The sequence below is a fragment of the Mercurialis annua genome, linkage group LG3 (assembly GCF_937616625.2).
Source record: "Mercurialis annua linkage group LG3, ddMerAnnu1.2, whole genome shotgun sequence".
Lineage (NCBI taxonomy): Eukaryota > Viridiplantae > Streptophyta > Magnoliopsida > Malpighiales > Euphorbiaceae > Mercurialis > Mercurialis annua.
Window position 1 is genome coordinate 60,742,840 of NC_065572.1, and position 144,179 is coordinate 60,887,018.

The 144,179-nt window shown below is 34.6% G+C and overlaps 10 protein-coding genes and 1 long non-coding RNA gene across 17 annotated transcripts in view; 7 read left to right on the forward strand and 4 right to left on the reverse strand.

Moving 5' to 3' along the window:
* Positions 1 to 5,257: 5,257 nt before the first annotated feature.
* Positions 5,258 to 7,800, forward strand: LOC130015279 (PR5-like receptor kinase). Its single transcript, XM_056105066.1, has 3 exons — positions 5,258 to 5,354; positions 6,283 to 6,324; positions 6,731 to 7,800. Exons 1-3 carry the CDS (start codon positions 5,258 to 5,260, stop codon positions 7,798 to 7,800), a joined length of 1,209 nt encoding a protein of 402 aa, XP_055961041.1.
* A 27,193-nt stretch (positions 7,801 to 34,993) lies between these two features.
* Positions 34,994 to 49,051, forward strand: LOC126674889 (LEAF RUST 10 DISEASE-RESISTANCE LOCUS RECEPTOR-LIKE PROTEIN KINASE-like 1.1). 3 transcript variants are annotated; one of them, XM_050369415.2, is made up of 4 exons: positions 34,994 to 35,822; positions 46,893 to 46,931; positions 47,026 to 47,280; positions 47,363 to 49,051. In XM_050369415.2, the coding sequence occupies exons 1-4, from the start codon at positions 35,012 to 35,014 to the stop codon at positions 48,337 to 48,339; spliced, it is 2,082 nt and encodes a 693-aa protein (XP_050225372.1). In that variant the 5' UTR covers positions 34,994 to 35,011; the 3' UTR covers positions 48,340 to 49,051. The 3 variants fall into 3 exon arrangements, with proteins under 3 accessions (XP_050225372.1, XP_050225373.1, XP_050225375.1); XM_050369416.2 differs by lacking the exon at positions 34,994 to 35,822 and adding an exon at positions 44,209 to 45,055; XM_050369418.2 differs by lacking the exon at positions 34,994 to 35,822 and adding an exon at positions 45,076 to 46,749.
* Positions 49,052 to 49,864: 813 nt separating this feature from the next.
* On the forward strand, positions 49,865 to 52,161 carry LOC126674890 (LEAF RUST 10 DISEASE-RESISTANCE LOCUS RECEPTOR-LIKE PROTEIN KINASE-like 1.1). Its single transcript, XM_050369420.2, has 3 exons — positions 49,865 to 50,693; positions 50,850 to 51,131; positions 51,221 to 52,161. The coding sequence occupies exons 1-3, from the start codon at positions 49,865 to 49,867 to the stop codon at positions 52,051 to 52,053; spliced, it is 1,944 nt and encodes a 647-aa protein (XP_050225377.1). The 3' UTR covers positions 52,054 to 52,161.
* On the reverse strand, positions 50,695 to 52,052 carry LOC130015319 (uncharacterized). The gene is made up of 2 exons (XR_008790346.1): positions 51,963 to 52,052; positions 50,695 to 51,766 (listed from the first exon to the last, which is right to left on the reverse strand). It is a non-coding gene; the product is annotated as an uncharacterized LOC130015319 (long non-coding RNA).
* Positions 52,162 to 52,760: 599 nt separating the features above from the next.
* LOC126674891 (LEAF RUST 10 DISEASE-RESISTANCE LOCUS RECEPTOR-LIKE PROTEIN KINASE-like 1.1) lies at positions 52,761 to 56,262 on the forward strand. 3 transcript variants are annotated; one of them, XM_050369422.2, is made up of 4 exons: positions 52,761 to 54,363; positions 54,472 to 54,504; positions 54,601 to 54,888; positions 54,981 to 56,262. In XM_050369422.2, exons 1-4 carry the CDS (start codon positions 53,616 to 53,618, stop codon positions 55,808 to 55,810), a joined length of 1,899 nt encoding a protein of 632 aa, XP_050225379.1. In that variant the 5' UTR covers positions 52,761 to 53,615; the 3' UTR covers positions 55,811 to 56,262. The 3 variants fall into 3 exon arrangements, with proteins under 3 accessions (XP_050225379.1, XP_050225381.1, XP_050225380.1); XM_050369424.2 differs by having other exon boundaries at positions 52,763 to 54,363; positions 54,763 to 54,888; XM_050369423.2 differs by having other exon boundaries at positions 52,766 to 54,363; positions 54,637 to 54,888.
* A 1,950-nt stretch (positions 56,263 to 58,212) lies between these two features.
* LOC126674892 (uncharacterized) lies at positions 58,213 to 58,984 on the forward strand. The gene has a single exon (XM_050369425.2). The coding sequence runs from the start codon at positions 58,429 to 58,431 to the stop codon at positions 58,927 to 58,929; it is 501 nt and encodes a 166-aa protein (XP_050225382.1). The 5' UTR covers positions 58,213 to 58,428; the 3' UTR covers positions 58,930 to 58,984.
* A 6,694-nt stretch (positions 58,985 to 65,678) lies between these two features.
* Positions 65,679 to 70,533, reverse strand: LOC126674920 (nicotinamide adenine dinucleotide transporter 1, chloroplastic). Its single transcript, XM_050369466.2, has 9 exons — positions 70,072 to 70,533; positions 69,668 to 69,763; positions 69,122 to 69,228; positions 68,494 to 68,542; positions 68,218 to 68,330; positions 66,836 to 66,930; positions 66,529 to 66,617; positions 66,334 to 66,428; positions 65,679 to 66,259 (listed from the first exon to the last, which is right to left on the reverse strand). Exons 1-9 carry the CDS (start codon positions 70,154 to 70,156, stop codon positions 65,912 to 65,914), a joined length of 1,077 nt encoding a protein of 358 aa, XP_050225423.1. The 5' UTR covers positions 70,157 to 70,533; the 3' UTR covers positions 65,679 to 65,911.
* A 21,723-nt stretch (positions 70,534 to 92,256) lies between these two features.
* Positions 92,257 to 96,628, forward strand: LOC126674125 (probable protein phosphatase 2C 15). Its single transcript, XM_050368506.2, has 9 exons — positions 92,257 to 92,876; positions 93,059 to 93,456; positions 93,667 to 93,838; positions 93,948 to 94,101; positions 94,181 to 94,244; positions 94,370 to 94,477; positions 94,555 to 94,680; positions 94,833 to 95,065; positions 96,276 to 96,628. Exons 2-9 carry the CDS (start codon positions 93,244 to 93,246, stop codon positions 96,487 to 96,489), a joined length of 1,284 nt encoding a protein of 427 aa, XP_050224463.1. The 5' UTR covers positions 92,257 to 92,876; positions 93,059 to 93,243; the 3' UTR covers positions 96,490 to 96,628.
* A 31,389-nt stretch (positions 96,629 to 128,017) lies between these two features.
* On the forward strand, positions 128,018 to 132,198 carry LOC126673521 (probable leucine-rich repeat receptor-like protein kinase At1g68400). The gene is made up of 2 exons (XM_050367694.2): positions 128,018 to 129,457; positions 131,369 to 132,198. The coding sequence occupies exons 1-2, from the start codon at positions 128,110 to 128,112 to the stop codon at positions 132,043 to 132,045; spliced, it is 2,025 nt and encodes a 674-aa protein (XP_050223651.1). The 5' UTR covers positions 128,018 to 128,109; the 3' UTR covers positions 132,046 to 132,198.
* A 1,170-nt stretch (positions 132,199 to 133,368) lies between these two features.
* LOC126673522 (glycosyltransferase BC10) lies at positions 133,369 to 136,813 on the reverse strand. Its single transcript, XM_050367695.2, has 2 exons — positions 136,018 to 136,813; positions 133,369 to 134,158 (listed from the first exon to the last, which is right to left on the reverse strand). The coding sequence occupies exons 1-2, from the start codon at positions 136,558 to 136,560 to the stop codon at positions 133,514 to 133,516; spliced, it is 1,188 nt and encodes a 395-aa protein (XP_050223652.1). The 5' UTR covers positions 136,561 to 136,813; the 3' UTR covers positions 133,369 to 133,513.
* Positions 136,814 to 140,302: 3,489 nt separating this feature from the next.
* Positions 140,303 to 144,179, reverse strand: part of LOC126675085 (uncharacterized) — a 7,879-nt gene continuing 4,002 nt past the window's right edge. The window contains exons 7-13 of one of the 3 annotated variants that reach the window (XR_007639680.2): positions 144,028 to 144,113; positions 143,656 to 143,729; positions 142,888 to 142,933; positions 142,347 to 142,456; positions 141,811 to 141,985; positions 141,225 to 141,339; positions 140,453 to 140,583 (exon numbers count right to left, since the gene is read on the reverse strand). Coding sequence is in view for 2 of the 3 variants with exons in the window: in XM_050369663.2 (XP_050225620.1) it covers positions 140,404 to 140,583; positions 141,811 to 141,985; positions 142,347 to 142,456; positions 142,888 to 142,933; positions 143,656 to 143,729; positions 144,028 to 144,113 (671 nt within the window). In the remaining variant the exon portion in view is untranslated. Of the gene's footprint in view, positions 140,584 to 141,224; positions 141,340 to 141,810; positions 141,986 to 142,346; positions 142,457 to 142,887; positions 142,934 to 143,655; positions 143,730 to 144,027; positions 144,114 to 144,179 lie in introns of all 3 variants that reach the window. The other 2 variants (XM_050369664.2, XM_050369663.2) reach the window with 2 other exon arrangements.

Genomic DNA, 144,179 nt, shown 5'->3' on the forward strand with positions numbered 1-144,179 from the left:
ACCGAACAAACCAGTCGGTTTTTTTGGTCCGCTTTGGTTTTTTCGGTTCGATTTACATGGAAAACTACCTGAAATTTATTTATGCTTAAAACCGAACCGTCCCACAAAAATTTCTTCACAATTTTAAACCAAACCAAACTGAATTTTTTGGTTTTGGTTCATTTTTTTCTGTTTCGGTTCGGTTTGCACACCCCTAGGTGAAATACCTTTTGAGATAGAAGCTGACATAGCAAAAATACAAGCTAAATCAATAAACTGTTGTTTAGTAAAATTAATTCCAGCAAATATCTTCAAAAACCAATTAATTTGAAAGAAAAATTGAAAACACGATGCCTCCGGCACTTCCAAACCCTAACCCTAAACCCCCAAGAAACCATGCTCCAGCAACCAGCTCAGCTCCCCGAGATTGTGCTGCAATGTCAAGTGCAGGGAATAGGATCAATGGTGTTGTGAAAAAGTACAGCAGCCCTAGCATTATTTATTTCAAGAACTTTCCGAAGAATTGGAGATGTCATGACCTAGAAAAGGTGTTTGCTAGATATGGCGTGTTTGGTAGGGTTCTTTGGCTACGAAACTTACCAAACAGAATGTTGGCTTTGGTTTTCTATGTCCGGAATCGTACAACGCAACGTCATGGGTTATTGGAAGATTGAATATGGTTTCAATAGGAAAATTCAGGATGAGAGCTTTCCTCTCCAAATTCCCCGAGAGAAGGAGTGTTGCACCAGTGGCTAAGGTATTGGTTTCACAGCCAGCTAGGGTTATGTCTTCACCATCGTTTCGTGACTAATGATCATACAAGGAGGCGATGTCAGGGGATATGTTTCCAGGCAACAGTTCGCATGATACTCTACCAAAAACGCACGACCTGTATATTTCTCTCCCCAACGAACTGGTTTCAAATGAGAATGAATGGATTCAACGCTCCATAATTGCTAGAGTTTCTGATATCGTATTGGTTTTGAAGTCAAAGAGGTTCCTTGCTGATCAAAATATCAGTATAGAAAATGTTGCTTTGCTTCGAAGTAATGCGATTTTAATAACTTTTACTTCAATGAAATTGGCTGATAATTTTCTACTTTATTCTGGTCCAAGACTATTGGATTTCTGTCAATCTTTCTCATGGGTAGAAGATTTCAATCAAGCGTTTACACGGTTGGTTTGGGTAACTATATCGGGACATCCTGTTTCGTTATGGTGTCAAGAAGTTTTTACAGAAATTGGGAATGCTATCGGGGAATCAATCATTGTTCATCTTATGGTTAATGACATAAATATATTAGATGCTGGCCTTGTCCTTATTGCAAGTTCTTGTAGCTTTATCAAACAATCGGTTGAGTTGAGCTATGGCGATAAATCGATCTCTATTCATGTTGCTGAATCAACTTTGCCAATTGATTTTGAAGAGGTTGGAAGTGATATTTTCGTTGAGGATAAGCAATCATTAGAATTGGAAAAGGCCAAATCTCCATTGAACTTGGAGAATGAATTTTTGCATTGTGACATTAGTTCTGGACGTACCACAGAAGGGGTCGTTCATTCACCTGCGCTCAGTAATGATGTTGTGGGTCTCAGCTCAGGTAAAGCTGATGCTGCACACACAGGGATGTTAGTAAAGGAACAACAAGGTTGAGTAGCAGTGACTTGCAGAAGTCAATGAATGTTCATTTGTTCAATCTGTCAACTACAGCTCAAAATATGGACAGTCTACATGAGTCTTTACACCAGGAGCAAGCTAAGGAAAATCAAGATGTTTTCCTGGATAATGGAAATTTTCATTCGATAGAAAAAATAATATCGCAGGCCATGTAGTTACACCAATCAGAGGAGTGAAAAAGATTGATTACTTGGGCCTCTTTCAATTTTGTTCATCTACTCAAATTGTCTCGGCAAGTGTTCTACCTGATGGCAACATTTCAAATATGAACAGGTTATTTATTGCTGCAAGGGAGGAGGTTAATGCTTCAAATCCCGATGAGGAAATTAGCAACGCATGGAGGATGGGATACGATCTGTGCCTATTTAGACTAGAGGATAAAGCAGCAACTTTGAAGGAACTATCGAACCGAATGTATGGAGACAGGAAGGAAGCTTAGGCTTTATTGGCACGAGGTTTATTCTATTTTTATGTCTTTGCCGCTTAATTTTGTATCCTAGAATTGTTGAGGTGGTTTGTTGAATAGTAGGAAACAAAAATTTATTCGAAAGTTGGTTACAGTTCATAATTTATCTTTTATTGGGTTCGTTGAATCTAAAAAGGAAATTATCGATGATTTTCTTATTCGAAACTTAATTATGGCCTAATTTGGATTTTGGTTATGCTTGTGTTCCCTCTATTGGTGCATCGGGTGGTTTGTTGATTATCAGGAACTCTATTTTATTGAATAATGTCACTATATCTCAGAGTGAGAGATGGATTGCTTTGGATTTTGTTCATGATTTTGTCTGTTGTCGTCATATCCTTATTTATGCTAGTAATGTGGCAGATAAGAGGTTACTGTTGCGGCATAAACTTAACATTTTATTAGGGTTCACGGGTATAATGATTATTAGTGGATATTTTAATGAAACCTTGGTACCAGAGGAAAGATTGAATAGTGTTGTCTACTCTGCTTCTATGTTAGCTCTTCGTAATTTTATTAACAACTCCGGGTTGTTGGATCTACCTCTCCAAGGAAGGCTTTTCACATGGAAAAATTCATTTTCTAAATCTAGACTGATGTTTGATCTCTGTTACTGCGGGATCAGCTTGGCCTGACATGTTTTTATCTGTTTTACATGGAGGTCAGTCGGATCATGTTCCTATCTACTTTTGTTTTGCTAACATTTTTGATTGGGGTCCTAAACCTTTTTGTTCGATTGATGCCTGGTTGGATCATGATGGATTTCGTTTATTTCTGGCTGAGAGTTGGAGTTCAGTTTGTGCTAATAATCCTAATCTCATTCAGAGGTTAAAGGATTTTAGACGGAAAATAAAGGTTTGGAATTTGGATGTTTTTGGTGATCATAGTAAGAAAATTAAGGAACTTGCAGAGAACAACTTAGCTAAAGATTTATCTGCTGAATTGGGAGCACAATTTGATGGAGACTTAGTTGATAGTTGCAGAACAAACTTTGAAAATAACGTATACGAATGAGACGAGTAAGGAACTCCACCCTCTTTTTCAGAAGGGTGAAGAATTACATTTAAATATCCCAACAGTACATAAGAAGGTAGCATAAGCTGCTGTAATCCTAATAAAACATCAAACTGATTTTCCAACAACCTAAGGGAGCTATGCAAATGAAAAAATACAACATCAAACCTATCACTATGAGGTTGAGTTACTGTACAAACTACCATAAAACTACTATACAACTGGATACTTAACTTTACAATAGATTTCCAGAATAGCAAAAAACCTCTAGAAGTACCGATAGGTTCCACCACAAAAAGATTATCATATCATAACTTAGCCACATACTGTAAAACTGAACTTTGATTTTCAGTCTCGGTTAAACATAAAACATCTGGAGTGTGGGAATTAACCAGCCATAAAAGGTGTTTTCTTGTCAAGGGAGTCCCGATGCCTTGACAATTTCAGAACATTATCTTCATGGAGGAATTGGGGGCCATATTGGGCTGGATACCTCCACCCTTACAGCTGCATCAATAAAAGGAGGCCCCTTATCAACCATTAAACAGTTCAGTGTTGAACCCTCCTGAATATCATCCCATTTGTGTTTGCGCGTTGATGTCATTGCAGAGGATGACATGGATGAAATAAGAGGACAACATTCAGTAGAACGTAACACGATATTAGGTGGATCAATATCAATATGGATAGCATCAGAAATTACTACTTCCATCACCTGAGGATAATCCAGAAACACCAAAGGTAAAGAAAATTTTGTGTGCTGAATCTCTCGCAGAATGCCAGCAATTTCTGTTACATCAATATCAGTTAGTAATTGAAGTGTATCACCTGATACAAGTGCAGCAGAATTGAAATAAGCAACCGCCACATCAACTTGTTGAGCTAGAGATAAACATTCCAGTTGTGCAAGAAATTTAAATTTCTTTCAACCAAGATGTTGAAACAAAGAAAGTAGACGAGATGGTAGCAGATGAGGTGGTATGGGTCTGTTACCATGAAGTACAAAATGGGTAATTGGTTGAACATCAGAAGTAACCACAACAGAAGAAGGCATTCTTTCAAGTGTAGCTGTAGTACCAGGTATATTAGTAATGAAAGGAATGGGAAGTTCAAGTTATCTACTAGCAAAAGATATGTTTCCCATTTGAGAGCGCTCTGTAGAATTCCAGTAGTACAAATTGCAGCGCCAAAGACAAGTGAGTTATTGAATTACTAATAAAATTTGGGTGAGTCCATAAAGAAAGTGGTTGTGAATAAGTAACAGGGACATGGTGTAGCGGTATAGATTCACAAGCAACACTTATATCAGATGAAGTAACATTTAGAGCCTCATGAGTTGCATGTGGCATCTGAATATGATTTCCTCTAGGATAAGCATTAAGAGACCAATCAAAGGGAAGTTTCTTCTCCACAAACTCACCCTTACGGTTCAATGATCTTTTAATAGGACAATCCTTATGATATTGACCTTTTATTCCACAGAAGAAATAGAAATCAGGCAGGCGCTCATACTTGAGATAAATCCATTATTCGAGTTATAGAGTGGAATCATTAAGAAAACCAGTAAGAAGAGGCTGACTGATATCAACCCATACCTTGAAACGAAGAGAAGGTTGTGCCGTGTAATCCACAGAATCATCAAAATCAACCTGAATGAATTGGTGGAACAAGGTGGCTATAGCTTGTGCACATTCAAGGGTCATCTGGTTGGGTGGAAGATCACATGCATGTACCCAGAAAGTTGATAAAGTGATTGAAACCCTATGTAAAGGTATATTATCAGGCCATTCATTAAGAACCAATAATTGGTAGTGGATTGACCATGGCCTTGCTTGCAGCACATAATCATAATCAAGACGAGAAGTAAACCTGGAGACTAACAAACCATCTGGATGAGTCTCAATCTTAATCGGTGCATGCAATTTCCAGCAAGCTAAAACAGTAGCCCTAACAGCCTAAAAAAAACATGCTTGCATGCCAGAAGCTTACCAACTAACACCAGTCGTAGGACAGAAGAAGATGACCCAGTGGGTGTTGGGAGTTTCAGCCTTGGCCTAGAAACAGTCATCTGATGTGTTTTACCTATAACATCAATTGGATGTAGTTTAGGCTAAGAAGCCATGGAAGAAAGAAGAAAAAGTATAAAAAAGAATAATAGGTCGATGAAAGAAGAGGGAAAAAGAAAAACAGAAACGAAGCGATACATAAATATGAAAGGTCTGGAACGTCGTTCTGGGTAAACCAGATAGAATAACATGCTGCCGTAATGCAAAAGTCACCATGCAAAACCTTGAGAATAACAAATTCAGAGCACTTTCTCACTCCTCTCTCTAAAACCCTCAGGTGTTCAAAGAAATTACTAAGGCCGGAGCAAATTTTTTTAATTCGACCAAATTGCCCTTTTTAAAATTTGAATCTACTTTTTCTCTATTTGTTTTCTTTTAAAAATATTTCAACTAAACTTAAATAGAAAGTAAATTTTTAATACAACTCAGCAACTTGATGTGATTCTCTTTCTCTTTTAATAGTACAAATTTACTCTAGACTCTAGTCATTGTTGAAATTGTTGAAAAATTAAATTTAAAATTAAATCAGCTTATTCTTACTTTCAAAGTATTTATTTTCATAGTCTCATTGATTTTTTTATTTTAGTACTATTTTTTTCTGAACTTTATAATACAAAATCTTATGAGCTGGTCTTTATTTATCTCATTTTTTTCGTAAACTAATCTTTACATTATAGTATCTCTTATTTAAATGATAGGAATGCTGGAATTCTTTTGCGTCTAGTTTATTGTTTTATTAGGCATTATCGAATAATTTTTTGCTAGCTAATATAAAATATTTTGGTGAGTTGATTAGAGATATTACTTTTTATTTAAGTTTGTTGGAATATTTTTGAAAATAGAAAGAAAGCAGACTCAAATTTTGAAAAGGACAATTTCATTAAACTAAAAAATTATGGACCATTAAAGATTATTATTTTGGATCAAATGGCAGTTGGTGAAAAATATGCCAATTGAAATGTAAATTCTTACAAAATCTTTATCTATTTCTTTTCTTTGTTGATATATATGAGAATGCCAATTTTCTCTGCTTCAATTTTGTTATTATTATTTTCATATAACATGTTTTTTTATTGTAGATGATAACAAGAAATTAAAAACATGGATATGGATATGGACAGGTAATTATATATCACTCTTAAGAAACCTATTTCTCTTCCACCCACTTATGCTTTTGCGCGCCAGAAATTATTACTCCCTCCGTCTCATTTAAGAAGGAACATATCTCATTTTTATTTGTCCCACTTAAAAAGGCCATATCGTGTTTTTTGTGCCAATTTATACTCCCTTTTCTCTTTCCATAATTAATGACTATTAGTTTATACACAAAATACAACATTACCATAAATAGGGGTAAAATAAGAAAACACTATAATAATTAATACTTTCTTAATCTATGTGAAAAACTCATTTGTCCCTTCTTAAACGGGATGGGACGGAGGGAGTATTTGACAACTACATTTATTTTCTTCAGAAAATATAAACCTTAATATATATGCAACTTTTTTTGTTTTTCATTTATGATAGGTGCAACTGTTGCTTCACTTGTCGTTCTACTGATAATTTTCTACTGCTTGAAAAAGAGACTCTATTGGAAGAAAAAAACAGAAGAATCTGAAAGGATTGAAGCCTTCCTCATAAATTATGGACCTATGGCGGTAAATAGATACAAATACAAACAAGTCAAGAAAATGACAGAGTCCTTCAAAGAAAAACTAGGCCAAGGGGGTTATGGATGTGTTTTTAAAGGAAAGTTACTTGATGGTCGCCATGTCGCCGTAAAAATCTTGAAGGAGTCAAAAAGCAACGGAGAAGAATTTATCAATGAAGTTGCAAGCATTGGAAGGACTTCTCATATCAACAATGTTACTCTTTTGGGGTTCTGCTTTGAAGGTTCTAAACGAGCTCTCATATACGAGTTCATGTCAAATGGATCTCTTGAAAAGCATATATTCAAAAATAATTCATCGACAAATAATCGTGAATTTGGATGGGAGAAGCTATACGAGATCACTCTAGGCATCGCGCGTGGGTTAGAATACTTGCATCGAGGTTGTAATACAAGGATACTACATTTGGACATAAAACCGCATAACATACTTCTTGATGAACAATTTTGTCCTAAAATTTCTGATTTTGGGTTAGCTAAGACATGCCCCGGAAGAGAAAGTATCATATCGATGACGGGTATGAGAGGAACAATTGGATACATAGCACCAGAAATATTTTGCAGAAATTTTGGTGGAATATCTTATAAATCTGATGTTTATAGCTACGGAATGTTGGTGGTGGAAATGGTTGGAGCAAGAAAAAACATTTGCATTGGAGTTGATCATAAGAGCAGTGAGATATATTTTCCAGATTGGATATACAAGCATCTAGAATTCGATGAGGAATTTAAATTAAGCGGTATTGAAAATGAAGAAGATAAGAAAATAGCAAAAAAACTGATTTTAGTGAGTTTGTGGTGCATACAAACCAATCCTTTAAAGCGGCCGCCAATGGATAGAGTTGTAGATATGTTGGTCGGAAGTGTTGAATCCTTGGCAATCCCGCCTATGCCTTCCATCTCAGGATCCCCTACCGAGCAGAATTAAACTAATTATAGTTTATAAACTTTTTTGAAAAGTCTAATTTAAAATTATGAAATTTACAAATGTTGTAATATCCCGTATTTCATAATATCAGTTTTTGCCACGTGTGATGTGTGTATTTTCAGAATTTCAATTTAAGAACGTGATATCTTTAAAATAATTTTTTTTTGAGATTAAAGATACTACGTCGAAATATATTTAAATATTGAAAATTCTAAAAAATTTGTAAGGGTTTCCAGAATTAAAATATGGAAACTATGAATTTCTGACGTGAATTATAATTATTTAAGTTAAGATAAGGAAAGGTATATTTAATTTAAAAAAAAATAAGAAAAGGGAAAAATTGAAAACTATCTTAATCCCGAAATTATGGATGTCACACTTTAATTGGAGTTAATACTTGATTGACTTATTAAAACCATTTCAGTACTAATTTCCTCGTATATTTTTCATCTAACACGTGTTCTTCAAAAACACCAAATTCTCAAACTCAATTTACTCTTCTCATATCAAATATTAAATAAAAACTCTCATATCAAGCAATCTTCTTCTTGTTCAATTTTTTCTAGATCAGTGTAATTTCTCAAATTCTCGTTGAAATAACTTCGCTGAAATCGGTTTGATTTCTAAAACAATATCTCAGATCTACCACCGGCGGCTCCTAGGACGACCACCTTACGATCGGGGACAGACTCAGACAGTAACTGATAACGTAGCACATCTAATAGGGGAGAAGCAACCTCGCCAGGAACGAACATCGCTAAGTCAAGCATTTCACCGACCTGGTAACAATGTCCGACCTTCTCGAAATCGTAGATCACATGACTTGGGGGGTCACCGGATCGATGGGCGTTCAGACATCATCCGAGACATTCATGTCTGATAAGGTCGGACCGAGGATTCTATCCGGGCTCCGAGTTATATTCAACTCAGGAGCCAGGCCGAGCTCCGAGCTCGTAAACCAGAAAGACCGGACCATACGACCCGAGCTTCGAGACATTCTCAAATACCAGAACCATGATAACTTGGTCCCCAAGTTATCCGGGCTTCAAGGTTTGACCGGGCTCCGAGGTCCTGCTCATGAGCACACGCTCGCGTGCCAGATCCTGGGACCACAAAAGATCTTCTGACAGGTACGCGAGGAATGTTCCCTCTGACACACCTAACAACCCGTGCCTCCCGCAGGGATATTCTGCCACGTCACCATAACTGATTTCTGGGACCATTGGGCTCACAGCCTGCCAGCAAGGCAGGTTTGTCCTTAAACCCTAACTATAAATAGAGGGTTTAAGGACAAACCCTAGGTAATTTCTCTTTTCTACTCTAAGAATACTCTTTTTCTCTTCTTCTTCTTTCTCTACCTCAAAACCTTACTTGAGCGTCGGAGTGAACGTCCGGTGACCCCCACCGGAGTTCCTTCTGACCTCAGTTTGCTTGTGGTGTGCAGGTCGTTACAGCTCGGATCCAGTTTGGTGATTTATCACTTGGCGCCGTCTGTGGGAATCGTTTTGTATTCCCCTGTTCTGCTCTGGTTCTTTTGACGTCACTGATCAGATCTTGACAAGAAACAATGGCTGATGATCCTGTTTTGGACAGGGTAGACCCTCTGGGAACTACGGTTACCGACACTAACTTGGTCGGTGGAGTGTCAGCTAGTGGTCGGACCTCTGTGATCACTGGCTTAACTCCTCCGGCGAATGCTCAGGTGGGAGGATCCAGGGCCTCCGGCAGTGGAGCTGGATTTGTGCCTTTGTATGGATTGGAAAACTATCCTAGGGCAAACCCTTTTACTTCAGATGCAAGCCACACCAACTTATCCACCCCAGGAACCACCGTGCCTCAGAGTTTCCTCCACAATACCTTGTCTCCTACCCAACTCAACTTCCCGGTAGACGCTACACTGGTGGCTACGGGAACAGGAACAACTTCTGGGCAAGATATACCTCCGGCGGTCTTACAAGCTCAAGAATATTTAGAATACATGGCTCGCCAACTGCACCAGGCCCAGCAGATGCATTTTGCAGTCATGTCCCAGTATTACCCAAGTTACAATCCCTCGGCCACCCCCGTGGCCCCCCCACCCCGAGCCGCTGAGTTTCAGGATGGTCGTCCTCCGAGAGAAGAAGGTCGGAACGATCACCCACGACCAAGACCTAGGGGTCCAACAGAGTATCAAGCGCCGAGAGGCGAAGATCATCGTGAAACTAATCTGCCGAGAGACGAAGTTCGGCACGATCGTCCTCTGCCGAGAGACGAAGGTCGGCATGATCGCCCTTTTCCGAGAGACGAAGGTCAGAATGATCCTCCTCCTCCTCGAAGGGAGGGGGTGCAAGATGAGAATCTACCACCGGGGACACAGCGCGGTGACGCTGGCTTGGGGAGGGGAGACCCAGACCCGGAGGCAGATCCTCTGCGGACCGCGAGAGCAGGAGTTCCACCGGTCAGGAGAAACGGGGCAGAAAGTGTTCACAGCTCGAGTGCAGCGTCACAACATCAGAAAACTTTGTGTGACGAAGTCACTCGCCTTGTTCAGGCCGAGCTGGATAAGCATAAAGGGCATAAGGCAGAATCTCGACCTTTCACTACCTATGGCATTGCAAGTCCCTTGTCAAAGGCTATATGGGATGACCCATTTCCAGATAAGTTTAAATATCCGCCCATTGACAGATATAACGATAAATCCGACCCGATGACTCATTTAAGTTGTTTTCAGGTTGCCATGGGGGTCCAAAGTGTCTCAGACGCCACGGTGTGCAAAGTGTTCCCTTCAACGTTAAGCGATGCAGCGCAAAAGTGGTACCAGAACCTCAAGGAGGGCTCTATTACTAGTTTCAGGGAGCTCGCCATGGCCTTCAAAACTCACTTTGCTCCGAGCATTGAGCGAAAGAAAAGATCCAGTGATTTAAAGAAATGTTATCAAAAGCAGGGAGAAAGTTTGAAAGCTTACATTGCTCGGTTCAATGCCGAGGCGATCATGATAGAAGACTTGAACGATGATACTGCCATCGATGCTATGAAAGATAACACCAGCATGCAAGTCTTCCGAGACAGCCTGATCACCAACCCGGTTGACACTTACACCAAGTTGATGGACAGGGCTTGGAATTATATCAATCTCGATGAGGAAAGGCAGAGGAAGTCTTCGGGGTACAGGGGTAACAAGCCGTTCAATGCTCAACCTAGTCCGGTTCCCAGTAAAACACAGAATACTCAGGGATCCAACCGTAGCCAAGATCGGTACCGACCTCTGAATGAGACTTCGGGGGTACAGGGGTAACAAGCCATTCAATGCTCAACCTAGTCCACCTAGCACGGGGCCTGGTACTAAGCCGAATTTCAGTATTGGAGGAGGAACTGAAGGTTACGTAGACCGAGCAGGGGTACCGAGACAATATGTACCACTTAACACTCCAAGGGAGCAGATTCTGTCCGGGATCAAGCACAACAATGAAGAGATCCGTTATCCACCGAGGCTAGTAAAAGACAGAGACCGATCCAAGTTCTGTGATTTTCATGATGGTTATGGCCACGAAACAGAGGAATGTGGACGTTTGCGAAGTGAGATAGACAAGTTGGTCTGCCAAGGGCGATTACAACATTTTGTTGTGGCCAAGGAGGGCCAAGACCGAGGAAATACGAGGGTCAACTCGGTCAGGTCGGAGCCAGGGGGAGCAGGGAAGCCCAATCCCCATCAAAGAAAACACAAGTCACGGGAGTGATCAACACCATCTCAGGAGGAACTTTAGAATCCGAGTACGGTCGCAAACGCAGAAAGAAAAAGCAAAAGATGATCATGTCGGTGTCTACGGGGTCGCCATGGCCTAACATTGTTTTCGGGCCAGAGGATGCGAAAGGAGTAGATTTTCCTCATGAAGACGCTTTGATTGTATCCGCCATCATTGGATCGAAATGGGTAAAACGATTGCTGGTGGAGGATGGTAGCTCGGTTAACTTGTTGACTCTGTCAGTCTTTTTATCGATGGGAGGATCCAAAACTGATCTTAAACCTGTGAACATTCCCCTCCTTGGGCTGGGAGGAGCTCCGGTCACCCCAGAAGGCATGGTCGAGCTAGACTTGGAGCTCGGTATCGAAATACCTCAGGAGGACGGAACAGAGGGAATCCTGGCGGAACCAACACGGAAGGTACGTTCACTGTTCATGATAGTTGACATGCCTCTAGCATATAATGGTATCCTTGGTAGACCTATGTTGTATAGCACATGTGCAGTGACTAGTATTCGCTACTTGATGATGAAAATCCCAGTGGAAAACGAGGTTATAACTATTAGGGGAAATCAAACCCTATCTAGGCAATGCTACATGGCAACTATGGGCAGCACGGTGGAAACGATGAACATCGATACACCGGAGCTGCTCCTCAGAGAGAAAAAAGCTCAGAAATCCCGAGAAAACTTAGAAACGATTGACCAAACGAGCACCGGGAAGCTATCATAGGGATCCGAGATGTGTGTAAAGCCGGGGGTAGATTGGCCAAACGAGCACCGGGAAGCTATCATAGCTCGGATAAAACAGTATGTGGAGGAGTTTACCAACAAGCCAGAGGATATTGGGGGGGTAGACCCGAAGATAATCTCGCACAAGTTAAAGGTGGATGCTAAATGCAAGCCTGTCAAGCAAAAGAAAAGAACTTTCTCTCTAGAGAAACAGATTGTTATCCGAGACGAAGTGGAGAAGCTTTTGAAAGCCGGATTCATCAGGAAAGTAGATTATCCTGAGTGGCTGGCTAATGTGGTCTTGATCAAGAAGTCTAACGGTAGATGGAGGCTTTGTATAGATTTCACTGATCTAAACAATGCCTGCCTAAAAGACAGTTTCCCTCTGCCTAACATTGACCAACTGGTGGACGCAACGTGCGGATTTGCGGTCTATGCATTTTTAGATGCCTCTCAGGGATATCACCACATCCCGATGAGTAAAGACGATGAAGAAAAGACAGCTTTCACAACGGATCTGGGGACATATTGCTACAAGAAGATGCCTTTTGGCTTGAAAAATGCTGGGGCAACCTATCAAAGACTCATGAATCATGTTTTCAAGGATCAACTGGGCAAGAACGTCGAGGTTTACGTAGATGACATAGTCTTGAAATCCAAGGGGATCGAGGATCACGCAGGGGATCTGGCAGAAACTTTTGAAAAGCTGAAGGGTTTCAACCTCAAGCTGAACCCGGAAAAGTGTGTCTTTGCAGTCCGGTCTGGGAAATTTCTCGGGCACCTCATCTCGGAGAAAGGCATCGAGGTGAACTCGGAGAAAATCGAGGCAGTAATGAACATGAAAGCCCCGAGCTCGGTAAAAGAAGTGCAAAAGTTGAACGGAAGAGTCACGGCGTTGGGAAGGTTCATGAGTTGTTCGGCCAAACGATGTTTGCCATTTTTCAAAATCCTGAAGAATACAAAGAATTTTAAGTGGACAGAGGAGTGTAATATAGCTTTTGAGGAGCTAAAGGTTTATCTCAGCACACCCCCAGTGCTAGGTAGACCCGAGCCAGGGGAAATCTTATACTTGTATCTCTCGGTGAATGATGAGACAGCAGCGGCAGTCCTAGTGAAGGAAGATAAAGGTCTGCAAACCCCAGTTTACTATCTCAGCAGGGTCTTGAAAGGCCCGTAGGTCAGATATCCAAAAATTGAGAAATTTGCTTTGGCACTGAAAGTGGCGGCGGAAAAGCTGAGGAGATATTTTGAGGCTCCCATCATTGTAGTACGGACGAACCAACCTCTGAGAAAGGCGTTGCAGAGGCCAGAAATGTCGGGACGGCTGGTCAGCTGGTCGGTCCAGCTGGGAGGATATGACATCCGGTACGAACCGAGACCGGCTCTAAAAGCACAAGTATTGGCAGATTTCATAGCCGAGACCACAGCGAGTGACCAACCTGAGGAACCTGGTGAACAACTTCTACGGTGGGTCTTAGAAGTCGATGAGGCATCAAATCTGGAAGGATCTGGGGCAGGCGTAGTCTTGAAAGACCCTCACGGAGTTACACTCTGAAGCTCGGTGAAATTCGATTTCCCGGCATCCAATAATGCCGCGGAATATGAGGCTCTGTTGATCGGATTAAGAATGGTAAATGTGGTCAAGGCCGAGCATGTAACGATAAGGAGTGATTCTCAGTTGGTCGTTTGTCAAATCCTGGGCACTTTCGAAGCTCGGGATCCAGAAATGAGAAGATATATGGACAGAGTCAAGTTCTTCTTGAACAAGATTCAGGAGCTCGGAGAAAAATGGGTGATAGAGCAAGTTCCCCGTTTGGAAAATTAAGAGGCTGACGTACTAGCCAAAGCAGCAACAGCGAACGAAAGGATACCGGGGGTCCATTTCTCTGTTCAAAAGCATTCCAGCATCGACAACCACGAAACCATTTTTCTAACCCAGTTTTTGGAAAATTGGATGCAAGGCATAGCCCACTACCTGATGGACGGAACTCTGCCAGAAAACAGAGACAAAGCATACAAAATCTTGCGACAAGCCCAGTACTACGCGTTCCTTGACGGAGTCTTATACAGGAAGTCATTCACCCACCCGTGGTCGAGATGCCTAACAGCAGAGGAAGGTGAGTATGTTCTGAGAGAAATACATGAAGGGATTTGTGGGGCACACATAGCTCCTCGCATGTTGGCAAAGAAAGCAGTGTTGCAGGGATACTATTGGCCCCTAATGGTCAGGCAGGCAGAGGAGATAGTAAAGAAATGTGAAAACTGTCAGAGGCATCAGAACATCCGACATGCTCCCACCACAGAGCAGTGTCCTATTACCAGTCCTTGGCCATTTGCAAGATGGGGAATTGACATCCTGGGACCTTTCACGCCAACCACGGGGCAGAAAAAGTTCTTGATAATGGCAGTAGATCATTTCACGAAATGGATCGAGGTAGAGGCAGTGAGTACCATCACAGAAGCTCGGATCAGGGATTTCTTCTGGAGACAAATTGTGTGTCGTTTCGGTATACCCAGAGCGTTGGTGACCGACAACGGGAAGCAGTTCAACTGCCGAGCCTTCAAGGAATTTTGCAACGATTTGCACATTGACCTGCGTTTCACTTCAGTGGTTCATCCGCAGAGCAACGGGATGACCGAAGTAACCAACCGGACGATCCTAAAAGGGCTTAAGGCCAGGCTGGGGGAGTTCGACAAACAGTGGCTGGAAGAGCTACCGAAAGTCATATGGGCTTACCGAACCACCCCAAGGGCAGGCACAGGAGACACCCCGTTTTCTCTGACATACGGGCGTGAGGCAATGATACCAGTGGAAATTGGGATGCCAACTCTAAGGGTCCAGTTCTTTGATGAAGCCAAGAACGAGGAAGAGCAGAAGTCCCTGAGTTTCCAAGTCGGCGATCTGGTCCTGAGACGGGCAGACATTGCTAAGGGAAATGCTGGAGTGGGAAAGCTCGAACCCAACTGGGAAGGCCCATATCGAGTCACTGAGATCGGACGAGCAGGAGCTTACTAGATAGCACACATGTCGGGCAGGGTGCTCCCGAGAACTTGGAACTCCCAGGTTCTTCGGAAATACTATCAGTAGTCACTTGTTTTCGTTTTCGAGGTATCTAGGGGTTTTTTCACTTATGTTTGAGTTATGCTTTTGTAAAACTCAAACATAAGTTTTTCCCCTCAATGAATAAAAAAGATTAAAAGAATTCATGTCTTTTTCAAAAACCCGAGCAATCTACTCGGTAAAAACCACGGGCTATGTGCCATCTACGGGCTATGTGCCACCAGCGGGCTATGTGCCGTCTACGGGCTATGTGCCATCCACGGGCTATGTGCCATCTACGGGCTATGTGCCACCAGCGGGCTATGTGCCATCTACGAGCTATGTGTCATCTACGGGCTATGTGCCATCCACGGGCTATGTGCCACCAACGGGCTATGTGCCATCTACGGGCTATGTGCCATCTACGGGCTATGTGCCATCTACGGGATATGTGCCACCAGCGGGATATGTGCCACCAGCGGGCTATGTGCCGTCCCCGGGCTATGTGCCGTCCCCGGGCTATGTGCCGTCCCCGGGCTATGTGCTGTCCCCGGGCTATGTGCCATCTACGGGCTATGTGCCATCCACGGGCTATATGCCATCTACGGGCTATGTGCCACCTACGTACTACGAGCAATTTTGACCCCGAGCAATGACAACCCCGGGTTATCCCAAGACGACAGGTTACCCACACCGAGCAACTTATTTAAACTTGATCTCAGAATAACAAAGAACCTATTCTATCATTTTTTATCCCGAGTCAGAGCCAAGAGCCCATGAAAAACCTAGAAAATTCACACTGCTGAAACCAGCTCGGAAACTAAACTAAGTTAGTCATGAAAACATGTTGTCACATACTTAGTCAAAATCTCCAAAAATACAAAACAGGGCAAAAAGTTCATTCAAAGAAAACAACACGGATATAACAAGAAAACATAGGCATTCAGACAAGTAAAAATCAAAACATATATACAAAAGAAATCGTTCAAGCCTTGGTAAAGAAAGAGAGCCCAGAGCTCAGAATTCAAAAGTTACAAACTTACAAAAACAAAGGATTAAGATAACAACTGTTCAAAAATTACAAAGACAGTTATCCTAATTCGGGCCCTGGTCCTGGTCGTCGGCAAGATAGTCCTCGATATCCGCAGGCATATCATAATCTTCGGGTAGCTCTTTTGCCCGACGATGTAACTCCAGGGCGTCCAGCTTGAAATCCGACACATCGGTATCAGCCCCGAATCGGCTTTTCACATATTCCCCGACCTGGACCTCCCCAACATACAACATCCGTCGGAAATCCTCGTACAGGTCCTCTTCTCGAGCAGCCGCCTTGGCAACCTTAGTCTCCGCATCCCCAGCCCGTTTGGTGGCTTCCTCCAGCTTTTTCTTCTGGTCGTCCACGGTGTCCCGGAGCCCTTTGCTTGCTAGTTCATTCCGGCGAGTTACGTCGGCGAGCTGCTTGGAAAAGTCCTCTTTTTCAGCAGCCTTCTCGGTCTCCAGACGACCAACATCTTTTCGCAGAGACTCCAAGACTCCTAAGTCCTTAGCGCGCCGGTCCTCGGATTCCTTCAGCTGACTTTCCAAATTGGCCACCAAGGAAGCCCCTTCTTTCTGCTTCGGCAGCTCGCTTCTCAGCATCCCGGAGTTTAGCCCTCTCCGACAGCAGAAGGTCCTTGGCAAGGAGGAGGTCAACCTCGTTCTTATTGACGTTCTGGTCCGCCAAATAGGACATCTGAGCAGCCTGTAGATAAAACAAAGCATGACTAAAAACACAAAAAACAAACAAAACAAACAAGCACTTAGAAAAAGTTAGTCAAAATAAAGAATACCTGAAGGCAGAGAGAAGAGACCGCGGCCAGAAGATTCTCGGGCTTATGCGTCTTGTAGTGCGCCAGGTCTATGGGCGGAGTAGTCACCCGGGCCACATCCCCCGCAATGGGCAGCTCGGTCAAAGACGGGCGGGCCCCATCATTATGTCGGCTCACCCACTTGGCAAAACTGGTCCGAGTTATCGTCTGGGGACCGGGGGCGGTGGTACTGGTATCAGAAGAAATCTCCGGCAGATCCGGGATCTCACATCTTGGTCTTTGGGCACTCTGGCCACCTCCCCCAGGAGCTCTTTCCTCAGGGACCTCCTCAGCTCGCCTAGGCCCCACCACCGTCTCAGCCGAACCCAGGTCCACAAAGGGGATATCCCCCACGGGTTCCGCTGTGGGGGTAATCTCAATCCCTCCGGGCAGCTGCACCCGGAGCGGGACGACATGAATACCGGCCTCAGGGGCCTCCGGGTCACCTACAGTCCGCGGAGCCGAAGTCGCATCCGCAGCAGTTTGGGGAACGGGAGGGGGCGCCGGAGTGGTACCTCGGCTCGCCGGCCTCTTTCGCTTCTTCCCGGCCAGCTTGGCAGGATCTAAACTGTTCACTGCGACAAAGCAAGAACATCAGCTAGTCAGACACCCGCATAAACAAGAAAACAGTAAGACAAAGACACACAAGCGCAAAAATAATAAATAATAATAAAAATACAAACAGACAACAAGTCAAAAACAAACTAGTACCAGCAGGCCCCGAGCTTTTCCAAAAGTCAAAAGAAACTTTCGGGCACAGCTCGTCGGCTTGAGCCTTCTCCCCCTCGGGAGCAGCATCCCGTAGTTTCACCATGTCGGCCACCTCTAACGGGGCCGGAATATGGAACCACCTGTCCGGCTTGTAGCACTTCAAAGCCCAGGTAGTTACCATCCCCTGGAAGGCAGTAGGATGGGTGATCTGGAAAAAATCCTCCTTAAAATCTCGCAAGGAGTCGGTAATCCCGGATATCAGTCCTCCCGGCACCTCCTTCCTCTCACCTCGGAAGCGGAGGTAGGCAAAATGATTCCTATCTTTCAAGGACATCAGGTACAAACAGCAGAAGAGCCGCATCGTGGCATTCACTCCGTTCAGTTGGCACAACTTCAGGAAACAGGAGTAATGACGAACTCCGTTGGGGTGGATCTGCGAAAGAGGCACCTCGAAGTAGTTGCTCAATCGTTTGTAGTCTTCCGAAATCGGGAACCGGATACCCGACTGAAGATGCTCCAAGGTAAGCATGATGGTATTTTCGGGAGGAACGTCGTTTAGCCGATTTCCTTCCGGGGCCAACGAAAGCCTGTACTCCTTCGGGATGTCAAACGCTGCCCGAACCGCCGCTTGAAAGCCCGGAGTACATCGGGATGCCTTCAGATCTCGATCTTCAGGTTTCTCGCCGGTATCAGCAACCACCTTTTTTCCTTTCCCTTTCTTAACGGGAGCTGGAGCCGATGTCCCTACTCCCTCCACCTCAGAAAAGTTGGCTCGGGCAGGACGAACAACATGGAATTCCATAGATACCTCGTCGGTTCCCATGTCGTCATCATCATAACCCCTTCCCTCTTCGCGTTCCGACGTTTCACCCGACATACCTAGGCCAAGTAGAAACAAGCTCGGATGAGACGAGTTTCCAAAAAAAAAAAACAAAACACTGAAATCATGAATAAACAGAAGCCTCCTAAGGGGTGAAATCATCAGAACGCTAAGAACACCACAATGAATTCTCAGATTTCGGGAAATTCATTTCCCAGATTTCTATCAGAGAGTGATAACGTAGCGCATGAAATCGAAATCACAACGAAATCATTGAATCAAATCAAATCAGAAAAACACAGAATCTAGATCATTTAAACCTCAAGCATACAGCGAAATCATGAAACAGAGGCAAGTAAACATACGAAACCTTTTAAACAAACATTGAATCAAATCAGAAAAACACAGAATCTAGAAAACACATTATAAACTAAAACCAGGAAAGTCAAGAACACTCACTTGTGGAAAACGCAGCAAATTCTGGAGAAGAATAAAAGCAAAGTAACTGGAAACGCCAAGCGCGATCGACGGCGAAGCTTTGAAATCTCAAAAACAGAGAGCAAGGAACCTTTCACACAGCAGGAAGCGACGAAAACTCAAAGCAAGTGAAGAACAAACGATTTCTTTTCGAAGAGCAGAGAGCTTCTTGTCTTCAGAGGAAAATAAGAAATCAAAGAACTTAGAGAGAATGTAAAAAGTTTCTAAGTTTTTGAAAAATGAAATTTATACCTGAAAAGAGAGAGAAATTGAAAGGACACGCCTTTAATTTTTCTCTCTCTTCCTATTCAAAACGTCTCCTAGGAAATTGCACTAGCAATAACTGCTAGACACGTGGATGAAACGTGCGCAGAAGCACAACCGCCATCCAGGAGACCCATCTCAAACAGCTGTCATACACACAAACTCGAAAGGACAGGTCTTTTCACATCCCACCAGCTACTCCTTCTGACAAGCGGCTCGGTGTCAGCATTGGCCAATACTAGGACAATCGAGCCACCACTCACATGACTGGAGACCTCGAAGGACACTACCATCTCGGACATAAATATCCGACACACTGGGCGGGACTAGTGATAACGTAGCACATCTAATAGGGGCGAAGCAACCTCGCCAGAAACGAACATCGCTAAGTCAAGCATTTCACCGACCTGGTAACAATGTCTGACCTTCTCGAAATCGTAGATCACATGACTTGGGGGGTCACCGGATCGATGGGCGTTCAGACATCATCCGAGACATTCATGTCTGATAAGGTCGGACCGAGGATTCTATCCGGGCTCCGAGTTATATTCAACTCAGGAGCCAGGCCGAGCTCCGAGCTCGTAAACCAGAAAGACCGGACCATACGACCCGAGCTTCGAGACATTCTCAAATACCAGAACCATGATAACTTGGTCCCCAAGTTATCCGGGCTTCAAGGTTTGACCGGGCTCCGAGGTCCTGCTCATGAGCACACGCTCGCGTGCCAGATCCTGGGACCACAAAAGATCTTCTGACAGGTACGCGAGGAATGTTCCCTCTGACACACCTAACAACCCGTGCCTCCCGCAAGGATATTCTGCCACGTCAGCATAACTGATTTCTGGGACCATTGGGCTCACAGCCTGCCAGCAAGGCAGGTTTGTCCTTAAACCCTAACTATAAATAGAGGGTTTAAGGACAAACCCTAGGTAATTTCTCTTTTCTACTCTAAGAATACTCTTTTTCTCTTCTTCTTCTTCTTTCTCTACCTCAAAACCTTACTTGAGCGTCAGAGTGAACGTCCGGTGACCCCCACCAGAGTTCCTTCTGACCTCTGTTTGCTTGTGGTGTGCAGGTCGTTACAGCTCGGATCCAGTTTGGTGATTTATCAGTAACCATGGCGGAGGAAGTGTGAAGATTTCCATGTATAATAATATAGATAATTAGGCATGCTATTCGGAAACAAATGGAAGGGAACTCACTTTCTACGTGTTCAACGACTCGAGAGGTACAATATTTTTAACTGAGTTCTGCTACCTCAACTTAAAGAAAGGATAAAAGGGCATAAAATTAACATTAAAACTTAACCCTAACTTACAAACACAACTTTACTGATTTAACACTTAACCCTAATTTACTAGAAAAAATTCATAATTGGTTTATACACCATGAAATTAGCGATAACTTACAATATTCAGGACCTCTTGTTCCACTATCACGCGGGAGCCAGTCAAAAACCATGGCTTTAATTTATGCTTCAAATTCGTTTATGAAAAAGGTCGCAAATCTTCCTTTCCTCCAATGCTAGACGGCCCTTTGGTTCACTAAGACAATAAATCGTTACATTTACTTCATTACTACCACAAATTGGTTTGAAATGAAGAAAGAATTGTAGAATTAGGGTTGACTGTGAATGGAGATGAAGACAGTAAGAGAAAATAAGAAGATTAAATGTTAAAAGAAGTAACCCGTCATTTTGAGATAAAAGGATTAATTTTAGGCTGACATGGCTTGCTATGTGTTAAAAATAAATGAAATGAAAAATTCCGATAAGAAAACAGGGCCACATTTGCAAAAAGAGGACAAAAGACCTCTCGGTGAAATGTTTTTGAAGTTGAATGATCGAAATGGAAAAAACAATTCTTTAGTGACAGAAATGAAATCTTCTGAAAGTATAGTGATGGTCAGAATCAATTATCCAATACTAATAATAAATTGATAGTGAGCTTGTGTTTTTAATAAATTAAAAAGTAAACCTTTGGTAAACCAATAGTAAATTGAAAGTGAAATTTTTTTGAAAACAACATCTAACGAAAACCCTTTAGTATATGGCCGTTGGACATTATTCTATTTTGATGGTAATATTTTGCTTCTATCACAAAAAATCACTACATTACTCTTTGCTAACTGAAAAATAGATAAAAATGATAAAACGTTATAATAATTAACCAATTTTTTTCATTGTCAGCACAAATTTTACCTTGTGAGCTGCTAACCAAGTATTTGAACTTGCCTAATAAACAAGATATTCCATTCAATGATATCAAACAAATAATTTCCAGTGCACACGTTCTTTGTTATTTTCATTTGATGTCTAAATTGCCTGATGCATTCCTTTCTCAATTATCGCATTGCACAAAGTGGCTGATAAAAGAAATTGAAATGAAACGGAGAACAGAGCATACCGAGTGAGCGAACGATTGGACAGAGACAGAGAATAGAAGAATAAGATGTCAGATCAATTTGATTATCGAAACGAAAGAGAAATAAAGATACCATATTTTTGCAATTAGGAAGTGTAATTGCATTGCATCAACTCAAATTGGTCAAACTGGATTTTTGAGAATATATACCCACCGTACAGGTATATCTCATTTTTTTCCAAATAAAAGTCTAAACTCGCATGTAAAGAATTTAATCTAATACGGGCTCGTCTTCGGCACAGAATTAATAAAAAATGATAAAAATACACCATATAATTCAAAAATTTAAAAGTTTATGTTCGTGACTCAGAAAATATTTTTATGCAAAAATTTCTCTTTTTAAAAAGTCTTTTTACATAGAATTTTTTTATATTTGGGTGCCTCATAGACACCCGAAATTCCATTCCAGTGCCTCTTTGGAATTTAATTCCAAAAGAGTGCCTGGACTCACTAGTTCCGCATTGTATAAATGCGGAACAGTGGGTGTTCTGCATTCCTAGAATACGGAACAATTTAATCAGATGATTAATGGGTTAATCATCTGATTAGCAGTGCTCCGCATTCTAGGAATGCGGAACAATGCTCAGATTCCCTACCATAGCAGGGAATCTTACCGTTGGGAGCTGACAGTTCCCAACGGTAATAAAGCGTTCCGCATTCTAGAAATGTGGAACGTATTAAAGTGTTCCGTATTCTAGTGCGGAACAAAGGTTATAAATAGCCTGGGCACCGCATTGTAAAACACATGCAAATCAGAAAGTAAATTTTGAGAGCAAAATATGGTAGTTCGAGCGAGTCGATAGCGAATTTGAGCGGAAAAAATTAATTTCGAGGTGTTATATTTCGAAGCTAAACCGGTCTATTTTCAAGGTGTTATATTTTCTATCTGATACTAATTATTTTCAACGACTACAAGAGGCTAGTCTGTTTAATTTTTACTTATTGCTTTAAATAATTTTATTGTTAGTAAATGTTAGAAATTTAATAATATAGAAAATTGTTAGAAAGTTAATAATATAGAAAATTGTTAGAAATTTTATAGTAATATAGAAAAATGTTAGACTTTAATTATAATTTAGAAATTCATGTGTAATATAAAAAAATTAGGAAATATTTAATTTTTTTTTTATAATTATAATTATTAATATTTTTATTGTTAGAAATTACTGTATTTTACTAAAATATTATTAATTGTTAAAAAATTTAATTCTTAATATAGATTGTTATTTCATATAATTATATTAGGGTATATTTAATTTATTTTTTAAAACAAAATATTAGAAATAAAGTAACAGTAATTGCAATTGATAAAACACGCTATAAATTTAAGAATCGCATTTTAAATATAACGGTGATATATTTGTTGTTTATTAATTCAAAATGAAGACCCCAAATATATCTATTTTGATATGGTGCGATGGCCGTATTATAAGTTCTCCGTGTGAAATAGAATATAATGGCGGTCGTCCGGTTAATATGGCGCTTAGCGAGAGAATGAATTTCGAAGAATTACAAAATATTTGTAGAAGGGCAGTTTCTATCGACGGTGAAGTAGAAATTACAAAAATCTACTTCCGGCTTCCAAGAATATAAGGAGGTGTGATACGCTCGTACTCGTTGTTTTCCGTGGAAAATAATGAGCAGTTATTTGGAATTTTGAACGAGGCTGTGAGGTTTCCGCAACTGGATATTTTGGAATTGTACGTGGAGTACGAGGTGGTGGTTCGTAACGAGACTTTACTGGACCAGTTGATGCTAGGTAATTCCGGCGGATCTGAGAGGGGTAACGAGGAAGAAGAGGATTTTTATAACAGCAACGAAGAGGATATCGAGGAAGATTTGGGAGCAGATTCACAATATCAGTCGCAACTTCCTGAGCATGTTAGAAGGGTGGATCTTTGCAATTTTGACGTTGCCCCGGAGGCTGATGAAAACATTGTGTGGAATCTTGGGATGGAATTCCACGAAGGGATGGTCTTCCCAAATCGTGATGCCGTCCAAGCTTGTGCGACTTCTTATTCAGTCGCCACGTGTTCCGCATTCCTACGATGCGGAACGCATGAGTCCATGCACTCTTTTGGAATTAAATTCCAAAGAGGCACGGAACCGAAATTTATGGATGCATATGAGGCACCCAAATATCAAAAACCCCTTTACATATGTACCTCATTTGAATCTTAGTCCTATTTTATCCTTCCTTTATCTTCTCCAACACCAAGACCTGCTATCATTATATCTAAACTCGAACTCTGACAGCTCATTTTCATTCAGATTAAATGTGATCGTTGATCTAATGCCTTATCCTACAAATACCTCTCATCAAAAACTACAACTCAGAGTAGTGCTACCCATTGACACTCATTCTTTGCAATTGAGACAAAAAAACAATTTCGTCTCGCATGCTCATATTGGACAATCCCGATTCAAATTTGACGGGTTGAAAATTAAGAGCAAATTTTTTGATGTAAAAATAAGATAGGTAATTAATTTTTTTAGTAGAACTGATGTCTTTAAAAAGATGCTACTCTTGATCTGTACACATTTTCTTTTCTACTTTGATGATTTTAAAGTTCTAATAGTTTCTAGATTTTGTGGCTTTTTAATTATTTGTTTATTTTTAATACTAGCGCTTTTATTTAATTTTTGGCTCATATGTGTGATTTTTTTGAATTTTCAAAAAAATCAAAGTTGTACCAATTTGATAAGGAATGACATCAATGGAAGAAAATGGGACCATGAAGTGTGAAGTTGTTGAAGCATAAAGAATCAATGAAGGTTCCTGTCTCAAGATCTGGGTTTGGGTTTGTTTTCTATTTTGGGAAGTCTGCAGAAGTTTGTTTCCATTTGATTTAATTATGAAGATTCTAACTCTTAAAATTAGCTTACTTTACTTATCTTTTAGGTACTATGGGCTGTGTATGAAGCAGTGACACTACAAAAAAAAAACTAAAATTACCAGCAAATATTTTTGCTGCTAATAGTGATAAAATTATTACTATTAACATATAGCAACAAAAAAAATTGTGGCATGTTGCTGCTAATAAAACGTTCTCTTAAGTAATTGGTAACAAAATTTGCTGTAAAATACTGTTATAACTTAACTAATGGCAGCAACTTTCAAAATTATTAATTGTTGCCAAATGCAGAATTCCTGATAGTAAGTCATCTTTGTGAGCTAATGAGAAATTGTCGATCTTATTAAACCTTCTATATGATTTTAATTATACTCTTTACTTTTGGATTTATTTAAATTATTTAGAATTTTCTTGTTCATGTTAACCTTTGTTTAATTTTTCTATTTAATGGTGCATATAGATTATATATCCATGACCATATTCTTCATAATCTATTCATACCTAAAGTTTTATTATAATAGATTGAAAAGAGTTGAATGTTGTATTTTGATTTAGTCCAAATGATGCTTCATATCACGGAGTTAAGAAATTTGGTTCTGCAACACTTCACTGCAGCATTATGGTATTAGTTGGTTACACATTATTTAACTGAAGTTAGGAAGAAAAAGATCAATTAGGCCAAAATTTAGCATTATATATGTTGTCTCTTATGAATGTATTGTTTCTCATAAGCATCATTGTTCTCTTCTCTTGGTTTCTTTCCCATTGCCACTTCTTCTTTTCCAGTAGCATGCATACCAGTGGGGATGTTTTGCAACGCATCTTTTGGGTATTATAGGTTGCCTTTTGGTTTCAACCATCGTAGATCCAGTCAATAGAACTTATTTTCCAAAAACCAATCTTTCTAACGGACGGCACCAAATGATGAACCTAAAGATAGAATGGAGGATCTGATGAATGTTGAGATCCATATATCGTCGGTCCAAGAGAATAGATGGGGATTTGTAATGACAAAAGATATATGGACTTGGGTTCTTGGACACACGGTCCACTCTGATGCTTAAGTTGTTGTAATACTCCAAATATTTTAAAATAATTAGATCGTGTCACGTGTCATAAATTCCGATAGATTAAATTAATAAGGAATTAATTTAATATTATTGGGGAAGACTAATTTTTATTAAGCGTATTAGCGGGATTTGAGGATAAGGTTAGAAAATTAGAATAAAATAAATTATAAATCCCGAGTTAATTATTATTTCGCCAAAGTCCGCGAAATATCTTATAGTATTTATGGTAAAAGTTTCGAGTCGATCGGAGACCTTTTAAAATTTGGACGCGGATACGTTTTGGGCTAAATTGCAACTTTTAAAAAGTTCAAGGACCAAAATGTAAATTAGCCAATTAAGTCTCAAGAATAGCAATTGAAAGATTATTGACGGAAAATAATAATCTTCGGTTAGTATTATTTATTTTAGATATAAATAATACGTAAATAATTGAGTTAAAAGAATAATTTAACCGTTTGGTTAAATTAGAAAGTTTAAAAGAGAAATGGTTTAAGTTAAAGAAACGAAGGATCAAAGTGGCAAATTTGCCAAGTATATATGTATACAATTCCTTAAGATTAAGGAATTGAAAGGATCAGAATGATCCAGATGAGAGAAAGAGAAAGAAAACGACGATCGACATCGGTTCGCTGCCGTTTCGCCGTTTCTCGTCCAAATCGCGAGTGCTTTATATTGATTTGTACGGAATTCGATTTTCTATCTTCCTCAAACTTCAAACCAAGGTAAGTTTGTCGTTTTGAGTGCTGAAATTGAAGAATATAGGGCTGTCCATGTTGAGATCGAATCGTATCAACCGTAATCACGTCGTTTTTGACGTTTTTGATGATTATTGAGTTGAATATTGTGTTATATTGATGTAGAAACATGTTGGAATGAGTTAGGGATGTCGGGAGCATGTCGAGATGATGTTTGGGGCTGTTGGAAGGTGTCGCACGACGTGCGACAATGTCTCACGACGTGCGACATAACCTCGCGACGCGAGCGGACTTGCGATTGGCATAATTTCTTCGTTCGGAGTCGAAATTGAGCGATTCTCGTTGCGTTGGAAAGAGGAAAGGATTTTCTATCATCCTAGGGCATCAAATAAATGTAAGAATTAGTTCTTGGTTGCTATAAATAGGGTTTAGTTGCTGACTAGGGTTAGGTTTTAGCGAAACGTATTGAGGTTACATTTTTCATTCGTTACTATCGTTTTATCGCGTTTTCCATGTGATGGCTTTACATTTTGATGAATCTTATGGTTTGGATACCTAATATGTCAAGTTACGGATTCAGAATGGTAGTTTTAAATGGCTGAAATCGTGCCCAAATGAGGACATGACGTGCCCCAAGTAAGAACACGACGTGCCAAGCTAAAACTCCTGGGCACGACGTGCACCTCTCCATTTGTGGAGGGCACGTCGTGCCAAGGGGGTGCACGACGTGAACCTCCCCCTTTTCGAAGGACATGACACGCCAAATCTATATCTAATGATCCCCCGGCCCGATATCGACTTTCGGACTCCGAAAACGCGAAATTCGGATGTAAACCTTGTGATATATGATTAAATGTTTGTAAATAGATCGAAGGTGTTTAACGTTTGGTTTACTTATACAAACCTAAAACCTAAGGACCTAATCAAGATATGAATAGAAATCTATAAAGAAAGATATGTTTAGAGTATGAAGGTTTATGTTTCGTGCTTTTATCATGTTAGGTACCTAGTGTAGTTTTTAGAATAGGATTCTCTAAGTATATGTTTTAACGATAAAATCCTATGATAGATGTGACGGACTATCGAGCTACGAGTGTGACGAACCAAAAAGCTCGACGAGGATTGAAAGACCAGTCTCCTGGAGCTTACGTTCGGATATAAGGAATAGCGGTTTCTGTGAGTTGCATTTACTTTTGCGTATTATTTATAAAAGCTAATTTCTTATATTATGAATATTATTATTAAATACATCGTATCTATATAACTTGCTCGTATAAGATATTACTATGTTTGATTGATCCGCTTGCATGAATGATGTTTTATTCATTGCTTTGAATACATGAATCTAGTATGCGATGCGAAGAAACTAACTACCTATTGGGTGTCAATAGGCTGTGTGATCACCAGTATTGAGTCAGTCTAGAGTGTCTGACTTTGTGATTAAGATTTAACATATTTATGCATAATATGATACGAATGCGATACGAGAGTGAACTCGGTTAGAGTAACCTGAGCCTCATATCTAGTGGGTTGGACCCACCAGTGATTTGGACTCACACTTTGAGATTCGATACGAGTGAGCACTCGGTTACGGTGTAACCTGCAGTCCCCGTATCTAGTGAGTTGGACTCACACTTTGAAATTAAGAATGTTTGCTGTTTACATACGTATTAAGCATGCGATGCTATATTTTGATAATACCATTAATAATTTGCAAACTCACTCAGTATTTTCCCAAATACTGACCCCTCAATTTTGATGTCTTTCAGGTGACTGTAGTCGGATCAGACATACCTTTCTCTTTGTGCCAGAAGTCGATTGGCTTGCACAATGTAGAAATTTATTAGAGCTGCAGTAGTCCGTAGGTGTCAGTATATGATTTGTGAGTTGATTTCAAATAGTTTATTTTAAATGTAAACTCGGATATAATATTTTAATATCTATAATTGTACTATCTAAAAGAGTTTTATGAAAACATTTTATATATGATATTATGTTTTTATTTGCGAAAAAAAATTATTGTTGTTTTAGGCTTGCTACGGGTTTCGGAGCTATCACTCCCATTCCCTAACACCGGTCTCGGCTCAATATTTTGGGTCGTGACAGTTACTGAGGATAATAAGGTAATAAAACTAATAAAAATAAGTATAATAGTGTAACCTGCAAAAAGTGATAATGTTATCTTTTTATAGACAATTTGGTAAGACCCTTATTTTCTTGGCGATGTGGGACTTTAATTAAAATATTTAAAATCTATTAAATCTCAAAAAAAATTATAATTTAGTATTATTTAATTTTAGAATATTTATACTACAAATAAATTGAGAGATCAAGTTAATTTATTTTTTATCTTATAATATTCATTTAATCTAATTGATAAAATTGACAAATAGAAGCGGCTAGTTGATAAAAAAACAAATTTTGGTGTTAATTAACTATGACATATTAATTTAATAGGTAAATTGTATTTAAATCTAATGTTTTTTATAATAAAAAACACACATAATTTTTATCTTTATTTTATTAAAACAAAAATATTATTATATTAGTTGTTAGTGTTCGTATTTAAATATTAAATAGCCAAATCACCGGACATTCTAATACTCAAAAATAAGATTTCAAGAAATGCGTGTGAGGAGCCTAACCACTTGCCCTAAATTTAACAATGTGTTATAGCTCAAATGGTACAAGTATTAGCAAATTGTTAGAACATGAGTTCAATTCCTCCCACGAGTGCTCACCCTTCAAATTATCAAAGAAAAACTCGATCTAAATTTCACCAGCAATTCCCATTTGGGTTAACTACAAAATTATCCAAAATATTAATAAAGTTTACAAAAATACTCATTAGGATTAATTATTACATTAGCACCTAAATTTTAAAAAAGTTTATGTTTTATATCTTTTCAATGAGAGCGCGACACATCAACACACATAAAAAATGTGTTAAAAAAGCTTCAGCGCGTCAGACGCGTCAATTAACTTGTCATACACATTAGTCAACGTGCCAGACGGGTCAGTCAACGCGTCAATGCATCATTATTAATGCCTCAAATGCATTAAAGATTCATCTCAAATACATATTTGATACATTTATGATATATCTTAAGCATAGCTATCATCAGAAACATTAAGTAAAAATTATGTGTGTCTTTTATGTTTATGGAAGGTTTAGGGTTTTGTATATATCTATCAAAATATGTGACGTGTATCTAAAATAATATCTATAGCATCGAATTGAGGAAAAAATGGAACTTTATGCATACAATTAAGACGTTTTAAAGTTCGTGATTAAATTGAAAAAACATGTATAGTTTATAAATTTTTATATTACCCCTTAAAAATATATCTATCATATATAAATTATATATCAAATATGTATCAAACAAATACATTTAATAGACATCTCAATACGAAAAGAAATTTCTTTGAGTTGTTTCTTGTATGTATTGGAGATAAATTAGATATATATATATATATATATAGAAAATGTATCTCGAATGCATAAATTTATCATGGATAAATTATATGTCAAAGAAATTTTTTTGAATTGTTTCTGATATGTATTAGAGATATATGCAAGAGGTATTAGAGATATATTAGATATGTATCGAAAATCTATCTCAAATGATATATATCATATATAAATTATATATTAAAAATTTATCTAACATATACAGCAATTAAGAAACATGTCAAACACGTCTAATAAATTAATATATATTTAAAAATGGGCCTAATGCCTTAAAAAAACCCGATCTTTTAGCCCCTTTTCAATCCTACCCCGACGTTGAAAATCACTAATTTTACCCTATTTCGTATTTTTGTGTTTCAGTTGTACCCTGAAATATTAAATTGACGCCTTTTTCATTTTTGAAAAAATTCAAAAACGTTTTTTATGTCTAGCATATTTTAATTGTATATATTTAAAATTTATTTATATTTAGTTAAGTTAATTAAAAAATTAAAACTTGATTATGGTTTTAGTTAGTTTTTAAAAATAAAGGACTTATTTATACTTTTTTGAATGAAAATGAATATAATTTTATCTTTATACTTTGTTAATTGAATGGTTAATCCTTTAAGCAAACAAATTGTCAAAATAGAAAAATTGGGGTATACAATTGAAACGAGAAAATACGAAATAGGGTAACATCGACCAGTTTTAAACGTTAGAGTAGGATTGAAAATGGGTTAAAAGGTTGGGGGTTTTTTATATGGCATTAAGCCTCAAAAATGAATGTATTTGAACTGTTTTTAATATGTATCAGATATGTATCACAGATGTATTCCGACGTATTGAGATACTACCGCTGACGAGATGGCGTGCTGCAACGCCTTATGCGTCTTTTGACGCACTAACACACTGATAAGTCTAACACACTGACATGTATGACGCATACGACACATGTTGCTTTTTTAGTTGGTAAAAAATATAAAAAGAAAAGATAGTGACTGTAAAAAAATTAGACACTAGGCATTTTTGTAAAAAAATTAGATAGTGAATGTAAAAAAATCAAACCTGAATCTCCACTCCAAACTGCTAACACATCTTCATGGTCCTCATCTGATTCATCTTCAACAATATTGGCTTGAACATTAGGTTTTCGGTAGTTTTTGCTTTTTGAATTTTTCCAACTATCAATCTTTAGATGCCCCTTCTTCTTGCAATAATTACAAGTAAATTTTTTTGTGTTTCGAAGACTTGTTATCGTAATCTGTCTTCATGCTAGTACTGATTGTAAAAACAGTATCAGACATCTGACTAACATTCCCCATTAACTCCTTATCCATTAACTCATTCGAAAATAGGGCAGATTTAACTCCCTCAATAGAAAGCGTATCATGACTAAATATTAAATTTTTACGAAATTGCTTATAATAAGAAGGTAATGAACGAAGCAACATAAGAGACAGATCTTCTTCATCATATTTAATATCCAGACTCTCCAAATCCATTATAATGGAATTGAATTCTCCAAGGTGTGTTTTCAAAGACGTACCTTCAGCCATATGGAGCATATGTAGACGGTTTTTGACAACAAGTTTACTGGTGAGATTGCGTTTCAAGTTTCTTCCACAAATTCAAAGCGGATTTTTCGCGTAAAACTTTACGCAAAATATCATCAGATAAACATAGTCGAATGGTAGATAGAGCTCTCTCATCCAAATCTTCAATCTCGTCTTCAGTCATCTTCTCTAACATCTTCTCCTTCTCCAATAATGCTTTTCGCAATCCAGCTTGTGTCAAACAGTCACGCATCTTGATTTGCCATAAAACAAAACTCTTAGTGCGATCAAACTTCTCAATTCCAAATTTTGTCATAGCCATATCAAAAAAATTCCTAAATAAATCCCAAATCAGAACTGTCGTTCCGATACCACTTGTTGTGAGATTAGTCGCAGCGGAATAGCAGAAAATAAATTAAGAAATCAAATTTATGACAAAATATAGAATCGAACTAAAAACAAACACAAGATTTACGTGATTCGTCAATGACAACTCCACGGGCAAAGGAACGAGTTTTATTCACTAATAGTAGAATACAAAAGAACGGTAGAGATTTTTCTAATGCCCAAACCCAACAATAAACCCAAATAATGCTTTGGTCGTACTAATCTGCCTCACACTTTTAAATTATACAAGCCATGAGCTTGTCTATTTATAGTGTTCTAAATAGGTCAAAGGAATAAGAAGTTCAAATCCAAAAAGGATTTAGACTTCCTTTTCCTACACAGACTCAATAATGACATAATCAACATCTAACACATATTAGAATAAATTAAAGTTCTAAACTAATTAGAATTGTAGGAATAATCCTAACTTTTTTTTGAATATACTAAAGATAAAAATAATGAATAAATGATCACTTTACCCTCTGAACTTGGCACGCAGTATCAAAATACACCAAAATATGAAAAATCAGAAATCACCCCACAACCTGGAAAAACCGGATCAAATCCACCGTTCGGCCACTCTCACTCACTTTCAATCCTGGTTTAAAACACACTTTTCATGGTAAAAAGTCTAAAATAATCCTTTTTTTTTCAATCATTCAAATTAATACTTAAAAATGGTTATTATTTTTTTCAAAATTTGGAATATAAAACAATTAACCAGCCACCTAATACCCCAACCCATCGCTACAAACCAACTACCGCCGCCGAAAAAAAAAATCGGCGGAGTTTTTTTTTTTGTTCTTCTTCATTGAAGAACATATCCCAAACCTGGGATTCGTTCTTCAACTAATTGTGGGTCTGTTTGATCCATTTTTATAAATTTGGGCGAATTTGATACTTCGTTCCAAGTTGAGGGGGTAAAGGGATCCTTTCTTCTAAAGATAATAGAAATTAGAGAGGCACATGGGTCAACTTGCAGAACAAGTACCCCAATTTAGGTCCACATCAATCAAATTCAACGGTCTAAGATTCAAGGCGGATACCAATTTGGCCAATCTTTTAATTTCCCCTAAAACCACAACTAGTCATCAGACACGACAGCTTTCCAAATATTAAAGTCAAGCATATGATCTCCTCTCTCTATTCCTCAACCCTCTTGAGTAATTAAAATTATAAGAAAGAACGTTTTAACGTTATCTAAAATTTTATAAGTTTATTATATTTTTATGTGATTTTTTAAAATTATTATTTTAAAATTCAAATGATATGCTAAACAGTATTTTTAAATGTGATCAATGTGCTAAAATATAAAAATAATCTTAATTTTATTTAGATTTTGTTTTCATATTAGAATAATAATAATAATATAGAGTTAGAATGTCAATCAATAAAGTTTTAAAAATTTGACTTTATTAATACTATGACGATAAAAGAAATTTTAAAACTATTAATTGAATATACTTTTAAAAAATATATTTAAATAACATATTGTAACTTATTTTAACCCTATAAATGTTCAAAAATGACTATAAATATTCTTTTAATACACTTTTAAGAAAATAAACATTAAAAATAAGTATTTAAATAATATATTTATAAAAGTTGAGACGTCGTTAATATTCATTATTCGTGCAATCAAATATTTAAACAACAAACTTACATACAATTGAGTAAAATAATATTTACATAATCATGACACATATACATTAGCTTAATACATAGTTTAACCCCTGAATTTATATCTTTTTACCCATCTAACTTCTAAACTTAACGTGTATCCTATCGAACCTTTAAACTTGTTAAATAATCCCTTTTGATCCCTGAATTTAATTATTTGAAAACATTTAATCCCTACTCGTCCACCTGGCTTTGGCGCGTATGTTCAAATAAAAATTGGTGCGTCATGGCAGAAAAGCAAAGTTTAGGTGGACAAAATAAAATGGTTTAATACGTCATTTGACCCTTGAACTTATACTATATTATCTACTTGACCCCTAAACTTTTTGTTCCCATCAGACCTGTAAATTTGTTAAATTATCCTTCTTAACCCTTAAACTTGAATGTTTTAAATTTATTCTAATTTATATTTTATTTTTAATATATATTTAATTTAATAATTATTATTAATAAAATAATTTTATATAAAATAATTATTCCTTTTCAATACTTTATATAATATTTCTTTAATGTATATCGTTTATTTTGCATTTATTTTGTATTCATTATCAGTTCTAATAAAATTTTAATGAAAAATAGTTATACCTTATATAGTAATTATTTTCATTTAATTTAATATTTATTTTATTTTATTTTTAATTAATTTTTATTATTATTTTTTTATATAATATTTATTTAACAAGTCTCACCTGATCATTCATATTTTATCTCGTCTTTTGCAAAATAAATATTAAATTAAATAAAAATAATTATTTAATAAATTATAACTATTTTTTATTGAGTTTTATTAGAATTGATAATATATACAAAATAAACGGTATCGTTTAAACAAATAGTTTACAAAGTTTGGAAAAATAGTATTTTTTATTAGTAATTATTAATTAAACTAAATATATATTAAAAATAAAATGTAAATTAAAATAAATTTAAAACTCTCAAGTTCATGGTTAAGAATGATAATTTAATAAGTTTAGAGGTGTGATGGGCTAACCAACAAATAGGTAAATTAGTATAAATTCAGGGATCAAACGATGTATTAACCGTTATATTTTTGGTGATGTGGCAAACGAGCTGACAGCCCGGTCAAAGGTCTTTTGCCACGTCAGCGCGTTTGGGACTCGATTTCCATTTCAGGGGTAAAAAGGATTATTTAACAAGTTGAAAGGTTCGATAGGATACACGTTAACTTTAGAGATTAGATGAGTAAAAGGATACAAAGTTCAGGGGTTAAACTATGTATTAAGCCCATATACATTCATATTGACATAAAATAATTATTCAACTCTCTTTTCTCCATAAATTTAGCATATTTTAGAAGTTAAATAACTATCACCACAACTCATGTTAATTATGAAAGATTTTGCACGGGAACTGTGGACCCAATATCATTAGCATAATAATAATAAACTTTTTATGCATATATGGATCATATTTTATAATTTCTATTCTAAATTTAATACCCATAACGAATACAAATATCATGATCATCATTTATCTCTCTAGCTACTTCTCTTTCTTCCATTACCAACATCCCAAAATGAACCAAAACTTACCCTATTCTCCTTTATTAAATCTTTTCATTCTTTTTTTTCTTCTTACTAGAAAAGCCATATCTATAGATCCCAAATACCTAGCTTGCAATCCAAGCAACTGCGGCGACGGCCAAAATATTACGTTCCCGTTCTACATTCAAGATCAGCAAGAATCCTTCTGTGGCTACCCTGGATTCAGCCTCTCTTGCAATAACAGCCGTCCGATTATCAAGTTACAGGGTTTAGATTATATAATTCATCATATCTCTTACAAAACTCAGACTCTCCGTATCTCAAACACGGCAGTTTTCGATACAACAAGAACTTGTACACCTCCGTTTGGAAATCTAACGTTACCGGAGGATCGTTTCCGGCTAGCTTCGAACCAGACCGGAGTGTTCTTGTTCTATAAGTGTAATAAAACGCTGTTAGGTAACAGGAACAGTGAGCTGGTGAACTACGAGGTTGAATGTTTGATAGGCAGTGAAGATGGACCGACTTTAAAATTGGCTGAGAATGATCGAATGGTGGGGAATGCATCGGAGGCGTGTGATGAGGGAGTTAGGGTACACGTGGACGGTGATGGAGATGTGAGTGATGGGGTTGGGAAAATGTTGGAGAGGGGATTTGTGGTGGATTGGATTGCAAGTAATTGTAGTATGTGTGAAGATAGTGGAGGCAAATGTGGATTTGATAATAAGACTTATCATTTTAAGTGTTATTGCACTGATCGGCCTCATGCTTGGGATTGCAATCCAGGTTTGATTTCTTCTTCTTTTTGCATTTTTTTATTATTATTTTATGAATTTTTTAGTGAAGAAATATAGTTTATTTTTTACATATAATTGAAGATGAATTAGTTAGTAGAATTTTATGAATATTGATGAATTACTAGGAGTTTTAACTCGGATTAGTGAGTTTTTGTGAAACATTTAGAGACGAACTTTATACCGTCGAATTATGATCCGATTGCGACTCTAACCGTTAGAAATTTAAAAGTTCTTAGAGACAAAAGTAGATCATTAAAGTATGAATTGTTTTACTGTGAACTAGCTATTTAGATATATTGAGACTTGAGAGATAATGCATGTATCAAATAATCAATCTCCTCAAAAGTTTGAACTCTTAGATTAGACTTCGTTCATAAATATCATTATTTTTAACTTATCATTTGCACAAATGTACATTAAACTTAAACTGCTAATAAATACATACTCATTGTATTTTGTATATACAATTATTTTAATTGGGGCAAATTTGAAGAATTAAACTGTAAAATTTTCAATTAAAACTAGTATAATAAAACATTAAATAATTAATTTATTTGGCGAGGCTCGAACGCTAATTATTATTTTTAAATTCCTCCAATCATTTTCAACCTCTAGTGGGTTAAATTTTGGAGGTCGGATAAGGCTATGCAAGTGGTATATTTTGTGGTGGCCTTGTTATGTCCATAGATTAAGGTCAAAAATGAAAACCTGTCTAGGTGAGTCTCACCACCCAAAATGAACGCCAAGTCATGAGACTTCATGCCAATATGAACACCAAAAAAATATTAATGCTCCAGAAAATGTTGAATATGATTACATTTAGATATTTGCATTAAAATTTTATATTCGTATTGAAGTTACTTTCAATTCATAATTTAAAATTATATAGATTTTTTGACAATTTAATTACCTGATTTGGTTAGCACTCATAAAATTTAAATTATTTGGAATAAATATTTTGTCAACCAATATAATTTATAAATAAATTTAAATAAGTATATTTTGAATTATTCATCAAAAAGAAAGTACAGGGTCAAAAAAATTGTCTCTCTACTTAGCACGATAATCGGTAGAGTGGGGTTTTCAGAGATTCAGAATTATGAAACTTAACATGCCATGTTATCCTAACATTATAAAATTCTTCTAACATTATAATACAAATAATTTAAAAAAAAATTATTAAAAAAAATAAGCAGATAGGAAACTACGTATATTTAAATGTGGATAATTGTCCATCTTTATTTTTAAATTTTAATTAATATTATATAATGTAATTACAAATTATATATTTGATTAACAAATTGTCAACCTTATATTTGTAATTGTACTTTTAGTTTTAGTCGTACTTATATTTGAAATTTATATTATATAAATTCTAGCCTTTTCTAAAAATAATTTTTTAAAAACACTAATAATAAGTTAATATCATACCCTAATTTTATCGCAAAAAAAGTTGAATTCGTTAAAAATTTAAAAATAGAACAAAAACAATGTACCAATTTTTTTATCAGAATAAGATTAACTTTTTCATTGCTCAATCAAACAAAGATACATTTTCAATGGTACATCTGTTTAGAAACATCTTTCATAATCACCTGATCAACTTATATTTTTTTTTTAAATTTTGGAGTCCAGATTTAGGAATCGCACCCGAACATCTCAACTAGGTTGACACCCTCTTAACGAAATCATCATTTTTCTTGCTACCAACAATAAAATTAAAATGAAAAAGTTAAGCTTATATATTAGGAGCTCATTGCGTACGAATATGAACCGGTTAGTTCCATTTTTAATAGTATAACAAAAGCTAACACTATCCAACTAGACTAAGATTAAGTATAAAGTTTTCAATTATACGACACTGAATTTGAGCAACCGCCGAACAAGAATCACTTTCAACTGTGACCACTGGCGGGGCCTGCACGGTCCTGGTCAGACTTGGTCAGAAACTTAAATTTCTTTGTAAAGAGATTTTTGATTTTAAATTCATCGGTATAAAAAAATCGCCGATTAGAAGTTTATTTTTATAATTCGCTTCCTCTAATTAAATTCTCTGGCTATGCCACTAACTATGACTTTGTGCAATGAACAATCACGGGCTATCAAGAGGCCGTGAAAAATAGCTAATGCTTCATTATATTTTAGAGTCTCAAAGGGGATCTCTTACATGCTGACACCACAACCTGATCTGAGCTATTTTTGATATAAATGTCTAGACCAACTACATTCTCCATGTTACTTAACGAATATCAAAATTAATTTTCTTGTGGTTTGATGGTGGTGGCTAACAAGAACTCAAACTTGAGAGAATCTTTATTGATTGAATATCAATAATATTTGTTAAAAAATGATAACTGCTCTTGTGAGCTATGTTTATACAAGCTAAAGCTAGAAGAAAACACAAGAAATGCTTGTTGATTACATCAGCATCACGTGTTGTAGCAGCATGTAACAACCTTCCTGACCCAGACTAAAATAATTGTTTTGCTGACCTGGACAAATGACTTGAATTTGAAGCTAATATGATGTCACCCCCCCCCCCCCTTCAAGATGAGACATGTATACATTTGGAGAGGTTCAGCTTGGAAATAGCAGATCGGAAGGAAGTATGAGGAAGAGTCTTTATCAAACAATCTGCCAATTGAGAAGAAGTACAAATAGGCAGCAAATGAACCAAACCAGAGTTGATTTTCTCTCAAATGAGATGACAATCAATCTCTATATGTTTTGATCTTTCATGGAAAACAGGATTCAAAGCAAGTTGAATAGCAGAATTATTGTCGCAATAGATTTGAACAAAGAAGGAAATAGGAACCTGTAAATCATGAAACAGGTAAGTCTTCCATTGTAATTCACATGTTAAAGCACCAAGGGCTCTATATTCTGCTTTTGAGCTAGATCTGGAAATAGTATTTTGCTTCTTGGACTTCCAAGACAATAATGAAGTACCTAAGAAGACACAAAATCCTAAAATTGATCTCCTTGTATCAGGGCAAGTAGCCCAGTTAGCATTTGTAAATGTTGTTAGTTTGAGATCAGCAGAAGAAGAAAGAAAAAAACCTTGACCTGGAGTTCCTTTTATATATCTCAAAACCCTGTGAGCAATAGCTTCATGAGCATTAGTAGGGCAATCAAGGAATTGTGAAAGTTGTTGAATGGAAAAAGATAGATCAAGTCTCGTGGTACACAAATACAACAGCATGCCAATGAGCTGTCTGTATGCATTGTTATAAGGAAGCGAAACTTGATAATCTTTCAAAAGCCTACTAGATGATACCAAAGGAGAAAGAGCAGGTTTGGAATCCACGAAACCACTATCTTTAAGAAAGTCATGAGCATGTTTTCTCTAAGAAATATGAATAGCAGAAGTTGATCTAGCAACTTCTAATTGCAGAAAATACTTCAAAGTGCCTAAATCATTGATACTGAATTCCTTATGAAGATAGGACTTGATGCAATCAATTTCGGTGAGAGAAGTACTTGCCAAAATAACATCATCTTCATAAATAATAAGGGCAATAAAGGAGGATTCAATGTGTTTGATGAAGAGAGAAGGATCAAAAGCTGCTTGTTTAAAACTAATATGCAGTAATGCAAAAGTTAACTTGAAATGCCACTATTTTCTAGCTTGCTTAAGGCCATATAAGAATTTTTACAATTTACAAACTTTATCAGGTGATCCTTTAAAACTAGGAGGTAACTACATACACACTTCCACATTGAGATCTCCATGCAAGAAGGCATTGTTTATGTCTAATTGATGAATATACCAATTTCGTTTTGCTGCTAGAGCAAGTAAGGTTCTAATACTTGTCATCTTGGCAAGTGGAGAAAATGTGTTTGTAAAATCAAGTCCTTCCCTTTGAGTGTAACCTTTTGCCACTAATATGGTTTTGCATTTGTCTATAGAGCCATCAGATTTGTACTTGAGTTTAAAAACTCATTTGCATCAAATAGAAGATTTGCCTAAAGGTAAATATGTAATCTGACAGGTATTGTTAGTCTCTAAGGCCTCTTCAAAAGTCATGGCATGTTTCCAGCATTCATGCTTGCTTGCCTGATTGTATGTTTGAGATTCAGTTTCCAAATTGATGCTCATAATGAAGGATTTTTGAGATGAAAAAAGTTTGTCATTAATAAGACAGCAGAAATATGATGTGGGGAAGTAGAGTGTTTAGAAAGATATTGAGGTAAAGAACTATAACAATTTGTTAAGTTTTTTGGTAATTGAGGAATTCTAATAGATCTTCGAAGTTCAGGAAAATATGTAGAAGGAAAGATAGAAGGGACAAAAGTGGATGAAAGTGGTTTAGTCGAGTCATTGATTAAGCGTTTCAACTTACTTCTAGGACCACCAATTAGTAGAACCAAGCTACCTATATCTATATCAGGACATGTTATATTACATGCTGCATAACTAATTCATGTTAGATCCAACGAATATCATGAACACTCTCCATTATAATAAAAATTTGGTCAAGAACCAAATATTTCCCACCTTAGATTTTTGGTTATATTGTATATATGTCAATCGTGCTATCACAATGCATAAAAATAGGTCCCTCGAAGGAGGTTGGAAATATATGTTGACTATGTGTTAACGTCCATTATCATGTATCTTGAACCATTAATAAGTGATGTCGTTATAATACATTTTTTTTATTGTCATTTCAACGGAGAAGTATTCCCACTACTTGAGAAAGATAAGAAGCAATTAAATATTACTAACAAAGAGAAGGGTATTTTTGAAGAAACCTAAGATAAGGAAATACCCTAGAAGAGGACATAAATAAGTTTGACAAAAAAATCTCAAATTACTACATAGTACAAGGAAAGTTTGGAATCGAGATAAAATATAAAAATGGTAATGAAATTTTCTCTTACTTTGTTGCATGTGATATCTTAGATGGAAATGAGGACCCCAAACCAAGATCGGTCATTGAATGTCAAAATAGACATGATTGGAATAAATAGAAAGACATTGAATGTCAAAATAGACATAATTGGAATAAACAGAGAGACAATATGCAAAATAAATTAGATTCTCTCAACAGGAGAAATGTGTTTGGATTTTTTGTCCTCGCATTTAAATATGTGAAACCAGTAAGTTACAAATGAGTCTTTGTATGAAAACGAAATGAGAAAAATAAAATCATAAAATATGAAGGTAGACATGTGGTTTAAGGCTTTTTTTTAAAAACCTGTAATTGATTATAATGAAACATATTCTCCTATCATGTACTAATATGCCATTATGTATACGTTCAATTTGTCTTAGTTTACAAATTGAACGTATGATATAGAATATCAAGATAAACCCATTAGAGTTCTAAAATTCATACAATGAAATTTGATAATGGCGTATTAGTACATAAGTTAAATTATATAGAAAATATCTTAAGACGTTTTAGTATGGATGAAGACAATCCTTTTACTACTTCAATGGTTGTTCTATCACTTATTGTTGAAAAATATCAATTTCTTCCTTGTGAAGAAAATAGAAAGACTCTTGATACTAAAATATCATACCTCAGTGCAAGCACAATATTTAGTATGTTGCTAATTGTACTCGTCCTGACATATCCTTTTCAATCAATTTATTAGCAAGATTAAGTTTAGCTTGCATAAGAGATATATATCGGAATGGAATCATGTATATATTATATTATCTTCGTGAAAGTGATGATTTTAGTTTATTTTATTCTAACTCAAAACAAGAGTTAATTGGTGATAAAGATGCAGATTATTTGCATGATCCTCGTAAAATGGGATCTCAAAGTATTGGAGGATGTATTGCAATTTCTTGGCGTTCAGACAAATATATATATACTCGTGGAGACTTCCTCAAATTATAATTAACTTATTATGTTGCATGAAGCGAGTAAGCAATATAAGTGGCACGTCTCAATAACACAACATATTTAAACATTGTGGTTTTTCAATCTATAAAAGTCTAACCATCTTATATGAAGATAAGGTTGAATGTATTTCACAAATCAAAGAAAAATAGGTCAAGAGTGACCTAACTAAACATATACATCCAAGATTCTTCCCATACACTCAAAAACTCATAAAGATTCAAAAAAATTGGCATCGAGTGTGTTCAATCAAAGAACAATGCATCTCATCTCTTCACCAATGCACTTCTTATAAAATATTCGAAAAACATGTTCAAAATATTAGAGTGCGCCATCTACAAAATAAATGAAGAATTGTCTATATTGCGATAGGGGAGAAATTACGAGTTGTACTCTTTTTCCATAACTAAAATTTTGATCCCATTGGATTTTCCTTGGTAAGATTTTTTTAATAAGTCAGTACCACATAGCGTAATTTAGAATAGATGTTTTTTTCATCCAATGGGAGTTATAAGTAGTGTGTTAATATAATGAGGCAGTACCACATAGCGTAGTTTTTAAAAAAATTATCATCCAATGGGTTATAAATAGTGTGTTAATTTAAGGCTAAATCCATTTCGGGGTTCCTAAAATATACGATTTTGGTTTATCGGGTCCCTCATTTTCTATTCGGCTTTCTCAGGTCCTTGTAATTTCACTTTTTGGTTTATTGAATCTTACATGAATCTCATTTGGTTCATTGGCCCCTTAAACTTTCACTTTTTAGTTCATTAAGTCCTTAAGTGGTCCTAAAGTGGATCTTCATTTAAGGACTCAATGAAGCAAAAAGTGAAAGTTTAAAAACCTGTGAAAGTCAAATAGAATATGAAGGATCTGATAAATCAGAATCTTATAATTTAGCGACCTCAAAATAGGCCATATAGCCTTAGTTTAATGGGTGGCAAATTATTCAAACTACTTATCTAGCTTAGGTGACAAATTGTAAACCCTCTACTTTTGACATACATGAAAATGCATTCAATGCATAATAGATGAAATTTCCTACACATAGATTTTAGGTTAAACCAATCATAAAATCGCAATAAAAAAATACATTTAAATCATCCCTTAACTATATGTGTATACACGTATAGTCCTTTTGTGGAAGAAACTATAAAAAACCATTGTCGCTTGAATTGCATGAAACGACAACGCTTTATGCCTAAAAGACTCACATATACGTAAAATAAATAGTTAGAAAATCACTGAAATATAAAATATTTGTAAAAGACCAAATGAAATAAAAAAAAAACAATAGTACAAGAAATTTAGGATGGATTTAGCGTAAATATTAATCCATGTATATCATACAAGTGAAAAAAAAAACCTCGAATAATTTTTTTATCGTGTTATTTTAACTACTTATTACTTACCAAATAATTTAATGTATAAGTATTGATCGATATTATCCAAACATGTTAAAATCATTTGGCACGTCTTTTTTAAATCAGTTTATGGTTTTTTAAATTTTTTATTCTTAAATTAGGATAATGTTTTTTTTCCTCACAATTTTTAGATTAAAGGGCTAAAATATTGGATTTTGTGAAAAGTTATTTATGAATTGATAAAAAAATAATTTAAAACAAATAAACATTTATTTATTACTTCTCCTAATTGATATGCCAAACCAAAACTAAGTACACAAGTTATCTCTAATTTTAAATAAGAAGGGTACAAAGAGGTCCATATGAAAGCTGCTTGCAATAACAGCAATTGTCTTAATATATTTTCTTTGTACAGCTCGAATTTTAATTATTTTTAATCAATGAATTTTCTTAAACAATCCTAGACAATTAAATATCATCTTCTACTTAATGCGACCGAATATTAAATTTATATAATTTTTTCGTTTCGTTTTGCCTGGTCCATTAAGGACAACATAATAAATGTATTAAATTTGTGAATTATTCAACTCAAGTTGGAATAGTTATAAGCTCCGAAGCCTTCTTTTCTTGGTTGCATACTGCGAGTCTAGTCTAACTTTCACATTTATTAAAAAATAAAAATTAATATAGTTGAAAAAAATGTTTTTAAATTAATATCCCACTAGAAAAATTAAATAATCTCATACTTGTTGCTATCATTGGTTTATTATACTAAATAAATGATTGTTGGATCAAATTCTTCTCACTAGTAAATAAAGAACCCAATGATTTTTTTCGATTTAGCCGGTTCAATAATTTTCAGTTTCTATAATTTTTTCCGATTCAAAGATTTTAAATTGTATTTCCAGTCTTTGAGAAAAAAATGTACTGATCTCGGTTCATGGTTGAACATGTTGAACTAATCGGTACGGTTCGGTTCTTAAAATACTGTTTTAAATAGAAATTTAATAAGAAAGTACAGACCAACAAACATCTTAAAATATATGCATACCTTTAATTTAGAAGGAATAAATTAAAATAAAATAATCTATAGTTATGTAATACAAGTTGACTGTAATTATTTTTTATATGAAAGTTGGTTGAATTTTAAAACTATTCAATTCATTCTGAAACATCCACCAGACTGAAACAAAAAACTAACCACTAATGGGATACTGATTCTGAAATTTCTTAGCTAGAAATCTCTAATCTTATGGCTCTGAGTATCTTCTTCTTTACTTCTTTCATCTGCTCCACCATTTTAGTAGAACCAGTTCTATCAGCAGAATCAAAATATGAAACCTGTAAGCCTAAGAATTGCGGTAACGGTCCAAACATAAGCTTTCCGTTCTATATACTCAACAACGAAACAGAAAGTTGCGGTCATCGGGGGTTTGATATTCGTTGCGTCGATCATAACCCTATCTATCGGACATCTAGAGCTCACTACATCCTTAAAGAGATCAATTACGAAAGCCAGTCGTTTCGGTTAGTTGATGTTCAAGTTTTTAACTCAACTTGTCCTATGCCTAGCAAGAACTACTCTTTTGATCGATCTTCCGTCTACTTTAGTCCTTACCATGCTGATATTGTGTTTTTTTACAACTGCAACAACATGATTTCTGCGAATTATACGGTATCTAGAGTTAGTTGTAATGCTACAGCCAAAAATGAGTCGTTTATAGCGTTGGTTTCTGGAGATGAGGATGTTAGTTGGAACAGAAGTGCTTGTGAATCTGTAGCTGTTGCTCCGGTTCAATTGGAGGAAAAGGATATAAACCAAACTGTAATAGAGGTCGATTACAAGCAATTGTTGAAGAATGGATTTACTTTGAAGTGGATGGGGTTAGGATTTGATTGTTCTGAGTGTCGGAAAAGCGGAGGAAATTGTGGATTTGAAGATAAAAATGGTTTGTGTTACTGTCCTGATGGATCATCTCATACCAAACACTGCAATGATGGTAAGTGTTTGTTTCCAACATATTATTTCTCGAAAAATTTCTTGCTTAGACCGGATTTCCATGTATCTTTCTCACAATAACTCCGCTATCCATAAACGGCGGAGTTCACTGATGTAAGAGTAATCGGTCTAGACATGAAATTTATGTCATTAGCTACTCATCACTAGCTAGGAAATTTAAGTCAGTCCATATTAGTCCTATTAGTGGGCTATCTACACATTATAGGATAGGAAATGCATCAAACCGAACCAACTAAAAAATCAAACTACAACGTAAATAGTCAGTTCAGTTTCCTTATTATATATAAAGGCAACTAAATCGAACCGAACTGAACAGAACTTACCATTCTAACTTAGTTCGGTTTATATTTACTTCCAAAACCGATTGCGTGTTACCTTTTTCCCCATATACCGAACCGAGAAACACGAAATGCACACTTCTAATTCTTTGTAGACTTTCATTTCTGTTCTTTCGGTTCTGAATGTTCTAACGGAGGATAATGACCCTAAGATAAGTTTCTGTGTCCCAGTGACCCCTCCATTAGGGTCTATTCGCATCCCACCAATTTTTGTATCTATTTTGTCCACTAAACTGTTCATAACTTGTTGGACCATTTAGAAAAGTATGCCATGCCAAAGCTGGGTCACTCCACTAAATTATTGTTTCATTACAAGGAAGTTACTGTAAAGTAGTTGAATGATCAAAGTTTCTAAATACACAAAATGGTTTTCACCGACATAATTTAGTGGCAGGAACGTTTTTCTCGTAGCCGGAAGTTTCACAATCAAACCTATAGTTGTCAAAATTGTACAAAATTGGTAGAAAATTCTCCAAATTTCTCACTCCACTTTGTCAAATTTCTAAGTCAACTGCCGTGTTAGAAAAATAGAACAGTTTAATATATATTGTAAAGACAAATTCATAAAAAAGAAAACATAAGCAGTTGACCACCTTAATATTTTACTAAAAGAAATTGTTTCTTGGCGAATTTTGCATGGCGAATTTTGCTCTATTACTCTTCTTTTTCTTTCTGTGTCACCTTGGATTGTACTCCGCTCAAGAAACGGAACCTCCTCAAGGCTGCCCGAGATTTTCTTGTGGGAAGAAGCTCGGCGAACTTAAGTTCCCCTTCACTACAAGAAACCGTTCTGCACATTGCGGTCTCTTAACGGTGGATGGCTGCGATAGCGACCACGATATAAAGAAGATACAGTTGCAGAAGGAAGGAAGATGGTATGAAGTGAGAAATATCTTCCAGTCGAATACTATCGATATTCACGACGAGAATTTCTCAAATCAATTGCAGTCTCGTGACTGCGAAAATCTCAATAATTTTAGTCTACCTAGCTCACCTTCTCTCACTTTTTGGATCAATCCAAATCTGACATTGTTCAAATGCAACCACAAGCTCATGACCAGTGATCCTTCCTTATTAGAGTACAAAGGTTGCACTAACTCGAGCATCTATTATACTCGTAAACAAGAAAATTTACCGAGTCTTCCACCTCAGTGTTCGCTTATTCAGCTTCCCATGCATCGAGATGGAACTAACAGAGACATATTTGAACAGCTAACTGCTAACTTTACACTCGAAGTTCGTGTATCTCGTTCTTGTATAAACTGTCATTATGGAGGAGGAGATTGTAAGGTTGATGGCAAGGGAAATTTCTATTGTGCTAACTTAAAAGTAAAAGGTATTTCAAAGGAAGATATTTCCTCTGTATGCTATGTTCTAACAATTCTGTTGAAATGAACTCATATTATAAACTAATCTTTGAGGTTAAAGATGTTGATTATGCAATGTTGACGTTGTGATTCTTTTGTAATTCTGTTGCAGAAACGAACAGACGGGGATTGAAGCTGGGCTTAGGATTAGGTAAAATCAACGGCTGAATTTCCTCTGCTTCTTGCTTTTTTTTTTAAACAATACTAGAGATTTTCAACCATAAGTTCTTATTCTGCCTTTTCAGGTGGAGGCATTGGATTACTAGCCTTATTGTCGTCCCTTTACATATTCAGGAATCGCTTAAAGAAGAGAATAAATTCTTCCTCAAACTTCATATCATCAAATTCCTTTTCCAATATGTCCTCGAGATCAGATGTAGAAGACGGCGGTGTCTACTTCGGCATTCCCCTATTCTCCTACACTGAACTCGAAAAAGCCACTAGTAGTTTTGACAGAAAAAAGGAGCTCGGAGATGGAGGGTTCGGAACTGTCTATCATGGTAAGGAGGATAATATTAGTATTTCTGATGATAAATTATATAAGTTAGAGTAGATGAGCTCACATTGATGTGTTCAAACCAGGTAAGCTCAAAGATGGACGAGAGGTTGCAGTCAAGCGTCTGTATGAGCACAACTACCGAAGGGTCGAACAATTCATGAACGAAATTGAAATCCTCACACGTCTGCGCCACAAAAATCTCGTTACTCTTTATGGATGCACTTCGCGTCGCAGCCGTGAGCTCCTACTTGTATATGAATACATTCCTAATGGAACGGTTGCTGATCATCTCCATGGTGATAGGGCGAAGTCTAGTCCGCTAACATGGCCTAATCGAATGAGCATAGCAATAGAAACAGCGACTGCGTTGGCTTACCTTCATGCTTCGGATATCATACATCGTGATGTCAAAACTAATAATATTCTTCTTGACAATAACTTCTGTGTGAAAGTTGCTGATTTCGGCCTCTCCAGGCTGTTCCCTACCGATGTTACTCATGTCTCAACAGCCCCGCAAGGTACTCCAGGCTACGTCGATCCGGAGTATCATCAATGTTATCAGCTTACAGATAAAAGTGATGTCTATAGCTTCGGAGTTGTGTTGGTTGAACTGATTACATCAATGCCTGCTGTTGATATTAGCAGGCACAGACACGAGATCAATCTGGCTAACTTAGCAGTGAACAAGATTCAAAAATGTGAATTCGACGAGTTGATTGATCCGTCTTTTGGATATAAGTCGGATGAAGAAGTCAAAAGAATGACAATCTTGGTAGCAGAGTTAGCATTTAGATGTTTGCAACAAGATAAAGAACTGAGACCATCAATGGATGAAGTTCTGGAGGAATTACAACAAATCGAACATAAAGATAATCCGGAAGAGGTGCGAGATGGCAATAATGAAACACCAGCACATATGCTGTCACAACATTCACCAACATGTTGCGATGAGGCTTCACTGTTGAAAGAAATGAAAATGCCGCCGCCTTCACCAAACACCGTAACTGCTCCATGGGCTAGTACTAGTAGTTGCTCTACTACACTTAATATCAGCAGTTGAAGATTTCTACCTCCATTCTGCTTATTTTTCGAAAAGGGTGACGAGGGTGTGATTAACATTCAGTATCAGATTGAAATTAGTTTTATCAAGTATCAAACTCTTAGTTTCTCTTGTTGTTCATAGAGATAAATCAACAAGGTACAGCATCAGTAGACAATGTTTAAGGGAGTGTATATAGTAAGCAGAGGTAATAGTTATATGGGTTAATTCCTAAAAAAATCACGAACTTTACACGAAATTTCATTTTAATCATGACCTTTAAAAGTTGCCATTTAAAGGCACAAACTTTCATTTTATTTCAAATCTATCATTTCAGTGTATTTTTGTTGACTAAATTCTTTAATAAATCATTAATGAAAGACCCAAATTATAAATCGACATTAAATCTTATTATCTTTTAGTTATAGTATATAGGATTAGGAATTTTTTGTTCGATAAAATACATCGGATTTTACTTTGGCGATAGATTTGAAACAAAATGAAAGTTCGTGCCTTTAAATGACAACTTTTAAAGTTCATGATTAAAATGAAACTTCGTGTAAAGTTCGTGATTTTTTTAGAAATTAACCCTAGTTATATTATCCCAATGTCCATATTCTAAATCTGAATTATGTTGTCCACAAAATAAGAAATCTTCATTTGTAACAGAAACAAAGAAGAGTAAAACTCAATTCTCTGATCATGTAAAAGTAACAGCAGTTTTGTTTTTTCATTCTTTCTATTCTTCTTAACTCCTACAGAAATGCATAACACATCTGATCTAATGTAATAAGTGTCGCATCTCATGTCAAGATATGTTATAATACATACTTGATCATGGGCTCGGCATGGACAAGTTCGGATTAAACCTCGACTATTTTACATGCAAGCACAAGATCGGCCCAGTCTCAGTTTGGGTCTAATATTCATTACCCCAGTCCAACTCATGAATAAGATTTATTATACGGACTCGGGCCATCTTCTTTAGACCTGTGTAAATTTGATTAACTTATAATAAAAGTCCAAACCCACATGTAAAAACAGTTAACTTAATATAGACTCAGGGGTTCGGCCAGAATTAATGAAAAACTAAGTACAAACCCAAACCAAAATAGCCGGGCCTAAAGGGATAAGCGTGTACTCAGCCCATGGAACAAATCTACCTATACTCTAATTTACACATTTCATCATTTCAGGATGGCATGGCTAGAAGTTTATAGGAAGTTGCCACAGATGGAGACCATATTGCGTGAGTTTGATGGGTATTTTAAAGAGTTAGTCAAGTCTTTTGCTATTGAAGGTCAATGGGGAATAGCAGGGTGAAGTTTATCCCCAAATAACCACACATTTCTAACAATTAAATTCCACCTCATAACCTACCTTGCATTTTACGTTTAGTCCCCATTCCACAAGTCTTCCTTATCATATATTTAAGTCAACTGACGTGTTTAACTGATGCAAAAGTTTCAGGTATTATTGAATATGAACATATAGAGGACTTAAAGGATACCTTTGTTCCTCAACTTTTCTTTCAGGTTCTTGAACAATGGGAAATATGAACATGGCTGCTATCTCTCTGTTTGTCCTGTTTGCTCTTTCTGAACCTGTTTTTCTTTTACCCCTAAAACAGGAAAATAACTTCCAGGAGCAGTGTCCTGTTTTTCGCTGCGGAAACTCACACATCAGCTACCCTTTCAGCAATAAAACAGAGAATGCAAAATGTGGTCCTTTTGTAGTGGATGGTTGTGATAATGAGCATCAGCAGATCAGCCTAGACAGAGGATCGGGAAAATGGTATCGACTTCAGAACATCAGCTTCGAACCATTTTCTTCAGAGGGTTCTTTTTCCATCATTGACAGGGAGCTTCAGTATCAGTTGAATACTAGGAACTGTGCATCCTTCAATAATTTGAGTCTTCCCCATATCCAATATGTTGATATTCAAATACCCAATTCAATAACCTTCTTCAAATGCAACCACACCATAAGATTCCCAAATTCTGCTTTTGATCATGAATACTCAGAGTGCCCCAACTTCAACATTTTTTATACTGACATGAATGCTAAACTACCGAGTCCTCCGACCAATTGTTCATCTATTTCACTTCCAGCGAATACAGACAAGGGTTATACTGACATATTTAATTTGTTAACTGGTGAATTCTCACTCCAAGTGACTATACGGCCTGAATTCATCCTATGTTACTACGACTGTTTGTTAAATAAAGGAACATGTCAACGGAACAACAGAACAAAACGATTGGAGTGCATGTACACAAATGGAAGGGCCATTGATATAGATATCAAGATTCCATCACCCCAATCATCATTCCCACCTTCCTCGAGTCCAATACCTCAAAAGGAAAGCAAAAAAGGTGCAAGTAAAAGTATGATTTTAGATTGTTAGTGTAATAATAGGACTCGTATCCTGCTGATAAGTAGGCTTTGAGTCTCTCTATCTCTGTACTAGAAATGCATCTTACTAAATTTTACTGTTCACAAGCTAACACTAAGCTGACTTACTGTTGCAGGATCAGAACGGAGAGTAATAACTGGTGTTGTTTGCGGAGCTATGGTCCTAACAACAGTTGTGCTCGCGATTTTCTTCTGGTATCGACATAATCGAAAAAACGCTTCTACAAACCTTCAACGAACAAACACTTATTCTCGTGCCTTCTCAAAATCTGACCTGGAAAATGCTAATATATACTTTGGACTCTCCATCTTCTCCTACTCGGAACTCGAAGATGCAACTAAGAACTTTGCTTCAGAGAATGAACTCGGAGATGGAGGTTTTGGAACTGTTTACTATGGTAAGAAAGTCATAATTTTGTGACAGATCATGAAGCAAGATCTGACAATTTGTTGATGGACTAATAATGTTTTGATCAATATCAACCAGGAAAACTTCAAGACGGGCGTGAAGTTGCTGTCAAACGCTTATATGAGCGTAACTACAGGAAGGTTAATCAATTTCTGAATGAAATCGAAATCCTCACAAGACTGCGCCACCAAAATCTAGTATCTCTTTATGGGTGCACTTCACGTCGCAGCCGGGAGCTGCTTCTTGTTTATGAATACATTCCCAACGGCACTGTTGCTGATCATCTCCATGGAAATCAAGCCAAGTGTAGTCCACTTACCTGGCCAGTTCGATTGAAAATTGCCATAGAAACAGCGAATGCGTTGGTTTACCTTCATGCTTCTGATATTATTCATCGAGATGTGAAGACTAACAACATTCTCCTTGACAACAATTTTTGTGTCAAAGTTGCAGATTTTGGGATTTCTAGATTATTCCCGACGAATGCGACACATATCTCAACTGCTCCACAAGGGACTCCTGGATATGTTGATCCTGAATATTTCAACTGTTATCAGCTAACTGAAAAGAGTGATGTCTATAGCTTTGGTGTTGTCTTGGCTGAGCTCATATCATCGATGCCTGCTGTTGATATAACACGAGAAAGACATGATATTAATCTATCCAGCTTAGCAATAAACAAGATTCAGAAAAACGAATTCAATGAGTTGATCGACCCTTTTCTTGGATATCAATCAAATGAAGAAATAAAAAAGATGACAACGTTAGTTGCAGAGCTAGCATTTCTATGTTTGCAACAAGATAAGGAAATGAGACCTACTATGGATGAGATTCAAGAGGAACTCAAGAGAATTGAAAATGGGGAGTATGAGTGGGATACTCCAGATCAGGAGGAGCATGAGGATCCATAGGTATTCAAAAACCACAGTTGTCTAGAAATCAAAAGAAAGAGAGAGGGGCAATCATTCCTACTTCCTACTCATATTAATAATTTAAAAATTAAAGTTTCTTCTTTACAATGTTTGATATTATTTTGATGTTTAAACTCTACAGCTTTAGTCTCCACCCTCTTGAATTTTATTTAAATAAATTCAATCCAATGTCGGAGAATCAACAGATACAACTAACTCACGCAGACAAAAACCTCAAAATAGATCATAATTTTATTTTTGATAAAGTAACTTACTAGTGCAATCTAATTCTCTATTTAGTTCAATTCTATTATAGAATTTATTTTACTTTTATAAAATTCATTTGATTCGGTTTTGATCAATTTATAACAATTAAAAAGTGAAGTACCAAAAGAATTCTTTAGTAAACCAAACATAAATATTATTTATTTATAGATAAATTCCACAAAATTATATGCAATTTTAGACTAACGAAGTAAATTTCCTAAACGGTCAAAAGTAGAGTCTTACGGCTTGTTTCGATTGGGAAGAGTTAGTAAGGATTGGAAAGAATTAAAAAATTCCATCCCATATTTAGAAAGAAAAAAAAAACAGTTCTATTATAAAGTATGGGTTTTGAAGGGTCGAAAAAATTTCAGAACTCTCATATATGAATTCACCAAATTGAAGGGTCGGCAAGGTTCGGAGAAGTAAAAATTTATTTTCAGCTAAAAATTATCATAAATCTATACTTACCCCCCTGAATCCCCCTCTCGACCGGAGTCGTGCCACATCTAACGGATGTACTTTTTTGCTAAACAGATAAGGATCAATAATAACAATTACTTTACCTTGCTTTACTTAATTTTACAAAATTATAACTAACTTAACCCTCTCTTTTCCTAAACAATCTGAAACCTGTGCCCATTATATGAGGGGTAAATCAGTCATTCTATAAGACTGGTTCAGTCAGGCCAATTAGTCCACAGTTTCCATGCAAAATTTCAACCTTGCCTTAACATCAATCGCTTTCTTACTCAGGAAACTGAATTTCTACAAGTTCAATTTATTCATAGGATACGCAACTACTTAGAAATGACCATGAAGTTTCTCCTTTGTTGTTATTGAGAAAGACATGTGATTGCATTACAGCCACTATTTTACCACTTGACAACTACAGTATAATCACATAATTAGTTAGCTTTAAATCATCCCTTGACAAATTTTCCAAGACTACAAAGTCACGAATGAACTTTCCAAGTAAGCCAATGTGGGTCTAGCTTGGATGGCTAAGACACCTCTAAGTGCATTGAGAGGTTGTGGGTTTGAACCACGCTTCCGTAACTAACAACTAACAGTTGAGACTCTAAAGAGTCGATTACCATCTTTGACAAAAAAGAACTTTCCAAGTAAAGTCCGAAAATATCTTCTAAAATAGGCCGGCAAGACAAAAAATGCATTTCAGACCTTGCATCTGTTTCCTTTCCTTGACTTCACTTGCATATCAAATGGATAAAAGAGGATATAAACTGAATTACACTGAACAAAAACACTAGTTCAGAGAATAAACAAGTTCTCAGGTCATGGTACCTGTTTTAGTTTTAGTATTGTTTACTTTCTCTTATCTTCCTTCTGTTTACTCTGCTGACACATCGAAATATCCTAATTCCTCTTGTCCATCCTTCTTCAACTGTGGAGACCTTGGGGACATTAGATTTCCTTTCACCCAACCGGCAAATTCTACTTGTGGGCTGTTCATGGTAAATTGTAGCAACCAAAAGGTGCAACTAGAGAGAGGAGGAAAATGGTATAAAGTTGATCTCATCTCTGAGGCTGATACAATTTTTATCAATGACACAGAGCTTCAGAATCGTCTGGACAAGCAAAAATGTGATTTTATTGATGGATTCCCTCGTTCCAGGACTAGTTTCTCCTCATTTCAAATTTTTCCTAACATTACTATGTTGAAATGCAATCGTACTTCAAATATCACCTTTAGTAGAGGTTTAAGTCATTACATTGATTGCAGTCATTCGAGCATCTATTATACTCCTCAAAATAGGAGCTCTCCGCGCTCTCATCCTGATAACTGTCTGACTATTCAGCTTCCAGGACATATTGTTGGAAATCGTAATAATTTTTCCATAGAGTTGACCTCAGAGTTTCATGTTCGGGTATTTGTATCTAATGATTGTAGCAGTTGTCATTTTCAAAGAGGTGGAGAATGTCAAATAGAAAGCAATGGAGATTTCCTCTGTGCAAATGCAATCGTGCCGACTGGTTGCAAGCTTAACAGCCAGGGAAAACTCCAGTGTGCCAATGGAGGGAAGGGTAAGGTTAATTCTTGTTCCATTTTGACTATGAGCTTTTCGTACATGCAGCATCAGGTAGCCTTTTTGAATCACACAATAACAGTGCTTTCTTTACCATCTTCTGCAGGGAGCCAAAAGATGGGGTGGAAGAAAAGACTAGGTAATATATCATCTTGACAGCTTAATTCCTACTCACTTCATGTTTCTTCAGCAAATAGACTGCAGAGTTTCTATAGTGATACAATTTCATCCACAGGTGCATGTGAATTGAAGTATTTACTCTATTTTGCAGCTTTAGGACTCGGTGGACTAGCTGCCATTTTTATAATTTTGTTGACTGCAATTTTCACCTGTCGTCTAAAATACCGTTCCCGAAACTATCACCAAACAAATAACTCTGGTTCCTCCTTAAAATCAGACATTGGATTGGAGAATATCAACTTAAGAATCCCCATCTTTCCCTACAGTGAACTTGAAGAGGCTACGGATAACTTCGCGTCTGAAAAGGAACTTGGAGAAGGAGGTTATGGAACTGTATACTATGGTAAGAAGATGAGCGTCCTACATTTATCTAGAATTATGTGTATGCAGCTAGAACTTGCTGAATGAATTATTTCTTAATCATTTTACAACCAGGAAAACTCCAAGATGGTCGTGAGGTTGCAATCAAACGCCTATATGAGCACAACTACAAAAGGGTTCAGCAATTCCTGAATGAAATTGAAATCCTAACACGCCTGCGACACAGAAATCTTGTGTCTCTTTATGGGTGTGCTCCACAGCGCAGTCGTGAACTCATACTAATCTATGAATACATTCCCAATGGCACTGTTGCTGATCATCTCCATGGTGATCGATCTAAGTCTGCTTTACTTACCTGGCCTAATCGGATGAGGATTGCGATAGAAACAGCTAGTGCATTGGCCTATCTTCATGCTTCTGATATAATTCATCGAGACGTCAAGACTGACAACATTCTCCTAGATAACAATTTCTTCGTCAAAGTTGCAGATTTCGGGCTATCCAGACTTTTTCCAAATGATGCCACACATATCTCAACTGCTCCTCAGGGGACTCTTGGTTATGTTGACCCTGAGTACTACCGCTGTTACCAACTAACTAACAAGAGTGATGTATACAGCTTCGGGGTTGTCCTTGTTGAGCTCATTTCTTCAATGCCTGCTGTTGATATAACAAGGCACAGGAATGAGATTAATTTGGCTGAATTAGCTGTAGACAAGATCCAAAGATGTGCATTTGATGAGTTGATAGATCCATGTCTTGGATACAGATTAGACGAGGAAGTTAAAAGAATGACAACTTCTGTTGCAGAGTTGGCTTTTCTATGTCTACAACAGGAAAAGGAAATGAGACCTCCTATGGATGGAATTCTGGAGGAGCTAAAGAGAATTGAAAATAGAAAATATGATTTGGAGAATCTGGAGAATGAACATGATCATACCTAGTTATTGGAATTCACAGAAGCACTAATGTACTAACATTATAGATTGCATCAAAAATTGCATTCCAGAAAAATTCTACAACTGTCTCCAACAGAGTTTGTAACTGACAAGTGGGCTAGTCGTATTTCTTCAGCTATATTTTCTGCACTGCTTTAACTTCCAAGGTGTTAATTAGAGGTGTGCAAAAATCGAATCAAGCCGAATAACCAAACCGAATCGACATTATAAAAAAACTAACTCTTCAATTTTGTTCGATTTGAAAGTAAAATCAAAATTTCAGTTCATTTTTTGTACAAACAAAACCAAACCGAAAAACCAACTTAACCAACTAGTTCGGTTTGGTCGGGTTTGAACTGAATGCACACCTCTAGTGTTTATTAATTCTTCTGATATTTATTAGTAGATGTAAATCAGATTGACTGAGTTCTAAATTTATTTTGTTGTGGTTTACATTATTCACTTTTTATTCACAGAAAGATGCATTCAAGGAACAGCACCGGCATAATAATTACTCATGGGCAACTAATACATCTAGAAAACGAAGTTCATCTTAATAGAAGAGAGTATATATTAGAGATGAGCTTATTGTGCACTAGAATTATAGTACTCATGATGTAAACCGGAAAATAACCTTCTTCTTGCAAAAATAATTCTTGAGAGTTTGATGAAGAGAAAAATGCCTGGTAACTCAAAACTAAGGACCTAAAGTTTAAACTTCTCAACTGTTTATGATATGTTTGCAGTATAGAACAAAGCCAAATTCATGCTAGCTAAAATTCACTTTCTGGGACCAGAAGTCACACTGTAGATAGTGAAATGCATATTATTGGATTAATTTGAGAGGGTTTGGTAGAGGGATCCAAATTCTTAAATGTAAATGTACAAAGTAAAACATAAAATTATAGTAGAGGAGCAAAGTATGTTACCTAAAATTCTTATTCTTCTACTTCAAAAGAAATTAAGAATCTACCTATGCTTAAGATCTTTGCTTGTCAGGTTCAATCAGAATTCTTCTATTGCTCTAGTATATAAATTAAGATACTATGTTAGACTCCATCCAATGGGCATTAAGATTTCATTCTAGAAGAATCACAAGGATCATATAGCTACACTTAATGTTTTTTGTTGCAAGGCAACAGATTGCCTAATGCCTTATTTAAGGCTTAATTCCATCATTGCCCTATGCAACAACTGCCAAACCATAGCATTACACCAAAATCTTGGGAACCCTTATACTAAATATCTCATTGAGAATTTACTTTGTTTCTTGTGTTAATTACCCGGATATTGATACTTAATTCAATATTTGATCACTTAGCTGCTAAGTTCACTCTTGAATTGTACCATTGATGGCCAAAATGTTAGCGGTGTCAAGTAAGAGGAAGTAATTGCCGGGTACAACAGCGAAAATCAAATATATATACAAATGTAATTTCAAAATTGGTAAAGTAATTCCACTATCCGGAGAAAGAACAAAGCCAAAGGGAACAGAGGTAAAAGTGCATGCAGGCATTCTATGATTCAACAGTTCTCTGTACAATTATTTAGCCTTCCAGTTCTATTCATAGTATATATATATATATTCTACTATCTTTTTTTTTCTTTTTCTTATATAACCTTAAAAAATGAAGTTGCTAGCAAAATCTATTTTGATGTAGGATTTGGCCGTCCTAAATTTCAAAAGCTATTCAAATATAGCCTTCAATAAATTTTCATGTGATATACCCTTAAAAAGAGAACTATTTGCTCCAGTAACAAGTTTTTCTTTGACCATAAATAAATCTCGAGAAACGCAAATACACTAAGGCCAAAATTGTAGTCTATACCCTTTTTCTTTTGCTATGTTCCCTCTTGAAAGTAAAGCCTAATCTACACTTTTTACCCTTAAAGTTTATTAATGCTTACAGGGTGAGCATCGGTTGGTTCAATTTAGTCTGGTTACGAATCAACCAAAACCAACTGTGTCGAAATTCACTAAATCCTCAACGACATGGTAATTTTTTTAACCAAACACCGAAAATTTTTATCGGTTCAGTTCGGTTCATTTTTGTTTTAAAATTCGGTTTGGACTCATTTCCAAAATTAAATTAAAAAATTAAAATGTTAAGTAAAATAAAAAAAACCCGGAATTTGGATTTGAAACAAAAAAATACTATTTAATTTTGAAAAGTTCGGTCTGGTTGGTTTTTCGATTATTTCAGTTTTACATCCCAAAATCGAACCGTTAACCGAATTCCAAAACTTTCTAAATTACCTACCGAAAAAACCGTTTTCACCAAAAAAACAAATTTCGGTTCAGTTTGGTTGGATTCTTTAGTCTGGTTCGATTTATGCTCACCCCTAAATGCTTGTTTTTGAAGGCCAGTGGATTTGGAATTTACTTTGGAAAACGTATCCATTAGGCTAAATAATTCGATTCAAAGCAAGCACGCACTACAATAATAATTCCAAAAAGCAAACGCATACAGTTTTCCAAAACCGATCCCTATCTCTCTCTTTCAAGCAATACGTCGAACACCTTTATGACATTTTAAATTCAAAAACATAATTTAAATACACATGGCTAAAGCCACAAATAAAAACACAGATAGAGAGGGCAAAAACGGACCTGAAACGAAGAAATGGCAGCATTGCAGAAATTCAAGCTACTCGCTACACAATGCGGCGTCGTACAGAGTCCTACACGAAGTCCAAGTCCAAGAACAAGCCCTATCATTCACCTCCGTCGCAAAAAAACCACTCTCCGTATGCTTCTCACTCGCTCCTCCACCTCCTCCGGCCGCCGCTCACCTCGTCGACAGCATGATCCGTCTCCGATGATTCTTCCGCCGCCGGAGAAAAAGAGAGGCACGTTAAAGGACTTGTTCGTTTCGTCTCCGGCGATGACATTTGACGACGACGGCGACGAAGAAGAGAATGTTAAGGGAAAGGTTAGAGAGATGAATATCGGAGGGAAATGTGAAGTGTTTAGAATGAGAGTTAACGGTTTAGGTGTTGAACCGGCTGGTTCGCCTAGACCGGGATGGATCGGGTTTAGACATAGGTGTTTGATTCGGAGAGCTTGGAGGCCAATGCTTGCCGGAATTGTCGAAGAAGATGATGATGTGTCAAATTCTGTTTGACCGATTTGCCCCTCTGTTGTTATTAACTAACTGTAGTAAATAATTTTTGCTTTCATTGAGGTTTACAATTATCTTTTTTTTTTTTACCTTTTTCTTTTACTTGATAATATAAAATATCTTTTTTTTTTTTTTGACAAAGGCTAATCTTCATTTCAATGATAAAATTATCAGAATTATAAAAATATGACTCCTCAATAAGTTAAGTGAGCCAGTCAAAAAAAAAAGAGGAAATTACACCATTTACCAAAAAAAATGAAAATAATTACAAAAGTATATGTTGACTTTTTTCATTTATAAAAATATTAATAATATTTACAAAGATACAAAAAAAATAAAAAAAAATATCAAACATACGGTGTATACTGTGGGTATAATGTTAGTATACTAATAAACTAACATTATATCAACATTGTACCAAAATTATACCAACATTATACATACTGAGATTTTATTAATATTAAATAAAAATTTACCAAAATTACATCAAATCGTATACTGAAAATTAAATTAATAATATACCAAAATTATACCATCAGTATACCAAGAGTATACAAATTTTCTAGTTCATTACCAACTATAGTGAAAAATACACATAAAAAAAAATACATGTTATCAACTAGAAAATATATATAAAAATTTATAATCAATATACCAAAAATATACTGAAATTATACCAATAATAAACCAAATATTATTTTTAAATTATCTGATTTATAGTTTTAATATTCCAAAATTATACCATAATTATACCGACATTATACAAATCGTACTTTTGTAATTAATTTTCATTTTTTGATACTTTTGTAATTAATTTTAAATCAGTCATATTTTTGTAAATAAAAAAAGTTTACAGATATTTTTGTAAATATTTTTAAAATTTTAGGTACTTTTGTCATCGTCCCAAAAAAAATGATGATACTGCAAAAATAGTCATCCATAAGGGCTTATATAACCACCAATGGGTCACCCAATTCTAGTAACAACGTATTAAAAAAAGCTATCACCCAAATAAATCTATCATCATTAAAAGAAGAATTTCTGATGTCCTAAAATGCTGATTGTCTGTGAATAACAGCTCCTTTATTAACGTTGAAATCTAAATGCTTCAGCCCCAATTAAGAAACCAAACTCCTGCCAAACTAAAATTATTCTACCAACTTACCAATGCATTTTCTATAGTTACTTGCCAATGCATTTTCATCTAACAGTAAAATAGATAAAATAAATAAAAATAAAGTAACTATAGAAAAGCCATCAAACATATACAAATAAACTGTTGCCTTAAAGTCTTATTTTACTTTAATACTTATTGATGATTTAATAAACTATCAAATAATTATATATAAGTAATATATGTTTTTTCCGTAAAGTAAAAATAAAATAGCCATAAAATATTGATTCATCGTCTTTTTAGTTCTAAATATTGAGATGATATAATTTTAAACCGATGCATTCCATTTGATTGTAAAAAAATTTATCATTTTTGTTAATATTTCATAAGAAAAAATATAGAATATAATTGCTAAAAATGGTAATTTCATTATGTAAAAGAATAGTGTCAAAATTATGATATAATATTACGCCAAAATAATAATGAAAACTCACGCCAAAATAGTGATATAAAATCACGCCAAAATAATGATATAAAATCACGCCAAAAACTAGGTAGCCGGATACAGAAAAAAATTTAAACCAATGCATTCCATTTGTAAAAAAAATTATCATTGTTGTTAATGTTTCATTCGAAAAAATATAAAATATAATTGCAAAAATGATAATTTCATTATGTAAAAGAATAGTGTCAAAATTATGATATAATATTCCGCCAAAATAATAATAAAAACTCACGTCAAAATAGTGATTAAAAATCACGCCAAAATAATGATATAAAATCACGCCAAAAACTAGGTAGCACGGATACAGAAAAAAACATAAAACAGGTATGGTTAAATGGCATTTAAAAATAAACAAAAACAAAAGACACAAAATATGAAAAAAATGATAAATAGAAATAGAAATAATATTTATAAATATAAAAAGTTACAAATTTATATTTATATATTTATGAAAATTACTGAAATAGATCATTTAAATATATGCAAATATATCAAATAAAATTCTCAAAGTTTAAAAAACTGAAGTTAATATTTTATAAATTTTACGAAAATTTTATGTAATTCTACAACTATTTAAAAATAAAATATCTTGTAGGTAATTTGAATCATACACTTTATGAGTAATAGATAAGATTTTGAATGAGTTAAAAAAATATGTAATTCTATAAAAATTTAAACATGAGATATATAGTAGGCAATTTAAATGATAAATTTTATAATAATGAATTAGATTTCGAATGAGTTTTCAAAAGTTTTTAGTTTGCGAAACGGAAAACGCAAAAATATTGAAGTATTTGTATTTTCTAGTATCCGTGTTTCCGCAAGAGTAGGGTTATCAGCGCAGCGATGATGGCATGGGAGTTCAGAAAACCAGCAGACCCTTCTTTTTAGCTTAAAGAAACCCAACCTTTTTGTTGGAGAGCAAACGACATTGGAGAAAAGGACATAATCAGGCGGCGGAAAATCCAAGATGGCCGGAAACGGCAAAGATCCACCGAGAAGAAGAGGCAGCGGTTTCAATATATTTCAGTTGAGGAGTAACTTAATTTTCATTTTCAGTTGAGGAGTAACTTAATTTTCATTTTCATTTCTGGTTTTTTTATTCAAAGAATAGAGTACTGAAATGGTAATTATTTTTTTAGAAAAAAAAAGAAAAAGAACCTGAAATGGTAAACAAAATTAACTTTGAGGGCCAATTGATAATTTAAATTTGGCAAAATATGTATTTAAATCCTTGTACTATCATACTTTTTTAAATTAGATCCCTCCACTACAATTTATATACATTGAATCCTTACACTTCTAATTTTGTAGAGTAACCTTGTCAAGTCGGATAAAAAAATATTGATAACAGAGTTATTTTCAACAAAAAATAAAAAATATAGGACTCAATTTAAAAAATATAAATATAAAAAAATCAAGAAAGATTTATCCTACCAACTTGGTGTTCGGCTCGATAAGTACTCGGTTCATGTTCGTTCATATTCTAAACGAACCGAACTCGAGCTTGATTTTATGTTCGTTAATAGAAACGAGCTGAACATGAACATAGTGGTGTTAGGCTCGTTTATGTTTACGAACAGCTCGAATAAGAGTTCGTGAACAAGCTCATGAACAAAATTACAACGTCATAGGGCATTTGAAAATGAGTTAAAAGATGAGGGTTTTTTTTTTTGGGCTTTTTATATAAAATACAGAATTTGGACTAGACTTTACTTTTATACAGCCCAATCCATATCTTTACTTTTCACACCATCAATTTTATGAAACCTAACCTTTTGTTTTTTTGATTTCTTTCTTTTTTACCGTTTTCTTATTTTCCTTCTCAATTGGCGGTTTCTTCATTCTTCTCTGCCATTTTCGCTTCTCTTCTCCACGATTTTGATGTACGTTATCTCCATTACTGCACGACTCCTCTTGCTTCTCTCATTTTCATCTCTATTTCATCATTATCTCAACCGTTCTTGCTTATATAACAGTAAATTCTTTTGAGTTGTGAAAAGAAATTCACGATTTCTACTCCTTCGCTTCCGCCGTTCCGCCTCCGCTGTTGCGCCTCCGCCGTTTCGCCTCCATCGTTCCGCCTTTATCTCGCCGCGCCATCTTTCTTTTATCTTTTTAATTTTAGATCTTAATTTTTTTGTTCTTTTTTTTATTTTCAGATCTGTAATTTGTTTATCTTTTACTGTTGATTCACCATTAAATATGTATAAAGAGTATTTTTAAAGAATCTAATACTTATTTCATGTTATATAGAATAATTTTGTGATTTTATATAATAAAATTCTGTTATTTCTGCATTTTTTTGTGTTTTGTTGTATTTCTGCGTTTTTTTTATTCTGCAGAACGATTTGTTGATGATGATTGATTGCTGAATTATTGTAATGTTACAGTGTTGTTGATTTTATGTTGACTTTATGTTGATATTATGTTGATATCTACTGATTCTTTTTATTTTAACATTGACAAATAAGGTAATATTGTCTGTGAAATAAACTTTCGTTGGATGAAATGAAACTGTATCATAACCGTCTTTGTCGAAATTTAGTTAGGTATGAGAGGTGGAACGCAAAACAATTATACGAGTGATTTTGAAGAAACTGTGCAGCTGCAAAGAGAATTGAGGAAAAAAAATATTTTGAAATAGATTTCTTTAATTTGTGAACTGTTGTGTTGGTGTATATTTAATATATTTTTATTTTTATATGTAAGAATAATTTTATTTTTTCATTTGAATTATTGTCGTTGTTATCAACATAATATCAACAATTAATGCTAATTTAGTCAAGATGTTTGTAAAATGAGAACGTCGATTAATTTAAGCCAAAAACAATCAACATATTATCAAAAACATGTCAACAACTCATCAATACAGCAATTTAAGACTAACTTTACTTTTCTTTTAATGATTGAAAAATCAACATGTTATCAACAGTATATCAACAACATATCAACATAAAATTGAAAATCAAAAAAAGTTAAAATACTTATAAACATAATGTCAACAAAAAATCAACAACGAATCAACAATTAATGCTAATTTAGTCAAGATGTTTGTAAAATGAGAACATTGATTGATTTAAGTCAGAAACAATAAACATATTATCAAAAACATATCAATAGTTCATTAATACATCAATTTAAGACTAACTTTATTTTTCTTTCAATGATTGAAAAATCAACATGTTATTAATAGTATATCAACAACATGTCAACATAAAATTGAAAATCAAAAAAAGTTGAAATACATATCAACATAATGTCAACAATAAATCAACAACGAATCAACATAAGGAATAAAATAAAACATAATTTTTTAAAAAATTGTGACAATCGATAAAATATCAACAAGAAATCAACAACATGTCAACATAATAATGCAAACATATAAATATCTAGTCTCGGTTAAATTTTATTTTATTTAGTTTATTTCGCTGACAAAGTTATCTAATTTGCCAATTTTTTAAAAAAAAAACAAAAAATTTCAATGTTAAAATCAAGGAAATACCAACTGATTATCAACACAAAATCAACAACAAATCGACAACACTGTAACATTATAATAATTCAACAATCAACCATCATCAAAAAATCGAGCTGCAGAATAAATAAATACAGAAATACAACCAAACACAAAGATAAAATGCAGAAATAACAAAAAATTATTCCATATAACCATAATTTTATATTACATAACATGAAATTAACATTATATTCTTGAAATATAATCTATATACATGTTTAATGGTGAAAAAACAGTAAAACAATTGTAGATCTGAAAATAAAAAAGAAGAAAAAGAAGAAGAATGAATAAATTGTAGATCTGAAATCAAATAGATGACACGACGAGCAGAGGAGATGATGGCGTTGGCGAAGATGACAACGGAGACGATGATGAGAACGATGACGGAGGAGCGGAGGAATAGAGGACGGCGAAGCGGAAGACGACGGAGAGGAAGAGAGAGGAAGATGAGCTGAGAGGAAGAGAGAAATATGAGTTGAAAGGAAGAGAGAATTGAATGATGAGGAGAGAGAAAATAAATGAAATAATGATGATTGTGCTATTAGAGTTGAATATATAAGATCCGTATAAAAGTTATAATCAGCTCCGTGTATGGTAGTTTAGTAAGTGAAAAATATGACATGTATAAAAATAAATAATTAGCCAATATAGGTTGTTTGTATAAAAAGCCCTTTTTTGTGATTAAACCGTTTAAAAGTGATGCAAATGAAAGGCTTGTTTTCCATGCCATGTTCAAAAGTTGAACACTTTAAATACATGCCTAGAATGATAAAGCAAAGTTGGACCAAATAGATAAAAAAAACATTAGCACCATATTTCCACTTGTAGAAAAAGCAAAGGATGATGAAACATCAAGCCAACCCTATAAAGCTAAATTTAAAATACTTATTTTTTGCAATATTATTATTTTGTTTTATAACTTTTTCTTTTTCTTTATGCATAAATGTTTAGTTTAATTCTATTCTTTGTAGAGTTTATAACATGTGCTAAATGTTGAATTGAGATTGAACTATTTGGCCTTCTTGTCAAGCTAGCTAGATTTCATTTGTTGCTCATTGAAACAAATAATTAAATACAAATCCAATCATAATTATAACATATTTTGCAATTCTAACATAAGAGACTTTCAATTTTTATAATTCGGATCACCGATATGAACATCAAAACTCATCTTACCATATCTCTCATTTTTAAATTGTGGTAGAATAATATTCAATTAGAGATTTGAATTGAATAAAAATCTAAATCTAAATTTCAAATTGCAGAAATTAAGAACTCGTGTTAAAATTACAAAAAGCGCCGGAGTTCACAATTTCATGGATTTTTAGCCTTGAATAAATGGTAAATATCCCATCAAAAGGAAGGATTAAATAAGGTGGACATTGAGCTCATACATCAAGTGTTACATCACCTTTTAAATGGAAATTTAAGTTGGAAAATAACTTGACACAAGTAGTTGGCTAGAGTAGGATCATTCATTCAATCGGAATCTATAATCCCACTCCCTTTCTAATCTGCAATGCAGAACAGAAGATTCCTGCTAATCCAATTGAAAAAAAAGTAACAAAGATAATATTCTCAAGAAAAAAAATGAATTGCGTAATAAAGGGTGAAAGAAACAGGACAGGAGGATGAACTCAATGACAACAATGATCATAATACACTAATACACCACCACAAAAAGGCATGTGATCAAGCAAAGAATTGCATTTTTATGCACCAAAGAATACTACTTTGGACCGACCTTTCCGAGCGAGAATTAACAAATTGAAAAACAAAATTTTCATTTTTATTCACCTTCACTTGTGATTATCCATCTCATTTAGGATGAAACAATAGTGAATCAGTGTGCTGCAGTTAGCTGCTCCTTGTTTCCTAGCGGAACTGCGGGAGTTCTCTTATTTGTTTGCGTTTCTAAGGGAGGTTGGGAACGGCCAGCGGATTCAGGATGCTCCCGCGAATGCTTCTTGTCCGGTGGCAAAACCCGATCCAAAAATCTATTTATCATCTCGTAACTGGTAAATGTAATAACCGCAGACGGAGTTGTTCTCATTAGGTTAGTTGCGCAACCACGGTAAAATCCAGGAATACCTTCTTTTTGAAACACTTTCTTGATGCAATCAATAACACCGGAATAATGAACCGCCGAATTTCTGACTTGCCCTTGCTCTTGAAGCCGTGATCGCACAACCTGATAATTAGATGCAGACGGCATGACATATATGTACGCCCAACGTAACAAAAAAGGGTGGAGCGAAAACTGACCTCATGTGGATAAGTCGATATAGAAGCAACCACTTTGGCTGTTGAAGAAGCAATTGCAACATCGCCAGTATTTAGATGATCAACTGTCGTATTTTCTGATTATGGGGACACCGCAATAAAGATCAGTTAGCATGATAATTAATCTAAGAATCTTAAATAATAAATAATATGAAATTATTAAAAAGTAATTATTACTCTTTTTAGCTATGCAACATTTAATCTTTTCATATGCAGGAAACTGGATTGCAACATGAGTTACCCCAGCCAAAGAAGGCAGAATGCCACTGTATACCAAAAGAAGACAATTATTACTACATTTTCCAAAATATTATATACAGAAACAATGCTTCAACATATTCCGTATAAGGCTGTCTAATAAATATCATATGCATTGGCATCAAAATTAATTTACCCTTTTATATTTCTGTCTTAATTTTTAACATATCAAAAGCCGATTCCTTGGCAATTAAAAACGAGGCTGAGATTTAAATTTTAAACCAACCTGTACAAGCCTCGTATGCCTTCCTCACGTACAATCCTTCTTAAAGCTGAACCTACACTTTTGTAGGGAACGACATCTGCTCTCATTCCCTGCGTCTAGAAAAGACATGGAAACATCTCAGCATCTAAATTGGAACTGCAATATGTCATATATTATACCATAAGCAGCAATGTTAATTATTTCTTGGTTATGAACTATTGTGTTGTGTCCTTGTTTTGGTTTAGTAGAGCCAGTAATAAAGGAGCAATTAGTAATGTCAAGATCCAGGCATTTGAAGCATGCAAGCATGACCTACCTACCGGACCTAGTAATTCCATATGATGCTGCTAGCAAATTTGAATATCCACAGCTAAGAACATTAATGATAATTATCCAAACTGACTTTGCAAGTAAGAGATGATATTGAGAAGATAAATTAAAAGAACATGCGTAAGAGTACAGTTTCTTCTCTTCAGAATACAAGTCAACAGCGTGAACTATTCTAGGTAGAAATTTCTAACATTAGCTTGTGGTCAGAAACAAAGTAATTGAGGCAATGCATTTCCATTTCTCAAGAAAAATCAGCTTTAACATTTAGCACCAAATGGAAGCCACAGATTTGCAGAAATATGAAAACTAAAAAAGGTTTCTGGAACTTTCTAAGCCAGGTGATCAAGTCTTTTGGTATTAAAATAATTTTATTACTCCTCAAGTTGATTTTTATTATTATGCCTGGTATTTAGCTAATAGTAGGAAGTCGGGTGGAGCACAGCAGTATATATCATGGTTGCATTTTAGTAGCCAAAGTCTAGTTATGCTGACTTAAAACTTACAAGTAAAAGAAGCTTACCGTAACCTTCAATTAGCCCATCCAATAAATGAGGGAAAGAGAAGAAAAATTAATGGCATTAAGGCCTAATTAGCTATTCTGCTATGTAAAACAGTAAATGCTTCCATGCTAAATCCTTTAAAGAAATAAGAGGTGTATCAAGTTCTAGAATCTCAGAACCGCTTGCTACGAGGCTTACATCCATAGTCCAACTACAAGCCTGCTCAACACATGAATCTCTCTAGCATTAATGAGGAATTTGATCCAAAGGATTCAACCATATTTTCTAGCTGCAACCTCATTTAGATACTTATGTAAGACTGCAGCAAAAATGTTGCAGCACAACAATTTATACCAAACACTCAAACTAAATACATCTTGAGAATTCCCGAAAAGCACAAGAGTGAAAGAACACAGAGAGCGACTGGCATGTCTGTAAGTGTAAATTTGAGAGTTACAGTGAAGTTCTAAAAAGGCAGCTCTATATGCAGTAATTGGCAGAACTACTATAATTCAGTATCTAATACATTCAAAATAAATGATATACAATAACATATAGAACATATAGACTTACTTGGAGCCTGGTTTTCACAACCCACAGAGGATTGGTAGCAATGGCTGTTGCAGCACCAGCACTTGCAGCCGCTACCATGTTTGCGCCAACTGAAAGTTCATTAGAGCCATCCCCTAGAATACAACACCACCATGATTTCAGTGAAACTAAAACAAGCAAACTGGCAAAATACATCATCTTTTTTAACTTGGGAAAAAAAATCAAATAGTGAACAAGATTTGTCATTGGAATCAATGACTAAGACATAGCTTTTCAGTTAAGAAACACTGCAAGTACCATGTGAGAGAAGTAGGCCTTTGAGTTGTTCATAAACTGTGAAATACACCTACAAATAAAAGGAGTGCAGCTGTCAGCAGAAGAAACTAAATAAGAGAAGGTGGTATTGTGCATGTGTCTGATGAGAGAAAACTAGAATATGACTTGAGAAACTTGACCCTAATCAATTCGAAGGAAACATGCCTGGATTTGGAATGAAATTTCCAAGGACCCCAGTATTTAATGCATGCCAATAGAATTACAGCCAATCAAATTTAAAAGATGGGGAATTATTAACATTCCGAAACCCTTTCTTCTCCATAAGAGGTACAGCTAATCTTATCTCATAATTATACAGAAATGACAGTAAAGTTGTTTGTTTCTTCAATTAAAAGCCCTTTCTCAAATAATATTACGATAAAATAAATTGCATTGGAAAAAGCTTCGAAATATACTTTGCACATAAGATGGAAAAGCTGAGGCTTATCGACGATCTCCTTCACAGTAGACATATTAAAAGATTCTTGGCAAGTCTATTACAATTATTGTGGAAAGGAAACCAGCATGTCTCTTCAAAAGAACAAGCATAGAGGCAAGGTTACCATAGATGGATTAAATGGGGGCAAAAGAGCAACATTTTAAAACTCACCGCCCAGTTTGGAAGTAGTGCAATTATTGTTGGAGAGAGCCCACGATACAATCCCTTAAAACCGTCGGTCTTAATTATATTCCGAAAACTTGTTACAATGATGCTTCCTGAGTACAAATGAAAATGAAGAGCATAGAAAATATTCATCCATTTAGAAGCAGAGAACAAGTATATAGCATATAAATGTATATGAAGGAATAAATTACTTAGATGTTCACCTTTAGCACAATAGCTATCTAATAGAGTTCAGACATCATACTCGATACTATCTGAATCAATAATAGAAGTACAGACGAATTAAACGAGAAACAATTTTCTCATACAACTATAAAAATTAGAATTCTTCAATCTTTGGAATGATCCCTAGTACGTAGAAACCATAAGTACATTAAAATGGACAATGCACGCCTCTTGGTGAACAAACCAGATTAACTTAAACCAAAATATAGAGAATGAATGCTAAGGCAACTCACGAAGAACAGCAACAGGATTTCAAATAAACAAGTCAATTCATAGCTTAAAAGATACCGAAGAACCCGCAAATACCTGGATGACTCGAATTGGAAGCTGTAGGCAAGCCATGAACTTGTAACCTTGTCTTGATCACATCCAAGGGGCAAACAAAAGTAGCAGCAATTGCACCTGAAAACATCATCAGCTGCACATTGACTTACACATACACTCAAAAAACTTACTAGCTCCAAAAACAAGCAGCAACATTCTATTAGGTAGCACGGAAACAGGAATGGGAACACGGGAAGTTTGGATGCTGACATGGCGAAACATTGTCATTTTAAGGTTTCCTATGAAAAATAGGAGGTTTTATGTCCTAAATGTTTCCGAAACGGGAGACGTTGATCGAATGAAGTGTCCGTTATCTAACAATCAGATTAAACCCTAAAACAAAACCTGATTTCAAGAAACATGAAATTAAAAATGAAAACTTTTACCTGCAGCAGCACCAGCACCAGCATGGCAAACCAATTCTCTGGGGGTTGGACTATGTGATGATGATTCCCCAGTTTGACTACTCATCCTTAAAACTTAACTAAAATACAAAAAATTCGATAATACAGAACCAAACCCCCATAGCAGATCTATATATACTTACATTTACCTCATTGGAGGCAACAATTTGAACAGAAATTAAACTTCTTTGAAGGGTTTGATTTCAAGAAAATAAACTTCCTTGAAGGGTTTGAAACTCTTTTTTGAAAAAGTCAATTAATTGGTAATGTTTTTGAAGAATACCGAGAGATCCCAGAAGGAAAAAGTTGTGTTCTTGATTGAAAGATTGGGTTTTGGAGAAGCTGAAGATGTCAAAATCAAAACTTTCCTTTGTCTGCTTACACTTGACACTGTCTGTTAAGAACTCAGGATATTCAATTCAATTCAATATGCATCTTTAAATTTCATTTTCTTTAACAATTTACTCCTTTATCTATTTTTATTGGGTCATTTCTAATCAAATACCAAACGTTTCTGGATTTTGTCAGTTATAATTAAATTTTTTGAAATCGGCAAATTTAATCCATTTTAAGATATTTGAAATCATTTCATCCATTCGTGAAATAAATCAAAAAATTTATCATTTGTAAATGGACTAAACTAACCGATTTTAAATGATATGAGATATATTTGAAACTTTTTTTAGTGAAATCAATCAAAATCGGCTAGTTTATCCCATTCACGAATGACAAATTTTCGGTTTGATTCACAAATGGCTAGAAAAAGTTTCAAATATTTCAAAATGGATTAAACTAGCCGATTTTAAAAGTTTTGCTTGTAAATGACAAAACTCGCAAATGTTTGCTACTTTCTTGGAATTAACCCATTTTTATTAGTTAATTAAGTAAAAAATATTCAGAGATAGATCTACTCTATGTTTGTTGGTAGCGAAAATTAAACAGTATTAGAGCATCTTTAAAAGACTATTTAAAATTGCCAAACTCTTTAATTTAGAGAGTTTGGCAATAAATTTAAAATCCAATGGACTCTATATTTTTTAAATTTAGAGAAGATAGTGAAAATAGCTCTCCACATGTAGAGAACCATTTTCACTCTCTACTTTAAATCTTAAAAGATCAAAATTTAAATTTTAAAAAATAAGTTAGTTAGTTTTACATTAAAATATAATTTTAATTATTTTTAATATAAAACTGAATAAATAAATAATTTTAAAATAAAAATAAATTTATATTATTAATATATATTATTAGTATTACTTTTTGTAAAAATTAAATTAAATAAAAATATTATTATTTAAGAAATCATTGAATTCATGTTATTAATATTTAATATTTTTATTATTATCTATAAAAATTCAAAATTTAAAATTAAATTTAGAGAGCTCATTGGAGTAAAAATAAAAATAGCACTCTATATTTTAAATATACTCTTTATTTTACTAAAGATGCTCTTTAAAATAAAGAGCACTCTTATTATATATTATATACTTTTTAAACAGGCAAAACACGCCCTGAGAGAGTCGGGGTTCGAACCCCCGACCTCATGCACCAGTGAAAGAGATTGGGCCTTGCAGTTAATTAAGTAAAGAGAAAACTACTATAATACCCTCCACATTTGACATAATTCACACTTTACTCCCTTTTATTTGGAAATTAAATAATATGGCCCTCATTTTTAAAGTGGAGGACCATATAGTTTTATTGACTTTGTTGACAAATACCAAAATGGACGGAATGACTAAATCGCTGACAGAAATAAAAGTGAAGGGTAATATTATTTAATTTTCAAATAAAAGAGATTAAAGTGTGAATTATGTCAAATGTAAGGGGTTTCATTGTAATTCGCTCTTAAATAAATGACTTAATTGATAACATTGAAAAATTAAAATTAAATCTGATTTATTTTAAAATAAATATAAGTCAACAGTATAATTTTATATGATTCAATGAATTCAACTAAATTTTTGTTATATATATTAATTTTTTTATTTTTTAAACATATCTTTTACCTTTTCAATTATTTTTTATTTTTAAAAAATAAGAGAAGCCACAAATATTTAGAAGTAAAATATTAATAAAAAAAGAATTAGATTAGATTCATTAAAACACTATATATTATAAAATAATATTTATACTTATATCAGAAATAAATTTAAAAATTAAATTAATTTTTATTGATTATATTTCATGATTTACTTAATTAACACCAAAATAAAAACATCAAGATATTAACAAAATGAAATTTAAGAAATCATTTGAATTTAATAAAAATGATGTAAGTGCGAATTATACCACAGGATAAGAAATTCAGAATAATTTGCTATAAAATAAAGGCTTAATCACCAAAAAATGCCAAACCTATACGTTTTGTGTCAATTATAGCCAAACCTTTAAAAATCACCAGATTTAGCCAAACCTTATATGTTCTGTTTCTTTTTTAGCCATTTTTGAATCGAACCGGTTTTTCTGACACCGTGTCGTCCACGTCACCGCCAACTAAGCAATTGGCTGGCATGTCAGCTGAAATGTTTAAATAAGGTTTGGTTATAACTGACACACACAAAATAGGTTTGGTATTTTTTGGGTGAATAAACCTAATTTTAAATTCAAGCCAATTTTTAAATTTAATAATTAGTAAATTAATTATATCATTTATGAAATTTATATATATTTAAAAATAATTAATATTTTCTATTTAATACTAATTAAAATTAATTTTAATTTTTTATTAAACCTAATTAAATCTAATAAATTTATATTATAATATATTTTAATGAATATGTAATTAAAAAAATGAATTAATGTATTACTTAGAAATTAATGTTGAATTAAATTTGGTGAAAGAGTTTAATGTTCATGATGATTTTGAACTTGATTTATTATTTTTAATGTTGTTGAGATCTTGTTATGTCTGGGTTTAGGTAATAAATAAAATAGTTATATGTAAATTAAGGTAAGTTTTTGGCTATGCCGAGTAAAATGACCTATGCGTTTATGCTTATATTTATCATGATATATATTGATTACAGCCCAATGAGCTTCACTTTTTTAAAAAAAAATGAGAAAATAATTACACTCGTCCTTTAAATAAGCAGTCTATTCAGTGATTATTTTTATATTTATGTGTGTATAGTTGAATTATGAACACTGTCGTATGTTTGTTGTGTATATTACTCTCAGATTGTTCGTCGAAAGACGAACAATTTGGTCTCAAACGGTGGCGGTGTCAAAGAACTGACGACTGGAATTTAAAATAAATAAATTTTAAGATGAATATGAAATTTTTTATTTTTAATATAATTTAAATTAATTATATATCCATCAAATATGTAAAAAAAAATTATTAAAATTATTTAAATTTAGTAAAAAAATAAATTAATTTTAATTAGCGTTAAATTATAATATTATTTTTTAAATATATATGAATTTTATTATAATATAATTCATCATTTAATTATTTAATTTTAGAATTAGTTTTATTCACCAAAAAATACCAAAACTATGCATTTTGTGTCAGTTATAGCCAAACCTTATTTAACTATTTCAGCTAATTGCTTAGTTGACGGTGACGTGGACGACACGGTGTCAAAAAAACCGGTTCGATTCAAAAATGGCTAAAAAAGAAACAGAACATATAAGTTTTGGCTAAATCTGGTGATTTTTAAAGTTTTGGCTATAATTGACACAAGACATATAGGTTTGACATTTTTTGGTGATTAAGCCTAAAATAAATTAAGTTCAAATGAAAATGCTATATTCTATCCTTTTCATATTACGAAGAAGACAATATATCCATATAGTATATGATTAGACACAATTAAGCCAATTAAGTTTTTGAATTTTGATTTCAATTATCTATTGATACCTTTTTTTAGAAAAGATGGAAAAGCAATAAGGGCCGGTAGCGTCTAGTGGTGATTTTCAAAGATATTCGTTCGGGTGATGAGCTAGTGATCTGCTCAATAAATCGAGAAGACTAGATTGATGTTTATAGGTAAATTTGAAGAACTGAAACGTTTTGTCGCAAATACTCCATAAAAATCCAAAGAGATTGTGAATAAAAGTCTAAGAATTAGATTAATCCTAATACTTTAGAAATTTATAGGTTAATTTGTGCATATGATTGACCAATGTAAACAAATTCTAATTCTAGTGGCCTTGAAAGTCATTTTTGACATATTCATGGGCCAAAAGATCTTTTAACCAATTTTTTCATGGCATATACAGAACCAAAATTAACATTTAAATAATTAAAAAAATACCTAATTAACTAAGCTAAACCCTATCCAGTCCTTAATATTAGGGGTGTCAAAATGGGTTGGCGGGTCGTAAACGTGTCGTGTCGATCCATTCTGTTGACACGATTAGAATTAACACGAACACGACCCATTTAACTAATCTTGTCAAAACCTTCAACCCTGATACAACACGAATTTAAACGAGTGACACGACACAACACGATTTACACGTTAAGATAAACGGGTAACACGATTAACACAATTACATGACTAACACGACACGGTTAACACGACCCATTTAACATTTAAAAATATTTAAACCATGAAAGTATAAATTTAACCTCAAATTTATCAATTAATACTCTAGTATATAAAAAAATTAATTTAAATTTTTTATTTATAAATTAATATTGTTAATTTTTTATTTTATGAAATTATAACTATTTTATTTCTATAATATCATAACTAATAGGCCAAATGTCGTAAAAAGACCAAACCTTTGATCAAAGTTTCACAAAAGACCTGACCTTTCAATTTTGTCGATTTTGGCCGAAACCTAATTATTTGGTTTTACAAAAGTCCTGACCTTTCAATTTTGTCGATTTTGGCCAAAAATGGATTATTTGGTTTCACAAAAGTCCTGACCTTTCAATATATGTGCATGCCACGTAGGCGCCACATAGGCAAAATTAAAATCAAATTGAGAGTTGGCCACAATTGAAACCAAATAATCTGTTTTTGGCCAAAATCGACAAAATAGAAAGCTCAGGACTTTTGTGAAACTTTTATCAAAGGTTTGGCCTTTTTACGACATTTGGCCTAATTAATATAATTTATAAACGGGTTAGGCAGGCTAGATGGGTTCACAAGTTAACCCGTGACACGACCCATTTATTTCGTGTCATAAACGGTTTGACACGTTTATGACAAGAACCCGCTAAGTCTCAACTTGAATTCGCCAAATTTACATGTTAGGCGAATCATGTTATCGTGTCATGACCTATTTTGACACCCCTACTAAATGTTATATATACAACACTTAAACACTTTAATTGCCATGGACAATTTAATTAATAAAATAAATTGCTTTGCGCACACAAATCCTAAATTTTCGGCCACCACTATGCAATTTTTAGCCATTATTCAACCCTAAAACTGAATTAAATCAAATTTATACACATAAATTCTTCAAGAATCAACTATTGCATGAAGAACTGCACTTGATTCTTCAGCCGGATCGTCAAAAACGAATTCCAAACTCATAGTAATACTTCTAAGGATCTAAACTAGTCCCTACATATCATAAGTGTCATCTTTTAGATTCATTAGAATTGCATGTTTTAGAATCGTTTATGTTCTTGAGCTTATGTCATGAGTTTTGTTAAATGTGATTCTAGATTCGCTTTTAAAGTTGTTTTAATTGTTTTTATGTTATTTGTAAATATTACTCCCTCTGTTCTAATAGAGTTGTCCACTTTACCTTTATCACACTGTTTAAGAAAAATAATTATTGTTTATGGATTTTGTAAAATTTTCCTTACTTTTCTTGTCATACCTTATTTAATATAGGGTCCACTTGCAATTTACTTTCAATTTACTAATTAGTGGATTTTAAATAGGGGTAATATAGGATAATTGAGTGTAAAAATAAGTTATTTTTTGAAAGTTGACAAGAATTTTGGGATAAAAAAATTTCTTAAAGTGGACAACTCTATTGGAACGGAGTGAGTATATTGGTTTCAGAGGCTTATTTGTGTGTTTTCTCGCCTGTTTTGCATGTATATCTAGTGAAAAATTAAAATTCAAAAGTATAATTATGAGTTGGCGTCGACGCAATTCATGACCATGGTACCTAATTCTAGTTGGCACCGCCGTATACTCCACGTCGCCATATCCCTCTCTCTAGCCATGAAGAATACCAAGAGATTCCTAAGTGGGAAAGTTGTGTTCATGATTGATTGAGAAAAGTTGAAATCAGAACTTTCTTTTATTTGTTTAACATTTAACACTCTTTATTGAATTTGAGGATATTCAATTCAATAACAACAAAAGAATGACAAGTTTTCAATAATAAAATAAAGGCCTAATCACTCAGAAACTCCCCATTTTAAAACATTTTTTTCAATTCCACCCCGACGTTGAAAATTTATCAATTTTACCCACTTTTTAATTTTCCGTTTTCAATTGTACCCCAATATTTTAATTTTTGTTAATTTTTTTACTTAAATGATGAAATCATTCAATTAATTAAGTCTAAACATGAAATTAAATTCTTTTTTATTCAAAAAAGTACAAATAAGTCCTTTATTTTTTTAAAACTAACTAAAAACCATAATCAAATTAACACTAATTTAAATACTTAATTAATTTAATTAAATTTAAATAAATTTTAATTAAATACAATTAATATATGCGAGACATGGAGAATGTTTTAAACAAATTTCCAAACGCAAAAGACGTTAATTTAATTTTTCAGGGTACAATTGAAACACAAAAATGCAAAATAGGGTAAAATTGACAAATTTTCAACGTCAGGGTAAGATTGAAAAGGGGCTAAAAGGTCGGAGTTTTTTAAGACATTAGGCCTAAAATAAATATCAAACTATTTTTATTTTAAAAGCAAACAACATTCATCTTCAAATTACATTTTCATCAACAATTATTCTTCGATTTTTGTTACTTAATTAAGTCGATGGCTAAAATTAATAAAATAAATTTTTTTAATTTAATCCTTAAACTTAAATTAATATAAAATATAGAAAAAATACAATCTGATGAAATTTGATGACTTAATGAATTCAGGGTAATTTTTATTTCATATATTAGATTTTAAAAAAAATATATAAAAGTTTACCTTTTCAATTATTATTTTTTTATTTTGAAAAAGTAAGAAAGGCGGGATTTTCTTTTAAAAAGATATAAAACAAAATTTAAAAATTAATATCTATCTACTATTTTATAAAGTATAATCCAAAAACATTGTACATTGAACAATGTTTTTAGATTCTAACATATTTGTTTTTTTTTTAAATTACAATACTGTCATTATGTGATCTACCATACTACTTGTGTAATATTCAGTTAGGATGGAATAGATCTGTTCATGGATTTGTGTAGCCTCTCAGGCCCGTCCAAGTCTGGTCTTTAGATCTGGGTTTGGTCAATGATTTTTTGTACCAAGCTCGAGCCCGAAATAAATCCGTCATTTTACGGCGGGCTCGGGCTTTCATTTTTATAAAATTTTAATATACACTTAATCCGAGCCCGCAAAAATATAGTGTTAAAGCCGAATTTAAGTTGGAAATATAAAGCCCGAGTCGGGCTTAGACTTATATAAAAAATTAAAAGCCCGGCGCAGGAACAGATCTAGGATGGAACGAGAAAGGAAAAGGGAAGGAAGTAAATTTGTAACAATTTGGTTGGCAATCGAATTGTGCAAAACTTCTTGGATAAGCTTTAAGTTGGCCAAATATTTCAATTGTTTTGTGACATCTGGAGTTTTAGAGCTCGATGTAACATCCCATAAATTTAAATGATTAGCTTATGCCATATGTCCAATATTTTATTTTTCAGAAGTACGTAAATTAAATTTAAACGAAAATTTAATTTATAAACGTCCTTAAAAATATGTCGTGGTAATAGGATTTTAGAATTTAAATTTTAATAAATAAGATAATCAGAACTAAAAAAACTTATAAATTAAAATAAAATAATTTATAAGTCTCGAGCAAATATTTTTAATATTAATATTCGCGATATAATTTTAAGAAGTTATCGTCAAAATTTTATAAAGTTTAGTAGTTTATTTTATTTAGTGGACTAAACGGGACCTCAATTATTGTTAAAGATATTTATAAAATAAAATATAAGTCTCGTGGAAATATATTATATTTTTATTTGTTTTAAATATTATTGGATTTTTGGGTAAAGTTTAGTGAAATTTGGAAATAGTTTCCGTACTTGCTACAGGCGACTAATTAAGAACTTGAGTTAAAGTACAAGTTTGACCCATAGTTACCAGATTCGCTTCCCCCAGTACCGCGTATCGATTCGTACGCACCAGTTCGCGGTTCTCCGGCGAACTGATTCCCCTCGGATCGTGTATTGATTCGCCGGGGAAATTGTCCGATTCGCCAGAGGTGGAAGTTGCAGGTTTTAGGGTTTTTCAGTTGGAGAAGAAGAAGAAAATAGAAGAAGAAGTCGTTCTGCACCTAATTAATTGATTGTTTGGACTTTTACTTAAGTTTTGGGCCCATTATGTTACTAAAATAGGCTTTCTATTCAGAATATAATACATAAGACAAATAGAAAGTTTATTCCAATCAGAGACTTCTGCATATTATTCTTTTTTCCTAAGTTAAAATTCCTTGTTTAGCAACTTAGTCTTAGACCTAGATTCTTAATATTTCTAATAAATATTTAATATATTTAATCAAAAGAAAACGTTTTCTAATCTAATTCCTTGTTACATTTGAATATTTTATGGAATTAAGTTATGAATTGTCTTAATTTTTTTTTTGAAATGTTATTTACTTTTAATAGGTAATATAATATTTTAAGGCTATATATGAGAAAATTAGAAATATAATTTTACTATCAAATCCATAATATTGTTTCGGAGTACCGCATCCCAAAAGAGCGAACCGAAAAGTCCTACCCCTGGAGTATCGGATCCCCAACTACAGGCGAATAGAGTATCCGTTCTCGTACCACGAACCGCACTTACCGCGAATCTGGTAACTATAGTTTGACCTAGTGATCAACTTGTCAATTGACCAATTGTATATAAACTCAATTCCTTTGAATTTTGAACTCAACCTCATTTCTCAAACTTGCAACATTTTGGTTCACATGCTTTTGCGATTCAGAGACGGAAAATTAGGATTTCTAACCGTTTCGTTCGATTTTTAATTCTAAACCTGATTCTTCAACTATTCCGCAAGTAATCATATTAATCATGTATTCAAAGTTAATTGAGATTTCTATTGGTTATATATTCAAATATTAACTGTTAACAAACTTATCGAGCGAATTATACATATTTTAAATGTTTTGATTGTGTAATTGTGTTGTGGGGGTATCAAATTAAGCGTTTTGCAGCGTTCCGGGCGTCTAAAGCACGTCAGAAAGGCCAGAGAATCAAAATTCTCAAGTCTGGTATAGAGTTGTACAAACATGTAGAAGTTGTGTTGCATGAACATACAACTAATGCTGCAGGAACGTGCAACAACCTGTTGTGGCTCGCACAGCAGGTCAATTATCTCGAAGGGTGGGGTATTTTCTGGGGGCTTTTATCCTATTAGTTTGATGTGTTTTTCGTCGGTCCAAAAATGTTTTAAACGGATTTTTAAAAGTAAAAGTAAACGTTTTAAACGAACTTTTAAAAAGTAAAGGTGGACATTTACGCGATATATAATGGATTTTAAAAAAATCAGTTTTATGAAACGATTATTCTATTACTATTAATTGTTTTAACAATTAAGTATATATTATAAAATAATTTCTCTAGGTATAGCAAAACCTAAAATGTTTTATAACGAGAAGTTTGAATAATTACTTAAAGTAAGAATTATTTATACGACTTTAAAAAAAAATCGTAAGTGTTATATGTTTATATGATTATGTGCTTTGTCTGGAACTACATTTCTAGACTTATAAGTTTATACTTGAAACATGTTATGATGTTTTATCTTATGTGTTTTGTATGTTTGATCCGACCAGCTGCCAGACCGTCAGATCGAGACATCAGGAAGTCTAACAGACTTGCCTAAGGACTAAGTATCAAAAGTAGCGATGTTTGTGAGTTTACGTGTTTGCTTTTGAATATTTATATTTCAATTGTTTAAAGTGATAAATCACTCTACGTATCAAGGTCAAACCAACAAAGATCAATTGGAAGAAACTTCCTATTAGGTGGCAATAGGATTGCGTGATCACCGGCACTTATTGTAGATTAAGCTTGTGATGGTCATAGGGCTTATTCTTAGTGTGATGAAATAGAGAAGTTATGTTTTTATGTAAGTTGTTGAATTAGGTTCAGTTTTGATTGAATTAGGATTAATGTTTTTTCTAGGTTTGCTGTAGTTTGGGATGTACTAGCAGTTTTGTTTTGCTGTAAATTTACAATGCATAGCGGTAATATCCTTTTCTTATCACAAAAACATTGGTTATTATACATCCTTAAATTTATGTTCAATTCAAACTCTAGTTTATGTTTATGTCCACTTCAAACTCAAGTTTATATTTATACATGTTTAAATTTGAGTAAGTAATTAGTTTGGTTCTCTATAGGGTGATTACATGGATTCAAGTTCAACTTCTACGAGGAGCATCGGATGTGATGATGAGGACAGAGAATCTTCTTGTGACTCCAAGAAGTGAAAAATGGATTCAGATGCTTGGAAAGAATTCATACTTATCGAAGGAAAGAATTTTTCGGATAACAAAGATATAGCAAAGTGTATGCATGTGAAAGAAATTATATTGCAGAGTCAACTTATTGTACAACTAATCTTAATTTGCATTTAAAGGTTTGCAAACTTCGTACATTAAGAATCGGTAATGTTGAGCAAAAAGTTGGCAAACCAATTAATCAAGAAGACTACAAAGAACACTTAGATTTAGCCGTTATTAGACATGGATATATATTTACTTTTGTCGAACATGAGGAAAATAGGAAATTGCATACCTATTTGAATAATGGTGTAATGACTATTTATAGCAACACGATGAAAAAACATTGTCTTATAATACATAAAAACTGAGATGGTTAGAATTAAAGAAGAAATAGGTGAGATTTGTTTAACTTCTGACATGTGGACATCATGTGTTACTCGGGGTTATTTATGTCTTACAATTCATTATGGATAAAAATTGGAAATTATGCAGTAAAATACTCAATTTTTGTCATCTCCCTCCTCCACATAGTGCTTCTGTTTTATTTGAAAAGGTTGATGAATTGTTATAGTTTTGAGGACTTGAAAAGAAATTTTTTACAATCACATTAGATAATGCTAGGACATATGATAATATGCAAGTTTTATTGCGTGACCAACTTAGATCTACTGGTAATTTGATTTGTAATGAAAAATTATTTTATTTTCGATGTTGTGCTCATGTTTTAAATCTTATTGTGCAAGAAGGGTTAAAAGTGACTGATAACTCAGTTTATAAGATTAGAGAAGCGGTCAAATATGTGACTAGATTAGAAGAAAAAGAATTGAAGTTTTATAATTGTGCTAAAAGGAAAACATGTGATTGTTTTAAGAGTCTATGGTTTGATTATCCTACTAGATGAAATTCTACATTTATTTTGCTTGAGATGGCTCTTGGATATAGACGCGCTTTTGAAACATTGAGTATAATGGATAATAATTTTAATTGGGGGTTGACAAATGATGAATGAGGTAGAGTTATAAAAATTTGTAATTTGTTGAAACCATTTAATAATATCTCAACCCTTCTTCTTAGAATTAATTATCCGACATCAAATATATACTTCATCAATGTTTGGAAGATTCAACTATTTCATTTAAAAGAGAAAAAAAGTAATGATTCTTGTATTAGTGAGATGTCTAGTCGGATGTTGAATAATTTAAAAAAAAATAGTTTTGTTAAAGTGTGGTTCTTTCTTTTACTATTATCTTGGATCCATGGTATAAATTGGCGTTCGTGATATTCTATTTCAAAAAGTTGGGCACAATTACTGCATTGAAAAAGTGGACAGCAATCATGACCAAGCTTTACAATCTTTTTGCCGACAATGCAAGCAAATACTCCTTAATTATAAGAGAACCGGAAGAATATGCATTGTGTTGTCAAATTCAAATGGATATAGACATCAATAAAGTAAGTATTTTAAATTATTTAATGTTTGAATATGTTGTTTCTGCTGCTTATGATGTTTAATCATTTGATTTTTAGTTAATTAATTGCAAAATATTTAATTATTTGACTTTTTATGATTAGTTTAATCAGTTTTTCGGTTGTCTGCTTGCTCTTAGTGAAGTAATTGTCTGTATGTGTAAATTTTGTGTTCTTTTCATGTTCATTTGCAATCATTGAGTTTATTATGCGTTTATTGTACTCTCAAAATTTGGGACCTTTAGTTGTTGTTCGTGTTTCTCTTTTCATGTTCTTTTTTCTTCACTTACACAAAATTTATTCTCATGAACTACCATTTTAATACAACTGTTGCTTTGATAAAACAATGCAACATGCTAAATTAGAAAAATAATTATAAGCTTATGGATTAGGTGCTTTTAGATTTTTTTTTGGATTTTTGACTTTTAAAGTTTCGGCTTCTAAACTTATAATTTTTGGGATAGCATAGACATAACCTAGTAGCATTTTCAGACCATTTAAATTAAAATACGTAATAGGCAAAATCAAATCAAATTTAGAATTGCAAGTCTCAAATATGATCAACAAGCATGAGATAAAAAAATGAAGTTAAATGTGTTTTTTAAGAAAATAATAATGAAGGAGTTGGTAGTGAATTTAGCGGACCAGATATCTTTAAAAATTGAGATTTTGTTTGTAAACGAAATTATTTTAATTTGGTTAACTTGGACTGTTGAGTTTAAATTCTGACAATTAAATTCGTTTATGTTTTAATATTCATATGTTTAATATAGGATTCATGAAATATAAATTCAGATGTTTTTTTTGGTAAGATAGATTTTATTAGCACATCCGCAAGAAGTGGAAGGAAAAAGAAGCTGAAAGAAGTCACTTAATCTTTTACAAAAAAATCTAAACTTCTAAACGATATTATTATCATAAACAAAAGAAGAATTGTGATACTGTAATAAATCACACTCTTATGAATACAAGGGAAAACTAACTCTGAGTAGTCTGTTACCTCTTTTTTAATTTTTTTTTTGTTCCGAGCCTTCCAAATTTTCCAAAAACTAAAAACTCAAATGATACTCCACAAGTTTCGGAAATTCGGCTTAGCTAAAGCCACCAATTGGAAGTAAAAACTACCGATATCAAATGGAAAAGGCCAAGCGCTAATATTCATGCGACGGAGTAATGAACACCAAAATAACCAAACCGTCCTTCAATGTAGAATAATATGCCTTCCACTCTCAGTTTCTGAGCAGTCCAAGAAAAAAAAAGATCATTATCACCGAGCATATTCCTTTGAAAGAGGAACAATTTTGGACCAATCTGATTTTGAAACAGAAGCCAAACAAAAAATATAATTCGTGGGAGGGATTTAAACTTCCATATAAAATGATAAAACTCAGCAGCATGAGGACAATTTTCATGAAAACTGCAGATGCAGCTAGTTGCTGTGAAGTTTCTGCCATGATTAATCCAGTATGGTCTGCCTACCCTCTGAGGAACAACTTGATTTTCATTGAAATTCTGCATAAATTCTATCAATAAATCCATCTCGCCAACCTACAATCTTCATCTCCAAAGGAAGTTCAAAATCTTACCTGAATGTGTAACATCCCGTAATTTTAAAGATTAAATAATGCCACGTGTCTAATATTTAATTAGACGGGAGTATGTAAATTAAATTTAAAGATAAATTTAATTTATAAGTGTCCCTAAAAGTATATTGTGGCAATAGGATTTCAAATTTAAATTTTGGAAATTTATTAGTTAACGGGAATAATATAAACTTATAAATTGGGTGCAAAATAATTCATATGTTCGTGCGAATATTTTTGGTGTCAATATTCGCGAAATATTTTAAAAAGGTTATCGTGAAAATTTGATAAAATTTGGAAGTAGAAATTTTATACAGCGCGGTCAATTTGAACTTAATAAATCGAAAATGATTCATTAAAAATAAAATATAAGTTGGGTGAGAATAAAAATTATTAGTTTTTTGAGTAAATTTTCACGAAATTCGAAAGTCGTTTCCGTTTGAACTACAGACGACTAATTAAAAAGTTGGTTTAAAGTGTATGATTGAGCTATTACTAAACCGCACTTTAACTATTATTATATATATAACATTTGAAATGAGAATTAGGTAACAGAACCACATTTCTCATTCAAACAGGCGCTGTGCTCTCAGAAGCGATGGCGAGATTAAGGTTTCGCGCCGATTCGTCCGTTTCTCGATTGTAACTCCATTTCTTCGACGATTACTCAAGTAATCGAGGTCTTAAACTCGTATTAAACGTTTATTTCAATATACTTGATATATTTCAAATATATACTCGTTTATAAACGGTTACCGTATCGAACAATTGATTTATACGTTCGAATTGTGAGTTGATTACGTATACGTGTAATAGGACATTAAAATAGCGTTTTGTCGCGTTTATGATTTTAAAAGCACGTCGGAATGGCCCGATTTCCCTGGGGCTGAATTCGCACAGCTGTCTGTGAGTTCGCACAGCCAGTCACGTGTAGACGCACAGTGACTTAGCGGGACGTGTATGTGGGGACTTCTCCGGACTTATTCGTCGGACTTTCGAGGGGCTATTCCGAGATATTTTTACCTAGTAACTCGACGTGTTTTCCGACCGAACCGAAAATGTTTTAAAGAAATATTTTTAAACCTAATCCTTAAATGAAAATGTTTAAAAAGGGCTTTAAAAGAGTTAAAGTCGACGTTTAACTGGTTTAAAATATTTAGCAATCGATGTTGCTAAATAATTAGCATATGATTGTGAATTGTTTTATCAATCAAGTCTATACTAATAAATGATTTTAATTAGGTATTACTATACCTAAAATGACTTCTAGAGTGAAGTTTAAACGTTTTCTCGAGGTGAAAACGGTTTAAATGGTTTATAAAAATAAAGAGATCATAAGTGTTATGTGTTATGTGAATTAAATGATTTGATTAAACCTAGGTTTCATGACCTAGATGTTTATACCAGAAATAGGTACTGATGTTTGTCTTGTGTGTTTTGTATGTTTGATCCGACTAGCTGTCCAGCAGTTAGACCAGAATTCAGGGGAGTCTGTCACACATATGATGGTGCTAAGTAGTAACTTAGCAATACTGTGAGTTTACGTGTTTGCTTTTGAATATCAGTATTCAACCGTTTTAAATCCATAATTGCAGTAGAATAAACTTAGCCAATAGAGGTCTATTGGAACGAGCTACCTATTGGGCGACAATAGGCTTGCATGATCACCGACACCGATTCTAGATATACTTCTGTCGAGGTATAGCGGTATGTTTGTCGTGTTAAGTCATTGGAAAGTAAATGCATTGACTTCACGGGTAAACCCTAAGACGACAATAATACAATTACGGTCGTAGGTCAAACCGCGATGGTAGTTTCATGATTACGTTCCAGGTACCAGAGATGCAGAAGTAGACGACAGTGATTCAATTCACGGTCCTTAGTCTGTAGTATATAAGCTCGGGATGAGAGTATGTCTATTAGGACATTTGTGGATTAGGGTTTCATATAGATCGACATATTGGTCATATTATATATATATATAACTATTTTATATATGACACGATTTTGGTATTTATCTGTAAACTCTTTACTCACTCAGAAATATTTATATTTTCTGACCCCGTTGTTGTTTCTCAAATTCAGACAACAAGCTTTAAGGTCAGTCGAGTTTTCACCTTCCTACTTCAGGGGAGCTCTTCTTTTGGGTATTGTACATAGTATTTTGTACTCTTAGTATGCTGCAATAGTATAAGTGTGATATGCCAACAGTCGTGTCACTAGTCCTTGTTTAGATACTTTGATAGGATCTAGCGTACCTGTGCGTATACCATCTGGGTGGCTGCTTAGTGGCATATTGTATCTAGTTACCGAGTCGGCCTCGTATATTTTTGGGATGGTCAAAAACAGTATGTTTAATATATGTCGGCTATGTGTAACCGGTCCGTTGTGTATTTAAATATGTTTAATACCACCGTTGTGAGACGCAGAGGTGTCTGCATATTTTATTAAACATATTAAAAGTGGCTTATGGTTCGGAACAGGGCTGCCGATGTGTCAAGGCAAGTGAGATTTAAGTTCCTGGTTTCTAGTGATTACCACGCCAGGTTTTTAGAAGGAAGCAAGGGTTGAGATAACGAGGTTATCCAACCAGTACTTGTGAAAATCATATTTCTCTTATATGTATATTTTAGAAATATGTTTGCGTTAAACGAGAAAGGTTTTAACAATGTTTTTTTGAAAACAGATCGTACGCGAGGTACGAGCCAGTAATAATATTTGCAAAAAATTTCTAGAGGTTCTAGACTTGCTACGGGTTTCGGAACAACCATTCTCATTCCCTAGCGCCGACCGTGACTTGGATTAGAGTGGAATTCGGGTCGTGACAAAATGAGAACCACAAACAAGAGCTCATTGCCTTTTTAGTTCATGGACAACTTGTACAAAGAAGCAGATGCATGAATAAGTTCCAAATATCAATATTACCAACACACAACTTCTGAATTCCACCCTACATTATCAAAAGACGTTTAGTATTTCCATAAATTAAATCATGCCAATTGGTTAAGCCTAGGACTACTTTTAAACACATGAAACCATAAAGAAATTTTGTCACAGGATATCAATTTCCATATCCACTTAAGCAAAAGACTTTGATTCTTAAGCAAAGGGATTGAATTCATAGACCTCCAAACTGAATTGGTAGACATACCTTATCCAAGATACTTTGTAAAGACTTTTGTTTGTAGCTAAACACGGCCATAATAAGTGTCACATACTCCTATCAAAAGATGAAATAACAACTTGTGGGATGGCATAATTACACATAGAGTAGACCACATATCGAGAGAACTGATTTTATCAAAACCATACGTCCTGCAGGCGACAAAAGATTTCCTTTCCAGAGAGCAAGGTGTTGGCTAAAGCTATTTTGAAGTGGCCGAAAAATAGATAAGTTAAGAATTTTACGACAGAGAAGCATGCCGCCAAGATATGAAATAGCAAAGTTTTTATCTTGCAATTCAGAATATTAGCTGCAGCATGCGGTTTCTTCCAAGCTCGTAATGAGGCCAATAATAGAGCTTTTTAGAAGAAAAAAAATTTCAACCCAGAAACAATATCAAAACAACATAGAATTCATAGTAAATTCTTAACCATTTTCAAATCATATGGGATGAATAAAAGTGTATCGTCTGCAAATTGCAGGACATAAGTCAAGTTAAGATAACCTGAAATAATGATACCTTTAATCAGCCCTAAAATTTTTGCATTGTCTATCAAAATCTTAAAACCTTCAACTGCTATAATAAACAACATATAAAATTCAGATGTTCTAGATATAATTTATAATTCAGATGTTTAATAGAAGATTCATGGAATACATAATTCAGAGGTTTTAGATTCATTAAACTATTATTTGAATTTTGGATGTTTTCATAAATTACAATTCAGAAATTAATTAATATATTTAGTAGAAGATTCATGAAATATAGACAATTATTTTAATTTTTTAGTCAAAACTAAAATCTCTATTTGTAATATTTTTTATTGTATTTACTTTGTTGTTTTAAAAATTTAGAAGGATAACAAATTAAAACAGAAAATTTAATCCCATCAAATTCAAAACCCTTTGGGTGTATTTTAAACCACTCAACCCAAAATGATCCAAAATATTTATAGTCCAAAACTGTCCAAACCCAAATAGTTACACCCAGACCCACCCAAAATGACCCATCTGCCACCTCTACTCAATGTGATTATTATGATTTATTTTATTTTTTAGATCTAAGTAAATCACTCTTGAATTTTTTTCAGTTTAAGATCTAAAAAACTGCATAAAGTATGATTTATGATGAAAAAATGATTTTTTGCAAAAAACAGCGTCTGAATACGATATGAGTATCACTGCATTATGAGGCATTATAACACTATAGAGAAAAATGATATTTCTATAGAAAAAAATGCTTGATTATCATATTGATATTATATTATCATACCGGTATCATAAAACTATCATATCTATATTATAACATTATACGATTATAATAATAATATGATAAAGTTATAATAGTAGTATGATACAGTTATGATAATAGATAGATAAAGATATGATAATAGTATGATCAGGTTTTGATAAAGTACATCATGACAATATTAGTATGATACATACATGAAAAAAAACTATAAAAAAATTATAATACCGAGATGATAATGTTATGATACTTATATGATAACGAGGTAAAATTATAATTATTGTAAAACCGAGAGCGAAAACATAAATTTCGAAAAAAACGTAGAGTATTCTCTTAAATTTTTTCATATTGAGGTAAAATGCGCAAATATTTTTATTTTATTAGATAAATACGCAAAATAGCCTTTTATAATTAATACGCTCCCTGAAGATGAGAAAAGGATCAACTGCATCACTCTCTCTCTAAAAATAAAATACTCTCCCTTCTTTCTAAAAATTACTCAAAACTTTGTGGTTTTCCGGCGATGTGGCCGGAAAACCACCTCCTCTGTCACTTTTTTTGCTTTCTTTTTAGCTTATTTTGCGTCAATAATTACTCCATAATTGGAGTAAATTGTGTTCTTTTGTGTGTTCAATTTTGAAAGCACTCAAAAATTATGTTTGTTTTATGATTTTTTTGAGTTGCATGTGTATGATTTATGATTCAAACATAAATTTTTGAAGCCTTATTGCCTTGCATATCAAAAATTTCCTTATATTCTTATAATCCATGAACCTTATATTGGAGATCTTCATTAGTTTTTTATTTTATTTGTTTGTTGTTTTTCTTTAATATTTTGTTTTAATTTTGTTAGTAAACTTCTATCTTTTAAATACTCCTTGAAAAACATGGTTGCAAAGATTGAAAGTTTAAAAGTTTAAGCTGTTTTCGGCATAATCAATCAAGTTTCAAGTTAAGACCCTCATACCGGAACTTAGTTTCGTGTTGGAAGCCAAAATAACTAATTAGCGGAATTTAGGTTTAATTTTTCTTTTTCGATTGCTACTCTTTACTTGTATTTTTAATTGTTTCATATATTACTAAATTAGGGTATTGAAAGACTATTTTTATTTTTTTTGTTATATAGCTTTTATTATTGAGCAAATTACCCTAAGGTCCATGAGGTATACCATAATTAGCAGTTTGGTACTTATTGTTTCAAAAGTCTACTTAATGGTCCCTCAGTTTTAATTCCGTTAACTATTAGGTTCCTCCGTTAATTTCGACACTTATTTTCAAACGATTTGGTACCCCACCTTGAATTTTGTGAACTATTTAGTCCCTTACTTTTAATTTTATTAAACGATTTGGTCCCTCACTTTTAAACGATTTAGTACCCGAGTTTCAATCTGTCAAACGATTTAGTCTCTCAAATTAACAGAAGAATCTCTCAGTTAACGGAATTAAAACTGAGGGACCATTGAGTAAACTTTTAAAATAAAAAATACTAAAATGTTAATTATGGTATACCTTAGAGGCCTCTAAGTAATTTGCTCATTATTATTTGTATTTTAATCTTATTTTTCAATGTATGTATCATAGTTAAAAAAAGAAGGCTTAATTACTTAAAAACCACCCAACTTATAACTTTTTTCATTTATACCATGACCTAGGAAAATTTTCAATTGTACCCTATTTTTAATTTTTATGTTTCATTTCTACCCTAATGAGTTGAATTGACCTATTTTTTTTTGAAAAAAAGTTTAAATTAGTCCTTCATTTTTAACCTATATTCTAATAAAACGTTAATGTTAATCATTTATGTATCTTATTTTTAATATTTTCATCTTTAAATTAATTAAATTATCAAAAAAATTACTCTTGGGGTACAAACAAAACATAAAAATCGAAAATAGGGTACAATTGAAAATTTTCTTAGATTGTGGTATAAATGAAAAAAAATTACAAGATAAGTGGTTTTTAAGTAATTATACCAAAAAAGAAAGAAAAATAGGCCACCTGCTAAATCTACTCCCTCCGGTCCATAATATTTGTCACATTTAGTTTTGGCACAAGAATTAAGAAAACAATTAATATGTCTTAATTTGTAAACATTTTTACTAAGTTAACCCTATATTGAAACTTGTTTACATTTATGACTACCATTTTCATTTGTTTATTTTATTATTTCAATAAATTAATGGGGGGCAAACATGGAAAAATAGCAATTAATATCTCTTGATATTATAATATGACAAATATTATGGACCAAAAAAATTTCTCAAATGCGATAAATATTATGGACGGGAGGGAGTAATTTGGAATTTGAATATTACAGTATGGTGATAGTGTGGGGATATAAATAGCTGTAAACGGTAGTTCATTGTTCCTTATAATGGGAGCAAGCAACCAAATGCATGTAAGACCAACAGCCAAGATGTTTAATTTCTCTCTTCTTTATTCTAATTTATCAAATCCGAGAATTCATAACGAATAAATATTATGATTGATCCAATGTACCTACCCTCCACTGCTCCAATAGTATTAAATTTTTTACTTATAATTTATAATAAATTTATTATTTTATGTCTTATTATAACTTGAATCAAGTTTTTTTATATAATAACATCAATTTTAGAAACATTTATTACTATTAATTTCAGTATTATGTTTGAATTTTATTTATAACTGATAGTATAAAAAATAACAGTTTTGATTTACTTGTAAATTGTTAAATAAATGACTAAATAATTTTGATAAAATTATGTTATACCTTTATTTATTCCATCATTTATTTATATTTGTATACAAATTCTTACATAATTTTATTAAAAAGTATATGTTTATAAGAATTAAATATTCACTGCATTGCAATTAATAATAAAACTAAGACAGATTATTAAAAAATTATAAAATTGAGAAAAAATGTTTAAAAAAACATCTACCTTTTTAATTATATCAATCGTAAATTTTATTCAAATTTACACTTTTTAAATTCAATTGTATCAATTTCATAAATTGGACTCTTTTTTGCTTAAAAAATATTCATAAAAATCCTTATGAATCACTTATTTAAACTTTTTTTACTCAAAAATTTAAAATGATTGATTTATTTGAAATATTTTTTTATAAAAAAAAAAATCAATTTAGTATTTGTTGATAAAATTAACCGAAGCCGAAGGGGGGATATAGTACAAACTATTTGGTACGACCTTGGACGCCCCGATGAAAAGGATAAACCATAAAACCATCACGACGCGAAAATATTGGATAAATATTAACAAAAAAGTAAAAAGTGTAGATTTGAACAAAATTAGAATTTTTTTTAAAATAATGGTATAACTAAGAAAGAGGGCTAAAAAGGTTGATTTAATATTGTTAACAAAAACATTATAGTGTATCCCTAAAATCTATTAATTATTAGAAAATTGACTTAGTATTATTGACCAAAACATTAAAACAATCTCCAGTCACAGTGTGTAAAAGAAAAAGAAATTACAATTTGATAGATTATATAAAATTAAAAGAGAATTATTTTAAAATTCCTTATATTTTTTATAATTTACAGTTTTATATTTTTTATTTGAAAATCAAATGATTTGGTATCCAAATTTTGATTTCGCAAACACTTACAATCTTCTCTTAAATATAGATATCAAATCATTAACGGAATGGAATGTGAGTTATCAAATCATTTGAAATTGAGGTACCAAATTATTGACGTAATTAAAAGTGAGGTGCCAAATCGTTAACATAATTAAAAAGTGAGGTATCAAATCGTTTGCAAGTGAATATTAAATTATTAAACGGAACTAACAGAAATTCTTAATTGTTGATGGGATCAAATCCGAAATACTAAATTGTTTAATTTTTAAATAAAAAGTATTAAATTGTAAATTATAACAAACATGAGGAGACTCAGAATAATTTGCTCTGAAATTAAATACATTTTTATTCCAACTTAACAAGGACAGAGCTATAGATTGCGTAATAATTAAATAGAAATTGGCAATTATAATCTAATCAGAAACAATTTAACGAGTAATTAACGACTAATAATCAGCCGTTAACATACATAACCCAACCACCGTTCTCTAACAGAATCTATAACACATCATTTTACCATCACAGAAACACATGCATTTCCTGCAACCTCTTTTCCACGTGTCACCTTTTCCATACACTTTCTCTGTCGCTGCACCTTCAACCCCTGAATTCTATGCTGTACCGGTCCCCACGTAAGCTTACTCTGCACCTGCAAAACTCAAGAATTTAATCAATTTCTCTGCATTTTCTTAATTGGGTTTTTGAGTAAGAACATAAAAGGCGAAAGGGTACTTAAATTTATAAAAAAAGTTTGGATTTTTAACAATTATAGTTATGTGGGTATGTGGAGAGTTTGCTTTATAGAGTCAGCATTCAGGAAAAAAGTTTTCTTTTTAAGTTTCAATTTTTTTTATAGAAACTGAGCTGGTGGGTACTTCAAAAATTCAATTTTTTTAGTTTGGTTTTGAGTTTTTGTTTAAAAATTTATTAATTTTGGATGCTGGGTTGTCTTTATTTTTTTAATTTTTTAAGTTGGGTTTAGATTATTATTATTAAGGATTCCAGTTCATGTCTTGTCGCTAAAAACGCGTTTTGGTAAGCTTTTGTTGAACGTGGCGGTGTTCTTGGTGGGTGGTATCTTAATCAGATCTCAGACATTCTTGCTGGTATTTCACATTTTCTGTTTACTGCTGTCTTTTTTTTTGTTTCTGTTGAGAGTTATTTTATCCTGTCTGATTAGAAATTACAGTTTTAGTTAGCTGTCTTAACATAAATAGAGCAAATTTAAGATTATTTGCTTGATTGTAGTCTGAAATACTGCTTTTTTTTTTCGTTTTGGTAATGATAGTGTTGTTCAAGTTGGAAGATTTTGCTGGTTGACTCTGTGATTAGTTGAATTCAGTGACATAGATTGAGTTGGAGTAAGTATAAGCTTAAGTTGTTGAGGTTTATGCTGGTGTAATATGCTTTTGAGGCAAGTGGTTTGGTTGGTTTGGAGTTGTTGATCTTGGAATTTAAGGGGTTCAAGTGGGTATGATGGCTTCCGGGGAAGGGAGGAGGCGGCGTGATAATCTTGTGCCTCTGGCTGCTTTGATTAGCAGAGAGATGAAGAATGAGAAGATGGAGAAACCAACTGTGAGATATGGTTCAGCAGCTCAGTCTAAGAAAGGTGAAGATTATTTCCTGATTAAGACTGACTCTCAACGCGTATCGGGGAATCCCTCATCCGCCTTTTCCGTGTTTGCGGTAATACTTGCTTCGCTTGCTTCTGAATTTATCATCTGAGGATTTGGTAATTGCCTGTTTGCATAACTAAGAGATTTCAGAATTGGAGTTTTTATTAGTTATGCAATTTGTTTGATTGGTGGTTTTGGTTACTAGAGGAGTTTTTATTAGTTATGCAGCTGGAGCTCTCTTGTTCTATGAGATAGTTATTGTTCTCTTTTTAATTTTCAGGTCTTTGATGGGCACAATGGAAATGCTGCGGCCATTTATACTAAGGAGAATCTTTTGAATTATGTTTTGGGTGCCATTCCTCGCGGTCTTGGACGGGAGGAATGGATTCAAGCCTTACCTCGAGCATTAGTTGCTGGCTTTGTGAAGACTGACAAGGAGTTCCAGAGTAGAGGTATGGACTTGGTCCAAATTCTCAATGTTTTAGCATGTTCAGATTTTCATTTGATTCCTTTTATCGTTCCTTTGGATGAATTTTGATGCTTCTTTTCAACCGTCTTCAGGAGAAACATCGGGTACTACAGTAACATTCGTTATAGTTGATGGATGGACAGTTACTGTTGCATCAGTTGGAGACTCACGTTGTATTCTAGATGCTCAGGGTAGTGGTGTTTCCACGCTAACTGTAGATCATAGACTTGAGGAGAATGTAGAAGAGTATGTTTCTATCTGGCATACCTTATAATTAGTTCCACAATATTGAGAAGATATTAATTTTATTGCACTTCACCTGCAGAAGAGAACGCGTGACTGCAAGTGGTGGGGAAGTTGGAAGGCTTAGCATTGTTGGTGGAGTTGAGGTGAGGACTTCAAGATCTCGTTCATGTTTCTGCTAACATATGTTCAAGTCTAATTAGTCAACTTTAAATTGAATCTTTTTCGATCACTGTCGATTTTGCTTAATTCGTTTGCTTAACCTTTTTAGATTGGTCCACTCCGTTGTTGGCCAGGAGGCTTATGTCTCTCCAGGTCAATTGGGGACATGGATGTTGGAGAGTTCATAGTTCCAGTTCCCTATGTCAAGCAAGTAAAGGTAAGCACCCATTTGAACTACTCATACTATTCATTCTTAATTTTGGCTATATCTAACATTCTTCAATCCACGTAAAGCTGTCAAATGCAGGTGGTAGGCTTATAATTGCTTCTGATGGAATCTGGGATGCTCTTTCCTCAGAAATGGTAGCAAAATCTTGCCGCGGATTGCCAGCAGAACTTGCTGCTAGACAAGTTGTGAAGGTGAGTAAATTTGGTCACGTGATGCTGCTTTTTCTCATCCTTAGCTGTTTTCTCCGAGTTTATGGACAAAGTTATTCAAACGAATTGTTGACATTATGCTTATGCTCCTAAAGATGCTCAAAATGCTTTCTTGTTTCATTTGGTTGTTCTAGGAAGCATTACGGACAAGAGGACTAAAGGATGATACAACCTGCATAGTTGTTGACGTAATTCCTCCAGAGATTGCAATACAGCCTTCAACTCCACCCAAGAAACAGAATAAGCTAAAGGCCTTACTGTTCAGGAAAAAATCACACGATGCTGCTAATAGACTAGCTAAAAAGCTTTCTGCTGTAGGCATTGTTGAAGAATTATTTGAAGAAGGGTCAGCCATGCTTGCCGAGAGGTTTGTACTATTGATTTTGCATCTTTCGTCGCTCATATATTTTCCTTCTCTTTAAATCAACTCGGTCAAAGTTCTTTAGGCACAGTTGGTCGGTCATTTGACTTTGTGCGTTGCCTTTGCTTCCAAATCCAAAGTCTAAATTGATCATTCTATTTATTAGTTACAAAAGAGTAATAATAATGCCTTTTGTTAGTATTTACATGTATTTTGTGATGATCGTGTCATGTAGCTCTAATTTACGAAATACTAAGTTAACGGTTTCTGATATACTCTTAAGTTAAAGGTATAATTGGACATAGTTTTAAAATTCTTTTAATATTATACTCTCATTATATGAAATGAAAATCACTCTTTCATTATATGAAATGAAACATTAACTTTTTTGCCCATTGTTCTTATGAAAGTTTATAGTTAGGGAGTTGAGTTGATATACAAACACACCGAGATGTATAAATAAAGCCTTTGTAGAAATATCTCAAAAGTAGATGAAAAAAACAACACCTGCATGTGGGTTAGGGGTTGATTTTGGGTCGATAATTTGGAAATTGGTCCCATTTCTATATTTAGGGCAACATGAAGTAATCGACAGCGAGTTGCACATTTAGCTCAACTACTCCAAAAAGACTTGACACCAAAATGAAAGCTTTTGATGTCAACAACATTGTTTTGCTCATTGAGACTGACATCGAACCATAAAGAATTAATAAGTAGGTCAGCTTTGTCTTCGGATAAGGATTGCTGCTACTTGCGGCCGGATGTTTCTTTCTCATTAGTTAATTGGCAGTTAGCTTTTATGACAGATTTAATTGATTCAGCTGGCCATTCCAAATTCTTGTTGCTGCAATTGACTTGTGTAGTCAGCAATACCACTCTGGCGTCTCAACTCTTATAAAATTAGATAGCGGTTTCGCGAAGGTTTATTTTGAGTCTTTGCATCCAGAAGTAGAAAGCCAGTTTAACAGTGCCTTCAAGTTTACGGCAATGGTAAACACATGAAACAAGAACTAGCAAATTACAGTCTTATTATTAGTTAATGGATCGAATACCAAATTAGACCATTTTTTCAAACCAGACCAAAGTGAAATTTATTCTAGTTCAGCAAAATGTTTAAAAATGATTGGTTTGGATGTACATTAGTTCGGTTTGGTTTGAATCTGATTGAGAGGCTAGTTTGACTGACATGTTAATCTGTCCTCCATTTTTATTGCAGACTGGGGAACGATGAATCGACGACGCAATCCGGACTTTTTACATGTGCTGTATGTCAAATTGACCTTGGTTCTAGGGAGGGGATATCGGTCCATGCCGGTTCAATATTTTCGACCAGCTCAAAGCCTTGGCAAGGGCCTTTCCTCTGTGCCGATTGTCGCGATAAGAAGGATGCCATGGAAGGAAAACGCCCCAGTGGAGTTAAAGTGGCATAAGCATAACTCTTCATTTTTTTATCTCTTAATTTATTTTTTGTAAACCCCATTTTTCTAGGAATATCAGACAGTATTATATGATGCCACAAAAATGTAAATGTAATCCAATAATGTGAAATGTGTTTTAGCATTTAAGTCAGGACCTGCCTTTTTTTTTTTTTTTGGTAAACCATGAGAGGTGTCACTATAAAACGGCACCTCTAAGCCTTTTATATTTTCACTAATTTTCATTCGAGTTGGGTAGGTCCCTTGCGGGAGGTAAAATTTTAACTCAAAATTTTAAATGACTACTAGTACAGTTTGAATCTGCAGTTTTATTTAAGTTAAAAAAGCGTTTTATTAACTTACTAGTGCCTTGGGTTAGTTAGGACCTGATTTTACCATCTTTATTCAATCTCGATGTTCAATGAATTTCTAATTAAAGATACATTTGTGCTAATCTGTTAATTTTAAATTGAAATTGAAAAATTGTGCTATTAATATAGCATTGTCAATTAAAAGATTCATTCTTGTTGTTTTTATTTGGGTGAATTATATATAAAATTACCAATCTTATACCAACTTGCAATTCTATTATGACTGTAAAAGTTGTCAGTTTCGTTCACCACCTTATATTTTATAATTATATCACTATTTAAAAATCATAATTTATTTTGTTAGATAATTATAATTTTTTGCAATTATATCAAATAGTTATAGCATCTAACTTGTGTTATGTCACTTTGTTGGCTCGTTACCTAAAAATCGGCAGATTTTTCAATGGTGATATAATTATAAAGATAGTAAATGAAATTGGAATTTTTTCAAAGTCGTGGCGATTTAATATAAAAATGATAATTTTATACTATCTAATTACCCTTTTTCTTTCTTTTTACTAATTACATGTCTTATTCTTTCATGAGCGCAGATATTTGTGTAAAAGAGGGTACTACAGCTAGAGGTGTGCAGGTCGGCTTCAATCAAATTGAACCATTTGCTTTTGGATTAAATTATCCACTTTTTTCCAAAATTCTGATTTATTTTTAAGAGGTTATTAAACTATCAGTTTATTTCAGAAAATATACCGAGCGTTAATTTATTTTTAAAAAGTTCAAACTATCAATTTATTTCAAAAAAGATATTGAACATTGATTTATCAATGAGAGATTTTTTAATTAAATTGAAAATTTATACATATACAGTTTATGTGCCAATAACTATTCAAAAATTGTTACATATGATTTAGGTGATTGAAAAAAATTAAAATTTAGTAATCTTTTAAAAAATAAATCAATATTCGGTAGGTCTCCGCAAAGTCGTAAGGCCATGTATGGGGGTTGACGCCTACCAGTGTCAGAAGGATGCGGAGAAAAAAGCGCAGTAAGTCCTTTTCAGACTAAGAGCAGTTAGGATCGGACAAATTTCCTCTTCTTTAATTCGGAATGCAAGGGTTCGCTTTGACAGCGGTAACCCGTTCCCTGTGTCTTTTTTTCTACTGCATTCTATCTCATCATATCACATTCTGTTCTGCGATATTTGAGAATCACCGTCAATACCTCGGTGTCGGACAATGAAAATCTAACCTAAGCACCCTAACCATTTGAGCATCCCTACCCCTAGATGGAAAAGCAATCTCCACATCATCTCTCTTACCAGTAAAAGAAATTTGGTGCACGAATCATACTTATAGGGGGATAATACAAAAAAATGCATGTTGGGTCTTTGAAAAAGTTTGAATCATTTCGATAATAATGAGTTTGATCTGTCTTACCGAAAAGGTCTACGGTTTTAGTCCGTATAGCCTTATTTAGTGGGATTCGTTTGCTAAGAATTAAAGAACAACTCCTTCTCTGTATTCTATGTCATCTTCCTTATACTTTTGATTCAATTCCTTAAAAGGCGACAAGAGCAGAAACAACTATGGTCTTTTCAATTCTTCTTTCTCATGTTCTCTATATAAGGACGAGGTTGAAGCACCACTTTTTCAAAGAGAGGAGGACAGGCTATTCACATTTTATTTGATGGTCGAGGCGAATTGAAAGTTAGGCAGTGATAATTTTAAAGATTCCCCGGAAAAAATATAAAAATGTCTCTTACGTTATCCCTAATATGTGGAAGTATCGACGTAATTTCATAGAGTTATTTGGTCTGTCAAGCTGGAGTACAATAGGGGCAGAGGACATCTTCCGGATAATTCAAATCTAAGCAATTGGATGTCCGACTCAGGCCTATATGACATGACTGATCAATAGAAATACTCCAAACTCCACCTTTGTCATGAAATTTGATACTTTAAAAAAAAAAAATTTATATATGCACAATTTAATTGCATACAAGTCAAATGGTTTTATTTAGTTATTAAAAGTTAATTTCGGTTAGTTTCATAAGATTTTATATATTCATTTATTTTCAAAATGTTTTATTAAGATTCTTAAAAGTTAATTCCATTTAGTTTCATTAGTTGTCGTAATATAAGTTTAATTCATTTCAAAATAAAATATACTACTAACTCATAGAAGTTAATTTTAGTTTAATTTTAGACAGTTTCACGAAATTTTATATAGTCTCATAAAATTTCATATGGATTCAGTTCATTTTGAAAAGTTTTATACAAATCCTCACAAAGGTTAATTCCAATTTTTTATAATATTGCACATAATTTCACATTTGGTTTCATTTAATTTCTTACATCTTACAATTTTAAATACAAAATGAAAACAAAAGTACTAAACGATCTCATCATGGCTGCATAGCCGAAGTACAAAAATATTCATGCATGATTTAAATACAAAGCTATATGTTTACATTAAAATAAAATAAAATGATTAATTATGTCCGGGTAGGAAAAGTAAATAAATTATTCCTGAAATATTTTTGGCAAATAAATACTTTTTTTTGGTTAAAGACATCTTACGACTTTTAGGAATATTAAACACTGCAAATCACTGAATTTACTAGTTATTACAGAAAGGTAACTAAATTGTATTTTATTACAAAAAAAAGTCATTAAACTATGCCTTTTATTACAACGAGATGTCACTCATATAAAATACACCGTTTTGACACTAACACACCGTTTTTACTTATGTGGGAAGTCGGAATTACAAATAGGAATATAACTCGGGACCTTTTTATAATTCACAATAAGTTTAGTTACCTTTTTGTAACAAAATTTGACCAAATCCGCCGTAGTGACCTCCCGTTATAATAAAATGTATAACTCAGTGATATTTTTGTAACAAAATGAAGTTTAGTACCCTTTCTGTAATAACAAATAAGTTCAGTGATTTAGGATTTTAATATCCCAACTTTTAAAGTCTCAGTTTGTTAGTTGTTAATTATGAAGGCAAAATTTGAATCCATAATTTCTTGATGCACTTGAAGACGTTTTAACCATCTAATTTAGACCCACATTGACAAATAAATACTTAAAAATAATATTTTTGTCAATAGCCTCAAAATTTAAAGAGTTAATTACTATGAGTCCTCCCAAATTTATTATAATTCACACTTTAATCCATCATATTTGAAAATTAAATGGCATGGTTCCTCACTTTTATTTCCGTCAACAATTTAGTTCCTCCGTCCATTTTTGGTGTTAGTCAACGGAGTCAAAGGACTTAGGGATATTTTAATTTTCAAACATGAGGGACGAAATCGTTGACAGAAACAATAGTGAGGGACGAAATCGTTGACAGAAACAAAAATAGAGGACCCTATAGTATCGTTGATTCGATTGATTAACACAAAAAATGGATAGAAGTGTAAAATTGTTGATAGAAACAAACATCCTATATTTTATTATTTTATACTTTATTTTATTCTTTTCCGCCAATTTTTATATTTCTTTTTGCCATTTTTGTTTTATCTCTTTTTCCTTTAGCTAAAAAAAAGGAGGGTCTCATTGGCGTGCATCCAATATGAATTGAACCTACATATTCGCTAATTATGAGTTGGGCGCTTTAACTATTCAACCATGAATGCTTAACGGGGATTCACGTACATGGTGAATAACCAAATTTCAATTGAAATGAAATCTTTAGGATAAATCAATGATATTCAGAAGGAATCAATGAAAGGACATCAATTCAAATCCTAGATTATTTAATTGGGAGAGATCAAGAATTCTCACTATTTTTTAGATTCATGGATCCAATTTAATTATGTGAGATCTTTCATTTTCACATTTTTTCCATCAAAAACGTTTTATAAAACTCTTGGACTCCCGAATTTGGAGTATCTTACTTTCACGCAATTCACAGGGTTCAACAAGCAATCGCTATTTCACGATCAAGGGTGTAGTACTATTTGTAGTAGTGATCCTTATTTATCGTATTAACAATCGAATGAAGGTTGAAAGAAAAAATATCTATTTGGCAGGACTTCTTCCTATACCTATGAATTCCATGATGAGGATGATCCACTGAATTCATTGCAACACCACGAACAATGGGGCGTCTACCTAACCACCATCTTTATCCAGCTTTTCTAAGTTTACGTACAATCATGGTCGGGATTTGAAATTATATCAGCGATACTAATACGAAGTGAAATATTATGGCAAGGAAAAGTTTGATTCAGCGGGAGAAAGGCAAAAATTGGAACAAAAATACCATTTGATTCGTCGATCCTCAAAAAAAGAAATTTGGCACGGTTTCAGGTATGCTACAGTCAGATTCGCTCGGTGTAGGTATCATCTTGATGCGCGTAGCTATTAGAATGCACTACTTCCAATACTCTAAATTATCCCCTTTGTCTGTTCAGACTCGAATTGATGACTCCCACCACGTCAAGGTGACACTCTACCGCTGAGTTATATCCCTCCCCTTTTCCCCCATCGAGAAAGAGAACTGACTAATCCTAAGGCAACTTTGACTTTGCTAGTAGCTTTTTTCGTAGTGGTATCGAAGGCTAAGGGAAACGAGTGGGAATTTCCGTTTTACCAATCGTTGGACTTCCTTCTCGGTGCATTATTCGCTCAACCAGAACCACATTCCTTTTGCATACGGATGTAGCTAAGTGTCTGACTCTGTTAGTCATAGTTTATTATTGTTGCGGCTGGTGCTCGTTTGCGCGCGTGTGTAGGAAAATGGAAGAGATTTTTTTTGTATATGAGAAAAAAGGAAGAAGCAAAGCTGCAGTAATTCTTTGGAAAAGCCCGGATTTTCGAAAAATTAATTTTTAATTAAAAAAATAATTTTAAAATATTTATCTAAACTGAATAAAATTAATTAAAATTTTGTAGGAAATGTTAATTATTTTGAATATATATCGGAGTCGGAAAAAAGACGGCGAGATCGAAAGAATGTGGCAGTAATTTTTTATATATATATGTATTATAAAATTGAGATAATTAAAGTATGAATTTTAGTAATTAATTAATAATCGATTTGATTTAGTTGGATTTGGTTTCACTTGGTTTACTATTTGGTTTGATTAAGTTGGATAGTGGTTTGGGGTGTGTCATGTCAGCTAATTTTACTGAGTTGGAAGTGACATTAATGACATGGAGTAATAATTCCGGTTCGATTCAAAAATAGCTGAAAAAGAAATTGAAAATAGCAAAATTGGATAAATCTGGTGATTTTAAAAAATTTGACTATAATTGACATAAAACGTATAAATTTGACATTTTTTTATTGATTAAAACCTTTAATTTTTTTAGTAAAATTTTTATAATCAAAACATCAATGAACTTTACTCCATCCGGACAGAATTTACTGTTCCATCCGGACAGAATTTATCATTCCATTTCTTTATTTTAAGTTCTCCAGTCTCCTACATTTATTTATTAATTTCATTCATTTTATTTTTTTATTACAACGTTAATGTATAACATCTTTTGGCTTTTTGACATTAAAACTCTATTTCCTTAGAACTATATAAAATAGGAAAATTCTAACTACAGTTTATGAATTCTGCAAACACATATATATTATGATGGCCTAATCACTCAAAAATCTCTCACCTTTAAACTTTTTTTCAATTCCACCCCGACGTTGAAAATTTGTCAATTTTACCCAATTTTGAATTTTCCGTTTTCAATAGTACCCCAATATTTTAATTTTTGTTAATTTTTTTACTTAAATGATGAAATCATTCAATTAATTAAGTCTAAACATGAAATTAAATTCTTTTTTATTTAAAAAGTACAAATAAATCCTTTATTTTTAAAAACTAACTAAAAACCATAATCAAATTAACACTAATTTAAATTCTTAATTAATTTAACTAAATTTAAATAAATTTTAAAAATATACAATTAATATATGCGAGACATGGAGAATGTTTTAAACAAATTTCCAAACGCAAAAGACGTTAATTTAATTTTTTTAGGGTACAATTGAAACACAAAAATGCAAAATAGGGTAAAATTGACAAATTTTCAACGTTAGGATATGATTAAAAAGAGGCTAAAAGGTCGGGGTTTTTTAAGACATTACCTATTATGATATGGTGCGACACACAATATCCGTGGTTCCAAATAAGTAGTCCAATTACAGAAAATTATAATTTTGTAAGTATTAATTAAGTCCGTTACACTTTCTACTAATTTGAAGTTTGCTGTTTTTATGCAAATGATTTGGAATAATCATCACTGAACTATTGCTTAATTAACTGGTTTGTCTTCTTTTTGTTGTTTAATTATTTACAATGGATCATCTGTCCAATCATCTAATGTGCATTTCTTATATTTTAATATAATATAATTGATTTTTTTCCGGTGCCTCCGATTTTTGCATGATCCCAATTCAGTTCTTGTGCATCATCATTCTTTGATAAAGCAGTTAATTATCTAGTAGTTAGAGGGCATAATTTTTTCTTTCGGTCTATCAACAAATGATATTGCAATGAGCGCTTAATGTTGGAAATGTCCATTCCTTCATGCACTCTTAGAAACTGCATGCATGGAGTCTCCATACAAACAATTCAGGTAAGATTTTCATCTTTTATTTGTGCATCATATTTTTGTGTTTTAAAAACTATCGTGGAATTACAATTTATAGGCATAACTGATCTTTCATGTTTTGAATTAGTTTTAAATTGTTACATATCCATTATTTATTTATGTCTCTACTTATTTATAATCAAATTTTGTTTTTTAAATTGAGTTTGGTTTAATCCCCATTTGGGTGTTTCTTTTCCCTCTATGGGTGTTTTTTCCCCCTTTATGGATGTTTGTATCACACAAATAACTCATTATTACGTAGAGTTTTTTAGTTTAAGGAAGAGGGACTTCTCATAAAAGTTTATTCTACAAGAGGGGGCCTCTCAAGCTGCCCTTCTAACTCCCACCCTCCGTCATCAATTGGTGGAACTCCTCTACTATCAGGTAAGTTTTATCTCAATTTTTATATTATTTTCTAATTTAAATAATCAGGTATGCTTTGATGATTGATCGCAATATTTCAGTTCTACGCTTCTAAAAAACTAAGGTAATATTTATTTTATTTTAATCGCTACTAACAGTAAGTGATTTTTGTTTTTTAAATTTTGTCGTTTTATATTACTACCATTCGTTTAGCAAATTATACAAGTATATGTATTCTAATTTGTTTAACGAATGTGTAATTGGATGGCTCAACTAGTAGTCGCTAAATTCACTTTTATTTATTTGTTTAAGAATGGCTCGTCATCTTCATGAGATGACCTTTTTTTTATATTTATATATTTTATCTTTAGCAAAAAAAAAATTACAGCTTATTCAAAAATAAAAATAAAAGAAGATAAAAAGAAGATAAAAGCAAAAGCTAAAAATGGTAGGAGCCGCGAGGATTGCTTTATTCAGGCTATAGGACCATTTTTTGTGTCCCAATAACACTTTTCTTATTAGTTTTGTTATATTTTCATTTATAGTGTGTGTTTATATGATAGAAAATAAGTTAGTCAAAATGTGTTCTGTTGAATATAATGATTTCGTCTATCTTTGGAAAGAAAAAAAAAGTCTAATGTCTTAAAAAATCCCGATCTTTTAGCCCCTTTTCAATTATATCCTGACGTTGAAAATTTATCAATTTTACTCTATTTTGTATTTTTGTGTTTCAATTGTACCCTGAAAAATTAAATTAACGTCTTTTGCGTTTGAAAATTTGTTTAAAATATTCTTCATGTCTCGCAATATTAATTGTATATTTTTAAAATTTATTTAAATTTAGTTAAATTAATTAAGAATTTAAATTAGTGTTAATTTGATTATGCTTTTTAGTTAGATTTTAAAAATAAAGGACTTATTTGTACTTTTGTGAATAAAAAAGAATTTAATTTTATGTTTAAACTTAATTAATTGAATGATTTCATCATTTAAGTAAACAAATTAACAAAAATTAAAATATTGGGGTACAATTGAAAACGGAAAATTCAAAAGTGGGTAAAATTGACAAATTTTCAAAGTAGGGGTGGAATTGAAAAAAAGTTTAAAGGTGAGGGGTTTTTGAGTGATTAGGCCAAATATATATATATATATATATAATTTCGTCTACGACATTTTTGATTTTATAAATATAAAGTTTTTGATATTGTTTTTCCTCCTTTGCTATTAAAATTTTGAATTTGTGCCTCAGAGAAAAAGAATTTAGATTTATGTCTGGACTCATCTAGCCCGCAATTCAACATTGCGGACTAAACATCAGCCCGCAATTCACAACACTAATCAGAATAATTACAGGTTGTTGGTCAAGATTCGTTGCCGCATGGTAGAGAATCTCGAAGACTGAGTAGCTCGCAATATATTTGTGGTGATAATTTTCTCATTGTCATTCAACAACATAAAAAAATTATCAAGTGAGTGAAGTTAATCGGAATTTCGGAGTTCGACAAGATTTTTTTTTGGAGCTCGACAAGATTTTTTTCGAAGCTAGACGGAAGTTTTTTTTTCAGTGCTATTATTCTTTTACGAGGACTATTAGAGGTGAGGCCGTATAACTTTTTTAGTTAGTTTAGTTTTATTATTAGTAAAATGTTAGAAGTTATTATAATTTAGAAAATGTTAGAATTTTAAGTATGTATATAGTTTAGAAAATATTATAAAATTATTATTACGTATTATATTTTAGAAAATGTTAGAATTTTGAGTAAGTATATAGTTTAGAAAATATTATAAAATTGTTATTACGTATTGTACTTTAGAAAATTATTAGAATTTTGAGTATGTATACAGTTTATAAAATATTATAGAATTGTTATTACGTATTTTATTTTAGAAAATATTAGAATTTTGAGTAAGTATAAAGTTTAGAAAAATATTATATAACTATTATTACATATTATAGTTTAGAAAAGTATTTAAAAAATTATATTTTGTAAATATCAAATAAATTATTTATAAAACTGTTAAAATTATTATGAAATTTTAGAAAAGGGTATAATATTTTAGAAAAAATTTATAACATATTCTTGTTAGTAAGGTGTATAAAATTATACTATTTTAGGAATATTTAAATAAAATTGTCTAAAACTCTATTTATAAGAAAAAGTTTAAATTAGTACAAATAAAGTGAATTGTATTTTAGGAATTACGATAATATTTGTTTATGACACATGCTTGTAGCAATGACGACAATCGATCTGTCATTATGATATGGTGCGACGGTAGCATTGTAAACTCTCCCCATAGAGTAGAATATTTTGGTGGTCGTTATGTGCATGCGTCGTTAAGTGAAAAAATGAATTTTCAAGAGTTTGCGAATATTTGTAGAACGGCAGTATCTACTACTATGAGCACTATGGAGATCACCAAGATATATTTGTCGCTACCTCATGTTCAAGGGGATCAAATATATTCATACTCATTGCTCGATGTGTAAGGCGACCAACACGTATTTGCTATTTTGTCTGGGGCAGCTCGGATTCTGGCATTAAAAAATTTAGATTTCTACGTGGAGTACCGCACTTCGGCTTCGAATGATGTTCCACTAGATTAGCCAGATTTAGTCGGTTCTAGTGAGTCGGAGAAGATAGTGAGGAAGAGGAGAATAGCACCACTCCGAGAGCGACGAAGGGGATATGGGGGATATACAAATTGCTGATGAACCGACTAATTTGGGGGTCTACACAGTATTATGGGAGAACCTCATCGCAGATCTAGTGGCCACCAGCTTTGTCTTTTTCGGTACCGCCTGCGTCTACGCCTTATGTTGACCTGTCATTTGGCCAGACGGCCTACACTACTCCGCCGGCCGCACCACCACAGTTCTCCCAGCATCCGGGTTCCGCTTTTTCCCCATTTCAGGCTCCACCGCTAGTGCAGACACCTACGGCTCAGATACCTCCTTCGCAGCCGACATTTCCATTATTTGACGAGAACTGGTGTGAGCGGAGCAGGGTTCGGGGGCCGCTCGCCTGAGGCTTATGGCTGACTTCTCGATTTGGAAATGGTTTGAAAAATGGAGTCGCCACCTAGTTCAACTAGGAAATGCCTTTTAACCGACTAGATAGCCTTACTCGCCTCCGGTAAGACTATCGTGCATCAGACCAAAGACTTGGGTTCGTGGACCTCCCCGAGACTCTTGTGCTTGGCTTATCGGTTACCAGATTTATTTACTGTACATATTCGTTTTATATCTTGATGGATATCACACCCGAAACAGTACCAGAAGACAGTGGCATGACACAGATCCAGAACGGATAGGACCAGTCACAGGTCCTTGACCCAGTACTTAACGATAACTAACTAATAGCTCGGATAAGTCCAGCTTCCCTGAAGATCAGGGATAAGGACGAAGAACATCTCATCATATCCAGAAGATGAGATCAGAATAAAGGAGAAGACTCCTAGTACAGCACAATGACTATGGTGTATATAAACCAAGCCCTAAGTCAGGTAAACCTAATTTCACTCATATTCACTCTCAACACTACTCCAAACTATCTGACTTAGGCATCGGAGGGTATTCGAGCCAACACCGGCTCGAATCCTTCTAACCTATCTTCTTTTGTAGGTTGGATCAAACTCAGACCGGCAGTTCAAGAACCATTATTTGGCGCCGTCTGTGGGAACGATCAGTTCGTTTTCTACGTACTTAAAAATTCTTAATTTTGGTTTCTTGCCGAGAGAATGAATAACGAGGAAGAACCACCGCCACCAGGAGTGGTGGTAACGACGGGAGCTCTTCCCATAAGCAGCGGCCCAATTCTTCCCCCTATAGCTAGCACCGGAGGAAGAATTGCACCAGGAGTCAACCTCACTCCCCCAACAACAGGAGTACCGTACGACATTACTCCACCGCCCCTGAGAAGGGGGATTCTGGGACAGACGCAGTCCCCATGGGGTTACTACACCCCCCAGTATCAAGCACCTCTGTCGTATCCGCAATCAGGATGGTACCCAGGATATCCCCCTTGGAGTTATCCCAATTACCAAGGATACCAAAGACCAGTCCAACCAATTCCGTTCCCGTCGTTAGACGCAGAAGGGACGGTGACATCAACTACGACTGTTCCGCCATATGTACCGCAAGGCGTACCATTGCCTCCATTGTACCATGAAGCAGTAATGAAAAGTGTTAATGATTTTCAGGATTACTTGGTGGGACTAGCCAACCAGTCAGCAGAACGACATGCAGGGAAGGAAGCACAACCTACGATCCCAGTGGAGAGACGCAGACTCGAAGCCCAGACGCAAGATAGAGGAGCGAAAGAAGGAGCGAGGAGAGGGCGATCTGAACCAGTGCCTCAGCGAAAAGACGCAGACAAAGATAAGGCGGATGCCCGTCCACAGAACAAAGAAGGAGAATTGGGGAACAAAGAGAAGGATGCAGGCGCAGAGAAAACAAAGAGCAATCGGATCTACCTTGACGATGATCGCGGGTCCAAGGAGGCCGTATCAGCGCAGAAAAAGAAGAAGGCCGGAGAGAAAGACAGAGAAAGCCACTCCTCAAACAAGAGAAGAGGAGCAGAGGAGCAAATAGACATCGAGGAAAAGATCAATAACGCAATGAGAAAATTTCGAGAGGAAGGAAAGGGAGGAGATGAAGACAAGGAGGACGAAGACTCACCCCTCAAATCTGAAATTCAACTGGTACGGTTCCCTTCGAGATTTAAATTACCAACATTTGACTCTTTTGATGGAACAGGAGACCCGAAGAGCCACATCTCTAAGTTCAAAACAATTATGATGCTACAAGACGTGACAGACCCAATGCTCTGTAGAGTGTTCCCAGCAACGCTGCAGGGTTCGGCACAGAAGTGGTACTCACACCTCAAAGCTGGCTCAATCGGTTGCTTCTCTGATTTGGCCACAGGATTCAAAGCACGTTTCCGGACTAACATTCCCCTACAGAAAAATTCCAGTGACTTGCGAAAGTGCAAACAAGGAGACCAAGAAACGCTGAAGAACTTCGTCGAAAGATTCAATAAAGAGGCAGTCCAGATCGAAAATCTCAACCACGACACAGCCATAGAGGCTATGAAGATGGGAACCCGATTCGAAGAACTCCGAGACAAAATCCTGATGAAAAAACCAACGACCTTCCAGGACTTGATGCTGATAGCACACAAATATGTGGAACTAGACGAAGCAAGAAGAACCCTAACAAAGCAGTCGGAGACAACGAAGCAAGATAGCCCCAGGTACCGAGGAAAGAAGGAAGAAGAGAGACCTCGGACACAGAGATTTGGAGGGCTGAGCAGACCTTACGATTTCACGCCATTGAATCGAGCCCCAGTCTATATACTCAACTGGATGAAACAAAATCGAGTGCTGTTTAATACCCCCAGAAGGATGGACCCAGACAAAGAACGGGACAAGAGCAAGTATTGTCGTTTTCATGAAGGTTACGGCCATGACACAGATCGTTGCTGGGACCTTAAAAGAGAAATAGAACAGCTAATCCAATCCGGCGTGCTAAGAAAATTCGCCCACGAAAAGACAGGAGAAAAAAGGAAAGGAGACACCATAGAAAAAGAAGAACAGACGAAGAAAGCCAAAGAGGTCGCAGGGGTAATACATGTCATTGAAGGAGGAGACCCTTATAGCAACTCCCAAAAGAAGAAGAGGAACCGAAGAGGCTCTGCGACGATCTTCGCAATCGAAAGGGAAGTAACACAAGAAGTCTCATTCGGCCCCGAAGATGGCGGACATGTGCGAGGACCTCATAATGACGCATTGGTGATAGAGGCTGTCATAAGAAACCACATGGTTAAACGCATCTTGATAGATGAAGGAAGTTCGGTGAACTTACTAACCCTAGAGGCCTTCAAGGAGATGAAAGGATCAATTACTGATTTACGAAGAGCGTCTGTCCCACTCATCGGACTCGGAGGAAAGCCGATACGGCCAGAAGGAACTGTGAACCTGTATGTAGAGCTAGGAGAGAAGACCGAAGGGCCACTCAAGAAACTGCATGCCCAGTTCAACGTGGTGGATCTACCTCTAGCATACAATGGAATCTTTGGCAGACCTTTCTTGTACCAATCAAGCGCGGTAACCAGTATTAGGTTACTGACATTAAAGATGCCTACCCCAGAGGGAACAGTGGTAGTAAGGGGAAGCCAAGAAATGGCCAGGGAATGCTGCATGATAACAACGGAAGATAGAGAAAGCCTACCAATTGCCACTTTCCCAGGGATAGTCGTAGACGAAGAAGAAGTAGAAGGCGCAGAACCAGTCGGAGACATGGAGGACTTCAAAATAATTGCGAACAAGATAGTGAAGATAGGGACAGAGGTCCCAAAAGAAGTAAAAGAAAGAATACAGTCCGTCCTACAAAACAACTCAGAGTCATTCGCCACGGAGCCAACAGAAATCAAAGGAGTCGACCCAGAAGTGGCTTCACACAAGCTAAACATAAAACCAGGGAGCAGACCTGTGGTGCAAAAGAAACGGCGATTCACAGAAGAAAGACAAAAGATCATCGCGGACGAAGTTAGAACATTGGAAGCGGCTGGTTTCATCCGAGAAGTGTTTTACCCAGACTGGTTAGCGAATGTCGTCCTAGTAAAGAAGTCAAATGGAAAGTACCGAATGTGCGTGGATTTCACTGACTTGAACAAGGCTTGTCCAAAAGACAGTTACCCGCTCCCAAGCATAGACCAGTTAGTAGACTCAACCGCGTGCTACCTCTTGTACAGTTTTGTAGACGCAGCGCAGGGGTACCACCAGATACCCATGGACAAAGAAGATCAGGAGAAGACTTCCTTTGTAACAGACCAGGGGACGTACTGCTACAACGTCATGCCCTTCGGACTGAAGAATGCAGGAGCAACGTACCAGAGATTGGTCAACTTCATGTTCAAAGATCAATCAGGAAGGAGTGTAGAAGCCTACGTGGATGACATAATTGTGAAGAGCCTTACGGAGGAGACACACGCCCAAGACCTAGAAGAAACTTTCTCAGTCTTAAACAAATTCAGCATGAAACTCAACCCAGCCAAATGCGCCTTCGGGGTCAGAGCTGGTAAATTCCTAGGATACCTGATCAGCCAACGGGGCATAGAAGCTAACCCCGAAAAAATCCAAGCTATAGCAAACATGAAGCCTCCACAGAGCATCAGAGAGGTGCAGAAGTTGAATGGCCGTGTCACGGCTCTGGGACGCTTCATCTCTTCATCGGCTAAAAAATGTTTACCATTTTTTAAGCAGCTAAGGAATATGAAAAAATTCACTTGGGACGAAGAGTGCCAGAGAGCGTTCGAAAATCTGAAGTCTTTCCTGACCCAACCACCACTACTGAGCAGACCCATCGCGGGAGAGACGCTATACCTATACCTCTCAGTAGGGAAGGAGACAATCGCATCTGTCCTAGTCCGAGAAGAAGGGGAAGAACAGCAACCTATTTATTATGTAAGTAGGACACTTAAAGGCGCAGAGCTCAACTACCCAACCATCGACAAGTTGGCATTAGCAGTAGTGGTTACGACAAAGAAGCTCAAACCGTACTTCCAAGGGCACACAGTCGTCGTCCGGACAAACCAACCTTTACGCAAAGCTCTCCATCGTCCAGAAACATCAGGAAGACTGGTAAGCTGGTCGGTACAGTTGGGAGAGCACGATATAAGGTACGAGCCAAGAAAGACGCTGAAGGCACAAGCATTGGCGGATTTCGTCGCGGAAATGACTGAGAAGCCACCTGACGCAGTCTCAGAGGACATAACCTGGAACCTGTTCGTAGACGGAGCCTCCAGTGAACAGGGGGCGGGAGCAGGAATAGTGTTACTCGGACCTCATAAGATAGTTGTTGAGCATGCAGTGCATTTGAAGTTTCGAGCTACTAACAATGTGGCAGGTACACTAAACATTCTTTTTTCCTTTTCCTTGCAAATGATTACTTAGATGCTCATGTCTGCCTGATGATGTAGCAGAATATGAGGCCTTTCTAACAGGACTTACACTGGCAAAAGAAGTAAAAGCAGAAAAGCTGAGGATCCACAGTGACTCCCAGCTGGTCACAAGTCAGATCTTGGGCCAATTCCAGACGAAAGATGCAAATATGGCGAAATACATGGAAAAAGCGAAGGGGATGCTAAAGGAAATAGAAAGGCATGGCGGGCAATGGGAGATAATCCCAATACCCAGAGAAGGAAACACACGGGCAGATGCCCTGGCAAAGGCAGCTGCGGCAAAAAACCCCCTGTACCTCTCACTCTACATGAAAGAGGAGAGGACGAATCCCATAATAGACGAGGAAGAAATTTTACCAATCACAGAGATGGATTCTTGGATGCAACCCATAGTTGCATACTTGAACGACGGAACAGTCCCAGAAGGGAGAGCAGAAGCAGCCAAACTAGTACGAATATCGGCCGCCTACTCCATGATAGAAGGTACCTTGTACCGGACCTCAGTCACACACCCATGGTCCAAATGCATTTCAGTGGAGGAGGGAGCATATGTGCTGAAGGAAATCCATGAAGGAGATTGTGGAGCGCATGAGGGAGCAGCCTCTCTAAGCAGGAAAGCATTACTCACGGGATACTATTGGCCAACCATGAAGAAAGACGCAGAAACAATGGTGAAAAAATGCGACAAGTGCCAAAGATTTGGCACTATCATAAGAACTCCAGCAGCCCACCAATCAGCAATTGGAAGTCCATGGCCCTTCATGACTTGGGGAGTGGACATACTGGGACCATTCACCCCAGCCAGGGGACAAGTCAAGTTTATTGTAGTAGCGGTGGACCATTTCACCAAGTGGATGGAAGTACAACCAATGAGCACCATAACGTCACAGAAGATCATCAATTGGCTGTCAAACGAAGTCATGAGCAGGTAAAACTTCAAAGTTATATAAATAAAGACCTTTCAAATGACAGAATACTAACACGTAACAGGTTTGGGACACCACACACCCTAGTCACAGACAACGGGAAACAGTTCGATTGCGCAAAGTTCAGGGAATACTGCGCCGAGCTAGGGATCAACTTGAAATTCACTTCAGTAGCACACCCGCAAACCAACGGACTCACAGAAGTAACTAACCGCACTATCCTGTCTGGAATCAAGAAGAGACTCGGAGACTTGAAAGGGAGATGGGTAGACGAACTATACCATGTCATATGGGCGTATAGAACAACTCCCAGAAGGGCCACAGGGGAAACACCTTTCCGACTCACTTACGGAACAGAGGCTGTCCTCCCCGTAGAAATGGGAATGCCCACACTAAGGGTACAGGTCATAGACGAAGAGCGCAATGAAGAAACATTGAAGCTGTGCCTGGATCTACTGGAAGAGAGAAGGCACCAAGCAGCCATACGCGCAGAAGCTTATCGCAGACAAATGACTAGGTATCACAATGCCAGAGTCAAAGAACGAAGTCTGACAGAAGGAGACTTAGTCCTTCGAAAAGCAGAAATAGGGAAAGGAGCGGCCGGAGTAGGAAAACTCGAGCCCAACTGGGACGGTCCTTACCGAGTCACGGAAGTCGTAGGAAAAGGAGCATATAGAATAGCTCAATTAGAAGGCACACCATTGCCTAGAACATGGAATATCGAGAATTTGAAGAAATATTTCCAGTGAAAGATGTAACAAACGAATAATGAATAAAGTTGCATCTCGCATTTTTTCCATTTTCTAACATATCCTCTATATTATCATACATGACCATGACTCAATGTATAGACGCAACAAAAAGCAAACAGAAACAACATTCATAAAGTATCGAAAATGTTCAGAAATGACAGAAAAAGGAGAGTTTCCCATGAAACCCTCCAAGCAAAAGAAATAAAAGTACAGAAGTGCTACAGCAAAAGTAGTACAGAAATTAGAAAGCTAGCTAAACGGCCCAACAAACGGCCAATCACTCTTCCTCTGGATGGGTCGCTCCCTCCTTTGGACCAATCGTATCTTCCGGAATCTTGTCCTCCAAAGTTTCCTCGATTACATCAGAAGCAGAGGGATCTTGATCCTGAGCATCAGAAAGATGAGAGTCTGGGACTAATACCAAAGCTGTCTCTGATGCGGAGGATTGACCCAGAGGACCCTTGTCACTACCAGCATCTGGGTCAGAACCCGATAATTTCTCAGGAGGATCTACAGCATCTTTCACACCTTCGCTGATAACATCAGAAGGAAGCACCGGTGATACAGACGACCCAGCTTTCTTGGCAGCCACCTTAGCCGCAACGCGTTGACCCAGAGCCCGGAGGTCAATTGACAGAAACTTGTTGATGTCATAGTCGGGATAGTCTTCACGTACTATCTTGATCACGGTGGCACAAAAGTCAGTCAAGCATCCGCTCACATAAATATTTGCATCCCTTTTTGATGGTTCCGGTGATGCTGGATCCGGTCTTGATGTGGCCGGTCTAAGTGTGATCTTCAATCTACACAGAAAAGATAGGTTAGAAGGATTCGAGCCGGTGTTGGCTCGAACACCCTCCGATGCCTAAGTCAGATAGACTGAATTCATAAGAGTTTAGAGTGAATATGAGTAATAAAAAGTGTCATTTACCTGACCTAGGTCCATTAATATATAATAGATAGTCATTGCATTGTAGTATGAGTCTTGTTACTGATTTGAGTTCATCTTCTTGTTAAGATAAGGTAAAATTCGTCCTTATCCCTGATTTCACGGGATAAGGGCGTTATCTGGTCTTCTGGTAACACTGCGAGCTGAGTCAGTGACTTCGGACTTGTCTCTGAGTCAGTGACTTCGGGCTTGTCTCTGAGTCAGTGACCAACGCCACCTGTGTGGGTCTTGTGTACAATTCTGGTGGTGTATCCATCATTAGTCCCTCCTAACAAGAATATTTATATCAAGCATTTATGTTTGTTTCATTGTTTCTGTGGAGTGTGTCTGTGACCTTTTGTCTTGTATTTTGAAACGTTGCTTTCTTCGTGCTGTGTCTTCTTATCGAGCTTTCCTCGGCCCACTTCATTTCTTTGTTTTGTTCTACATGTTACATACTTGGTTTCTCCTTTATTGTAAAGATGGGTGATAATTTTCTTGATGACTTGACTCTCTCTCTCTCTCTTTTGATAATAATGATGATGTTGTGATTGTCAGGTTTAAACCTGTGTTACCCAATGTGTATGTGAGCAGCTGTTTGACTGACTTCTGTTCCACTGCGATAAAGATCATTCGTGAGGACTACCCCGATTATGATATCAACAAGTTTATGTCGATTGATTTTCGAGCTCTGGGTCAGTGAGCTGCGACAAAGGTTGCAGCTTAAGAAAGATGGGTTGCATGTTTCTCCAGTTCTCCCTTCGTACGCTTCTAGAGATGGCATGAAGGACGCCATGAAATCAGAGGAGAAAAAGAGCTTGCTGATACTACTGTCAAAGATGGCAAGGAGCTTTTGCCTCTTTCGGGACTATTAACTGCGTCCAAGACAATTTCAACCATTATTTGGAGGTTGAAACTTCAGAGGTCCTTAAGCATGATTCTCTTGTCCCTGACTCAATCGAGGAACTTTCTAAAGAGAAAGATTCAGGTGGTCCAAATGAAGGGAGTGACCCTTCTAGAGGAAAAGATGTAGGCCGTATGTTGGACCTGTAGCTAGCTTTCTTTTACTTTGTTTTGGTGCTACCTTGTGAGGTAGTACTTCTTTTGTTTGTACTTTTCTTTAGGGGGTCTTTGTGGTAGACTCCCCCTTTCAGGGAACAATTGCTTGCTTTTTATAAATGTGTGTTGCTATTTCTTTATCTGTAAAGAATCGTACTGTTGACTATGTCATGCGTCTGTGTCATAGGTCTGCGACTAGCTTCTACTAGAGGCATCGAACCGAAAAATGACAAACTTTCAAGATTCTCCTGATGAAGAGGAACTCAATGCGTTTGATGTTGTAAGTCCAAAGGAGTGAGCGACCTTTCCAGAGGAGAACATCGTCTAGGCTCGTAGCCTTTTTACTTCGTGTTTGTTTTGTTCTTGTCCCTTGGGACAATCATTTATTTTGTATTCCAAAATTTCTTGTGGTGAATGTTCTGTGGATGTTTTACAATCCACATTATCCTACATGGAGATCTGCACTCGCCATACAGTACACTGGGTCTGGTACACTACACTGAGTCTGATACAGTACACTGAGTCCTGTACACCATACTAAGTCTGATACAATACACTGAGTCTGATACAATACACTGAGTCTGGTACATTACGTCTATCCCTGTTTGTGTAGGACTCTGTTCAGTCTTAGATATTTCTGGTATGATTGAACCATATCCATCATTACTTCCTTCCTTTCAAACAAGAATTCTTCAAGCATTTATGTTTGCTCAGTCTTCTGCCAAGGTGAAGAGTCCAAGGGAAAATTTGACGATCCTTCGAGAAAGGAAGAACTTCGTGAGTAGAATACTGATGGTCCAGAGGAGGGAGCGACCCTACCAAAGGAAAATGTTGTTTTTAGCTAGCTTTCGAATACTTTTTGTGTTGCCTCGTGGGACATCACTTCTTTTGTTCTTTTCTTTTGGGGCTCTTACGTTAATTAGAACCGGCCCCTCTATTTCGGAACAATTTTCATGTTTTATGGATCCATTTCAGTTATGTATGAGTGTTTTATACTTCGATACTCTGTGGATATTTTTCAATCCACATTCGTCATACTTGGAGATCCGCATCTGCCATACTTGGAGATCCGCATCCGCCATATTCGATACTTTGTGAATATTTTTCAATCCACGTTTTTCATACTTGGAGATCCGCATCCGCCATACTTGGAGATCCGCATCCGCCATATTTCGATACTTTGTGAATATTTTTCAATCCATGTTTGTCATACTTGGAGATCCTCATCCTCCATACTTCGATACTTTGTGGATATTTTCCAACCCACATTTTCTATACTTGGAGATCCGCATCCGCCATACTTCAAATCTGATGCCGATCTTCATTGCTTCTATTGTTGTGTCATGATTTAAATTTTAAATTTGGACCGCTTCAAAGTTCTTCAATGTTTCTTGTTCGTCTTGCTTGCATTTCCTCAAGTCACTTAAGTCTTTCTGCATGAGGGTGTTGGTCTTGAATCTTTCTTTAAATGCTGATGCTAGGTCTGGGAATAATGTAATCGATCCCGACTTCAGGTAGGAATACCATTTTTGGGCTGATTCCTTCAACGTCGCAGGGAACACACGACACAGCATAGGGTCTCTGACATCTTGCAACATCATTATTGTTTTGAATTTCGAGATATGGCTCTTCGGGTATCCTGTATCATCAAAAGAGTCAAATGCTGGTAATTTAAAACGTGATGGAAACCTTACCAATTGTATTTCAGTTTTCAAGAGGGAGTGTTCGTCCTCTCTATCCTCCTCGTCGACTTTGCCCAGAGCTTCATATATTTTTCTATCGCATCTCTAATTTCCTGATCGATGGTGTCCTTCTCTTCACCTTCATTTCTTTTGTCGCAGATGCAACTCTCTGCTTCTCTCTCTAGAGGTTTGGGTTTGTGAACTGAGTCTTTCCCATGTGGATCTTTTGAGGTGACTTCATCTATGTGGTTCCGGTTTCTTCTAAGATTTTCATCCTTCTTCTGAGGCTTTTTTCTCTTCTCTACCAATGCTTTTTTGAGTTCTTTATCTCATACTTCTTCTTTTCTTCTTATTACTGGCTCCAAGTGCTCTTTTCTGGGTGGGTTTGGCATTCACTTATTAGGAGGAACAATCTTTTATGTGCTTTTGTTTGAGTCAGGAACCTTGTGTGTCCTCCGATTACTCCCCAACACCTTTGTGTCTGGGTTGTGCGTCCTCCGATTGCTTTCTATTTTACCATTGATATTTGTTTGTCATTCACTTATTTCTACAGTCCCTCTGCGACCATGGTTTCTCTACTAACTGGTACAATAGTTGTTCCACTGAATGGTACGCCACTTTCTTCTCCGAAACTCTATATCGCGACCTTTCAATCGTTGCAAGATTCCTTAAAAATGATTCAGCCAGTAAATTTAATATTGCTTCAATAAAGTAATGTTTTCGTTCAATTTGATATTTCAATTTTCATTATTCAATAGATCTATATTATTGCTATGACTAATCGTTATTTTACAAGCGTAATATGACGACCACTCTGAATCATAGTGATATAAAATAAGAAACTTATCTGTTTTTCTCAAAGTCGTATTGTTGTTTGGTGGGATGGTACGGCCACAATAATCCTTCCTTCATAGCCGCTTCTGCTATTTTTTGTCGATTTGCCCTTTCGACTTTTCGAATCTCCTGTCCCATTAAAAGAGTCAAAGTTTGGTAATTTATACTGTGAAGGAAATTTTACAAATTATATTTCTGTTTTAAGGGGAGAATCTTCGTCCTCTCGGTCTTCGTCCTCTCCCTTTTCTTCCTTTCAAGAAATCTGTGTCTGCGCCCTTCTCTCTGGCCTCTAGAGCATTGTTCTTTCCTGGTATAGAGGCGGTTCTAGTAGCTTTGTATAGTGCGTTATTCTTTTTCCGGGTTGTAGGCTCGGACTGGCCTTTTCGTGGAGGTTCATCTCCGATTTTCTTTTACTGTCCGAGAGCCTCTGGTCTGCGTCTCCCTTCTGAGTCTTTGTTCTGAGTATGCCTCTCCTTTCCATCCTATCTAGGGACGGGAAAGAAATTGGATGCATAGTCCTCTGATAACCTTGATGAGTAGGATGGGTTCATGGATAGTATCCCGGGTACGACCCTAGTTGCTGATACGCCATTGTTATCTGGTACTGGGGTGTGCCATAGCCTCAGGGTGAAGGTTCTTGTCCTTGAACGCTTCTCCACATCGGTGGTGGTGTAATGTCATACGACATTCCACTTGTTGCTGGTGGCACGATGTTGCTTCTTGGTGCACTCCTTGTGACTCCTCCGGCGAGGGATAATTGGACCGTTGTTCTCTAGTAAGGCTCTCGTTATTGCGACCACTCCTAGTGGCGGTGGTTCTTCCTCCTCATTCATTCTTCAGCGTCTGGGCTGTTGATCTTCATGCCTTTATATTCTTCATCTACGTCTAAGATTACTTGTTCCTCTACGTCTGGGACTGTTGGTCCTCCTGCATTTCTTCATCTACATCTGGAATCACTTGTTCCTCTTCGTCTGGGACTATTGGTCCATTTGCATTTCTTTCATATGTACCACGCTTGCTATATCTTTGAGTTTCTTATATTTCACCTGCGTCTGCGCCTAGGATCTACGTCTGCGCTTGGGACCATTCGTCAATCTACATCTGCGCCTGGGGTTACTCGTTAATCTGTGATATTGTTTTTCATCTTCCTACCTTTCTACTCTATATCTGCGTCCGGGATCCGCGTCTGCGCTTGGGACCATTCGTTAATCTACATCTGTGTCTGTGATCTGCGTCTGGGAGCATCAGTTATTGTTTCCCCAGCACTCTGCGTCTGGGAACATTATCCTCCGATTGTTTCTCCAACACTCTGCGTCTGGGATCGTTCCTTCTTTGGTTCTTTTGCTGGTGCCTTTCTCTTTTTGCTCACTAGTACAGTGATTTATATACTGACTGGTACATTTGTTTCTCTTCCGAGTGTCACAGTAGTTTCTCTTTTGACTGTCACAGTGGTTTCTTTTCCGACTGTCACAGTAGTTTGACTTTCACAGTGGTTTCTCTTCTGAAATTTCATTAAGCAACAGTTCAATCATTGCAAGCTTCGGTAAAAATGATTCAACAAGTAAATTTTAATGCCAGTACAATAAAGTAATTTTTTTTTTTTTTTTGATTTCATTACTTTAATATTTTAATTTAATAGATCCATAATATCGAAACGATTAAACGTTATTCTACAAGAATCATAAGGTTGCCACTTTGAATACTAGTGATATAAAAAGAAAAACTTATCTGTTTGTTTTTGTATGTTGCACTGGTGTCTGCGTCTGGTACACGGTAACTGTTCCTTCTATGACATAGAGATGAAGAAGTTTAGATGAACTAAACTTTCTTGATTCGACAGCTTCATACATTACTTTTGATAGCCACTTATGCTCTGATTTGTTCATTTTCACTCGTAACTTCCAATCGTTTTTTCTATGGTTGTCTATCACCGAGAACCAAAATTAAATTTATTCAAGAACGAATTATCGTTCCCACAGACGGCGCCAAATGATGGTTCCGGTGATGCTGGATCCGGTCTTGATGTGGCCGGTCTAAGTGTGATCTTCAATCTACACAGAAAAGATAGGTTAGAAGGATTCGAGCCGGTGTTGGCTCGAACACCCTCCGATGCCTAAGTCAGATAGACTGAATTCATAAGAGTTTAGAGTGAATATGAGTAATAAAAAGTGTCATTTACCTGACCTAGGTCCATTAATATATAATAGATAGTCATTGCATTGTAGTATGAGTCTTGTTACTGATTTGAGTTCATCTTCTTGTTAAGATAAGGTAAAATTCGTCCTTATCCCTGATTTCACGGGATAAGGGCGTTATCTGGTCTTCTGGTAACACTGCGAGCTGAGTCAGTGACTTCGGACTTGTCTCTGAGTCAGTGACTTCGGGCTTGTCTCTGAGTCAGTGACCAACGCCACCTGTGTGGGTCTTGTGTACAATTCTGGTGGTGTATCCATCACTTTTGTTATTCTGCTGCTCTTGAGACAACCTCTCACATGTAGCCTGAAGCTGCAACAACGTAGCTTCACGGTCAGAAACTTTCTTCTCTAGGATCTTAACACGATCCAGGGCTGTTTGATGCTGCTTGTTCAGCTTCGTCCTCTCCGCAGACATAGAGTCCCGTAATGCAGCCCTCTCTTTCTCATACCTCAACTCCAACGCCGCAGTCTCCTCCACCTTGCGACGGACCACGGCATTCCCTTGAATAAGCTGAAAACAAGAAAATAAGGGATGAGGAAAGAGAAGACACTAAAAGGTCACAGAGAAAAGAAACCAGAAGAAATGAATACCTGCAGCAAGGCAGAATCAATCCGGTCACAAGCACCTGACCCAGTACAACTGTCCCAAACTTCCATATCCTTCGGAAATTGCACAAATTGAGAAAACAAAGCACCCACCTCAGAAGAAGAAGCCGACAGCCCCTCAACATTCTGCTCCAACCACTCTCTAGGATTGGGACAGGCATCTAAATTTTTCTTAAGGCGTTTCGCAAGCCCCTGTCTGGTTCGGTCACGGAGATCACGCACTTTCTTGCTAGAGGAAGCCGGAAGTCCAGTCTCAACGCCCTTCTCAATCTTGACAGAAGGACGAGGAGGCAAGGATGCAGGACGAGACCCAGTAATGACAGCAGAATCATCATCAAAAGACAGAGTCAAAGCATCAAGAAAGTCCTCCCCCATTCCTGCAAAGGCAACACGCATAAATAAACATCTAAATATAATAAAAGCAAAACAAGGACTAACAAGAAGCATACCCTGAGACGCAGACGTCAAATCTACAAAAGATAGAGGTGAAGGAGAACGGCAAGACTGGGACAGGGTACCATCACTCTCAAGAGGCCCCTCAATCACAGTACGAGGAGGCAACTCAATATGAGGGAACTTACGGTACAAGTACCTATCCACTAGGTCACAACAATCAAATAACTGAGACTGGGCATTATCCACTAAAGAATCTAGGGCTTCTGAGTCAGTAACGCATAGGGGAGAAAAAGATAGGGACTCAGACTCATCCACCCAGTCACAGGGGAAGTTAGCAAAAGCACTATCGTGACCCACAACAAAGAAAGAACGTTGCCAACGCTTAGTAATCTTTGGCAGAGCGTCAATCAGACGTTTGCCTCGATGAGCAGCCAAACGATGATAAAATTCATTACTCCTACGCGTTATGAAGAAAAACTCATTCAACATACCCAAAGAAGGAGACAGGCCTCTGTCACAGACTAACTCAATAAAGCAACACAAGACACGAATGGCGTTTGGATGGATCTGACCTAAGGGAATCCCATAGTCTTTAACAAAAGACTCAATCAAAGGATCTAAAGGGAAACGTAGGCCACAACGGAATTGCTCCTTATAAACGATTACCTTGCCATCTCCCACATTCTCATTAGCACTCATACGAGCACCACAGACTGAAAGAGAATAAGCAACTGGAATACCAAAATCATCACGAATTTCACCCAAAGACTCTCTATCAATATTAGTGACGAACGAACTTAAAGAATTGCGATAGTCAACGGCAGCGCCAGATGAAGGGAGAGACACAGAAGACCTAGTACGAGTCATATCTAGTATGGAAAATCAAGAAAGTAGACGAAGCTTACCTGGAAACCACAAGGAAGAAAAATAATAATGGCAGCGAAGAAAAGCAAGAAAATTTCGGAAGCAATCAGCAAAGAACGAGATAGAAGAAAATGGAAAGAAAAAAGAAGAAGAAGAAATTTAAAGAAGATTTAGGTAACCGTGACAGCAGTTACTAGGATACAAACGTGGCGGACATTCAGGAACATGAAATGATGGCAGTTTGAATTTTGAAAAACGAAATTGAAAAGACAAGGGAGGAAGCAGTTACTCCCAACGGGCAAAAAAGCAAAAGCGTACCACGAGAAACAGGCCCAAACGAATGGCCCGGACCAACAAGCATAAATACTTGAGAGACACAATCTTTAGGGAGGGACTAATGATGGATATCACACCCGAAACAGTACCAGAAGACAGTGGCATGACACAGATCCAGAACGGATAGGACCAGTCACAGGTCCTTGACCCAGTACTTAACGATAACTAACTAATAGCTCGGATAAGTCCAGCTTCCCTGAAGATCAGGGATAAGGACGAAGAACATCTCATCATATCCAGAAGATGAGATCAGAATAAAGGAGAAGACTCCTAGTACAGCACAATGACTATGGTGTATATAAACCAAGCCCTAAGTCAGGTAAACCTAATTTCACTCATATTCACTCTCAACACTACTCCAAACTATCTGACTTAGGCATCGGAGGGTATTCGAGCCAACACCGGCTCGAATCCTTCTAACCTATCTTCTTTTGTAGGTTGGATCAAACTCAGACCGGCAGTTCAAGAACCATTATATCTCATCTCAACAGTATATGTAGTTCACAGGATATGAAAAGTTGTAAATTAACAAGTATGAAAGCTGTAAACTCGTTTGACGCGCATATGACTCGATCTGGACTGGCATTTGAGGCAAGTAGCAGGTACTCCTAAGCATTCATCTAACATTAGAGGTTTCCAGCAAATAGCGTAAGTCTGGCTGGTCTGGATTTATTACATGCACAAAGCCTAAAACCGGATGTATAAACGTGATTTGATTGATTCTCTTAGGTGATCTTAAAAAACTTATACAACCATTTACTATATTTTCGTGGTAGTCCTACGATGTCTAAGTTGGATATACATACAAGGTTAGAAATACTTTTAAACTTCGTTGACTTTGAGTGTCTGACACTCGACTTGATTTGACCGTTGGTCCGGTCAGATCTGGCTCTCGGTCGAAACACAAAAGTTTCCCGGCTTGTCGATACAAATCTACCGGTTCAAACTGGAGTTCATTTGGAGTCCGGATGAACCCGAAAATTGTTCTGGAAGTTGCTGGTCAAAGCGGGTCTGATTCGATGGGCCCGGTTGACTGTGCATATTATAATAGCAGGCTTCGAGGCCCTAAACACATCGGGTTAAGCCCATTAACTATTACAAACAGGTCCTACAACTAAAAAAAAAATCTGGAATCTGGATGAGTCCGAAAACGCGTCTGGAAGTCTAAATCGAAGCTGAAAGGATTTGGAAAGTGATTCTAAGGAGCTGAGGATGAAGAACACGGCGCCGGTTTGATCTGGCGGATGTCCGAGTTGCTGATTTTGGAGCCGTAGTAGAACCGTTTTTCTGGTTCGTCGGATGTCTGGGTTGTCGATGTTGGGGTCGTGGTAGGACCGTTCCAATTTGTTAGATTAATTGATTGACATTCTGGATGTTGATTGGGTACTGGATAGAGCAGTCAGTGGTATGGCTGCAAAAGCAGAGGTTAGTGCATGATGCATTTCGCGGTCTGAGTTCTTGGCTCGTTTACTGACGAAGTGGATGCGGAATCCAACTTCGAGTCTTTGCACGCTTACGTTCTTGGAGAATCAAAGCGATCTTAGGTGTTTTCTAAACTGGAATTGATGCAATTTGTATGTGTATTGTGCTAGGTGGTTCGGCCAAAGCTAGGGTTTCTTTACATGGGGATCAAATTTTGCTCTATGATTTTTACCTTTCTGGTCCGACCCCTGACTCTGTTGACTAACAGCAATACTTAGGAGAATGGTATGACCTAGGGTTTCCTAAAATCTTCTAGAATATTCTGGAATATTCTAGGGTGAAAGTGTGTGAAGTGATAAGTCATTAAGTGTTAAGATTAGTTTTTAAACTCTATTTTTTTAGTTAAATTCGTATTAAAAATTGTTGCTAAGTAAAATATTGCTAAAAGTGCATTTTGGTGTCCGAAAGTGTTAAAAAGGTTCCTCGGGCCCTATAGGTTTGGTTATGGTCGATTTCAGTCCGTCAAATTTGCAAATTGACCCATAAATTTCTAAGATATGACAATTAGTCCAATTTCTAGACTTAGATTACAATTTCTTTGGATTTTTATGAATTATTTACACCTAACTACGTTTTAAACCTCCAAATTTGCAACTGTGCACAGACTACGCCTGTTTAGATTCCCGTAAGTAAAACAAAAGTTCGTTACCCGGACGGATTTCTCTGGAAATCATCATTGGACGCTTCAAATTGAGGGGGTGATTTGATATTTTGTTCTTAAAATATTTTACTTTTGATTTTTTAAAAGATAATACTCCCTTCGTCTCATTTAAGAAGTCACATATTCTATTTTGAGACATCCCATTTAAAAAGTCCCATTACTATTTTTAGAATGATTTTCAATAAATATTCTATTTTACCCTTCATCTAGTCATTTTAAATACATTTTATGATTCCACTATCAATAATAGGGGTAAAATATAAAAAAGTATGAAAAGATAAAGATAATAAATATTTTTTTAATTCTTATGTAAAGTCAAATGAGACTTCTTAAACGGGACAAAAGGGAGTATAAATTTATCTCAGAGTACTATATACATACTTGTAAGTTTAAAATTTGAAGGTATCGATTCAACAAGGCCTAATATCTTAAAAAAACCCCGACCTTTTACCCCATTTTCAATCCTATCCTGACGTTGTAAATAAGTCAATTTTATCTTTTTTTTTTCATTTTTTCATTTCAATTGTACACCGAAACATAAAATTTAACTTTTTTTATTTGACAAAAATTCAAAAAAATTCTCTAAATTGACACTTTTTGCATTATATTAACTTTTTATATTAAATTGATTATTTTTAAAGATTTTTTTTTGAACTTTTGTTAAATAAAGAAAAGGAAATTTTATATTTTAAGGTACAATTGAAATGAAAAAAATACAAATTAGGATAAAATTGATAAATTTTTTAACGTCGGGGTAGAATTGAAAAGGAGACGAAAGGTCGGGATAGGATTGAAAAGGAGACGAAAGGTTGGGGTTTTTTTAAGACATTAAACCATTCAACAAAAACAAAAGCTCGATGTACATTAAAATAGCCATGACATGAAAAACTGGGCAAAACACATACGGAAGCCCCTCTACTTTATCATTTTTGTTCGAGAGGCCCCTACTCTAAAGTTGTTCATGTCTGAGTCCTTGTACTTGGCAAAATCTAATTTTGAGACCCTTAAGTGGACGGAAATCAGCAAGTGAAACTCACTCGCCGTTAATTAACAGAAAAATATTACGTGGCAATTTTTCCTATATATTGTGGTCTACGTGGCATCACAATTGAAGGACTTATCTTATATAAAATCACAATTTAATACAAAATGGTCAAGGTAAAATAAATCTGATGGCAAATTGTCATTTTGACATCATCTTCTTCCTCTTTAACAACTTCTTCCTCCTCACAACCCAGACAGCATCTCATCGACGTCGCACCACCACAGCAACACCAATATGATCTTTTTTCTCCGGTGCCGCATCACCATTCTTGCAGCTTTTCACCATTATGATTTCTTCATCTTCATTATCCGTCATGTTTCCAAATCAATTGACAAAATCAGAATGATGGGTCATAAAATTGACATCCCAATCATGAAATTCAAATGTTTGGACTTGATTCTATCGCTAGAATTGGGGATAATTCACGGTCACCGCTGTTCTTGCTCAACCATTAAAAGAAATCTTGAAAGATCATCGTCATACTCCACCTCGCTTGAATCGAGCGACGAATTCTCCTTTTTAAGTTAGATCATCATAGTAAGATGTTGCTTTGGTTTCCTCCATTTATTTACCTGTTTTCAGATTTTGAGCTAATCCCTCCAAAATCTTTAACAAAAAACACAAAAACTTGATTGAATTGCAGAAATTGAAGTAGTTTTAGACTTAGATAACATTGGCGCTGGCAAGTTTAGATCTATCATTTTCAGCAACATAACCGGAAGCGGCAGATCTATCAGATCTTCAATTTCAAATTTTCTTTTAATTTTGTTTGCCGGTAAACATGGCATTAATGGGTGTTGGGTTGATGAAAATCTTCTAATTTTGTTTATTCTCCAATATTTGTTGCAGCATTTAAAAAGAAGGAAAGCTCTGCTTCCAATTTAACATTCTGCCTTAATTGTTTAACGCTCATATAAATTTCCAGAGCTGGGATTTTTGTTCCAACCCCTGCAACTTGATATTAATCTTTTTAAACTTGGTTTATTAATTTTTATGATTAAGGCATTTTAAGAAAAGTGAGTTTTGTAGTTTTAGCCAAATTAATTCCAAATATCTCATTTTTGATTTTGTAATATATAGTTGCAGAAGAGGTATTTTTTGAAGAATCCATGAGATGTTTATACCCGCACAAGTGTTTGCAGTAAGATTCAAAGTTAAAAAGAAAAGGAAAAATTCAGTTTAAGTCCTTTTATTTTACATGTATTTTATCCATTACTTATGGGACACAAAGTTAAAAAAAACATGTCAATCATCTTTTACACTCTCACATAACGAGAGTGAACTTCACTTGCTGATTTCCGTCCACGTAAGGGTCTCAAAATTGGATTTTGCCGAGTACAAGGACTCAGACATGAACAACTTTGGAGTAGGGGTCTTTCGAACAAAAGTGATAAAGTAGAGGGGCTTCCCTATGGGTTTTGCCTGAAAAACTGTCTTAAGAGAGAATTTTTCCAAACAGAGAATTGATAGGACAAGCTTAATAATACTGTCGGAAACTAACAAGGTGGACTGAACTGGACAGTAAAAAACAAAAAAAGACATTACAATAAGGATATCTTCGTCTTTTCAATCATAAATTAATTTCACAGTAAATACTCCTCCTAGAGTACACGTTACAAACTTTTCAGTTTCTTTTAGCTTGTTCTATCCACTTCAACCGTCGGTGTTTTTTACCCTTAATACTCTTCCCTAATTTATTACCAAAATACCCTACATTTTCTCATTACTTACACTCTTATCCTTCCCTTTACACAATGCACACTGCAAGGGATGTACAGGAACCGGACCGCTTCTAAAAAAAGTTAAACCGAATCGAACTAAAAATGGCCAGTTCATAATATTTTAAATCTTTTGTACATTTTTTTTTCAAGTTAAAAATTACATATATATATCATTAAGTATTTACAACTAATACTTACAAACAACCATTTTTTCGTTGTTGGCGTGTGTGTATCGCTTAATCACCCTATCGTCTATGACCGAACGATGCTGTCGTCGACTTGTGTAGTTTTCCGTTTTGTTTATGTAGTATTCTATCCTCATTTTTGTAGTGCATAGTCTCCATCTTTAATCCTCCATTTTTTTTTTCTCTTTTTAACCTTAATAGGACTCTAATTCAAGACCTATAGGGTTCTTGACCTCACTCCTTACCACTTGAACTGAAGGTCATTAGTATATATTTCAATTCACTTCGGTTTGATATTATTTTTTAAAAAAATATTAATACTATTTTGCTAAAAGTAATACAATTTTATTTTATATTTTAATAGTAAAATGTATAAAATATTAAATTTGGCTTATTTTTAGATTTGTTTTTTAAATTTACTATTTTTATTATCATTTTTATAAGTAAAATTTTAGTAAAAAACTACTAAAGCAAAAAATTTAATTTTTATAAAACCAAAAATTAAATCGAACCGAATCAAATTTATTCTCAAAATTCGGTTCATTATTCAGTTTCTTTAAAAACCGATTGGTTTTAATAATTTTACGCTCGAATCAAACCGAGACGAAAAACTGAATGCACATCCTTACACACTTCTCCATAATAAGAGCTCACTCACTCTCTTCACTTCTTCCAACTTAGAGAAAAACAACAATGGCGGCATCAAAAAACCCCATTTTTTTCTTTATATTTTGCCTCTGTTTTCATCTTCTTCAATCCGAAACCCTAAACCCAGATTTACAACACTTACTAAACTTCAAATCTTTATCAGACCCATCAAACAATCTAGCCGATTGGAACTCCACAGCCAACCCAAACCCATGTACTTTCACAGGCGTTTTCTGCTTCAAAAACAGAGTTTCACGTGTCGTTCTTGAAAACCTCGGCTTAGACGGCGTTATTCAGCCATTAACGTTTCTCACTCAGCTCCGTGTGCTTAGTCTGAAGGGAAACAGCTTCTCTGGTTCATTACCTGACTTCTCTAATCTCACGGCGTTAAAGCTTCTGTTTTTGTCTCATAATCAGTTTTCCGGTGACTTTCCGGCTTCTGTTCAGTCTCTTTACCGTCTTTATCGTTTGGATCTGTCGTATAATAATTTCTCCGGGAATATTCCTGTTGATTTGGTTAACCGGTTGACCCATTTGTTAACTTTGAAGCTTGAGGGAAACCGGTTTAATGGGTCTATTTCCAGTTTAAAACTCCCAAGTTTACAAGATTTTAACGTTTCAAGTAACCAACTTTCCGGTGAAATACCCGGATCTTTATCCGGGTTTCCTCAGTCTGTATTTGGTGGGAATAATGCTCTTTGTGGGTCACCAATGCCGGTATGTAAAGGTTCAGTAACCGACCCGACAAAACCCGGGTCAGCCATCGGAGCTATTGCTTCTCCGGTAACACCAGGGAGTATAATATCATCGTCACCAAGCTCTGAACAACCAAGCAAATCATCAGAATCAGTAACTACTACCCATAACAAAACAACAAAAATTAGCCCATTAGCATTAATCGCCATTATAATCGGCGATGTTTTGGTTTTATCGGTCATCTCTTTGCTTCTATATTGTTACTTCTGGAGAAATTACGCAGCGAAAATGCGCGACGGAAAGGGTTCAAAACTGCTCGAAACGGAGAAAATCGTCTACTCGTCGAGCCCGTATCCGAACCAACCGGGTTTGGACCGGGGTCGGATGGTGTTTTTCGAAGGGGTGAGGAGGTTTGAGTTGGAGGATTTGTTGAGAGCCTCGGCGGAAATGCTGGGGAAAGGCGGGTTCGGGACCGCGTACAAGGCGGTGCTGGACGACGGGAATGTGGTGGCGGTGAAGAGGTTGAAGGATGGTAATAATGTTGGGGGGAAGAGGGAGTTTGAGCAACATATGGAGATTTTGGGGAGGTTAAGACATGTTAATTTGGTTAGTTTAAAAGCTTATTATTTTGCTAGAGAAGAGAAGCTTTTGGTCTATGATTTCATGCCTAATGGTAGCTTGTTTTGGCTTCTTCATGGTACGTTACTTTTGACATTAATTTCAATTATTTTTGGTTTTTTTATCAAGTTTTAATTAGATTTAATGGCATTGTTTTGGTAGTTAAACATATTTATGATGAATTGCCTTTACATTCTTTTTAGACTAAAATGCAAATAACTACAATTTCAACTCCAATTCTTCAATTTAAAAGTTTTCTTTCATAATTTGAATAGTCAATTGAAAATTCGATCAATTAGTGTTGATGTAAATTACTAAAATTCAAATAAATAAGACATGATAAGATGGATTCCGATGTCTACACCGATTGATGGAATTTTAAATTTGTAATTCAAATTATTAACAAATAAACTTTATATGATGGGCCAAATTTAATGTGGTGATCATAAATGTAGTTTATAATGTAATTGAAATTTGGCCCTTCTTTTTAAGAGCATGATTGATTATTTGGGGTTCAAGGAATTCTTAAAAGGGGTTATAGGAGACTAGAAAAAGAAAATTATTTATGGAATCATGGCCTAGTGGGCATGAAAGGGCTTGGTTGTGCATAAATATAGGGTCCAATACAATATTAAAAATTTAAAATACACAAAGCAGTAGTAGTAGGTAAGATTAGTGGGTCCATAAAAAATCTAATTATTCTAAGGATTTCCTCTAAGTACACAAAAGTAAAGGAGTGTTGATTGCAATTAAGTTAATTAATTACAAAAAGTAGCTAATTAGCTGGTTTTGACTTTAGCTTTATCTTATTACAAAAAAGCTGATGAAGATTAAGATGGAAGAGTTAGGGTTTGTCCTTTTGTAGAAGTGGAAAAATGATGGGCCCACATAGACATAGTTTAACTTTTTTGCTACTAATTACAGACAAGGGAACAGTTACACTACATGACACCAAAAAAACTGCAATGTTTTTGGAATTTGAGTGTCTTAATCAGATGCCACAATTCCAACAAAACGACATCATTTCTTGCTTTATTTTTTTCTTTTTGGTCTTTATTGGGTTCTCTGATTCAAATCCTTTCCAGCTATTATATCATTATATGCCACCCACAAAGTGGAGCTCAATGAACCCGTATAAGTCATTCGGGTTTAACCCGATTGACAAAACTCCTGATGTAGAAATAATTGGGTAGGGATTGGCAATATTTGTTATGGACCCATTAATAAATGTGCTTGTCTATCGAATCGAGCTAAGAGTGTCAGGTTGTTCACCCGATTAGAATCATTACGAATACAAACTATTTATCAATTATGTAACTAAAATACGACATGAAAATAAACAGACAAGATTAAATAAAAGGACATTATGAATCCAAAACCATATCATAATTCTAAATTAAAACCATTATTCTTTTTTCATTAATTATTAGTGCTAACACTATTTTTTCTTTTAACAAATTTTATCATGATTCATAACTTTAAAACAATCGAAAACTATGATTAGTTTTTATGTTGTGAAAGTTGGTTATATAGGCTCCTGCCTGCCTGTAAAGAAAAAGACAATTACAATGACCTGAGTTGATGCAAGTCATTATCATAGACAATCTGTTATACTTATTAGGCAGATCCTTTGTCTGTATTATGATTGTCAAACTATTTTTTTTTGTAATGGATATGATTGTGATACTTGGTCTGGTTGCCATATGAAAATGACTTGGTCCGTTTGTCTGTATAGTGTCAAGGTTGTAATTTAGAAGACAACCTACGGTTTATTGCATTGTTTTAAGAACCGGACTGGCTGGTTAATATATGAACCGATGGCCATACAGGTTAGGCAATCGGTCCGGTTTTAAAGTACTGGTTTAATTAAAATCGTGAGCTGTTATAATGTGGTTGGCTTAGTCTATAGATAACTTGATAGATTCGGTATACCTAAAAATTTCTCATGTTTCTAAAAATTTCTCATGTTTCTAATATTTCAACCCGACAGGTAACCGAGGACCCGGAAGAACGCCACTGGACTGGACCACAAGGCTAAAAATAGCAGCCGGAGCAGCCCGTGGGCTAGCTTTTATTCACAACTCATGCAAGTCACTTAAACTCACCCACGGTAACATCAAATCCACAAACATCCTCTTAGACAAATCAGGCAACGCACGTGTCTCCGACTTCGGCCTCTCTCTCTTCGCCCCACCCGCCAGTTCCGCCCCTAAATCCAACGGCTACCGCGCCCCTGAGCTCTCATCATCCGACGGCCGAAAGCCAACTCAGAAATCCGACGTGTACTCATTTGGAGTATTATTACTCGAATTGTTAACCGGAAAATGCCCTTCTATAGGGGACTGCGGTGGTGGGCCCGGCAACGGGTACGGTGGGGCCGTGGACTTGCCTAGGTGGGTCCAATCTGTGGTCCGAGAGGAATGGACGGCTGAGGTTTTCGATTTGGAGCTGATGAGGTATAAGGATATTGAAGAGGAGATGGTTGGATTGTTGCAAATAGCTATGACTTGTACTGCTGCAGCGCCTGATCAACGGCCGAAGATTGGACACGTGGTGAAGATGATTGAAGAGATACGAGGAGTTGAAGTGTCGCCGTGTCATGAAACGTATGACTCTGTGTCTGATTCGCCGTGCGTGTCTGAGGACACTTGTGGAGCTAGCCAGTGAGTGATTTAATTAGAGTTTATTTGGTTATTAGGCGTTGAGATTAGGAATGTTTTAGGTGTAAATTAGAGGTGAGATTTGATTTTGCATGCAATTTACTCCTACTTAAGAAACTTTAACAATTTCAGCTCAAGTAATAGTTTCAGTTATAGATCAGATCAGATTTGATTTTGCATGCAAATTAGTTCAGTTAAATGTTTTGATTTAGTTAGGTTTTATGCACAAAAGTTTATTTTGCTCTGAGAACTTAGTACACTATACTCCCTCCGTTTCAATATACTACCGTCGACCCTCTAATAGTTAATATTCTATAAATTAATAATTCTAATAATTAATAGAAAATTGAGAGAACCAACTTCGTTCCACGTCGGATAATTAATAATTCTATTATTTAATAATTAATAAAATTTAAAATGTATTCTACATGAATATTAATTATTAGAGAGATTTTTTTTAAAGAAATATATAACAATTGATGATTTATTTGAGGCAATATTAATCTTAATTCATAAAGTGGAAGTTAAAATACCATCAAATTATGACTTTCTTATTTTTTTAAGAAATTTTAAAAGAAGATATTAGATAAACAAATTAAAATAAGTAAAGCATATCTATTATAAAAATATTAAAAATTATTTTACTTTATGAATACAACTTTTTAATAATTATTTTTTAATTTGATATCAATTAATATTTTTTTAAATTAAATATAAAATTATTTCTTTTAAATTGAGTGATTGTAAAGTGTATTTATTTAGTTTTTTTATAATATAATATTAATATTAGGTCTATTATTGTAGATGCTTTAAAATATCTTTTATAATTTATTTTTTTATGCAAATTCAATAAATTAATAATTCTAATAATTAATAAATTTTTGATCCACCATGTGTATTAATTATCAGAGGGTCGACTGTAGTTCTTTTTTTTGCCAAAACCAATAGAGTTGTTCACTTTACCTTTATCACATATATAAAAATTGAATATAAAATATGTTAGTTTTTAAAAATGGATAAAAATATTGGGACAAAAAAAATTCTCTAAGTGGACAACTGTATTGGAATGGAGGGAGTAGTACGTAAAGTCAAACTCGTACTCATGAACAAAAATATTTTTAAAATAGACATTTTAAACATATTAGAGTCCAGAGGACATAAATCTATCGAAGTGTGAAGCACTAAATTACAAATTAGTGTAGAGAAGATAAGATGAGTAAAAACGCCTATTTCAAAAATATTTTTATTCAAAGTCACAAAATTGGCTTTAATTGATTTAATGTCAAATTTAAGAGATAGAACCAATCTTTATTGGTTATTTCTTAGTAAATATTGAATCTAATATTTTCTTTAAATTAATATATCATAAAAATTACAGGTCTATAAGGCCAATTGCCTGTCCTTTTTATTTGATTGATATCGATCTATACAAAATTACAAATCAAAGAATAAAGAATCGAGCATACGACGCCGTTTTACCTGCTAAAATGCATAACTTTTGGTGCAAATCTCAATAGCCTACCCAAAGCAGTAGGCAAGAATTTCCTAGCAAACAAGTAACAACTACTACTTCTACTTCCATTATACAAGCATCCGCTGGTACTTCTCATCTTCTTCAAGAACTCAAACGTCACCTCGTTTCGTATAAACCTCGTCGGATGGGGTCCGCCTCTCGACCAATCAACCCAAGTCAAACTCCGATTCGAATTCTTCTCCCAATGCTTAATACTCACAAATGTAGGCAAATAATGTTCATCCGCATAGCAATTACCATGACAATACTTTTGAAAAATTGGAAAATACTTTCGGTCCGACACCACTTCAATGGCAAGTTTTCGGTCCATTTCAAACCATTGCGAGCCTTTCCGCCATTGATTGATGGTGATTTCCGGGCTCATATGATAATTATATCGCCCGCGACCAACGGGATTGTCTAAGTCGTAGGCTTGTACATAATTTTCAGTTGAGTTGATTAGGTAAGAGTAGATTGTAGAGAAGTTGAAGAGAGGAATGCAAGACTCGGAGAGAAGAACAAAACGTTGGTTTGAGATGTCTAGAAGTGCATTGGCTAATAGGCGTCTCTCTGCTTCTATCATGTTTACATTTCCCCATTTGACTTCCTGAAAATTAAAATAACAATCACTACGTATTTGGCAACAAATTCTGTTGCAGCTAATTATTTTTTGCTGCTAAAAAACATTTTGCAGCATTAATGTTGAAAGTTGTTGCCAGTAGTTAAGTTATAGCAGCATTTTACAGCAAATTTCGTTACCAATTATTTAAGGCAACGTTTTATTAGCAGTAACATGCCACAATTTTTTTTGTTTCTATATGTTAATAGTAACAATTTTAGCACTATTAGCAGCAAAAATGTTTGCTGCTAATTCTAGTATTTCTTGTAGTGTAATACCATTATTAATAAATAGTTTTCAAATTAATTTAATAATTTAAAAGTCTAAAGGAAAATAATTCACTTTAAAAATATTTATTAAAATTAAGAATTATAACATAAAATCAGCTATATAGATTATTCCTTCCATTTTTATGTTATATTATTAGTATGTGTTATAATTTATAGCGAAAATTCTTTTGATATGTGAATATTTTAAGAAATATTGTGCATGTATGATAGGCGATATGTTACATATATCCACAACTATGATGAAATTGATAAATATATCCTCAATAAAATAATTCATAGTTTGGTTCAATAATTTTATATTTAAGTTAGTTATATTTAAGAAGTAAATAAAAAAGATTAATTAATAAAAATAAAATATCATTTAGTATTTTAAGTTGTTTCCATGATAAATTAGTCCATTTATGAAGTAAAAAGTTATAAAATTTTATCTGAAAATAAAATTATTTTATAACAATATGCATATTTTCATTCATTTATATAGATAATTTCTTAATTTTTAATGTATTTTATTATTATTAATGAAAGTTTATTTGATATTTAATTATTTAAATAATAATTGAGTGTATGTAAAGTAAGATAAAAAAATTAAAATATTACGTATCAATTTAGGGCAAAATGTATACATATTTGAGTTCATGTAAAAAAGTTGTAAATGTAAAAGTTGATCATCTTCCACATAAAATTTTACAGCCGTAAATTGTCTACTACCGCAAAGACTTAGGATGAACGACTTCTACAACATTTTAAGAGTTCACATCTTCGTCAGGACTAGCAACTGACGTGCATTACAATTTACAAACGACATTGTCTAACACAGACAATGGCTCTGTCGTTTGAGATGATTGTGGAAAAATAGGTAGAATTTTTTTATTTTAGAACGATCCTTAGGAAACATCAAGACAAGCTTAACATTGGTACTATCTATTATGTGGGTGATGACGAAATAAAAAAAAATATAGCGAAAAAAATATAGCGACAACTAGCGCCCGATGTTTCTAATCTTACCCCCTAATTCGCCCTTGATTATGTGAATGCAATCGGAAAATTATTTTTAATAATAGACTGAGTTTACATAAAAATGAATTTTGCATAATTAATGTATAATCATATTATGTTATGTAGAATTTATTAGCATTTAGACTATATTTAACTCATAATGAAATATAATATAATTATTTATATAATTGTGAAATTACATATATAACTATATTAAATTACATTACCATAAACCTAATGTGGTCTAGTTAACGAGTGAAATGTAAAAAAAAAAACCTTTTGAACACCTGAATTTCAGTTTTATTTTTAAAAAATGTACTATGAAAAAATAGTAGAAATTATACTGAATATTTGTAAACAAATTTTTGAATATTTATAACGGAATTATGATGAAAAGTTCTCGCACAATATAAAACAACAGCTTTTGTTATAAATTCATCGCAAACTTTTATAACGACAATTTTCATCACAATTTTAGCCGTAGTAAATTAACAGTTCTTTTAGTAATTAGCTTACATAGACGTCGAAAAAAAATGAAAAATAATTCGATAAAATACTAACCTTACTAGGAATTCGCCTGCCATGAAAAATTGGACTCTCAGGTTGAGATTGATTATAAGAAGGATCAGAATGAACATATACTGAATAAAATCCTTGATGCCCTTTAAAAAATTTCTCCCACAATGGACCCATCAAAACCGGACCTTTTGTCAAGAACAAGAAAGCAACTTTAGGAACTCTTTCAAATGGAAATTCATCAATTATTGGAGCCATTGAAGCTCTCCACAACAATTCTTCATCTTCCATATCATGCTTAGCATCATCATCTACCTTCAGGTACTCTCTCAAACCGACGCGTGGCAACGCAATTTTAATCGCGTCGTTATTATTATATTTCGCTACGGAATTATTATCTAAAAATGAAACATGTGTGATTAGAAGATTGAATGATATGTTTTTGAGATATGAACTTAGGATTAGTCCTGTTGTTAGTCCACAACAGAACAAGAAGAAAAATTGAAGAGTATTTATGAATTGGAATTTGGTTTTGCATTGTTTTACGTATGAAGTTATTAAGTTTTGATTTTGGGTGTTCTTCTTCATAATTATTTTTAAGTGCTATTTTTTTTTAAAAAAAATTAATAACTTGAAAATATGAAAAAAAGTTTGTGCTTTTCTTGATCCAAGCAATTCAGTTTTCTTTGAGATGAAGAGAAGTAGTTAGAAAAAAGAAAGCATGAAAAAGAGAGAATAATTAATTAATATTAAAATAATGTAATTTAAAGCTAATTATAAATACTTATATATTTATAAAGTAACAAAATCTATGATAAAAGAAGTGATAATTAGAAAACTGAAGATCAAATCAATGAAATCTGAGATAACAATCATTTTAGATAGAGCAAAATTTGAGCGATGAAGAGAAAAGAAAATTAAATTAAAATAAATTACTAAGATGGCTATTTGAATTCAATTTATATGCCAAATTTGCATGTGTGTGATGGCTTTGTAGACTAAAGAAAACGTATGGTGATGACTTCTTTTTACCTTTGACATCAAAATTGTATATTCAAACATTAAAAAAAAAAACACACACACAAAACAATCACATGTAGTAGTTTGTTAAATATTATTATATTATGTTCCATTATTGTTGATGGTTCCAAACTTTTTCCTATGGCCGCCTATGATTTTGTTTGCTTTATCTATTAGCTATTGGTGTTAGGGAACTTGATGAAATCCATCAGCTTACATCAGTTTTTTTATAAAAAAATTATTTAATTCCGATCATGTACGGCCTGTCAAAAATTAACTGACTTGAAAATAGAGAGTATTGTTCTTAATTGATCAAAATGACCGAGAATCAATTCTTTAATCCTGATTATCAATTTAAGGACTGAGATGACCCTTTACTCATTTGAATAAGTTTATATTAATTGAATTTATTGTAGCATTAGACTAATAAACATTATCATAGAGGTAACCTTCCAATGCATCATAAATCAAGTGTGAGAACGCAATTTAAACTCATATGAATTCGGATAAATAAAAAATATAGAAAAATTGTCCGAGTAGCATCTCACCTTTGACAAAATTATAAATGAAAGTTTGACTAGGTAAAAAACTAGAGGTATCAATTTGCATTAAGCAAAATAAAATGCTTCCAAATTGCTTAAGCAAAAGACCAAGACTTTGAATAGAAAAAAAAGATTGAGCCGGCAGATTATACTGCCCTATAACCTTCATGAAACAAAGCTAATTGTACTATTAAAAATTAAAAGGAGAAAAAGTAATGTTTTTCTTGTTGGCACACATAATTTAGAGGTAAGTATTTAGAAGATTCTTTAGGCATGAGAAAAGTCTTAAATGGTGCCCCAAATTACAAGTCATGCATGGTTTCTTCATGCACTTTGATTACGAAATATAGAATCATCCAACTCGTTCATTCTCAGAAATTTCATGAGTACTTGGACTATTTAGAATTTATGAATTGTATTAATAATCACCCTATTTAAAAAATTTAAGTTAACTAACTAAATTTTCTGAAAATAATTTTATGTTTATCCAAAACTTATAATATAATTTAATTAACATATAAAACTTAAAAGTCGTCGAACTCTAGAATTTTTTTAATCATTATATTTCTCAAAATATTGGTAGAAACTCTATTTTAAAAAAGCTTAGCCACTCTCTTTTTCTCTTCTTATTTCTTATTGTTTTTCAGCAATTTTTTTAATTTGGCTACTACCAATTGTTTTATTTCTTATTGTTTTATACTCATTAATTTCTTTTAGTTCAAATAAACACATATTTAATATCCTTTTTTTATTATTTTTGTATGAATGTTATTTTATTCATTAGTGGCAGTGGAGTAAAATTTAAATTATTATTAACAAAATATTTGTTTTTGATATTTTCTTTATCATACTTATTTAAAGACTAGTCAGTTTGGGGTTTGAAATAACTATAGAGTTGAGCAGACACAGATCGCCGAATATATAATCAAACTCTATCAATACATGAAGAATATAAATATAAATTTTCATTATGTGCTTGAAATTTCTATTTTATACATCTTAAATGTATTTTTATATATAATTATTGATAAAGAATTGTACTTCTATTTCTCTATTAATAAAATGTTCATTATTATATCTATACTATATATAAAAGCACAGATGGGGGGGGGGGGAGACAGACAAATTTACCTGATAACCCTTTTAAATTTATTACTAATTGATTATCTAATAAAAGGTTTTATGGTCATTTAAAGTAGTACTATAGTAATTTAATTTATTAAGTAATTAGAATAATCAAATTACTTTAAATGATAAATTTAGGAATTTGATTTAAACTAGTAAAAGATTTTTACTCTAATTACTTTAAATGATAAATTTAGGAATTTGATTTAAACTAGTAAAAGATTGGCTATACTTATGTAAATACGGGAAAAAGTAATTAACTCATTTAATGACTCTAAGATGTAGCTCCTAATTTTAGTCTATTAAACCTTATAAGTGTTTTAATTACGGCAACTTATAATAAGTGTTCTAATATGAATATAACAAAACAAATGGATATAGTAAAACAAAATCACACGATAATATATAATGATGCTTTAAAAAAACAAATATGTGATGACAAAATGGAAAAATAAATAAAATCTTTAATTGAATGTATATAATGTATAGGGAAATAAATTTAAAAACAGATAAACTTAGCTTACATAATAAATTTAATATTAATTATAAATAAAATAAAATAATACAATTATAAAAAATTTAATTGAACCCACAAGATATTTTATAATTCAATAAAAATTCTAATAATATTAATTATAAATAAAGTACAATAATACAATGATAATACTTCAACTAATATAATAAATTTAAATGGTAATTTTTTAAAATACATGTTTTGATAACTTATTTACACTTTTACCTGTCAAGTTTTGATTTTTTTCTGACTTTTTTATTTACGAAAAATACTTTTTTTTTTAGTTTCACAAATATCTTTTTCGGTTTCCAATTTCAGTTTTCGGAAGTAGACGGACAGAAGCGCGAACGGAAAAACGAACGGAAAAGATGAACGGAAAAATAACCGGAGAAGGCATATTGAAAATCGAACGAAAAAGAAGAAGACAAGAAGAAGAAAATAAGAGAGAACTTTAAGAGATAAGAGAGAGAAAAAAAAGAGAAAAAATAGTGGTTATGTAAAAGTTTAACCTAAAATGAGTTAAAACTTCTTTATATATTGGATATCTTTGGTAAATAAGTTGGCGAATTAGGTAGCGTTGGAAAATAGAAAAAGATGAGACGAAATGGTCTAAATACTTCGCCAAAAATAAATATTTGGAAAATAATCTCTAAATTTAATCCAACTCATAAGTAATTATACCGAATTTGAGTGATAATATTACACTTACTACTGTTACTTTATTTATTAGTATAACTAATAGTTTTAATCCAATTCATAAATATATTTTTTAATCCGAAAAAAATTCCGACTAATTTAATATTAATTGTATATAAGATATATCGATATAATTATAATAATTTTAAAAATTAATAAATTAAAATATAATGTTTATTTTTAACAAAAACTCTAACTAATTTAATATTTATTATAAATTGACTTAGTTATAATAAATTTAATTATTATATACATTGACGAGTCATATTACGAGCCACGTGCGTAGCACGTAATGCGAAACTAGTATAAAAAAAAGGACAGTATTGGTAATGATTTTCTGTTCAACAATCACCAGCATACATGTATTATCCTCCTTTGTGTGGTTCACTTCTACTCTAGAATTTATTTCAATGTCAAATAAATTTATTTCAATGTCAAAGATAGCTATTTTCATTTACAAATAATTCCACCAAGTTTTTCCTTTGAACCAAACGCATCACAATTGGCATGAAATACCAAAAGATATGCCTGGACTCATTTAAGGTTGTCGCTAACAGAGTAAAATACAGCAAAACCAGCAACTCCAGCAAATACTAACTTAAATTTATTCAAGTTCTTATACCTTGTTAGGATGCCACTGCTCAGATACTCCCACATCCACCAAGCAAAAAAATGCAGCTTACAGCTTCTTTCGAACTTCTTAACCGAAAACTCCTGCAAACAGATTACACCACTCATCATTTCTGGCCCGGTTTATATTTTAGGGATAATTACTATATATCACTCCCCGGGCTAGGTTAAAATTACTCCCTCCGTCCCGTTTAAGAAGTCCCATATTCTATTTTGGGATGTCCCATTTAAAAAGTCCCATTACTATTTTTAGAATACTTTTCCATTGAATACCCCATTTTACCCTTATTTTAGTTATCTTAAAAGAGTTTTATGGAAAATTCCACTATTATTAATAGGGGCAAAACATGAAAAAACATGAAAAGACAAGAATGATTAATGTTTTCTTAATCTGTGTGTAAAGTCAAATGGGACTTCTAAAGTGGGACGGAGGGAGTATTTAATTCTGTTTTTAGAAAAATCACTCGCCCCCCTGCATGTTTCCCTTGACATTTAGGAGATCTCATTATCTAATAACTAAATATCAATGTCGGGAATTTCAGTTATATGATACCTAAATGTCGGTGGAAAAATAGTAGTTTTGACCTGGCCTCGGGGGTGATAGTAATTATCGCTTATATTTTTTATGACCAATACTTTGTTTGCAGAAAAGCTGAAGATTGATATGGTGGAAATTCATGATCTAGATGGTTTATTGACTAAGGAAAGTAGAAAAGTCATCCAACCTAAGATAATTGACCAAACAACAGCAGCTTTCCTCACTTGGTCTCAAATTTACTCAGGTCATCTTCAAATGTAACCACACTGCAATTGAAAGTATCTAAAGAGAAGTCCTGCACACTCGAGATGAATTGTTCGGATTCCGACCCATTATATGCTTGCATAATAACATGAGTGTGAGAGAATTGGAAATTCAAACAATCTAGTAATTATCATACTGTATAGCATTCAAAGTTCCAACTGCAAAATTCTATGAACCAAGGGAATTTCATCAAAATTATCATATAAGATGCAATGGATAGGTCGAAACTACAATGCGGCCTGTTTCATGTTGGTTATAGGAAGCCGAAATGAAAAAGATAAGTAGAAAGGACCAACGCCAGACATGTCTCATCTTTTACATTAGGTCACATGCAGATTAATGTTTTCTTATACTGTGCTATAGACCTAAATCTCTTGAAGTCAAAGATGCTACATAGTTTGCAAAAGAAAAACCGCTATATCTTGTAAAAGGAAAACCGCTACATCCAAGCATGCATAGCAACTATAAAAGCCAGAGAGAAAATCTAAAGCACAAATAAGAGATCTTACTTTTGGCAATTTATTTTGCTGAGCCAGATGATTTACATGAAGCTGCACATTTGACGCTGCAGGAATCCACAAACGGCGATCAACTTCAGAATAGACGCTTGCAACTATGTCAATTAATTTCTTTGCTCCATTTTCTATAGCTTTCAATATGTCTTTTTCTCGACTTCTGCGATTTCTGACAAAAGAAAATTGCAGTATGAATTGTACATGTCGATAGTAATGCTGATTCATGCATAGTTCAGTGAGCTAGAGACCACCCATTCACACAGGTGCTCAGCCACAAATGAAGCTTGCATATGTTCTATTTTACATCTTATATGAGCCAGTACATCCAGCCAAAAATTGATGAATATGCTACTTTTGCCATAATAGAGAGTCTAAAGAACTTAATATCATAAATGGAAAGACAATTGCTTGACAAAGATGTTAAAAAGGTTCCAAAATCCTATAATAAATGAATCGCTGGATAGACTCCAGCCAAAAGCAGGACTTATATTATATAGTGTTGCAGGAAAGGAGGTTGATAAGATTAATACTTGAGATATGTACAGAGCATGTGCTTTGGCCACAAATTGATTCTCCCATGCATTGGAATCAAAGCATGAGGGGCGAGGTCAATAAATTTGTAAGTAGACTGGAAGTAATCCTGCATAAATAACATAACATTCACAAACTCTGACATGGAGGATAAATTATTTTTCATGCATTTAAAAAAAAAAATCAAATATTATGAGATTTCACATGATAATGTTTTAATTTAGTTTTTGTTTGCATTCTTGTGAAGCAACTTCATGCAGTTAGTACCACAGGCAGGAATTCTGCAATCACACTAACAAACAATTACAAGATGAACTTGGGCATCCTGCACATCTAGAAATGAGCAAGTGTAGACATCAAATATTCCCAAAACTTTCTTGAAAGAGAAGATACGACATGTTAGATAAATGAAGAATAGCGCATCTTCATGTGGTGCAAATTGAATCTTAATATGTAATACAACCCCCGCAATTACAATAGTCAAAAATGCTTCTTCCAGCAGAATAAATAACATAATATCATGGATGTTTCACTACTTACAGTCATATTTCCACCAGATTGAATGTCCAAAAGGGAACTTCCTTGACTGCAACAAACCCCAGACTAAATTAGTATTGCAATTCCTGGGAGTGAACTAAGATTCAGGGGTAGAGAACACGTGATCAAATCATCCCAAAAGTGAAATCTCCATCTAATATCACATGCTTTTGAAATTCATTCACATAAGGATGTTATGACGTTAACATAGGAGTTATACCCCTCATAGTTCAAATTTTAGATTTTCTGCATTTGTATATGCAAACAAAACTTATGATAAAAGAGAAATATCTGAAATTTAAAAGCAGCAAAAAGGAAGAAACTCAACATCAGAGCGACCGAGCTTAACTCATTTCAAGTTATTTTGGCAAATTCTAACTAGAGTTTGGGGTTTGCCAGCCGATATATGAATTTTTTCTTATAACTGTATGCTTATATTTACCATGTAAATCAAGATCAACTTAACAAGCCTTCTTTTCTTCTCACACATAACCATTGGCCAAAGATGACTAGCAAATAAGAAATTTTAATTTAAGCATGTCCAACTCTGGTTATGGTGTTAAATGACAAGCATTTTTGGCATCATAAAAGTTCAAAAAACTACATTGTGATTTATTTGAAGGAAATGTCTAAAAGACTTTCCTGTTATAAGGGAAAGGTATCTATTATAATTTCGTAATATGAAAATGACAAGTAATCTTCGCATACATCGCAACTTTTTTCATCACATGGTTGAAATTGTCCTCAAAAAGATACTTTAAAGAATCCTACCCCACGCAATGATCGCCTACAATCAGGGAGTGAGTGCTGACATGAAGCAGTGCCACATGACCATCTGTATGTCCCTGAATAAAGAAAAGAGAGTATTTTTGGGTCGATAATTTAAGATTGAACTTTCTTAAGAAACAACAGTAATGTCATACATAATTTCGCATAACTAACAAAAAAGAAATTGACAAATCAACTAACAATTAATAGGCAAGAGCCTTTCTATTGTTAACTAGCTAGGTGGTCTACAAGCCATGGAAAATAGAGTTTCTAACAGATAAAGCTTATATGATATTTATTTTTAATTCCCACATACATTCAGCTAAGGACAGTTATTATAGCTTGAAAAGAAAATGACAATGAAACATGAATTACCGGAGCGAAAACGACTTTCAATCTTTCACCGCCAATGCATATATCTTCTCCTCCAGCAACTGAGGTGTATCCAAGGGACCAATCACCTAGCATTATATGAACACAAGTTCTTCAAACTGAACGAAATTAGAAAATAATGGTTACAAAGACAC

Excerpts from the sequence above, each read along its gene's own strand:
- LOC126674890 (XM_050369420.2), top strand. The coding sequence starts at position 49,865 with ATGGGAAATATGAACATGGCTGCTATCTCTCTGTTTGTCCTGTTTGCT. Across the intron at positions 50,694-50,849 it reads TCAAAAGGAAAGCAAAAAAG|GATCAGAACGGAGAGTAATA; the intron begins GTGCAAGTAAAA and ends TTACTGTTGCAG. Across the intron at positions 51,132-51,220 it reads TTTTGGAACTGTTTACTATG|GAAAACTTCAAGACGGGCGT; the intron begins GTAAGAAAGTCA and ends AATATCAACCAG.
- LOC126674920 (XM_050369466.2), bottom strand. The coding sequence starts at position 70,156 with ATGAGTAGTCAAACTGGGGAATCATCATCACATAGTCCAACCCCCAGA. Across the intron at positions 69,229-69,667 it reads TTCCAATTCGAGTCATCCAG|GAAGCATCATTGTAACAAGT; the intron begins GTATTTGCGGGT and ends ATTTGTACTCAG. Across the intron at positions 68,331-68,493 it reads AGGCCTACTTCTCTCACATG|GGGATGGCTCTAATGAACTT; the intron begins GTACTTGCAGTG and ends GTTGTATTCTAG.
- LOC126674889 (XM_050369415.2), top strand. The coding sequence starts at position 35,012 with ATGATCATCATTTATCTCTCTAGCTACTTCTCTTTCTTCCATTACCAA. Across the intron at positions 35,823-46,892 it reads TGCTTGGGATTGCAATCCAG|AAACGAACAGACGGGGATTG; the intron begins GTTTGATTTCTT and ends ATTCTGTTGCAG. Across the intron at positions 46,932-47,025 it reads GAAGCTGGGCTTAGGATTAG|GTGGAGGCATTGGATTACTA; the intron begins GTAAAATCAACG and ends CTGCCTTTTCAG.
- LOC126673521 (XM_050367694.2), top strand. The coding sequence starts at position 128,110 with ATGGCGGCATCAAAAAACCCCATTTTTTTCTTTATATTTTGCCTCTGT. Across the intron at positions 129,458-131,368 it reads CTTGTTTTGGCTTCTTCATG|GTAACCGAGGACCCGGAAGA; the intron begins GTACGTTACTTT and ends TCAACCCGACAG.
- LOC130015279 (XM_056105066.1), top strand. The coding sequence starts at position 5,258 with ATGGAAGAAAGAAGAAAAAGTATAAAAAAGAATAATAGGTCGATGAAA. Across the intron at positions 5,355-6,282 it reads GCGATACATAAATATGAAAG|ATGATAACAAGAAATTAAAA; the intron begins GTCTGGAACGTC and ends TTTTTATTGTAG. Across the intron at positions 6,325-6,730 it reads ATGGATATGGATATGGACAG|GTGCAACTGTTGCTTCACTT; the intron begins GTAATTATATAT and ends CATTTATGATAG.
- LOC126674125 (XM_050368506.2), top strand. The coding sequence starts at position 93,244 with ATGATGGCTTCCGGGGAAGGGAGGAGGCGGCGTGATAATCTTGTGCCT. Across the intron at positions 93,457-93,666 it reads CCGCCTTTTCCGTGTTTGCG|GTCTTTGATGGGCACAATGG; the intron begins GTAATACTTGCT and ends TTTAATTTTCAG. Across the intron at positions 94,478-94,554 it reads CCTATGTCAAGCAAGTAAAG|CTGTCAAATGCAGGTGGTAG; the intron begins GTAAGCACCCAT and ends ATCCACGTAAAG.
- LOC126673522 (XM_050367695.2), bottom strand. The coding sequence starts at position 136,560 with ATGAAGAAGAACACCCAAAATCAAAACTTAATAACTTCATACGTAAAA. Across the intron at positions 134,159-136,017 it reads GCAGGCGAATTCCTAGTAAG|GAAGTCAAATGGGGAAATGT; the intron begins GTTAGTATTTTA and ends TTTAATTTTCAG.
- LOC126674892 (XM_050369425.2), top strand. The coding sequence starts at position 58,429 with ATGGCAGCATTGCAGAAATTCAAGCTACTCGCTACACAATGCGGCGTC.
- LOC126674891 (XM_050369422.2), top strand. The coding sequence starts at position 53,616 with ATGGTACCTGTTTTAGTTTTAGTATTGTTTACTTTCTCTTATCTTCCT. Across the intron at positions 54,364-54,471 it reads GTGTGCCAATGGAGGGAAGG|GGAGCCAAAAGATGGGGTGG; the intron begins GTAAGGTTAATT and ends CATCTTCTGCAG. Across the intron at positions 54,505-54,600 it reads GGGGTGGAAGAAAAGACTAG|GTGCATGTGAATTGAAGTAT; the intron begins GTAATATATCAT and ends TTTCATCCACAG.